General features: G+C 38.0%; 1 protein-coding gene across 1 annotated transcript; it reads left to right on the forward strand.

The window, feature by feature from the left end:
* Positions 1–49,739: 49,739 nt before the first annotated feature.
* Positions 49,740–94,689, forward strand: PGM2L1 (phosphoglucomutase 2 like 1). Its single transcript, XM_069469257.1, has 14 exons — positions 49,740–49,850; positions 68,212–68,379; positions 71,976–72,082; positions 72,804–72,888; positions 75,210–75,293; positions 79,593–79,786; positions 84,834–85,023; positions 85,334–85,431; positions 86,101–86,281; positions 88,005–88,098; positions 88,405–88,534; positions 88,773–88,962; positions 91,923–92,056; positions 94,587–94,689. The coding sequence occupies exons 1-14, from the start codon at positions 49,740–49,742 to the stop codon at positions 94,687–94,689; spliced, it is 1,869 nt and encodes a 622-aa protein (XP_069325358.1).
* The last annotated feature ends 19,726 nt before the right edge of the window (positions 94,690–114,415 follow it).

A 114,415-nucleotide genomic window follows, 5' to 3' on the forward strand; every position in this document is an offset into this window, starting at 1 on the left:
AGCTCAATTTCCATCACAGAATTGGCCCTACCTTTTGTGGCTATCTTTTCCTACCCCCCATCAGTCAGTCATTGGCTGCTGGCTGCTACAGGAGCACTTAACCTCCCACGTGTGCTCACAGTTGGCTGAGGACAAATCTCTGGGGAAGGGGGAAGCACTGAGCTGATGGCAGCCAACACAGCAGCCTCGTGAAGGGGGTTTGTGTGGGGCCCCATCAGCGTCCATTACAGCTGTGCTTGCTGTTGGGGAAACAGGAGTGTCACATCTTGAGAGCTCCTTCTAATTTGAAAGACAAGAGGCATGCACCAAATAAAGAACAAAAACAAGATAACACCAAATAGAATCGAGTAGGAAATAATATAGTTAAGGTCCAAAAATTGTGGAGGACAGCTACCAATGATCAAGGAGAGGGAAGTATTTGTGGATATTTCTTGAAGAAAGCAGGATTTGTTGTAGGATATGAGCAACTGGTAGGATTCTATTAGAAGGTCCAATGTAATATGATCCAAAGCCAGTGTTCCAAGTAGGTGGATGGCTCTGCTCAGTCATTCAGGGACCTAGGATAGTGACTGCCATCTTCAACATGTAGCTTCCAAAGTCACTCTTGTTGAAGCACTTCTGGTTAGTGAGGAGGGAGAAAGAATACAAGTCCAGGGCCAGAGATTTACTCTTAAGCAAGGCAAAAGTTGCATACATCTCTTGTGCTCAGATCCATTGACGGGGGCTTAGTAAACATGGCCACAACTTGCTATAAGGGGAGCTGGCAAATGAGGTGCATATCTGAGGAGTCATGTCCCAGCCAAATGTCTATTACCATGGAAAAAGGAGCAAATAGATTCTGGTGGACAGCTAGTGGTCTTCAACCTACCCTCCTCACTCTCTCCCCAGCACTGGTCAAAATAAAAACATTTACAGGAAAAAACAGGAAGGAAGAAATGCTGCTACTCTAATTAGATCATATTCTCAATGGGGGAGAAGGACAGGGAGTGAAGGTGGGAGCCTTTTGGGTATAACCAAGCCTGTCCTGGGAGTGTGGCTTTTGCTCATTTTCTTTCTGGCCCCGGTGAGTCTGGTTTCTCTTCTGATTACAATGGTAATATCCAAGATATTGGTTTAGGGGTAGGACAAATAGACAAAGCAAGGCTTTCAGCCAACTTTGCATAGGAAAAAGAATCCTCTTTCAGGTGCTACTAAGAAACCAAGAACATGATCTGCCTGGATGAAATCTGAGAACCATCTGTGGCAGTGGTTAAACTGTAATGGAGAATGAACTCCTGGGAATAAGAGAACCAGAAATTAGTGAACAGGAAAGAGAAAGGGAAGAAAAACTGGTATTTGCTGAACAACTGTATCCTGCATTGCACACTGCCCTGGACCACAGGGAACTGTCTCACCAAGGTTACACCCCCTCCTGGGGTTGGATTACAACCAATGATGGACTGATGTAGGTATCCAAAGGTCTGGTCCATGACCTCTATTTGGGACAACTCTGAAGTGCCATCTCAGCTCCAGAACTCCCCGTAGGACAGCTGAGGCTCCCACGGCAACCACATTGTGAGTTTGCTTCTTCCTCTGCCCACTCCTGCTTCCTCACTTCCTCACTTCCTTATTTCCCTAGGGCACTCTCCCAAAAACCCGCCTGCAACTCTCCACCTCAGTCTGTTTCCAAGGGAATCAATCTCTCCCTCAGGAACTATTCCCTAACACTGAGCTTGTTCCAAAGTTGGTGTCAGTAATGATAGAGGCATGGAATGATAGAATATAGATGGAGGCATTCAGTGGTTCTAGCAAACCAAAAAGAAGACAAAGCAGTAATAGGGACCAGAAGTGTCTCTTATAGTCATTGAACTAGTCATAACTAGCCACTAGAGGGCCCAGCACTACAGGTCTACAGCTCTGCTGCTACTTTAGAAAATAGAATTTTGCCCTTGATCTGGTAGACACCCAGCGTTAACTGTCTACACAACAGGGGAAAAACATTGCTTCTTTCTTTTTTACCTATTCCAGAGACAGAAGTGTCCTAGCCTGTTCCAATATCCTAGCACCAACCCCTCTGTGCCATTACATATAAACTTAGTTCCCTAAATCAAGGCTTCCAAAGCCTGTGTTTTCCACCCACTGCTCTCATTGTTCTAAGGGATTCTGAAGACCTAAAATGTGGAATTTCAAACAGTTGTGACATTTCCCACCTACCAATGTAGAGAATCAGCAACATAATGTCTAGTCCTGCCATTTTCCCCTCTCCCCACTTGCCCAGTTTGTAGTAAAGATACAACACGTAGGCTCAGATGTGAGATATAGTGGCCAAGAGAGAAAGGGATCATGAGAGCCTTTGTGGAAGATGAAAAAGTTTGAGAACATTGTGTAATTGAGTGAATTAATTAATGAATTATTTCTACTGTGGACTTAGCAAAAAAGACTTAAATGAAATTTTCCTCTATACACTATTTGGAAAGATAGTCCTTTGTAGGTTGGGAGGCTTCTCTTACCGTAGGGGGAAAACATTTGGAGGTCTCTGCTTCCAAAGTTAGATTGTTTGGGAGAAGGAAAGCTCTGAGGATTAAAGGGGTCCAAAGCTGGACTCTATAAAACCTGGAGGATAAAGGGGTGGCGGGGACCTGCGCTTGGCTCTCTCCCAGTGCCTCCCAGTATCTCGGGCAGTGATGATCACAAGGACACCTGGGGGATAAACACCAAACCATGGCTTTGGGAGCTATGCAGGAGTTCTTGTGGCCAGTTTACAATGGAAGGAATAAACACCTTGAGCAACTGGGCCATATACCTCTGACTGGTCCACAACTGCTTGACAATGAGCATCTTCATCACAACTACAGTAGACTGAAGATGGTATCCAGGTTTTCTAGATTGGGAAAGCCCTGGGGTTTTTGCATACCACAAAAGCACTGAAATTGTATGTTCCACCAACTTAGCAGGTGGGATAAAGTTAAATTTAATTGGATTCAAATTAGACAAATAAAACTTTGGTTTGAATTAGAAAAAAAGAAATACAATATTCTTATGCTTATTATTGAACAAATCAAATGGATTACAATATTTGGAGCTCTGATATCACAATAACAAATCTAGCTTGGCCAGGTTAATAAAAGATAGTAGGTTCTGTAGGTCCTCCTAAAAAAAGAAAAAGTATAGTAGGACCCAGAGTGGTGGCTCAGGCCTGTAATCCTAGCACTCTGGGAGGCTGAGGCAGGAAGAGCCCTTGAGGTCAGGAGTTCGAGACCAGCCCCAGCAAGAATGAGACTCCCGTCTCTACTAAAAATAGAAATAAATTAGCTGGGCAACTAAAAATAGAAAAAAAATTAGCCAGCCATGGTGGTGGTACATGCCCCTAGTCCCAGCTACTCGAGAGGCTGAGGCAGGAGGATTGTTTGAGCCCAGGAGTTTGAGGCTGCTGTGAGCTAGGCTGATGCCACAGCACTCTAGCCTGAGCTACAGAGCAAGACTCTGTTTCCAAAAAAAAAAACAAACAGTAATACTTTACTGGGGGATTACCATGTGTTAGGCAATGCATTATTTCACTTAATCCTCACAACATATCTATGAGGTGAACTGAGACTTAGAGAAGTCAAGTGGGTTGCCCAAGGTTACATGGCTAGTAAATGGCAGAACCAGGTTTGTTGGACTCCCATGTCTGACTTCTTTAGCCATTTATTCCCTGTCACCTAGCCACTCATTCACTGCCATCTAGTCCATCACTCATTAATTCATTTAGCCAGACATGCACTCAGACAGTGAATGGGATTAACACAGTTATTCTGTTATTTAAACAGTGAGACAGATCTAGTATTAGTTTAAACAAAAGAATCATACAGTCATAGAATGTTTGCACTGGCAGCTGGTCTAGTGGGAAGAACAAAAGCTTTAGAGCCAAATGGATTGAAATCCTGGCTCTACTATTCACTTCCAATGTGACCTTGAGCAATTTATTTAACCTCTTTGATTCTCAGTTTTTATATCTGTATATCACAAATAATAATATACACACACTCTCATTAGACTGATATGAAGAGTAGAGATAATGGTACATAGAACCAGCTCCATAATTTATGGGTACCAGTACAAAATGAAAATGTGGGGCTCCTTGTTCAAAAATTATCAAGAATCTGGCTGGGCATGGTGGCTCATGCCTGTAATCCTAGCACTTTGGGAGGATGAGGCAAGAGGATTGCTTGAGAATCAGAGTTCAAGGCCAGCCTGAGTAGCATAGTGAGACCCCATCTCTACAAAAAAATAAAAAAACTAGCCTGGCATGGTAGCATGCATCTGTAGTCCTAGCTTCTTGGGAGGCTGAGGTAGGAGGATCCTTTGAGCCCAGGAGTCCAGGAGTTTGAGGTTGCAATAAGCTATGATGATGCCACTGCATTCTAGCCTGGGCAACAGAGTGAGATTCTATCTCAAATAAACAAAAAAATTTTGAAGAATTTCAAGATGGTAACAATAGAGTATTAAAACCAAGTGTAGGGCCCTTCTAAGCACAGTGCCCTGATGGCACATCCAGTGCCTGGCACAGAATAGGTGTGCAATAAATTGTAGTCCTTTTTCTCTCTAGATCATTGATTCTAACCTTTTCTTTTTGAAGATGAGGAAACTGAAGTTCAAAGAAGAGTAAAAAATGCAAGTTAGTGGCAAAGCCAGAACCACAACCCAGAGTTCCTTTGTTTCCAGCCAATGGTCTTTACCTCAGCATTTCCCAAGTGTGTTCTGTATGATGATAATAGATATTCCATGAATAAAAGTTTCCATCAACAAGCAAGTTTGTAAAACACTAGGTTAAGGTTAAATAGACATCTTTTGCAGAGCTCTTCTGAAACTTTTCTACGTACAACATCAACTCTCTAAGACAGGGATATAACATAGACTATAGCCCAAAAGTATTATATTTGATATTGAACTCTATTTCAGGAGCATATTAAGTATCTCTTAGAACTCTTTCAGAAATGCCACTGTATACAAAGCTTCAGTGTGATGGAAGTTTCCATGGGTTTTGATCTATGGGGTGTGGTTGTTTTTATTCTAAATTAGAAGCAAACATATTTTTTCCATTGGGCCTTTCTGTCAGCATCCCTGTCCCAGCTGACTTGTGAGCCTGAGGATACAAAAATAATGAAAACCAGACTCTGGGAAAAGCATACTTGTTTAGAGTCATCCAGTTGCATCCAAAAGGCAGATCCAATATGCCTCTTTCCCGGGAGTAGAAATACAGGACAAAACATACTCTATGACCCCAAAATGTTTTCCATTTTGGGTAATTTGCTTGCAGTCACCATATTACAAAAGCAATAGCTAAAGTCCCACATGAAGTCACACAAGAAGCTAGGAAATCAGGATTCTTATCTTAGCTCCTCCATTTATTAGCCATTTGACCAAAATGGATTAATTCATCTGCTTATTCTCCTTACTTTTGTTAAGTACCCCTTTGCATCAAATTAAATTAATCTCTCTCTTCTTTGAACTACCATTTATATTTTATCTGTAGCCCTCCTTCCCCCAAGCCCTTGAGAATCTCTATGGAACACAGTTCGAAAACCAGCAGACTGGATGATCTCTATAGGTCCTTTCAGCTCTGATAGTCTGTGATTCAAATTTGTATATAGTTTTGCAACCTCTTGCCTCCATCTAGCTCCTTAAGAAATGCTCCTCTTAATTTCTGAGAGGCCCAGAGAGTGATTTTCACATGCTGTGTTGATGAGCTGCCCGATGACATGGACCCTTCTAGAGTTCTCAGTACGTAGAGTCCATTATATGAAATGTACGGAAGGGAGAAGATTACCTCTCTCCCCACATCATGCTATACTTTGTCACATGAGCTTCCAATAGATATTATTTATGCCCCTTTGACTCATAGAGTTTTCAGTGAAGTAACTCTTCTGTATTTTGCTGATTCCTTTCTAACCCCCATTTCCTCTCTACAAATTACTAAGCATGAGCCAATGGTAGGTTGAGGTAGGGCCACAGCAAGGCCAAGAAACAAATCTGCATGATAAACCTAATGTTAAATTTGGACTCACTTCTCTTTGATTCTGAAGATTCTGTTACTGGATCCACATTCCCTATCTTCTCACTTGCCTTAGGATGAGCTCCCTCCCAGGAGAGACCTAAAGCAGATGCCAAGATTAAGAAATGCAAGAGCTGGGCACAGTGGCTCATGCCTGTAATCCCAGCACTTTGAGAGGCTGAGGTGGAAGGATCATTTGAGGCCAGGAGGAGTCCAAGACCTGCCTGGGCAACATAACAAGACCCAGTCTCTAAAAAAAAATTTTTTTTTTTTAAAGTAGCGCAAGAAATTTATTGGGTGAAACGCCTGTGAAGGATAAAGAGGAGAGGGAGCAAGAATAAGTGGGAGAGCCTCAGATTGTGATGCAGGTCTGATACCAGTGAAAAAAGAGAGTGAAGGAGGAAGGATTGGGCAGGAGGAGCCTGAGGCTTCAATGCAGCTCTGAGAAAGTCTCAGCCAGGCTGAAGGGGAGCCGCAGAGCAGAGACTATTAGAGGAGCCCCATGTTGGGCAGGAATGGTCTGGCTTTAATATGTCTCCAGTGCGCAGTCAGTGGCAGGGAGAAGGCTAGAGAGAGCATGACTGGGATGTAAATACTGCAGGAGATCCTGAAGGTGCTGTGGCTGGATGCTGGCAGATAACCACACTCCCCCGGCAGGATCTCTCTGTGGGAGTTCTGAGCAGCACACTCCCCATGGCTGCCACAACGCAGATGCCCACACCTGTGTGAATTACAAAAGTAGACATAATTTAAGCTCAAAAGAAGCCCAGTATACATATTTATTACAAATTTTTACTGAGTGTATAAAAGGTATTGCACTTGGCACTGCAGCAGCCCCTCATCTACAGCGGACTCGATGAAGTTAAAAAGGGCTACTCTGGGAAGGTTTTGGGTGATCAGGTGAGTTTTTTATTACCACCATTATTGTCAATAATAGGAATGTTTCCATAGCCTCCATTGTATATTAACCCGGTGTCAAGCTTAATACAAAAGAAAACAATCCTTAGGCAGGTTAAGTAAACTTGCAATAAAATATTTCTCACACTTGGGGAGCTCAGAGCAGACTTTTGAAGACTTCCAATGCCAGTCACTGGATGCTCCAAGGAGGAAGGAGCTTTTTAGTAGAATTGGCCCTGGAGGTTACTGGAGAGACCTTGAAACTGATCTGGCAGCCAACTGGGTGGCGCGAGGGCATGCTCCACCCCCAGGATACTGCCAGCCAAGATTCAGGATTTATTGAGAAGCAGGCCCAACACCTGTTGTGGCTCCTGGATGAGATTCAAGAGAAAAGAGGAAAAAGGAAGGAACTAGAAAAGGGATTTGTAGCTAGAAGAGGTAAGACAGCAGGCTTTTCAGAACCATGCCAAAATTCATCCCAATCTAATCACTTGGCAAAAAACAAAACAAAACAAAAAAACATAGTGCCAGTAGTAGAAAGAACACTGGACATGACACTTAAGCTCTGCCTCTAACTCCCTGGCTGACCTTTGTCACTCAATGCCCCTTCAGGCCTGTGCTCCTTGGCTGTAATCTGCAGAGCTAAGCCAGACACTCTTTAAAGTTCTTCCATTTGAACAGTCTAGGATTCTAACAAGCTTCCTTAAAATAATCTTGGAAGAGCCTGGCATGAAACAGAAGGGGAACAAGATGAAAAGAATTTCCTGAGAACCCAGGAACAATATAATGTAATATAATGTAATATAATATAAACATAATATACATATCATAACCTAATAACCTAACCTAACATAATCAGAACAAGCCATTATGATAGGCAATAGAGTCTGGGAATGGGGGCCAGTAACGTCCCTGACATGGAGGTAATTTCCTGATCAAGACATACAAGGCATTGAAATGTGACTCTGTTCTATCTTTATATAGAGTTGCAGATGATCAGGGAAGGAAAATAGTCAGCTGGTTCTCAAAGATCTGAGATTCATATACATTCCATCAACACATGAACCCCCAATGTCACTAAAGCAAAGAGGATGAAACTGTTCCCATCCTTCACCAAACACTCCTCCAGTTTGCTCTTGTAAAAACAAACCATTTCTACTTCCCGTTAAATCTGCATTTGCAGATTATTTTCACATAGATGAGAATGCTGGGAGGGGAAAGCATCTGTGGTTTTTTTTCCTAGTCCTACTATTTTAGGATTGTAAGAACAACAGAGTTGCATGCTCCCTTATTATTTATTTTTCTTACTGAGCTAAGAAGATGCCACAGATAAAAAACCAAACCAAAACAAACAAACAAACAAAAAAAAAAAAAACCGCAGTCAAGGGAATGACATAATTAGCAGCCAATCAGGAAAAGGCTGTGCAATCCTCAGGCCTTCAGATACTTAATCTTCCAGGCCAGGCCCTCTCAGAGAGGATCAGGTTTTCTCTTGGGGTTTCTTCCTTTTTGAATTAAGCACCACTGAGGGCTACAGTCCAGAAACACAAACTCTTAACCTAGTCCCTGGTAGACAAACAGGTCTAGGGAGATTGAATGACCTGCAGGGGGAGAGTGCTCTGCTCCATGGGAGATCAGACAGAAACAAAGGAAAAGGGATGGTGGTGTCAGCTAGGATACAAGAGCAGCCACAGGAGAGCTGTGCCACCTAAATAAATAATGGCATGTTTGGCAGCAGATCCAATTTTTGGACATGCGTGGGGTCTACAGGTAGGTCCCTTTGGATCTCAGCTTAAATGTTATTTCCTCTGGGAAGCAGGGTGCCACGCACAGTTGCATTGGTTCCATGCTACACACACCTAGGGTGTGCCCACCCCAGGATAGATATGAGACTTACATATTTTATGACAATTTTCCGTCAGTTGGTGTTTTGAGGAAAGGGCACCATGATTCACAAAAAGGTGCTATATGGACTTGCAGTGGCCCTGCCGAGAATCCTTTCCTAACAGGTTTAGTGCCCCTCCTATCTGCTGCAGAAGGACCCCATCTACCATGGTATTTCCCACACTGTATTCTAATTGCCTGTTTACTAGTCTATACTCATGCTAGATTATCAGCTTTGTGAGGGCAGAGGCTGTGTCTTATTTGACACTGTATCCTGGGCCCTAGAATGGTGCTCGGCTCTAGCACAGGCTCACAGTGTTTGCTGAGCGAATGAGCAACATATTCTGAGCCACTCCAATGCTCTTGCCTAAGTGGACAGAGAGCTTGGCCTCATGAAAAGAGTACTAGTCACGTCCTGGGTTCACGAGCTTGTTCTACCTCTAACTATGTGACTTTGGGCAAGTCACTTCACCCCAGTATTCTTGATGCAAAATAGAGATAACCCCCACCATGTCCACCTCAAAGGGGCATTGTGAGGAGCAATTTAGTAGTGTTACTAAGAAGCATTACTTGATAAACTTGTATTTATCAAGTATTACTTGATTACTTGATAAACATGAGAAGAGGCTGTTTCAGGGAACCTGGACTACAAGGGGTACAGGACTACCAGGATCGACCTTATTTCTGAACATAGTAACCAGTCATCTCTAGCAGAAAACTAAAGATTTCTGGGTCAACTTGTACGGACAGAAACCCCAAAATGTCAAAGACAAACTTATTGTTTCACACAAGTAAGGGCAAAGTTGTAGCTAGGCCTCCAGAACAACTGGAAGTAGGCACAATAATGCCACAAGGTAAATTGCATTCTTGTTGTCGTCCCCTTTCCCATCCCAGCTCCCATCCCATCCCACCTACCTCTCCTCTCTGGGGGTCAGCCTACCGACTACAGAGTGGCTTCCTCCACACAGTGAGGGATATAGCTATTAATAGCTTCTGGCTCCATCTCACAGTTTTGCCATCTGAGGGGGACTGAGCCCCTCCCCTTACCTCCAGTTTGCAAAATTTCTCTTTGCCCTGGATTGAAGTGATATATTCATCTCTGTGCTGAGGATGAGGGATACTATGATTTCTAGCCCCTACTGAAACTATTTAATACATGATTGAAGAAGGGGGGTACTGTTCCAAGAAGAAAGGATGGGTACCAGGTAGACAAAATGACTGACATCCACTAGTTTTCTAAAGATCATTCCCCCACTGGGACCTGAAGTGCCACCATTTGCAATCAATTAGCTTTGATCTGGGCTCTGTTGCTCCAAGACCATTTTTTCAAATACCTTTTCTGAGTTTCCCATAACAGAAGGAAGAGAGCAGAATGGTGCCTAGTGCAGGAGAGGGACAGGCAACCAAGTAAATTCACAGTCTGCTTTCCTCTGGAAATCTGCAATAAATAACCAGAGAAGTGAGCATGCATCTAGAAAAGTTAGTTCCCTTTGTAGAATTGGTAGCTAGTGACTTCACCTGCCCAACATCAGGTACTAATTCCTCTGTGTTTTGGCCAGGTTGTGGCTTGAGTGCCAGTGTTGCTGAACTGCAATACTATTCTGCTGTCTGACCACTTTCACTTTCTGCACTGTGGCATTCCCTGCTTGCCTCCTTTCAAACAGTCGAACTCACATATCTTACAGATGGAGAAACCAGAGCCTCGGAGAGGGAAAATTTCTTATCCAACATCACATCCTAAAAGGGAGCTCATGGCCAAGCCAAGATCAGATTCTAGGTCATCCAACACTTGTTTTTTCCATTATACCACCCTTTGTTTTTCTGCACGTTTATGACCTGAGAGATGAACTATCCCTTAATCTCACCTTCTTCCCGTTCTTTTGTTTCTCTGGGTCACCTTTTGAGATGCCTTGTCTAGGTCAGTTTCACTATATTACTGTTTAGTCACCTCTGGGTCCCAAGCAACAAGCTGTTGTCTTATCCTCAGCTGTCAGGAATGAAATTCCTATACCAGAGACCCTACCCTACTTATGCAGTATTTTCTTCACTATTCCTCAGCAAGAGCTCACTATTTAAGCAAGCTAGTCTTGACTTGCTTAACTCCTATTCATCTCTCAGATATCCATTTAGATCACTTTATTTCAGGAGGTAAAATATATTTTATTTGGACTCTCCCCACAGACTGGGTCAGGAATACCTCCTATAGCAACCTGTAATACCCCATGCTTCCCCCAGTAAAACGTTTATCACCCTGGACAGTAATGGCCTATTTACTTTATCTCCCTTTTCCACTCCACTGGACCTTCTATGAGAACAGAAGCCATTCCTGTTTCCCTTTACCATAATTTCCCCAGGACCCAGCAAAGAGCCTATCACATGGCAAATGCTGCATAAATATGTGTTGAATGAATGACTAGAACTCTGACTCCATGGTTCCTTATTATTTGAACGGCAGTAATTAGATGACAAAAAGATGTGAAATATTTTGTGGGTGAACACAGTATGTAGATGTTGAAGACTTACTATCCTAACAGAACTCATCATACCAGCTATCACTACACTATAAGTCTTCTCTCTTGACATGGAGATGCAAAAAAATTCAGCAGTCTACCCACAAAAGTTTCCCAGACTTAAGTGTTTGGAAAGACTGTGCTACTGCCATAGGCAAACATCACCACCAGAGTCAAACACTGCCTTTTTGATGTTTCCTTCACCTTAATGGCAGGCTAGGGTCGGTGCCTCTGGTCATTTCCTCAGTCCACTTGGTGTCCACTAAGTGTTCCCTATGAGTCAGTCCCTGTCATACGTTTTTACATGTGTTACCTCATTTACAACAAGCCTGTGAGGGAGGATCTATTTTTATTACCTTTTAATATACGAGAACACCAATGCACAGGGAGGTTATATGACTTGCTCAAAGTCACAAAGCCACTGAGTGATGGAGCTAGAAGTCAAAGCCAGCTCTTGCTCTGAATCTCTATGCTGTAAGACTCTTCTTTCTACTAACTTCTATGACAATTGTCCATCTTACTTAGACTGGCCTCCTCCTGTTATCTCAACAGCTCTTGGACTTTTCCAATTCTGTGTATCTAGAATGTAATTTTTTTAAGAATTTAAAGGAAACTTAGAGATTATCTTATCAAATATTCCTAAATTATAGATGACAAAATGGTACTATGCATCATGGAAAGAACAACAGCTTTGGGAAAAGGAAGACCTCAAGTCAAAGCCTGGCTCTTTCAGTTATCTATTGCTGCATAACAAACCACTCTATAACATAGCAGGTTAGAACAACAGCAATTTCTTATATCTTACGATTATGTGGATTGGCTGGGCAGTTCTTCTATTGATTTCACCTGAGCTCACTCATGCTGTTGCACTTAGCAGGAGGGTTGGCTGGGCTGGAAGGTTCCATCATCGTCTCATTTACTTATCTTGCTTGGTGGGGGTGCCTTCCATGTGGCCTCTCATCCTCTGGAAGGTAGACCAGCTTCCTTAGATAGTGGTCTTAATGAGAGATGTTGAAAAGAATCTGTGGCTTTATTTAATCTACCTCACTTCCTAACTGGTTGACCTTGAGCAATTTACTTTTTCTGTCTTGAGATCAGTTCCTTATCTATACAATTGGGAAAGTAATCCCAATTGTTCCAGGTTCTTGTGAATATTAAATGAGATAATATATGTCAAGTATGTAGTAAACCATTTATCCAATGTTAGTTTTTCTCCCTCTAAATCACATAGTTACTTACCATTTCTCGGGCCTAGAGTGAAAACTTCCTCTGAGTCCCCACAATCTGCTTTAAACCTACACTTCAAGATGCAGTTCTACTTTCATGTCCTCTATAAAAATTTCCCAAATCATCAGCTTTTAATAATTGTCTATATTAGGAAATTCCAAAGTTCTGTGTATAAATTAATTATTCTCAGCCTGTGGGGAAAACCCAACCCCACAGGAAAAAAACCCCAAAGATTAGCTTTACACGTGAAATTACTGTTTTCCGTAAATTATTTATTGTAATTTCTGAGTAGTGTCATAGTTCCACCCCCTTCTCCCCAATTTAAGAAAGCATACTGAAATGCAAATGAATGAAAATGTCTTTATTATCCTTATAATCTGCTTTAAAGGTAAATCATTCATAAAATTTTCTTTTTTATTATTAGCAAAACATTACTTGCCATGCTTTACCTGTCTAAATCACTCATTTGGCACTAAGCATATGGTCCTTTATTCTCTTAATCCTTTTATGGATATGTCCTCCTAACTAGATTAAAAATGTGTATAAATATATGAACATGTGTTGAATTTATCTTGTAGTTCTCTCATAGTGTCCTAAGCATAATAGAAGGGCAAATCATGTTTCCCAGATACTCCCTATTGGGATTTATGGGGAGAATAAGCAGCTCTGGAACAGTGGGAAAGAAAACTGGATTTAGAATCACAGGATCCAAGCTTATGTACTGGCTCGGAGGTTGTGGACCAAGAAGTTACTTGTTTCTTGAATTTCTCTGGTATGATAGGAGAAAGCATTGAATGAGAAGAGTGAGAGCCCTTGTGTACTCAGTATTCATTATCTTATGCCAGTGGGTCATAAAGGTGTTGGGGGGTGTGTCACTTTTTATCAAAATACACAGGCCTGATCCCTCCCTTCCCTTACTCATTGAGGTATCCTAGGATGGGACATGGCAAGAGAGAGGAAATGTATTTGGAATATGTTCTCCAACGTTTACAAATGTTGTGTGATGCGAGAACCACCATGGCCTTAGATTCTGAGAGTATTCAGTGTAGTTTAACAGCTTTGGGCAGTTGCAGGGAGGAAGCATCTTTTTCCATATCTCTACGTTATTTTAATTACTGAAAGCTATTTTTATTAAATTGAATGCAGTTACTGTTTTCTCAAAGTAAAATATTCATCTCCAGGTGGCTGGAAAGGGAAATACCAGAATTCATAGGTGTCCTAAGCTCTCTTCGGTCCACTTGCAAAACCCACCTTGCCAAATTTTCTAACCATATAATCATTTCCTTCAATGCTTTCCTCCTTATCACAGTCAACTCACAAAAGTCCTTACATTGATAGGAGCTCCTATAATGCCTTGAAGATAGCACAATAAATGTTTGCTGCTTGACTAATCTTTAGTTGTACAAAAAGCTGCTTTCCCTATGATAATTCACACTGTTTGTTATGGTTATGTTTATCTAGCACAGTAGGAGATACCAAAAACTGCTTAATAAGTACTTTTGGATTGACTGACCGGAATGACCTGTACATTTTTGTTCTTTGCCAGAGCAGTGGAGAAATGCCTCTAATTCAATCCAGCTCTAGCTCTTAGCAGCTCAGAGGGAAGTCTCTTAAGGGAAGAGGTTAAAACCTAAGGGAGGTTGTTAGCAATTTAGCATTTTTGAGTCAGGTGGGAGTATTTAATTTGCTTACTAGAGAGAACAATATGCTCTCCAGGGTATGCAAGAGCAATGCTACTGTACCTACAGATAACAATACTGTACTGTACACTTAAAGAGGATAGACCTCATGTTAAGTGTTCTTATCACAATACAATAAAATTTTTAAAAATAGAGCCCTCACATTTGTTCAGTTCTTTATAGCTTCCAAAGTGTTTTTGTATCTCATCTCATCTGAGCCTCCCAGCAACCTTGTCAGTTAGGCAGATATTACTGATTTTAATTTTACAGAAGCAGAAGCTAAGGCTTAAATGGCTTATGTGACATGCCCTAAGTCACATAGCTAATAAATGGCAGAGCTTCCCAGTTGTATTAAGGCTTTTTCAAGACAAGAAGGAAACTTAACACACAACAGTTTAAGCAGGAAGTAAACTATTGACTTGTGTAACTGGGAAAGTATAGAAGATATTGAGTTATTTCCCCAATATCCATTCCCTTTTCTCTTAGCAACTGCCCTAATTTTTCATCATACATTCTCCTCCCCACATCCCTACCGAGAAGCCCACGCACTTTTGGCAAAGCTGACCTCACCCAATTCAAGGGACGGGGCTTATAGCTCAGGTTTACACTGATCAGCATAATTTCACCTCCTGGCCACAGTTTTTGGTTCAAGCAGAAGCATCTAACACTATTTGGGTCAATGAGAAGCAAGGACAGATTTGCTGAGGGTTTCAAGGAAAGAATTTCCTGAATCTTCTGCAAGCAACTATCTATCTCCTACCAGATGTGACGAGGAAGGATACAACTGCCTTTTTACAACTATGTAGAAAACCAGCCTGAGAATGAAGCTGACACTGGACAGCAAACAAGGTCTTGGATGACAGTGTCAACCTACTAGATCAACTAATTCTGAAACCCACCTACCTCTGGACTTTGCGGTTTCATAAGCCACGAACTACTCTCATATACTTCATGGCAAGTAACAGAAAACCCAACTCAAAATAGTCTAAACACTAATGGGCTTCCCATTGCTTGCCTGCTTGACATGGAGTATACTAAAGTAACTCATGGAATGGAAGGAAAAGCTGTAGAAATGAGGGTCTTGAGGACTGGAATCCAAATTGCCACAGCACCAGGACTCTCTCTTCACTTGCACTCTTCTCTCTCATTCGCTTCTACAGCAGACGTGCCTTTTCTGCTACATGGCTGGGAAATGATCACCTGCCACCTCAGCATATCAGTGAGGGTCCCAAGAGGAAACTCGGGCCTTTCAGATTGAGGGATATGAGGAGAGCTTAATAGAGACTATTTACAAAGATATGGGTAGAAATACCACAAAGGATATTGTAGTGCACCAGAGTATTACAGAACAGCCTGGTGGGCAGATGTTACCACTTCTAAGCCTGAAGGGATGAGGGGAGATTGCAGCAGTTATGGAAACCAGAGACCGAAAGGGCTGTGTGGAGAGGGCCCCCTGACGTGAGCTTTGTCAAGATAAGTCAGATTGCATTCCACCGTGATCCCCGGCTCCATTTACCTGCCAGTGTTCCGAATGGCCTGTGGGTGTACTCCACACAGGTCAACCTCCTAAAGTATAGACTGTGCTGCAGAAGGCTGGAGGGTAGATTTAAAGGAGCAAATGGAAGGTATTCACTACACTGAGGTTCGCAACCTCTGCAGAATGAGAGCATTTCTTTTTCACAGCATCCGAATGTCAACACCAGAAAAGGATTCTGGCCCTATTTGGGACAGTGGTTTACTTTTTGGACCAACTATATACACATACAAATAATTCCTTAGTCCTAATAAATACTCTATAGAGTTGATCTTAGAAGAGTCTATGGGGGGAGAGGCTTATTGTAAAACATAAATATCACCATGAATGGACAGAATATTTAGATCGTACCTGGTTTTCCACTGATCTTTTTAACTGATGCATTAAATACAGTCGACAGTTGGACAACACAGGTTTGAACCATGTGGCTCCACTTATACATGGATTTTTTTTCAACTAAATGTGGATTGAAAATATAGTATATATGGGATGCAAAATGTACAAATACAGAGGGCCGATTTTTCCTACACAGTGGTTCTTCTGGTCCCATTGTGGGACTTCAGTATGTGTGGATTTTGGTATATGCAGGGGGTCCAGGAACCAATCCCCCACGTACAATGAGGGACAACTATACAAAGCTAGGATTATCATAAAGTATCTCAGATCAATGTACTAATGTTATGATGGGCAACCACATTATTAATTTTATTATTATTATATTATAGCATTATTTTATTATTGTTAAAACAAATTATTACTATTATTATTAAATTACAGCTTAATGGTTAACAGTAGGACCTTTGTAATTAAAGCAATCTGTATTTAAATTCCAACTCTTCCACTTATCAGCCCTATGAAGTTGAGCAAGTCACATATCTTCTCTAGGCTTCACTATAAAATAAAGGTAATAATTAGGATCTCATAGAGTTTGTTGTGAGGGCTAAATAAGATAATGTATATAAAGTGATTGGCACAGTTGCTGGCAATAGAAGGGGCTCTGTAAATGGTATCTAGTATTGAAAGAGAAGAGTGGGTGATAGGCCATCATTGGCCTTTGAGTCAGGAGAACGAGGTTCAAGTCTCAGATCAGACTTTAAAAATTGCTGAGGTTTCACTGGTATCCACCATATTAACCATCTTTCCTCTGAAATAATTTAGAATTGGACATAGAAGTCAGATGGGAATTAAAACAGTATCTACGTCTGGTAAATTGGATTAGAGAACATGAGTTGGACCTCTCCCGAAGACTAGGTTTTAAGCCTGCATGTGCAGATAAAGGACTGATAACAAGAATCTATTTAGAACTCAGGAAAATCAGTAAGAAAAAATCAAACAACCCTATCAAAAAGTGGGCAAAGGACATGAATAGAAATTTTTCAAAAGAAGATATAAAAATGGCTAACAAACATATGAAAAAGTGTTCAACATCTCTAATCACCAGGGAAATGCAAATCAAAACCACAATGAGATATCACTTAACTCCAGTGAGAATGGCCTTTATCAAAAAGTCCCAAAACTATACATGTTGTTGGCGTGGATGTGGAGAGACAGGTACACTCATACACTGCTGGTGGCACTGTAAACTAGTGCAACCCCTGTGGAAAGCAATACCTTAAACAGATTCAAGTAGACCTACCATTCGATCCAGCAATCCCATTATTGGGCATCTACCCAGAAGAACAAAAGTCATTCTATAAAAAAGACACCTGCACCTGAATGTTTATGGCAGCACAATTCACAATTGCAAAGATGTGGAAACAACCCAAATGCCCATCAATTCATGAATGGATTAGCAAAATGTTGTATATGTATACCATGGAATATTACTCAGCTATTAGAAATAATGGCGATATGGCATCTCTTTGGTTCTCCTGGAGAGAGTTGGAACCCATTCTATGAAGTGAAGTATCCCAAGAATGGAAAAATAAGCACCACATGTATTCACCAGCAAACTGGTTTCCCTGAGTGCACATTTGGGAATAACACCAATTGGGTATCGGAGAGAGGTCAGGGCTGGGTGGAAGGGATGGGTGTATACCTACTTGATGAGTGCGATACGCATTGCCTGGGGAATGGACACGCTTGAAGTTCTGACTGGGAGGGATGGGGTGGGGGGAGGGAATGGGTGCATACCTACATGATGAGTGCGATGTGCACTGTCTAGGGAATGGACACAATTGAAGCTCAGACTCAGGGGGATGGGGCGGCATGGGCAATATATATAACCTGAACTTTTGTACCCCCATAATGAGCTGAAAAAAAAAAAAAAAGAATATGTGATTCAAATATGGATGATATTGACAAAGAATCAATCCAAACTACATTGTCATTTAAATAAATATACTATGATAGCTAAGTTATGGTCATCATGTAATATAAAATGCTTAATTAAAATATAATCACAATTAAAAAAAAAAAAGCCTGCATGTGGGGAGCATTATTTCTGCAAAGCAGACTTACCTAACCAGACATGGAAAACCAAAGTTGTCTTCATGCTGTGTTGACCAGAGCAAAGGAGTCAGACAACTAACATGGAAGAGAGAGCAGAGCAAGTATAAAGAATGCAAGAACCTTGGCAACTCATGCCCCCTTATCATAGACAGCATCAGGAATGTACCATCTACAGTAGGGTACATGTGAAAGAGTTGGAGAAACTCTTTGAGGACAACCTATACTCGAGCTGCAAAGAGAGGGAAACACTGGCTCAAGTTGGACAAGCACAAAGTACAGGTGTGGTTCAAGAACTGCTGGGCCAAATACTGTCAACAGCAGTCACGGCAGCAGCAATAGCAACTACTGAGAGAGCAGAAGAGAACAGAGATGTGCAGCCAGGAGGGAGCCAAAAATGTCACTCAGAGCCTTTGCCAAGCATGTTGTCCTGGGCAACCTCAGGTTTCTGAGTAGTTCCTCCACCCAAATCTCAGTAAATTCCCACGGCAGCAGAACTTACTGCCTCTAACAGGGGACATGACCTTTCTGTGATGAACTTTATGTCAGAGTCCATAATTTTCCCTGGCCCCACTGAGCACCCCTCATGCCTAGACTCCTTCAGTGCCTTCTATATATCTACCTCTCTCATGAAGCTGTGGTGTCAAGATGACACTGACTCTCTAGAATTGAATAGTCACATACAAGATTAAATTTGAATTTAGAGAACAGACTGGTCACTAAAATGGCCTGAAGATCTCTTGGAGGAACCATGACAAACCCTGTGACAACTACATACATTTATGAGATTTATCCATGTTTTCATGTAATGCTGTGGTTCATTAGTTTTCACTGCTGTTGAGTATTTCGTTTTAGGAATACACTACAAATTTATTTATCCATTCTTCTGTTGATGTACATTTGGGTTGTTTCCACTTTTGAGCTATTTTAAATAATGATGTTTTCGTATGCATTTCTGTTCGGTATACACCTAGAACATATTGTTGGGCCATAGGATCTCCTATGTCCACCTCTGGAAGATATTGCCAAATGGTTAAATAAATTTACCCTCTTATACTTCCACCAGTAGTGTATGAGAGTTCCTGCTGTTCGGCATTTTGGCCAACATTTAGGATTAGGAGACGTTTTAACCAGACAGTTAGTTAATCTGGTAACTATATGGATATATGTCATGGTTGTTTTAATTTGCATTTCCTTGATGACCACTGAGGTTAAACACTTATCATTTATTTATTGGCCATTAACATTAACCAATGAATACGAAGTACCTGCTTAAGTCTTTTGCAAACTTTTGCTAATTGATTTGAACAAGTTCTTTATACATCCTGAATACTATTCCTTCATCAGATATTTGAGTTTTAAATATCTTCTTTGATTCTGTAGCTTGTGTTTTTACTATTTGTGCTGACTTAATGAAAACAAATTCTTGATTTAACATAATTATTTTTATTCCTTTAGATGTGTCTTTTTCCTGCTTGTTTTAAAAAACATCCTTCCCTACAGAAAGTCATGAAAATATTGTGTTTATTATTTTCTAAAAGATTTCCAGTTTAACTTCTGCACTTAGGTCTTTAATACATTAGGAATTAATTGGTGTGTATGATACGCATAGTGTGAGGTAGGAATTCAATTTCATTATTTATCTCATGGATAGCAGTTGTCTGCCACCATTTATTGAAAGGATATGTTGTTTTCCTACTGATCTGCAATGCCATCTCTGTCATATATCAATGGTTTATTAATATATGGGTCTGATACTGAGCTCCATATTCTGTTCAAGAGATCTATATGTTTATCCTTGTACCATTACAATATCATCACTATTCCAGCTTTATAATGAGTCTTGATATGTGGGAAACCTAAGTCCTCCCACATCATTCTTTCTCAAGAGCATCTTGGATTTTCTTGACTTTTTGCATTTTCATACAAAATATTGGCCGGGCGTGGTGGCTCACACCTGTAATCCTAGCACTCTGGGAGGCCGAGGCGGGTGGATCGCTCGAGGTCAGGAGTTCGAGACCAGCCTGAGCAAGAGCGAGACCCCGTCTCTACTAAAAATAGAAAGAAATTATCTGGCCAACTAAAATATATATAGAAAAAATTAGCCGGGCATGGTGGCGCATGCCTGTAGTCCCAGCTACTTGGGAGGCTGAGGCAGTAGGATTGCTTGAGCTCAGGAGTTTGAGGTTGCTGTGAGCTAGGCTGATGCCACGGCACTCACTCTACCCAGGGCAACAAAGTGACACTCTGTCTCAGAAAAAAACAAACAAACAAACAAACAAAATATTTTAGAATAAAATTACCAATTTTCATCAAACAATTGGTAGGATTAATTGGAATTGCATTGAATCCATAAATCTGTTTAGAGAAATTTATTACATGACAGAATCTTCCATTTCATGAATATCATTTACTTCTTCATTTCTTTAGGTTTTTCATATCTTTTCATAAGTCTTGAACATTTTTTCTTGGGTTTCTTCCTAGAAACATTATATTGGATGCCATTTTAAGAGGCATATTCCTTAATCTGTCTTCCATCTAGGAATTAATATTTTGTATTGGTTTTATATCTAGAAATCTTGTCAAATTCTTATTAATTCAATAGATTCTTTTGGACTTTGAACTTGAAAACCAATAAACATTACTATGTTGTTTTAAAAAGTGGTCAGAGAACAAGGCTGGGCATGGTGGCTCATGCCTGTAATCCTAGCACTCTGGGAGGTCGAGGCAGGAGGATGGCTCAAGGTCAGGAGTTCGAGACCAGTCTGAGCAAGAGCGAGACCCCGTCTCTACTAAAAATAGAAAGAAATTATCTGGCCAACTAAAAATATATATAAAAAAAATTAGCTGGGCATAGTGGCGCGTGCCTGTAGTCCCAGCTACTCAGGAGGCTGAGGCAGTTAGGATCACTTAAGCTCAGGAGTTTGAGGTTGTTGTGACTCCACGACACTCACTCTAGTCCGGGCGACAAAGCAAGACTCTGTCTCAAAAAAAAAAAAAAAAAAAAAAAAAAAGTTGTCAGAGAACAAAGATAATGGATCAAATAATCTCATATATTATAACATGTTAAATTCTAAAATGTTAAACCACCCAATAGTGACCCAAATCAATGGAAGTAATGCTTTCACAATTTCTCCAATAAGTTAAGTCTCTCCTACTGTGGGAAGAAGAAAGGTAGAGAGTTGGTGAAGATTCTATGTTATGGGTTGAGGTAGATGATTGAGAGATGAGAAAAAGTCTCCTATACAAATATGAGACAATCAGCCGGGCGCGGTGGTTCACGCTTGTAATCCTAGCACTCTGGGAGGCCGAGGCGGGTAGATCATTCAAGGTCAGGAGTTCGAGACCAGCCTGAGCAAGAGCGAGACCCCTGTCTCTACTAAAAATAGAAAGAAATTATCTGGCCAACTAACATATATATAGAAAAAATTAGCTGGGTATGGTGGCGCATGCCTGTAGTCCCAGCTACTCAGGAGGCTGAGGCAGGAAGATCACTTGAGCCCAGGAGTTTGAGGTTGCTGTGAGCTAGGCTGATGCCACGGCGCTCACTTTAGCCCGGGCAACAAAGGGAGACTCTGTCTCAAAACAAAAAACAAAAAACACATAAGAGACAATAATATAATTAATAATATTATAAATAATATTCACTATGTCTTTGGGTATCAGTTTCCTATTTTGTTAAACAGGAATAACAATACTTGAGTGATCACAGGAAGATACTGGGATGGTTAAGTGAAGATAATCAAAGCATGATTAAGGTGATATTATAATTACTGATTCAAAAGAATTAGTTTGTGAGAATCCCTTTATAAACAAATTCACATACATGTATATTTCATATATGAATTATCTTTATGTAAATTCTAACTTTAATATCAAATATTGCTTAAAAAGGGAACTTTCTAATCAAAATTATACTGCAGGCCTTAGCCAATGCAACAACATAAGAAAAAGCAAGATAAGATATAGAGATTTAAAATAAAAAAACAGAGACATTACTCCCAAATAGTATAATTGTTTATATAGAAAATCCAACAGATTCTATGGACAACCTATTAAAGACAATAGGAGAGTTTAGCAAGATTGGTGGATATAAGTGCAATATACAAAAATCAATAGCTCTCCTACACACAGAAAATATGGTTTTTAGAGAGAGATCATTCACAAATTGACTTACTGACCATTCATTGAAAGTCCAATTTGCACATTTTGCTAAATTTAACGAAAATTTGTTTAACTATTTACAAAGTTTACAGCAATTCCTATTAGAGGAAACCATATCAGAGACTATTATTTGTCCTCCATTAACCACTTTTTTCTTCTTTCCTCTATGGCAGAGATTGGTAAACTACAGCCCATGGGCCAAATCAGGCCCACCACCTGTTTTTGTAAATAAAGTTTTATTGGAACATAGTTTTCCCTATTGATTTACATATTTTCCATGACTTTCATACTACTATAGCAGAATTGAATAGTTATGACAGAAACAGTACAGCCCTAAAAACTTAAAATATTTCTATACGGCCCTTTACAGAAAAAGTTTGTTGACCTTTGTTCTACGATATTTGAATTCTTGATTTTTTATTTGGGCACATTGCACCCAGAAGAAAGACCATAATTTCCAGCTTCTTTTCAGCTAGCTGTATCAATGTGTCTTAAGTTATAACCAATGGGATTTATACAGAAGTACCTTATAGCAGTTTCCAGGGATCTTCCTTAAGGGACAAGGTGTGTGTGTATGCATGTGCACCTGCATGTGTATGTGCTCTTTGCTCTTTCTGATTTCTTTTTTTTAACTTTTTATTTTGAAAGAATTATAGATTCATAGACAGTTACAAGAAATAATACAGAGAGATCCCATGTACCCTTTTCCCTTTCCCCCAGCAATAGCATCATGCAAAACTATAATATGATATTACAGCCAGGATATTGATATTGATACAATTCTCCATTTTTGTTCAGATTTCCTCAGTTTACTTGTACTCGTGTGTGTGTGTGTGTGTATTTAGGTCTATGCAATTTTTCATGAGTAGGTTTATATATCCAGCACCACAGTCAAGATTACAAAGCAGTTCCACAAGGTTATATTACCACACCTACTTCCCTCCCATCCCCCTTCCCCAATTCCCTATCCTTATCCCCTGGCGATCACTAATCTGTTCTCTATGTCTACAATTCTGTCATTTCAAGAATGTTGAAAATCAAGATGGCCAACGAGACATAGGTAATATATACCTCCTCCATGAAGAGGAACCAGAATACTAAGTAGATAGCCACATTTTAAACAGATAGTCTAGCAGAGAACACTAGGATTCACCAGAGAAGTACTGGGAAGCATCAAATATAAGGAGAGGGTTTAAGGCAGCTTGACTGGCTGGGTACTGGCTGAAAGCCAGGAAAATCTCCTGGATATGAGGAAACAATAAGAGAGAAGTCCCCAGGGCTTCACACTCTGAAACAGGCTTTTATGATCTGGCCTAGGGGAGAACCCTCAATTCACACAGGCCTGGGGCCCAACATAGGGAGTTGCCCAGAGACCATATAGAGACATTGTTCCAGAAGGGGAACCCACACAGAATCCCAGAGGAATCTGAGCCTAGAGCACTTCCAGCTAGGGAAGTGTCATTCTGAAAGCCTAGATACTGAGGATCTACAGACCAGCTGCTTGCTGCTGTGCTGCTCTGAGGAGGGAGAGGGGAGACTAGAGGCTCTGAGGCAAACCTGAGAAGATCCCTACCACCCTGCTGCAGACTGCTGTTAAGACTGAGACATGGGTGGATTGCACTGTTCACAGATTCTTACCTAGAAAGGGCCCCGCCCTCTGTGGTCACAGGCCCAAGATGCCATTTTAAGAGTTTAATGCTGGGCTGTGCCCTGCACTCAGGCTGAGTTCTGGCCCACAAGGCTGCCAGGCTAGGGAGGAAAGGGAAATCAGGCTCCCTAATGCATACCTAGGACAATAACCACTGCCCTGCAATGGGGTGCTGTGAGACTAAGACATGAGTAGACCACACTCCCTACAGCTTCTTGCCCACACTGCTTGCCTGAGTGGGGCCCTGCCATTTCTGGTCACAGGCCCACAGCCGCTGCCATTTTGAAAGTTTAACGCTGGGCTGTGCCCTACCCTGGGGCTGAGTTGGAGGCAATGTAGCTGCAGCTGCCTTTCAGCCTAGAAGGGACTGGGAAGACCAAACTCTCCTAATCACACCTAGGACCATATCTACTGCCCTGCCCTAGGCAGCTGTGGACTGTAGACTAACCTGCTCAACCCACTGCAGCTACCAGCAACACCAACATTGACCCTTTTGGTCCCAGTGGGGTACTCCACCACCACTACTGCTATCACTGACATCATACCAGCTGCCCACGGGCCTGAGAGCCTGTGCACATAACAAGCCCACTTGTCCCACTATTAGCTTCTGAGAAAGCCATCTGGAGGCCTAAGAATTGGCCCTCCAGGACTCACTAACACCAGTGCCAGTGTAAGCTACTCTACGGCCTAAAAACAAGCACAGTCAGTCCACTAGTATCATCACCAGGGCCCAAGGACTGGCTCGGTTGCTGTCCAAGTCCCCAGCAAAATTTCACCACAGCCTCCGCTAATAAGACCCTAAGCCACTGAGGAAATCCCAGATACCACTGACTCTGTGTACTGCTGAAGAAATATATAAACATCATACTCCCGCAAGCACCCAAAACCAAAGTCAAAGCGTACTTCTCAACCAACAACATGTATACATCTTCAGGAAAAATTCTCCCCTATAAAAGCAATTTCAAAAAATTGGAAGAAGTGACTCCTGTACCAGATACACAGATGTCAACAAAGAGAACATGAAACATGAAAACATGGAAACATGAAAAAGCAAGGAAATACGATACCACTGAAGGACCACAATTGTCCAGCAATAGATCCCAATCAAAAAAAACTCAAAATGCCAGACAACAAATTCAAAATATGGATTTTAAAGAATCTTAACGAAATATAAGAGAAATCTGAAAATCAATACAAAGAAATCAGAAAATCAATTCAGGATATGAAAGAGAAACTTACCAAGGAGATAGAAATCTTAAAAAAATAACCATAGAAATTCTGGAACTGAGGCCAGGTGCAGTGGCTCATGCCTGTAATCCTAGCACTCTGGGAGGCCCAGGCGGGTGGATCGTTTGAGCTCAGGAGTTCGAGACCAGCCTGAGCAAGAGTGAGATCCTGCCTCTACTAAAAATAGAAAGAAATTATATGGACAACTAAAAATATATACAGAAAAAATTAGCCGGGCATGTGGCACATGCCTGTAGTCCCAGCTACTTGGAAGGCTGAGGCTGGAGGATTGCTTGAGCCCAGGAGTTTGAGGTTGCAGTGAGCTATAATAATACCACTGCACTCTACCCAGGGCGACAGAGGGAGACTCTGTCTCAAAAAAAAAAAGAAACCAAAAAAACAAAAAAACCCCAGAAAACCAAAAAAACAGTATAGGAGGTTTCCAACCTTAGTTCAGTGGCTCAAGGCCACTATTTATGGAATTCTTTCCTTATCTACAGGCTTGTCACCACATTATTGTAAAATGGCTGTTGCAGCTCCAGTCATTACATTTCTGCTCCAATTGGAAGAAGACAGATGGGGTAAGGGGTAGCACTATTCATCCCTTTTATCAGCAAGTAAATTATTTCCCCTCAAAAGACTTCTTAGACCTCATTGGCTAGAATGAGATTATAAGCCTTCTCTAGCAAAGTTCTGTTAGAAGAAATCAGTATTGTGTACCAACTAACACTACCTGCTAGTCTACTTCTTTGGCAATCAATCATCCAAACACACTCTTCTCCTATGTACACTTTACATAAAAAAAAAAAAAACTAGCTTGAGGCCGCACGCGTTGGCTCACATCTGTAATCCTGGCATTTTGGGAGGCTGAAGTTGGAGGACTGCTTGAGGCCAGGAGTTTGCCACCAGCCTGAGCAAGAGCAAAATCCCATGTCTACAAAAAAATAGAAAAATTACCTGGGCATGCTGGCACATGCCTGTAGTCCCAGCTACTTGGGAGGCTGAGGCAGGAGGATTGCTTGACCCAAAGAGTTTGAGGTTGCTGTGAGCTATGATGACACCATTGCAGCACTCTAGCCCAGGAGCTACAGCAACACCCTGTCAAAAAAAAGGAAAAGAAAAAGAAAAGAGGAAGGAAGAAAAGAAGGAAGGGAGGTAAGGAGGAAGGGAGGGAGGAAGGAAGAAAGAAAGAAAACAAGGAAGGAAACTAGCTTGAAGTGAAAGATCTCTGAGTGAAGTGCATTCCTCTTTCTTTACTAGGTCTGAATATAGATCCTTGTGGTCCAGCAACCTAAAGCTAAAAGTTAAATTATCTGCTCTCAACACACCCAATATACTATGGTAGAGAAGAAACAGGTAAATCACAATAAAAGTTCCCATTTGTTTGGGAAGAAGGGGAAATATATAGTAGTCATTGGTTCAAAGCAGACATTAAATCCTACTGGGCTAAATTATCTGGTTAGACAATCTGGCAGCCCTTGAATGTGTCCCCTGGAAGAATCTTCCATGTTCATTATCATCTAACTGTATCTAAGGTTGGCATAGAACAGAGGTTGGCAAATTTTTTCTGTAAAGGGCCAGACAGTAAATATTTTAGGCTTTGAGAGCCATCACCAGTCTCTATCATAACTACTCAACTCTGCCACTGTAGAGTGAAAACAGCTGTGGACAGTATGTTAGTGAATGAGTATTGCTGTGATCCATTTTAACTTTTCATTATGGATGCTGAAATATGAATTTCACATAATTTTCATGTCATAAATATTTTTTCTTTTGTTTTTATTTTAACCATCTAAAAATGTAAAAACAATTCTTAGCTTATTGGTTGCACAACAACAGGAGTGGGAAAGGTTTGGCCAAGAGACCATAGTTTGCTGACCCCTGGTGTAGTCCAATCATGATCCATTGCCTAGAGCTGAAGACGCTACTACACTGAACAAAACTGGCATTCTGTTAATAAAGAAGAAGGGAGGGCCGGGTGCAGTGGCTCATGCCTATAATCCTAGCACTCTGGGAGGCCGAGGCAGGCAGATTGTTTGAGCTCAGGAGTTTGAGACCAGCCTGAGCAAGAGCGAGACCCCGTCTCTGCTAAAAATAGAAAGAAATTATATGAACAGCTAAAAATATATATATATAGAAAAAATTAGCTGGGCATGGTGGCACATGACTGTGGTCCCAGCTACTTGGGAGGCTGAGGCAGGAGGATCGCTTGAGCCCAGGAGTTTGAGGTTGCTGTGAGCTAGGCTGACACCACGGCACTCTAGCCCAGACAACAGAGTAAGACTCTGTCTCAAAAAAAAAAAAAAAAAAAAAAGAAGGGAGAAAAGAAGACATATTAGGTAGGCAACTAAAGTAAGCTTCCCATTAGATATTAAAACTGTATAAAACTACATAATATATAAAGCAATGCAGTACTGATGCAGAGATAGCTAAATAGGCTAATGAAACAAAACAGAGAGCCTAGAAAGAAGCCAACATGTGCTGGAACTAAGTGTATCATAAAAGCAGCATTTCAAATAAATAAAAATGGATTATTCAATAAATATAGAAAAATAGGGTAGCCTTATGAAAACAATATATAAGACCCCCCATCTCTTAACATACCACCAAAAAAATTGCAGATGGATTATAAATCCAAATCTGGAAAGCAAAAGTTTAGAAAACAGGTTTTTTTAAAGAAAAAAAAAAATTGTATTATCTATTACTGTGTAACAAACAACCCCAACACATAGTAACTAAAACAACCATTTTATTTGCTCTCAATTCTGTGGTCTGCAATTTGGACTGGGTTCAACTAGGTGTGCTTATAGTGGTTTCAGCTGGGGTCATTCATGTGGCTGCAGTCATTGGGAGGATCAGCTGAGCCAGAGTGGTCTAAGATAACCTCACTTACATGTCTGACCGTTGGTGCTGGCCATTCGCCAGGCCACGTCTCAGCACACAAGCCTGAAGGTGGCTGTGATGAAAGATGAAAGTTCCAACACACGAGCACTTTTCAAACCTCTGCTTACATCACATTTGCTCTGCCTTTGCCTTCACCTCCTGCTTGCATGGAGCCCACAGATCTTCCAGAGGGGCAAGCCTAGGGTTCTCTCAGGTCTTTTCATCCGGTCCTGGCCATGCACATTGTACTTCTTCTTTCCAGGCATGGACAGGCATAGCTTTGAATCTTACAAAAGGCACTGCCACCTCCTGGAAAGCTTCTCTTATCTGGGTGAGGAGAGGGGCACAACAAAGGTCAACCCCTGTGCCAGTCCCTCCGAGAGCCCACCAACATGTCAAAAGGCATATGCACAGTATTTTAAGATCAAGGCTCATATTAGCCCTGTGGCACCAGCACGCCACATCAGAAATGCGGGTTACTGTCTCTGTGGCTGCCACCACCACACTGGGGAATGGGAGACGGTAGTCAGGTGAGAAAATAGGCTGCAGTGCTCTCTTACCAAAAGTCAGCTGCCCTTTTCTTCATTCAGCAGTCTTCTGGTTGCTGTACATTTTGGATAAGATTTCAGAATCCCAAAATAGTTGATTCTGTCAGTCTTTCTAGCTTATGGTTGTTTCAGTGGAGGGAACAACTCTTTAAGCACCTTACTCTGCCACTTTCGGTAACATCACCTTACGATGATGCCTCGATATTCCTTCCTTTCCCTCCCCAGGCCTGAATCCTTGGTCTGTAGTTTTGACGCACCACTCCTCACTGTCTGGGAGCACAGCCAGAACCCTGCTCTGTTCAGCCCGAGCCTCCCCAGCACCTTCAGGTTTCCAGCAGCTGCCCGTGGTTAATTCTTACTATGAAATATTATATATAGTTTTAAATGAATGAACTAGAGCTACATTATCAACATAAAGATATCTCATAAATGTAATGCTAAGAAAAGCAAGTTACAAAAAGAGTAAGCATAAAAGCATTTGTGTAATTTAAAAATACACAAAACCATAGATAATACCAACATACTAATAGTATGTCTCTCTAAGTGGAGGGACCACATAAAGTTATTTTTTTCATTTCACTTATATTGTCTGTTTTCTAAATGTATTAGTTTTGTATTGGTGCTGTTACAAATTACCACAAACTTAGTATCTTAAAACAACACAAATTTATTATCTTATGCCTGGAGGTCAGAAGTCCAAAATGGGTCTCATGGGCCAAAATTAAGGTGTCAGGAGGGATGAGTTCTCTCTGAAGGCTCAGGGGAGAATCCATTTCCTTGACTTTTCCAAGTTCTAGAGGCTGCCTGATTTCCTTGGCTCATGGGTCCTTCTTTTATCTTTACAGCCAGCAATGATACGTTCTTGACCCTTCTTCCATCATTACATTTCTTTCTTTAACTCTGACTTCTGCTATTAAGGACCCTTGTGATTACATTGGTGCCACTTGAATACTGTAGGATAATGTCCCCTATCCAAAGATCCTTAACTTGATCACATCTGCAAAGTCCCTTTTGGCACATAAGGTAAATATTTATAGGCTCCAGGGATTAGGATATGGACATTTTTCAAACGCCATTATTCTCACTGTCATATTACAATAAATGTGATGTTCTTGATATAAGAAAAAAACATAATTTTTTTTTTTTTTTTGACTGTAGCTCTTTTATTTGCCAGCAATGAAAACCTAGTGTGATTCGCTTAAGGGATCATGGGAATTCCTTGGAGCCTCAGAAGAGACAAGAGACTGAGGTGAACTCAGGATGGCGGTTCTCTCTCCCCTCTCTCATTTCAGTTTCTCTCTGCTTATTCCTTCCCACACTGTGTCCTGGCTCTCTGCTTTCCAGTACAGGTGGCAGGAAATGGCTGTCACCTCATGAGGAGAAGACACTTATGTGGGTGTATTTCCTTTTTTTCACCCCCCCACCTCCGCATGGGTGTATTTCCATACACAGAGGGACAGAGGAAAGCATTTGTTGTGGATTGCTGAGCCCTGCTCCTACTGGGGTGTCTTCCCTCAAGAGAGGCCCCAACGGGGCAGCAAGTGTTGCGGCATAGATTCTGAGTAAGGAGTTTGTCTCTTCCTCCTTGTTAGGAAAAAGTGTTCAGTTATTACTATTGGGGATCAGAAACCAACATCCTAAAATGTGGCACACTGACATGCTGAACTGAAGAAGAAGCCTCAGAGTCTCTCTGACTTTCCCCTTTCCCCACCCCCACTGTCTCTCCCAAAGCACAGACCTTTACCTGCCTAAAATCCAGACCACTGAGGAAAAAACATAATTTCAAAGGTTTCTTTAAAACTACCTGCATAATGTGCTTGGATTTGTCCCAAAGCAAATGATTTTATAAATCTTCTAATCACCATCTTCCATCTCTAAATTTTATAGGCCCAAAATAAAAAGCAAGTAATAAATAAGGATCTATGCAAAGATTGCAGATAAAAATCAGTACCCCTGTTCTGACATTACACATCTTTTCTACATATAACTTTGTCATGATGGTATAAAAACATTATATCAAATGGCTTTTAACATATGGCAAATTACTCATCTTCACTGACTATAAAAGAAATACAAATCGGCCGGGCGCGGTGGCTCACGCCTGTAATCCTAGCACTCTGGGAGGCCGAGGTGGGCGGATCGTTTGAGCTCAGAAGTTCGAGACCAGCCTGAGCAAGAGCGAGACCCCCGTCTCTACTAAAAATAGAAAGAAATTATATGGACAGCTAAAATACATATAGAAAAATTAGCTGGGCATGGTGGCGCATGCCTGTAGTCCCAGCTACATGGGAGGCTGAGGCAGAAGGATCGCTTGAGCCCAGGAGTTTGAGGTTGCTATGAGCTAGGCTGATGCCACGGCACTCTAGCCCTGGCAACAGAGTGAGACTCTGTCTCAAAAAAAAAAAAACAAAAAAAAACAGAAATACAAATCAAAATTACAGTTTTTCACAATGTTGGAGAGAAAGTAGGGTAACAGGTAGGTATTCTCACAGTTGATAGGAATATAAATAAGTACAACTCCTAGGAAGAGCAATTGGACAACATCTGTCAAAACTTACAATGCATATACTCCTTTTCAGCATTAACTGTATTTCTAAGGATTTTTCCTATAGATACTCTCACATGATCACAAAGGTATAGGTACAAGACTATCCAGGGTCCCATTGTTACAACAGTAAAATATTGGAAACTGTCAAAATGTCCATCAGTAGGGGAGTGGTTAAATAAACTGTATATATTTTGAGGTTGTTAAGAACAGAGGTTGTACCTTAAAGAAAGTGAAAAAATGAGCAAAAAACTGGGAGATTCTGCAAATATCAAGAATGTATAAAGAACTATAAATTAATAAGGAAAAAATACAGTAGAGAAAGATATAAAAGACATAATCATTTTACAGAAAAAGAAACACATAAGACTAAAATAATACACATTATTAGAAATTGGGAAAATGCAAATTAAGATCTCAATGATATGTCATTTTTTTACCTTTTCAAATGGCAAAAATAAAGATGTCTGACAAAACTAAGTATCAAAGAAGATATGGATTAAAGGAAGCTCTGACATATTTCTGGGGGAGTGTAAATCGGAATAACTACTTTGATAAACTATGTGGTATTATTTCATGACGTTGAATATTTGCATACTCTATGATCTAGCAATTTCACTCCTAGGTATATGTTCAAGGAAACCTTAGCATATGTGTATTTGGAAACAAAGAATGTTCAGAATAGCACTAATCATAACTGTAAAAACTAAAAACAAATTTTCTTATTATGTTCACATAGTAGAATTTTACAGGAAGAAAATAAAGTCATAAGTAATAAAATTTTAGTAACATAGCAGGTCCCAGAATATAACACAGATTATTAAAATCTTCTTATAAAAATAAAAATAAGTAAAACTAACAATGTATGTGATAAAGCACATCTTCCCCAAAGGGAATCATAAAAACAAAATGGAGGGTGTTGTCTCTAAGTGGAAGCAGAGGGGATTGGATAGGGATGGAGAACATAGAAAGACCTAAGTTATTTGTTCTTGGCTTAGGTGGTGGGTTCAGGGGCTTTCGTTTTATCAGTACAAATAAATAAATGAAAATAAATGAATAAGAGGGCTCTGCATTGGACCAACGATGATAGTGTGTCATAAACTAAGGATTACATTTAATCCAATACTTTATACTTAGGAAAAACAACATTCTTCACCAAGAAGACTGTTTATAGGAGCTTTATTTGTAATAGCAAAAAATTGAAAAAAAAAACCCAAATGTCCTTCTGTTGGTGAATGTTTAAACAAACTCCATCCAGGGGACTACACTCAGCAATAGAAAGGAAGAAACTAGTGATACAAACAACAACCTGAGGGATACCAAGGGCCTTATGCCTAGTGAAAAAAAGGCAATTTAAAGAGACTATTTACTGTATGACTCCATTTAATAACATTCTCAAAGTGACAGAACTATAGATGTGGAGGACAAATTAATGCTTACCAGGAACATGATAGAGTGGGGGTATGAATATAAAGGGGTAGCACTAGGAATTTCCTTTGTAGAGATGGAACAGTTGTGTATCTTGATTGTGGTGGTGGTTACACAAACCAATATATGGGTTAAAATTGCATAGAACTTCTCTCTTTCTCTCTCGCACACTCATACACATACACACATATACCCAAAACAACATATAATAAAATTACAGTATTCTAAGCATATTGGTTCAGACACATGCACGGAAAAGAAGGACCAGTTATCGATCCAAAGACAGAGAAATTAAGTATCTGATAAGATGATATTTCAAATTAGTGGCCAAAAGGTGAATTATTTAATAAATATTATCTGTCTTAAATAGATCAAAGGTATATATAAGTAAAAAAGTAAACTAATTAAAGCTAGGAGACAACAGGGAATAATTTTTCTTAAATAATCAAGAAACTCAGGAAACATAAAATATTTATATAGATGACTGAATAAAATTTTAAAATAACACATAACAAATAATACAATAAAAGTCAAAATATGAATGACAAGCTAGAAGTAATATTTGCAATACATGTGGCAGACAAAAAAAGTTGATTTCTTTAATTTATAAAGAGCACTTACAAATTAATAAGAAAGAGACAAACAACCAATATGAAAATGAGAAAAGACACAAACAAGAAGTTAATAACAATAACAAACTAAAAAGATGGCTGTAAAACATATACTATAATGTGCAATGTTACTCACAATTTTAAAAATATAAACTAAAATTAAAAATTTTTAAAGTTTGACATAAATTGTATTGGCCAAGGTTTGAGAGGGAAAATTTAGCTAACTGACATTTTAGAAGGCCAGAGACCCCAAACCTTACAGGTAATTATAATTTCATTCATACATTCAACAACTCATAATACTTACCAAGCATCTACTATATGCCAGGCAGTATTGGTGCTGAATAGGCAGCAGTGAACAAAATAGATAAAAACCCTTGCCCTTGTGAAGCTCACATTCATTCAGGTAAGGAATACGGAGAAGTGGTAGGAACAAGCTTTGGATGAAGAGAGGATAAGGTGGGAAAGACAAGGATAAACTATATCTATTTAACATCTCTCTATGTAAATCTCCTCCCTCTCAATTATCTGGCACTATCCTGCCCATATACTTCTAGGGTCATTTCAAAAGAACCCTACCCTCCTCCCTATTTCCCATCCACCCTGCATTATAAAAAAATTTTTAAAATTATAAAACATTATATAATGCAGTTTTATTTTTTATATTTCCCACAATATATACGATTGTGCCTTGGACACATAAGATGTTTGGTAAATGAATGAATGAATTTTTGTCAAAGACAGTACATGGAATATGTAAGCAGTAGAGCTGTTATGAGAGAAAGCAGATGGTTTGCAGGGGAGGGGGCAAGAGAACAGATGACCAGGTTGCTGCTCCAAGATGCAAAATAACCACATACTAACTGTGCAAAAAATGTGAATCATCAATACTGTGTCAACAAATATGAAATCATTTTAAATAGGCCATAATGTAGCTAGAAGAAATACATATCCATTTTTGAGTATTTGAAAATAAAGTGTTAATATGTAAGGACATAAACACAATGAAAATAAAACTAATTAATAGATAAATAAAAGTACTATAGGATCAAAGAATTACTCTTCAGGCTTTTTGCCACCCTAAATTTAGTTAACTAAAACTCTTTTGTAGTAGAACCAATTCAGTTGTTTTTGTTGTTGTTGTTGCTGTTGTTTTTCTATTCCTTTTCTGGAGGCTATCCTAGCTTCAGATCAGTTTTTTTTAAAATAAAATATTTTTTCCCAATGCTATTACTATAAAGCCAGAACACAACATCCTCGTCTTATCATGTCATAAAAGCTACCTCTTTTGTGTATACTTGTAATTCAAGCATTTAGTAAAGAGAGACTGCAGAACATTCAGAAATAAAAAACTGAGAACAAGCAGAAAGGAAACATAAAAAGCCAGCATTATAATGTTCAAATTACATGGTGCTGAGAGCTATGTAATAAATGCACTTTTCAAAGGTTACACATTACCAAACACCATTTTCACCCACAGGATGTCAGAGAAATAACACAAAAGGGTAGACAGAATAAATAAGTGACATAATTCAAAGTCAGTCATTCATTTGGAAACAGTTCCTTAGGGTCAAATGAATCATCATCAATTTTAATCAATAAAATTTTCCAACTCTTATTTTGGGGGACAACTACACTGCTCTACCCCTACTTTAAGTCAGTATTGCAACAAATAAAAAGTAACAAATAAAAATATATTTAAAAAAATTTTTTTTAATTAATAAGAGTAAAAAATAAAACATGAGTGATATGGTTTGGATGTTTGGCCCCTCCAAATCTCATGTTGAAATCTGATCCCCAGTGTTGGAGGTGGGACCTGGTGAGAAGTGTTTGGGTCACAGGGGCAGGCCCCTCATGAATGGCTTGGTGTCCTCCCCATGATAATGAGTGAGTTCTCACTTTCTTAGTTCATGGGAGTGTGGGAGAGCTGGTTGTTTAAAGGAGCCTGGCACTACCTCCTCTCTCCCTTATTCTTTCTCTGGCTGAGTGACACACCTGCTCCCCATTCACCTTCCACCTTGATTGGAAGCTCCCTGAAGTCCTCACCAGAAGCAGATGCTGTCATGATGCTTCTGGTACAGTCTGTAGAACCGTGAGCCAAAGAAACATCTTTTCTCTCTCTCTCTTTCTCTCCCTCCTTCTCTCGCTTTCTTTCTTTCTTTCTTTTGAGACAGGGTCTCTCACTCTGTCACCCAGGCTGGAGTACAATGACCTCATCATAACTCACTGCAGGCTCAAACTTCTGGCCTCAAGTGATCCTCCTGCCTTGGCCTCCCAAAGTGCTAGGATTGCAGGTGTGAGCCACTGCGCCCAGCCATAAACTTCTTTTCTTTATAAATTACCCAGTCTCAGGTATTTTCTTTATAGCAACACAAACAGACTAATACAATGAGGGATTGATTCTGTATTGGTGATAGGTAGAAACCAGAATCAGTTCTGAAACTGTTACCTTTGGCAGCTGGATCCCAAGAGGTGGCTGTGCCCAGGGCAGAATGGGATGAAACAAACTGCTGAGAAGGGCAGCCTGTGTGAGGACCAGTCTTTTTACTAGTGTGTTCCAAATTAGGCCAGTTCCAACTTGGGCAACAACTTCTCTACCTTAGTCTCAGCTTGCTAGTTGTTAGTACCTACCCCCAGGGTTGCCACAGGAGACCAGGTACCCCAACACCCCTTGGCTGTTCCATGAGTTGGGGACTTCGCTAGCTTCTGCACTTCAGACAGGACCTATCACAGCCAGCTGCTAAACTGGTTGTATTCTTCTACTCAAGACACCCTGATAAAAGGGTAGGGGGTGAGATGGGTGTTACTTGCCTGGCTGATGGACTGTGTGGCTCTAGCACTCATACTCTGTGACTAAGGCACAGAATCTGTTGTAGGACAGAGCAGGGGACACTGTGGTTACACAAACTTTTCTGACCCACTAGCCTTTAGGTTCTCCATTCTTACTCATGTACTCTGCATTGTTATCTACGACTTAGCATCATGTTCGTCTTTTCTACAAACAACATGGAAATGCTTAGCATAGATACATCCACATAGCCCCCGGCTCTCATTGTTTCCTGACCTGAATCAACTCAGCCACCTTCATGTTTCCACACCTGTCTCTAGTCTTCCTCTTGCTCTCAGTCCAACAGTCAAAAAAATATTTTCTCCCCCTGAGCTCTCCAATTGTCATGGTAACCAAAGGACAGGTACAAAGAAAAAATCACATGGCAAGGCTAGATACAAACTTTGAGTTATCCCCAGGTGACTCGCTGAGACCATATTTCTTTTCATCTTGAAAGCACATAATAAATAAACTATAACGTTTGTGGTTAGTTTTAACTGTTTAACATGCTTAGTTTAAAAAGGGGGAGAAAAACTGGCTCAACCTGTTTTAAAGAGGCTTGTTGCCAAACTTTAAGGCTACTTGCTTTAATTGACCCAAGTTTTTAAAGAACTCTTGAAAAAATTGCAAAAAAGTGACTCACAAAACAATTTAATGAAATTCCTATCACTTCAAATAATATTCCATTTCTTAATAATAAAGAATGCCTAAAGTAAAAGCAGGTAGTCCACAGAGATACATCCTTACTTACCTTACCATGACTGAGATCACACACAAAAACAGTTTCTCCAAGTGCTCAATGAGTACCTATCATAAGGAGAATGGATTACTCTTGGGACAGACTTTATACCAATTATTTGAAAAGTTACTTCATGAGGCCAAATTATTATTGCCCCTAATGTAAAAGTTCATGTACTCAAAAATAAGAATTGAGCACTTACTGACCTCTTCATTAACTCCAGTCTTTCTTTTGAGGTTCCTGTGGGTGACATAAGATGTTTTGATGTCCTTCCCAGGACGTTTGATGCTATAGTACATTCAAGAGCTTAGGATAGTGTGGCCTCTGTGTCTCTTGTTCCCTCTTTGGTGTGTTACTCTCCACTTCTCTACACTTGCTATTTATTTATTTACTTTTTGTCCCTCCCTGTCTTTAGCAAATATTGTTGGAGCCTCTCCCTATGCCCCTTCTTTCTCCTATGCTGGCAGAGCTCCACTTTTGAGCAGGTTCCATCTTCCTGCCCAAGGTTCTCCAGCTCCAGCACTTTGGGAGGGAATTATGACTGATCTAAGGCACTGATGTGGTGTCATTCACCTTGCTAGGGATTAATTAGGCACGTATCTAATTTGGGCAATTAGATGTGAGTAGAAAGCTGTCCAGGACCTCTGGAAGGTTTTCTCAGGTTAATAGAAAGACACACACAGTCCTTTTCTGCCCTTGGACATCATTGGGCAGATGACTGGGAATGTGGTAGCCTCTTGCAACTATGAGGACAAGGGTGACACACTGAGCATGGCAGAGTTCTGAGCCACTGAATGAATCAATCCTGGAGTGGTCTCAGTGTAGAGCTTCTTGCTATGGGAAGTAGTACATTCCCCTTCGGTTGTAACCAATTGACTTAAGGTTTGCTGTTACTTGCAGTGGAAACATCCTAACAAAATTTCTCACAAGTTTCTTGTGGATAGCTAAGAAATGGATACAAATTAAAGCCCAATACAGCAGTCCGCTCTTGTAGTCCCAGCTCCTCTGGAGGCGGAGGTAGGAGGATTACTTCAGCCCAGTAGTTTCAGTCCAGCCTAGGCAACATAGCAAGACTGCTTCTAAAAAATTAAATAAATAAGTAAAAGAATTAAATACAAATCATCAGTTTTCTATCCAATTTGTAATAAACATCACTGGTAGAAATAATTAACACTAAAATAAAACTCACAATGGTTAAAATTGCACATGATAAAATTTGTTATTTTTAGAGAATCAAATCTTCACAGGATTTATCTACCTATCTCACTTTTTATTATAGAAAATTCATGTTGGATCCAGGGGTCCCCAAAGCTGGCTCATTTCCTCTTTCTCGGGTACATAAGCCAATAAATTCAATTTTTGAAATTTTGAATTGTATGTAAAAATAGATATTTCAAAATACATATAACAAACTTTATAATTTTAACCATTTTTAGGTGTACAGTTCATTGGCATTAAGTACATTCACATTGTTGTACAAAAAGTCAGTTTTCTACTGAAACTAGATTAAGTTTGTTTTTATCATTTGCAATCAAAAGATACAGTGTATTTTTTGTCTTTGTTTTTGTCTTTTTATTATTGCATTGTAGGAATTCTGTCTATATTCTGGATACTAGTTCTTTATCAGATATATATCTTGAAAACATTTTCTCCCAATCTGTAGCTTACCAAATCATTTTAAGGTTGTCTATTGATGAGCATAAATTCTAAATTTTGATGACAATCCATTTATCAATTTTATATTTTTGTGATTAAAACTTTCTGTATCCTAAGAAACCTTTACCTATTCCCAAGTTGCAAATATATTCTACTTTGTTTTCTTCTAGAAGCTTTAGCTTTTTCATTTAGGCCTATTATTTGTCTAAAATTAACTTTTATATTTGGCTTGTGGTATGGGTTGAGGTTGATTTTTTTTTTTTTTTTTTTTTTTTTTTGAGACAGAGTCTCACTCTGTTGCCCAGGCTAGAGTGAGTGCCGTGGCGTCAGCCTAGCTCACAGCAACCTCAAATTCTTGAGCTTAAGGGATCCTCCTGCCTCAGCCTCCCGAGTGGCTGGGACTACAGGCATGCACCACCATGCCCGGCTAATTTTTTCTATATATATATATTTTTTAGCTGTCCATATAATTTCTTTCTATTTTTAGTAGAGATGGGGTCTCGCTCTTGCTCAGGCTGGTCTCGAACTCCTGAGCTCAAACGATCCGCCCACCTCTGATTTTTTTTTCCCAGATGGATATTTGGTTGTTTTAATACCATATGTGAAGAGATTTTCCATTTCTTATTGGCATGCTTTGGTTCTTTTGTTGAAAATCAAATGATTGTGGGTCCATTTTTGGGCTCTTTAATCTGTTCCATTGATTTGTCTGTCAGTCCTAATGCTAGTACTACATACACTTGATTATGTGGTTTTGCAGCTTTCTAGTAAGTCTTGAAGTCAGATAACATAAGTCCTCCAAATTTATTCTTCCCTAAAAGAGCTTAAACTAATTCAGGAACGTATTAAATATTATTGTTCTATTATTAGATAATAGTATCTACTGCATAGATATTATTAGTATTGTATTATTAGGTGTATAGTTGTAGACCTTGGAATTCAAAAAGAGCATGTCTTCTTTTTGCCCGTTATTCACCTAAGCAGTATTTCTTCCACCTCAGCATGATTCAAAAGGCTTGTAGCAGATATTTCTCATGTTGAGCTTTAAGCATACAAATATCCTTTTTGTTTCCTTTGCCTAGAATGCCATATCGCTTTTTCCTAACTCTTATTTATTCTTCTGTTCCACATTTGCATAAACAATAAAGTATTTAGGAATACATTTAAGACTTATAAGACCTCTACACTGAAAACTACATTAACATTGATGAGAGGAATTAAAGTAAATCTTTCAAAAACAGAGAAATATACCATTTTCATGGACTGGAAAACTTAATATTTCTAAGATGTCAATTATCCCTAAATTGATCTAAAGATTTAACATAATGCCAATCATAATCCCAGCAGGCTTTGTTGGTAGAAATTGATAAGCTTATTCTAAAATATAGAAACGCAAAGGACCTAGAAAACCCAAAGAATCTTGAAAATTAAAAATCAAGTTGAAGAACTTAGGCTATCTGACTTGAATACTTACCAAGTTTAGCTATGCTTTCCTCTAGGATACCTTCCATGGCCCTCCTAGACTGGGTTAAGTGCCCCTGCTCTGTAGTCTTATAGTATTATGGGCTATCATCAAAGCACTTATCACAGTGTATTTCAATGATGTGTTATTTGTCTGTATTCCCCGTCTTAGGCTTCATAAGGGCAGGGACCAGGCTTTTCTATCTTGTTTGCCCCTGAATCTGTAACACCTAGAAAGGTGCCTGCACACTATAGACATGCAAGTATTTGCTGCATTAAGTTGAACTTAAATGATTTATCTAAGAGAGTTAATATTTTAAAAGAAAATTCATGGTGCTGTGGCTCACGCCTGTAATCCTAACACTCTGGGAGGCCAAAGTAGGAGAATTGCTTGAGGCCAGGAGTTCAAGACCAGCCTGAGCAAGACCAAGACCGCATCTCCTCAAAAAATAGAAAAATTAGCCAGGTGTGGTGGCATATGCCTACAGTCCCAGCTACTCTGGAGGCTGAAGCAGGAGAATTGCCTTAGCCCAGGTGTTTGAGGTTGCAGTGAGCTATGATGACGCCACCACACACTAGGCCAGGCAACAGAGCAAGGCTCTGTCTCAAAAAATATATAAAAATACAGGAAAATTCATCTTCTGCCTAAGAACTATTTACTTGGGTAGCTAGGACTAGTTTATTGGACTTGGTTTTATTTTATTTTATTTTAATTTATTTTGAGACAGAGTCTCGCTCTGTTGCCCGGGCTAGAGTGCGGTGGCATCAGCCTAGCTCACAGCAACCTCAAACTCCTGGGCTTAAGCAATCCTTCTGCCTCAGCCTCCCGAGTAGCTGGGACTACAGGCATGTGCCACCATGCCCGGCTAGTTTTGTTCTGTATATATTTTTAGCTGTCCAGCTAATTTCTTTCTATTTTTAGTAGAGACGGGGTCTCGCTCTTGCTCAGGCTGGTCTCGAACTCCTGAGCTCAAACGATCAGCTCGCTTCAGCCTCCTAGAGTGCTAGGATTACAGGCGTGAGCCACCACGCCCGGCCTGGACTTGGTTTTAAAAAATATTAATGTCACCATGACTGACCTAAAAATATTAAAATCGTGCAATTTGATTCATAAGAAATTAGTTCAACTCTTAGAAATCAAATGCCCTAAATATTTATAGTATATTTCCCAGTAATTGTACTCTCAAAAATTTAGGTATGAAATAATGCAGAAGGCAAAAATAACTTTATTCACAAAGGTTCATTGTTTTTGTTATTTATCATGGGAAAAAAAGTGGAGACAAGCTAAGAGACCAACAAAATGAGAATCACTAAAAAAATGCCATGGTAGATCAATTTGATATAATATTTTACCACCATAAGATGATTATCAAAATAATAGTGTTTCCTAAGATGGCAGACTAGGTTACTTGTATTAACCTTCTTGCTAAAACTAGCTCAATAATTATTTTTTAACCTTGTTTTAAATCACAGAGGAGAAATGACAAGCCATTAAGAAATTACCAGGCCAAAAGTGAAGGGATATTATCCCAGAGAGGTAACTGTGCAAAATGTGGCTTTTGCCCTGAGAGCATTTGCCAATTCTTAACATTTTGCACCTTAACTTTAAAACTCACATGGCTAAGTGAGACAGCAAACAAAGCCCAAGGTCTGCAGAAGGGTAAGAGTCTAACAGGAGAAACTTCTCACAACATGGGGATTTCAAAGAGCTAGACATTCACAGTGAGGATAAGCTAGAAGGGAAACATCGCCCATGAATCATAGCCTACATCGGGTCACCAGAGCACCAGAGAATTTCAAGCCTTAAAGTAGTGGAACTCCTAGGCACTTGGCCATGGAAGGTCTGTGCCATAGTATCCCCATACCTTGCCCTAAGCATCTCTTCTACTTGGCCATTCCAAAGCTGGAAGGGAAGAAGACCATGGGAAGACAGAGGCAGAGACTGGAGTTATATAGTCAACAAGCTAAGGAATACTTGCAACCACCAGAAGCTGGAAGAGGCAAGTAAGGATTCAGTCCTGGGACCTTCAAGGAAATTTGGCCCTGCTGACACCTAGACTTTGGACATCTGGCCCCCAGAGGTATGAGATAATAAATTTCTGTTGTTTTAAAAACAAACAACCCAAATGTCAGATCCCTGCTCTGAAGAGATGGCTCTCAGCCTTGGCTGCACATTGGAAAAGGTGGGAGAGCTTAAAAGTGAAACAAAAACAAAAACAGAGAAACCCCATGGATGACCATGCTCCAACCCAGATCAGTTAAATCAGGATCTCAGGGGGTCAATCAGAAGCCCAGTAGTCAATTTCTTAAAAAGACATGCATCCGGAGTTGGGAACCATTACTCTGGATCAGGGATGGGCAAACTGTGGTCCATGGGACAAATCTGGCCTGCCACCTGCTTCTGTAAATAAAGTTTCATTGGAATATATACACGCACACACAGAAAACCAAAGGGCCAGTTTAGTAGATTATATACTGCTAGAGTGAGGATTAGTAAACTAGAAGAAAAATAATAATTAGAGTAGAAATTAATGAAATAAAAAATAGAAAAGCAATAGAAAAAACATCAATCAAACTAAAAGTTGGTTCTTTGAAAAGATCAACAAAATTGACAAACCTTTAGCTAGACTGACCAAGGGGGAAAAAAGGAGAAAAGACTCACATTACTAAAATCAAAATGAAAGAGGGGACATTATTACTGACCTTACAGAAATAAAAAGGATTAGAAAGGAATACTGTAAACAATTGTATGCCAACAAATTAGATAACTTAGATGGAATGAATAAATTCCTACAAAGACACAAAGTACTAAAATTGGCTTAAGGAGAAATAGACAAATGAATAGATCTATAATACATGAAGACATTGAATTAATAATCGGAAAACTACCCACAAAGAAAAGCTCAGGCCCAGATGGCTTCACAGCAGAATACTACCAAATATTTAAGCAAGAATGAATGCCAATTCTTCACAAACTCTTCCAAAAATTAGAAAAGTAGGAAAGACAAATATATCACAAGAAAACTACAGAACAATATCTTTTAGGAATAAGGACACATAAATCCTCAACAAAATACTAGCAAACTGAATTCAGTAACATATGATACACTATGACCAAGTGGGATGCAAGTTTAGTTTAACTTCCAAAAATTCATTAATGTAATACTTCATAGCAATATAATAAACAACAAAACTCTCATGATCATCTCAACAGATGTGGAAAAGCATTTGACAAACCCTAACACTCTTTCATGAGAAAAACACTTCACAAACTAAAAACAGGAACAGAAAGGAACGTCATCAATCTGATAAAAAGCATCTACAAAAAAAACCCACAGTTAAACTCATACTTAAGGGTGAAAGACTGGATGATTTTCCCCTAAGATCAAGAAAAAGACAAGGGTATCTGCATTTGCCATTTCTATTCAACATTATACCGGAGGTTCTAGCCAGGGCAAATAGGCAAAAAAAGTCAAAGGCATTTAGATTGGAAAGGAAGAAGTAAAAAACTACATCTAATCACAAATGACAAATATTTGCAAATCCTATATCTGATTTGCATCAGGGGCTTATATCCAGAAATATATAGAACACTTAAAACTCAATAAAGGACAATAACCCAATTAAAAAATGGACAAAGGATCTGAATAGGTATTTCTCCAAGTAAGATACACAAATGGCCAATAAGCACATGAAAAGATGTTCAACATCATTAATCATCAGGAAAATTCAAATCAAAACCACAGTGAGATATCATTTCATACTCACTAAAATGGCTACAATCAGAAAGTAAATAAAAAGTGTTGACAAATCTGTAGAGAAATTGGAACTCATACACTGTTGGTGGGAATATAAAATGGCGCAACCACTTTGGAAAACAATCTGGTAGCTCCTCAAATGATTAAACATAGAGTTGCCATATGGCCCAGCAAATCTACTCTTAGGCATATAGCTAAAAGAAATAAAACATATTCCACACAAAAACTTATACATGAATGTCTATAGCAGCATTATTTATAATATCCAAAAGGCAGAAATGACCCAAATGTCTATCAAGAGACAAATGGATCAACAAATGTGGTTGCCCATATGATGGAATATTATTTAGCTGTAAAAAGGAATGAAGTACTGATATATGGATGAACCTTGAAAACATTATGCTAAGTGAAAGAAGCCACTTACAAAAGACCACATATTATATAATTCCATTAGATAAAATGTTCAGAACAGGGAAATCTATAAAGATACAAATTATAACAGATTGGTGGTTGCTTCTGCCTGAGGGTGGGAAGATAGGGTGCCAGAGGGCTGATAGCTAAAGGGCACAGAGTTTCTTTTTTGAGGTGATGAAATGTTCTAAAATTGACTGAAATGATAATTGTACATCTCTGCAAATGTAATTTAAAAACTATTGAATTTTACACTTTAAATGGGTGACTTTTATGGTCTGTAAATTATATCTCAATAAAGCTGCTTAAAAAAATGTAATGAGGCACTCACTCTCGGGTGCCAATCCTGCACTTCTACAATCGCCTCCTTACATTCTGTACCCTAAATTCTTCACCTTGCTTCACTGCAATCCTGTGTGTGTTCTGCATCCATCCCCCCTTACACAAAGATAACCACCCTTTTATTTGTTGTTCTTGTTGTACTCCCTTGCTTCAGAGGTTTTTTGTAAGAGGGCTAAAAGTAGAAAGTTGCTTGCAAGATACTTCCTTTCCTGACTCCCTTCCTCTCTCATTCTCTCTCCCTCTCTTTTTTAATATAGGTCGCTAGAGTTTATGACAAGTATCTTTCTGAGCAACAAGAAGAGAAAATACTTCTTTTCAGAGCAATCATGGAGCAGAATGATAGATTTCCTCAAGATTTAAAGTCTTAAAATAGGAAGGTGATGAGAGAGAGGGAAGCCTTGAACTCTGCTTGGTGCTAACACTTCAAGGAATAGGCAAGATTTTGGAAGAGATTGCTATTGGTAAACCTAGACAGAAGCTTTGGGGTTCCTAGCCTCAACCAAGATTGCTGGTGATTGCTTATGAATATTACGCAAGGAGAAAGCTGTCAGACTTCTGGTGTCAGTGACCACTATGGCCTTGGACAATGCAGAGGTTAGCAGAAACTTTGATGAACTAGAGCTATAGAGTCTTCCTGTTTCTCCCAGTACCACATAAAGCCTGAATGGGGAGGGAAACCTCTGATATTGATGAAAATTTAATTTCTTGCTTTCTCAACAGAATGACAGCTTGGAGTCTTTCAATTGGATTTTTAAAAATAATAAAGAAATAGATATTTCTTATACACTTGAGGTTTTTCTTTTAAACTTTTTTATTTGGAAATAATTCTGAAGTTCAAAAATAAAAATGGTATAAAGAATACTCATATGTCCTTTACCCATATTAATCTACTGTTAACATTTCCCCTTCATTTTATCATTTGCTATTTATCTAGCTACATAGTTAGCATATGTTTGTATATATATGGATATAATAAATATTTGTATATACATATACATAGCATTTTTCTGAGCCATTTGAGGGTAAGTTATACATATATCATGATCCTAAAATATTAGGTCCATTACATATATATTTTTATATATATAGTATATGTAATATATATAATATATTATAGTCATGTGCTGCATAATGACATTTCAGTCAATGACAAATAGCATATTCAATGGTGGTCCTATAACATTATAATGGGGCTGAAAAATTCCTATCACCTAGTGATGTTGTAGTCATCACAACATGGTAGCTCAACGTATTGTTCATGTGTTTGTGGTGACACTGGTAAACAAACCTACTGCGCAGTCATATAAAAGTATAGCACAATTATTACAGTACATGATACTTGATGATGATAATAAACAACTATGTTACTGGTTTATGTATTTACTATACTAGACTGTACTTTTTTATTGTTATTTTAAACTGTAAGGCCAGGCCTGGTGGCTCATTTCTGTAATCTTAGCATTTTGGGAGGCTGAGGTGGGAGGATTGCTTGTGGCCAGGAGTTCAAGACCAGCCAGAGCAACATAGCAAGACCCCCGTCTCTACAAAAAATTTTAAAAATTAGCCAGGTATGGTGGTACATACCTGTAGTCCTAGCTATTCAGGAGGCTGAGCCAGGAGGATCACTTGAGCCTAGGAGTTATACTCATGCCACTGCACTCTAGCCTGGGTGAGAGCAAGAACTTGTCTCAAAAAAAAAAAAAAGTGTACCTTCAATTTATAAAAAAAATGTTAACTGTAAAACAGCCTCAGACAAGTCCTTCAGGAGGTATTTCAGAAGAAAGCATTGCTATCATAGGAGATGACAGCTCCATGCATGTTACTGCCCCTGGAGATCTTCCAGTGGGACAAGATGTAGAGGTAGAAAACAGTGATACTGATGATCCTGATCCTGTGTGGGCCTGAGCTAAAGTGTGTGTGTCTTAGTTTTTACTAATAACAAAAACGTTTAAAAAGTAAAAAAGAACAGATTTTTAAAATAGAAAAAACCTTATAGACTAAGGCTATAAAAAAAGAAAATATTTCTGTGCAGCCATACAGTATGTTGGTGTTTTAAGCTAAGTGTTATTACAAAAAGAGTCAAAAAATCTTAAAAAATTAAAAAGTTTATAAAGTAAAAATATTGCAGTAAGCTAAGGTTAATTTATTATTGAAAAAAGAAAAAATATTTTATAAATATAATGTAGCCTAAGTGTACAGTGTATATAAAATCTGTAGTAGTGTTCAGTCCTAGGCCTTCACATTCACTCACCCTTCACTTAGTGACTCACCCAGAGTCCTACAAGCTCCATTCATGGTAAGTGCCCTATACAGGTGTACCATTTTTTAATCATTTATGCCATATTTTTAGTGTGCCTTTTCTATGTTTAGATATGTTTTGATACACAAATATTCACCATTGTGTTCCAGTGGCCTACAATATTCAGTACAGTAACATGCTGTACAGGTTTGTAGCCTAGGTCTGGGTCTCCCTTGGTTACCCTTCATGTCTAAGCAATAAGCCTAATAAACTGGGCAAGATTTCTGGTTACAAGCTAATGTCTGTTTTGATCTTGCTGATAAAAGTGAAGGTTAATTAACTCTTTTTTTCCATCTCTTGAAAGTTGTGTTGATTCAGTAGTGTTTTTCAGAACTGAATTAAGAATTGTCTTATAAAGACTGCTTATCAAATTTAAATATAAATCATCACTGGATCTTGTTATTAATAAAATGTAGATTCTGATCTGGTAGAACTGGGGTGCGGTCTGAAATTTTCTATTTCCCCCAGAGAATGCCAACATAGTGGTGCTTCTATCACACCTTGAGTTGCAAGATTATGGCCACATATGTCACAGTCAATAAATATTGTAAATATGCAGGTACCCAGGCCACATCTCAATGTACTGATTCAGAATCTCTGGGGGCATAGTCCAGGAATACACATTTTAAACAAACTCCTTGGGAAATTTGAGAATCACTGATTTATGGGTTTGAAATGCCCTCCATCTTTTTCTCAACTTGTTTATTTTCTGTTCCTTAAAAGCCAGTGCAGGTCCCTCCTTCTGCCTGATGCTTTTATTGACCATCTCAGACTTAAACTAATTGTTTGCAGCAAGCATTTGATATTTATCATGGGCTATCTTTTCTTGCATATATCCTATCTCCCCAGACAGATTTTATTTCTTGAAAGGAACAATTATTAGCATTCCTGTAGCCTCAGGTTCTAGCATAATGCTTATCATAGAGTAATTGTTTAATTAATACTTATCATGGACAATGGTAATGATGGTGGAAGATGAATTTCTCTCCAAGACACATGGTTGTTTCCCAGGACTTGTGTGATTAAAAGAACTTGCTGACTCCACAAAAGAAACACTCAGTTGCTTGGCAAAAACTGCAACTCCCAACTATGGCATGTATTTGAGGAACTGGCACCACAATCCTTTTGTACCTTGGTAGTTTGTATTTTATTATAATAACTGGCATTTTAAAGGAAAGAAAACAGCCTGAGCAAGAGCGAGACCCCATCTCTACTAAAAATAGAAAGAAATTATATGGACAGCTAAAAATATATATAGAAAAAATTAGCCGGGCATGGTGGTGCATGCCTGTAGTCCCAGCTACTCGGGAGGCTGAGACAGGAGGATCCCTTGAGCTCAGGAGTCTGAGGTTGCTGTGAGCTAGGCTGACGCCACGGCACTCACTCTAGCCTGGGCCACAGAGTGAGACTCTGTCTCAAAAAAAAAAAAAAAAAAGGAAAGAAAATAATACTTTGAATTTATTATGTCTTTTATCTGTGAACCTCAAAGCAGTCTAAAGCCATTTATTAAATTAGTATACAGCCATGGTGTAAGTATTATTATACCCTCCTTACAAAAAAGCTGACTAGGGAAAGAGTTGTGAGATACTTGGCCAAAATGACAGCCATTGTAAGAAGGCCAAACCAAGAAACTCAGGAGCAGCTGGGTAGCTGACAGGTAAGCACTTCTCAGCATTGACCAGACCTCAAGTTACGTGACTAGAAAGGTGAGCATTGTATAGAAGAGAAGTGGCTAAGAAGAAACTGAAGATTATTTCAATTTGAGCGAACTAATTTCTTCTTCCTCTGTATTCCCACTGCCATCGCTCTTTTTATCTTGTGCCGCTTATACGTTTTTATGTTAAGGTTAAATGCAGACCCATCTTCCCTTAACAACTTGTCTATTTTCTGGTCATTTTGTTCTCTCTATCTCCTAGTCCACTGTCGCAGCAGAGCTAAAATAACTGCCAACTGAGGACACCTGAAACGGGATTGGAACCCTAGTTCCTTCATTCATGAACTTGGCCTCCTAAAAAGTCGGTGCAGCTCTCAGTTTCCTCTTTGTGTGTAAAATAGGAAAGGATTACGCCCACCTACCTCACTAGATGGTTGAAGGGACAGGACGCGACTCGTAAACTGTAAAGCACTAAATGGATACCAGTTGCTCCTTTACTATGTCATTCTTTGTTTAATTTAATTTAACGCCAGGGCCACAAAGCACAATTAACAAGGCTGTGAGGAACAGCCTCGAGGTAGATCTTTTTCCTTTGAGGAAAGGGAGGGCGCGGGGCTCTTGGGAGTTGTAGTTTTTGCGGCGGTCTCCGCTGATGTCAGGGAAAGGTAAGAACTACAATTCCCGTGAGGCCGCGCGCGGGTTACTCGCACACACCGCCCCCCGCCCCCCGGCGCGTGTCCCTAGATGAAGCTGGAGGTCTGAGCGCGCGCCGGGGACTCTCTGAGCGAGCACGGAGTCAGTTTGCTCGTGGTAGCCGTGAGGGCAGATGGAGGAAAGGAGACGCTAGGGAGTGTGTGGTGATGGCAACAAGGAAAATTAAAAAAATAAACATGCACCATTGCCTCAACACTCAGGCGACTGTAAACTTGCGCTACTGCGGAGGCGTGCGGAGCGCGCTCCCGGGCTCGCGCCTCGTGCCTCGGGGACTTCAATCAGCGGAGGCGGGAAGGGGCGGGGCCGACGGCCAGGGGGCGGGGCCTAAGGCGGCGAGGGCGGCGGCGGCTGGGGCCAAGACCCAGACGTCTGGGACTGTTGTTCTGTTGCAGCGCGACTGCCTCAGTCAGCTCGTTCAAAGACCCGGACCTGGTCCGCTGGCGAGCTGGCGGCCATATCCCCTCTTTCTCCCGATTCCCTAAAGCTGCGGCAGGAGCTGGCGCAAACACCCTGCGGTTGGTCTCTGATGCCCTTCAGTGAGGAGGGGACGTCTGGACCCTGCTGAACGCGCCCCAGACCCCACCAACTCGGTGTTTTCGCTGGACCCCCGGCCTGCACACCCCAGTCTGCCTGCCATGGCTGAAAACGCAGAGGGGGACCTGAACTCCAACCTGCTCCATACCGCCTACCACACCGGGGACCCTCAGCTAGACACGGCCATCGGGCAGTGGCTCCGCTGGGATAAGGTGGGTACCTGGTCAGCCCAGCATCCGCCACCTCCTGCCGCACACCCTCCCACGCACAGTCGGCTCTTTCCTGTCCCCACCCAGGGCCTCGTAGGCTTCAGAGGAGATGGCTCGGGCAGTGGGGCGGGGGCCAGTGGAGCTGGGCGTTGCCACCCACCTATGCCTGGGCTGCCTCTGTTGGACGTCTAAACCGGGCAGAGAGACATCTGCATCGCTTCCTTTGGCAGCGCCCTGAATTGCAACCTCCCTTCCTCCCCCCTTACCCCTTCCCCTTCAAGTGCATGTCATCTCTTTTTCAAGAAAAAAAAAAAACATCATCGTAAGTTATACCCTTCACAGAGCTATTCCCTTTCCCCTTTCTCCCTTGACTTCTTCTCTGCAAACCTGAAAGAGGTTTCTGGCACCCTTCTTGGACGTTTCTAACCGCTATCCGGATGTGTTTCCACCTTCTGTCTATAGGTAGTCTCTGGTCTTTTATCACTCCTGGTATTCTCTAGTATCACCTTTTGCTCTTGAGAAAGGCAAGGGTTTTTCTTACTTCTTAATTTCATTCCCTTGCCGGCAGCTATTTTCTGCAAATATCCTAGTCAAAGAATCGTGTTTTCTAGGTTCCCTGTGACACTCCTGATACAGAATTGTTTTTGCCTTAACCATTCATCCTCTCCCCTTTCCTCCCCACCAAGTTGTTGTGATGATTAAGTCTCTTGCGGGCATACGGGATGAATTTGTGACAGCCAGAATGAAAATGCAGCTATCTTACTTGTAAAAGAGGGCCCTAGTGGCTGCAAACAGAGGAGGATAATCCAAGCTTTTGCTTTGTCAAGTGCATAAAATACATTTGTTGAAATAGAGAAGGCAGCACATTTTAAATGGAATTAATGATACTGAATTAAATAATTTGTATGGTAGTATGTGAAATCATGTTGTACAAATCAATTTCCTAAAGGGTTAGCTTTATGGAAAAGTTTTATTTTTACCTTGTTCAGTTATTCATTTAGCAAAAAATGCTGAGCACTAGGTGATGTTCCAAGCCCTCTAAAGCCCAGGAAAGACTAGTGGTAAGGAAAACAGAAAGGGTTCCTGCCCTCAACAAGTCTTTAGTTTTTGCAGATAAAGATGACCAACAAATAAGCAATTATAAGGAGATGTTTGTGTTATTTGGTCATATGCATCTTGAACATTAAAATTTTTCCTTTACAGTCTAAGCAGTGCTTCTCAAACCTTAAAGTGCTTACAGCTTACCTGGGGATTTTCAAATGCAGATTCTGATTCAGGAGGCCTGTGCTGGGGCCGAGATTGTGCTTCAGAATGATCTTTCAGGTGATAGAAATGCTGCTGGTTTGTGGACTACACTTAAAGTGGCAAGATTCTTTTTGTTCTCTTTAGATGCCAGTTTTAACTATACTTTTCCTAATGAGACTCCTGACTAACTTCTGAAAGATTGGTTGAATGAATTAATATTTATTAATTGTCCATGCTGTGCCTATATATTGTTGGGATATACTGAAATATAAACCATAAAATGCTATAAAAAAGTAATGCCAGAGTAGTTTTGGTGGCAATTAAATGGTTTATAGGCAGTCACTTATTTCAAAAGTAGGAGTAAACTGGATTGGAATGGTCAAGGAAGATTTCATGAGAAGATGGGATACATATAAAAAGAATGAGGAGAAATTTCCTTGAAAATGGAAGAGAAATTCTTAATTTATATTTAAAGTGCCGTCTACATACAAGGCACTGATTGAAAACTTGTGGGATATAGAAAGATGAAATAGATATGGATCATACCTTCAAAGACCATAGAAGAGAAGATAAAACACAAATATATACAGGGAGCAAGCAATAAATACCCTTCACAGAGGAATAGATTTAAGTAATTTTATCATTAAAAAGTAATTTCTTCATTGATCCTCTCTTAATGGGAAGGAGAAACAAAGATATGTTTTAATTGGGAAACAAAGGTGTAGCTACTATAGATTGATAACTGTACGGAAGCCAGGGTATGTCCCACGGCACAGAAATTTAGAGTGCAGAAATGTAAAATAATAGTTCAGACTGGTAGCTTTTGACACAGAGAAACTGAGTTTAACACCTGATTAATACCTATTTAGTTAAAAAAGGAACCTACCACATGCTGCCAATTCTTCATCACTCTCATGAGGCATATATTGTTGAGTCTCTGATGCCCTTATATAAGTTATAAATTGATCTGAGGGCAATTTGCTACTTGCCTTGGTCACCAAGATTACTAATTTTATTCTGGGTGGGTTGTGTAGTTTGAAAAGCATTTATGTGGAAAAAAAGTCATTTGTGCTGAGCTTTCAGAATTAAAAACTAATGAAGAGGAGGACTATGACAAGGAGAGATAGAAACTTCAATGCGTGTACTAAGAACATTTGTTTCTGCTGTAGCTTAAGGTATATAGAAATTTTGTGGAATGTATGTAAAGACCAGGTCATACATAGAAGGGCTTTTGTTTGTCTTTAGTGGCCTTGAATAAATAAAGGTGTTTACAAATGTTAACAGAAAAAAAAAAGAAAAGAAAAGAAAATAGTGCAACAAGAGGGGATTTATTGGGCAGTCTGGGGTACCCCATGTAGTTTCCACGGAGTGGCTTTCTGTTGATAAATTTACCAGTGCAGGATCTGACCTTTCCATTCCTAGGCCTTCAAACTGATTTGTTAGTCTGCCTCTTGTCAGGATGGACTCTCTCTGCTCAAGGTCACAGAAACAGATGTCTGAATTCAGAATGCAATTTTACTAACTTACAGCACAGATGTAATAGCTAAGTGAATGTGTTTCTAGTTAGGGAATTTTCTAGATGCACCATAAGAGAAGTCAAAGGATCAGAAGATTTTTGGTGATTATGAAATCAAATCACAGGGAGTCAGATATATGACATAAACCTTTAACAGCATCAGCCTGTAACAAGTGAATGCACCCATCTCCATGATGGGACTATCCTACCATTAGAACTCAACAAGGTGTTTCTCCTCTAGGCAGTGCACAGATGACTCTACTATCAGTGTTCTTTCCTGCTATGTTTTAGTGCTGACTAAGGCTCCCACCTCCTTCCTAGTTCGTTCTTTCAGTGCTTTCATACATTCTGTCAAATTACAGAGAAGTGGTGCTGGCCTGGAAGCTAGATTCTCTTTAACTTAAGAACTGTGTTCTGTTTCTGATCCACTGTGGCTTTTCTATTTGAAAGCGGTCTTATATCCAAGATATTAAGCACTGGCAAAGTTTGGGTGGGTAAGTAGGGAGTGGTACTGGGACACAGGGCAGAGCTGCTCAGCCAGCTCTAGCAGCAACCACAAAGGTGTTGAACTTCCTATATATTGACAACAATGTGGAGGCAGGAATTGGCCATGGCATTTTAAGAAATAGTTAAGTAGAACAAACTGGTCTCAGAGTGGAGGTCTGTGTTGAGAAAGAGTAGAATGTAAGGTTAAAGATAATTTAGGTTTATAAAAAGCCTGAAAATAGAAATAAAAAATTTCAGTTCAAGCCAGTGATTTTCAAATGTCTAACAGAAGTTTTCCCGAGTAAGATATAGGCCTGATAAAAAAGGTGGTGAACAAATTCCCTTTTAAATTATCATTGTGTGATGGAAAATACACCCATGAAGCACCTTTACAAAGATAGTCTAGTTTAGTTTGAGTGTGTAGAGACCCAAAGAAGTCGTGGACATTATCTAGTTGTAGAGCCTGGACTAGAGCTTGAATCTGCCACCTAGCTCAAATCCAATTTTTATGATACTAGTTTATATCACATTTTTTTGTTCACCTTTTTTTAATACTTAATTTGGCATTTAATCAGTCAAGAGTACATATGGCTTTATTAATTCAGGGAAATGTTAGTACTTATTCCTTGAATTTATTTGTGTAATATTTCAACCTTTGTAAAGTGCTTAGTCTCATTTGATATTCTCAGCAGCAGTGTGTTAGGCAGGTACTATTATCCCCATTTTCATAAGTGAAGAAACTTAGGCTCAGAAAAGGAAAGTGACCTGCCCAAGAGTACATGGCTTTTAAGTGGTAGAGTTGAAACTCATACCTACGTCATCTGACTTTTACTCTTATCAGTGTAGTAGACTCCACAAACCAAATCTTTAAAAATGTAGTCACATCATAAACAAAGTTTCAAGGACCTCATTAAAACCATTTTATTGGCTTTTGTAAAGCTGGAGTAGGGTATAATATTCTGCAGAATAAATTGTCATGGGTTCCTTTTTCTTTAAAGAGCTAAATTTTCTGCTCAACAGTTGCTTTGGTCTCCTTGACAACAATATTCTTCCTCTGTCCAAGAAATTTAGTACATATGAGTGTTTGAATGTTTATTTCTTTTTTTAGAATTAAAATCATTTTTTCTTTTTATATTTCCTACATTTTCTCCTCCGTTTCCATTATTTTATTTTCAATTTGCTTTTATTTATTTTGAAGAAATACATGCTTGTGGTCTTAAAAAGATAGTACAGAAGGGACTATAATGGAAAGCAGTGTTCCTAATTACCTCTTCCTCAGTTTGCTCCTTAGAGGCCATTTTTTAAACAGTTTTTTAGTTACTTTTGTGGTTACTATGACAAGACTAATATGCTGGTACCAATATTTCTTGATTTGTTTTAAAGCATTAGATATTCTCTGTAAAATATATGCCTGTGCTATGAAAAATGATAGCTCACTCATACTATTCTCTATGCCTCCTAAATTTTTTTTGTTTTTTTTAAAGACAGGGTCTCACTCTGTCATCCAGGCTGGGCTACAGTGGCACAATCTTAGCTCACTGCAGTCTGGAACTCCTGGGCTCAAGGCATGCACCACAACCTCAACTCCTCCTAAATTTTGATAGTTATGCTATTAGTTTTCATTATTGTCTTGAAAATTTAAATAATTAGTGCTAGCAAAGTCTACAGGACAATAAGCTCAACTCACAAACACAGAGCTCCCAACTGGCCATTCTACTTAAGGGGAGACTGGCAGAAGAAGTACTTTATACACAAAATTGGAGAAAACCCACACCAGCTTCCCAGAAAAATCTATTGACTATCCAAGGATCAAGCTATATCAACAAAATAAGTTGCATGAAAAATGTTAGAGCAATCTACCCAGAAAAAAACAGATAAATCAGGGAGCATAAGAATTTACAATTTTCTAATTAAATTACACAATGATTTCATCAAATAAGGAAAGATGCCATAAAAAAAGGAACAGGAAACAAGAATGAGCTCTTGGAAATTAAGGAAAAAAACATGATTATACCCCACCCCTGCCAAATGTAATAGAAGATATAAAAGTTAAAGTTGTGGAAACATAGCAAAAGGAGAGATGAGAGAAGTTGACGTGGGGTAACTGCCCCAGGAGTCCAATGTAAAGAAATCCTAGATGACAGCAGTGTACTAGATCCACTTTAGGCATCAATAAATATGTCTTGAAAGAGAATTCAACATCTATGCCATAAATAGTAAAAAGCTGGAAGATGTCAGTGATGTGGTGAATATGGCTTGTTATTTCTGTCAACAGCATCATCAAAAAAAGAAAAGCAATTACCCATGGAAGGATGGAAAGAAGGGAAGGAGGGAGGGAAGGAGGAAGTAAGAAAGGAGGGAGGGAGGGTGGGAATAAAGGAAGGAAGGAAAGACCCAAATAAGCAAGGAAGGAAGAACAAACCTGAATAAGTAAGTTATGGTCCAAAAATGAAGCAAACTAAAATGGGACATGATTTTGAACAATTAATTGATGGAGCTTAAGAAAAAAAAATCCATTTGATCTCAACACCTTCAGATGACACAGGTGTACCTGGAGAGAAAGTAATTTAATCTGTAGAACCCACTACTGGGATCTACAGTGAACAATATTTAGATGGTCTTAACATAGTGCTTACATTATTTTCAACTTTGAGAATCAATTAGAGGACAAAACACAAGATTTAATTTTTTTATTGTAAAAACATGTAACATAAGTTACCATCTTGACCATTTTTAAGTGTACAGTTCATTAGTGTTTCTAAGTTCATTTACATTGTCATGCAACAGATCTCCAGAACTTTTTCATCTTGCTAAACTGAAACTCCATAGCCATTAAACAATACCCCATTTCCTCCTCCTCCCAGCCCCTGACAACCAGCGTTCTACTTTCTGTTTCTATGAATTTGACTACTCTGGGTACCTCATATAAGTGGAATCATACAGTATTTGTCTTTTTGCGACTGGCTTATTTCATTCAGCATAATGTCCTCTTGGTTCAGCCACGCTGTAGACAAGATTTAATTTTGATTATAGAACAAAATATAGATGTTATCAGCATATTTTGGGTTTTGGCTTATTATGCTTTGTTTCATGCTACTTTTTGTCTTTCAGGAATTTGTTGAAATTGCATCCACTCCTCAGTACCCACTGACACCTTGCTGTAGTTCTTTTTACATTGTGGGTTTAGTCCTTTTATTCTTTAACTGTCATATGATTAATAATAAGTTCTCAGGAGGGAGAAGAGAAAAGTGTTTAAGTCCTTTATCCTGAACTAAAACTCTCTATTATTTTTTCAAATTAACAAAAATGTACTTGAAACTGGAAACAGCCAAGATGTTGGTGAATGAATAACAAACTGTGGTATATCCATACAATGGAATATTATTCAGTGATTAAAAGAAATGAACTGGCAAGGCACAAAAAGAAATGAGCTAATGAAGCCATGAAAAAACATGGAAGAACTTTAAATGCAGATTGTTTACTGAAAGAAGCCAATGTGAAAAAGCTACATAATGTATGATTCCAGTTATACCTCAGTCTGGAAAAAGGCAAAACCATAGAGAAGACAGTAAAAAGATCAATGGTTACCAGAGGGTAGAATGAAGGGATGAATAGGCACACGAAGGATTTTGGGGGCAATGAAGCTATTCTGTATGATCCGTAAATGATGGATACATGTCATTATACATTCATCAAAATCCATTGTATTTTATAACACAAGGAGTGAACCCTGATGTAAACTAAAGACTTTAGTTAATAATAATATATCAATATTGGATTATAACAAATTTACCACAATAATACAAAATGTTAATAGGGGAAACTAAAAGGAGGATACATGAGAACTTCCTGTACTATCTGTTCAATTTTCTGTAAACCTACAACCGCTTTAAAAAATTGTCTATTATTGAGGGTGGTGGGAGGGATGTAATAAAATTGTCTATTATTTTTAAATATATATAATTAAAAGGGAAGAAATTCATATTTTTTCATACCTTTTTTGAAAATTGTCATATAGGCAATTTTCGTATAGACAATTTTCAAAATAGGTAGACTGGCTACTTCTGCTTGTTATTTGGTGGCCTTCTTTGTCCTATTTTTTGTTTCATAAAATATTTTTGTTTAATTCCTTTAAGTTTTCCACAAGGCCATTGGAAAGCCTATTCAAATATATCTTTGATCTAGAATTATTTTCCCTCTCTCTTCCTCTCCTCTTATTTAAAAAATGGAGAATCTAATAAAAAGGAAATTATCATTATTTGATTCTTCCAGATTTTACTCATGAGATACATTGAATAGCAAAAGAATGTAAATATCATATATATTTCATTAGCTGAGATTTTAATGGTACCTCCCTAAATAATCTAAATTAGACTTTATTCATCTGTCCTTTTGGAGAAAGAGCATGACTGGTTTATTTCATTGTTTTTACCTAATTCATATCTGATTGGTTTTTTAGAAATATTTCCCCCAAAAATGTTGATTAGTAATTTAGTGCAGATTTTACTGAGTATCTTTTCATGTCAATTGCTCTCTGCATTACTGCCAATTAGTACTGAGGCTGCTGCCCTCTGGTGTGGGGAGTTAGTAGAGAAAATGATTTATGCTGGTGGAGAAGAATAGGCAGACATTGAGCAGGATAGTGTTGCTGATCCTGCATAGGATCTTTTCACCAAATAATTTAATGAACAATGTTTCTTATTAAAGAAAACCATGGACATTGTCATATTTGATGAAAATATGAAGAATATAATATTGTAAATGAAAAATACTATATCTCTCAGATTCAAAGGCATTTTAGCTTTTAGGTAATCAGAACCTACCTTGTTAGAAAATCTTTAATGTAAGCAGTGGTTTTATTTTGTGCTGCTGCTTCAGAATTTTTTCATGTAATTTTATGTCTGAAATATTTCATTATTTATGCTAGTGAAAATTAGAAAAAACCTAAATGCTCACCAATTTAGGAATGGTTAAATAAACTGGAACACTCTACAGTAAAAGAATAACATAAATCTGTATGTATTAAAAGGACCTCCAAGATATGTAGATACAGATAAATAGATAGGTATATAGGTCTATATTTTTTTATTTATTTTTTTTATTATTTTGTTGTCTCTTTGTTTGTTTGTTTGTTTTTATTATTTCAGCATATTGTGGGGGTACAAAAGTTTAGGTTACGTATATTGCCCTTGGCCTCCCACCCCCTCGAGTCAGAGCTTCAAACGTGTCCATCCCCTAGACAGTGCGCATCACACTCATTATGTATGTATACACCCATCCCCTCCCGCACCCACATCTGCCCAACACCCAATCAGGGTTATTCCTGAATGTGCTCTTAGGTAATGATCAGTGAAACCAATTTGATGGTGAGTACATGTGGTGCTTATTTTTCCATTCTTGGGATACTTCACTTAGTAGAATGGGTTCCAACTCTATCCAGGAAAATATAAGAGGTGCTATATCACCATTGTTTCTCATAGCTGAGTAGTGCTCCATGGTATACATATACCACATTTTATTAATCCACTCATGTATTGATGGGCACTTGGGTTGTTTCCACATCTTTGCAATTGTGAATTGTGCTGCTATAAACATTCAGGTGCAGATGTCTTTGTTATAGAATGTCTTTTGTTCTTTTGGGTAGATGCCCAATAATGGGATTGCTGGATCAAATGGTAGGTCTACTTGTATCTGTTTAAGGTATCTCCATATTGCTTTCTACAGAGGTTGCACTAGTTTGCAGTCCCACCAGCAGTGTATGAGTGTTCCTGTCTCTCTGCATCCACGCCAAGATTTATTGTTATGGGACTTTTTGATAAAGGCCATTCTCACTGGAGTTAAGTGATATCTCATTGTGGTTTTGATATGCATTTCCCTGATGATTAGAGATGTTGAGCATTTTTTCATATGTTTGTTGGCCATTCTTCTATCTTCTTTTGAAAAATTTCTATTCATGTCCTTTGCCCACTTTTTGATAGGGTTGTTTGATTTTTTTCTTGCTGATTTTCCTGAGTTCTATATAGATTCTAGTTTTCAATCCTTTATTGGATGTGTAGCATGTGAAAATTTTTTCCCATTCTGTAGGTTGTCTGTTTGCTCTCGTGACTGTTTCTTTGGCTATGCAGAAGCTTTTTAATTTAATCAGGTCCTATTTATTTATTTTTGTTGTTGCTGTGATTGCCTTTGGGGTCTTCTTCATAAATTCTTTGCCTAGGCCAATGTCTATAAGAGTCTTTCCCACATTTTCTTCTAGAAGTCTAATAGTTTCACACCTAAGGTTTAAGTCTGTTATCCACTGTGATTTGATTTTTGTGAGAGGTGAAAGGTGTGGGTCTTGTTTCAGTGGTGTGGGTCTTGTTTCAGTCTGCTACATGTGGCTATCCAGTTTTCCCAGCACCATTTATTGAATAAGGAATCTTTTCCCCAGTGTATGTTTTTGTCTGCTTTGTCAAAGATTAGATGGCTATATGAGGATAGTTTTATATCCGGATTTTCTGTTCTGTTCCACTGGTCTGTGTCCCTGTACTTATGCCAATACCACGCAGTTTTAATAACCACAGCCTTGTACTATAGTTTGAAGTCTGGTAAATTAATACCTCCCATTTTGTTCTTATTGCTTAAAATTGCTTTTGCTAAACGGGGTCTTCTCTGGTTCCATACAAAGAGTATAATTATTTTTTCTATATCTGTGAAAAATGATGTTGGTAATTTAATAGGGATTGCATTGAATCTGTAGATCACTTTGGGTAGTATAGACATTTTTTAACAATGTTGATTCTTCCGATCCACCCTTCCAGCTTTTTAAGTTGTTTTCACTAGAAGGGTTGACCATAAAAATCTAATCCAGCATTACCAGCACCAGAAGTCTCAGTGCCAGTGCTTTAAATTTATATTTGCTGTTATGTGATTTTAATTCTCATGAAATGATCCTATAACAAAGCATATATATATCTTGCAATGGAAATTTCTAGCAAATTTTGTCTTTCACTATTGTGATCTAGTAAATTTTTTTAAAAAAATTTATTGTATGTATTTAAGGAATACAACATGATATTATAGGATATATATAGATAGTAAAAAGATTACTGTAGTGAAGCAAATTAACATATCCATCATTTCACATACTTATTCAATGTGATCTAGTAAATTCTTAATTACCAGTGATAATAAAGAGGAATTAATAAGACAGGCAGAAAAAAATACAGAAATAAAAACACACTTAGGCCGGGCACAGTGGCTCATGCCTGTAATCCTGGCACTCACGGAGGCCAAGGCAGGAGGATCGCTTGAGATCAGGAGTTGGAGGCCAGTCTGAGCAAGAACAAGACCCCATCTCTACTAAAAATAGAAAAAATTAGCTGGGTGTGGTAGTAGATGCCTTTAGTCCCAGCTACTCAGAAGGCTTAGGCAGGAGGATCACTTGAGCTCAGGAGTTTGAGGTTGCTGTGAGCTAGGCTGATGCCATGGCACTCTAGCCCAGGTGACAGAGTGAGACTCTGTCTCAAAAAAAAAAGAAAAAAAGAACAAAGCATGGAATGACAAAAGGACAGGGAGAAAATAAAAAAGAAGATATGAGACATAAGATGATACGGTGAAAAGGTCTAATATGCATTTAAAGTCTCTTAAGAAGAGGAAAGAGACAATGGGCCAGGAGCAATAGTTTAAGAGATAAGGGCTATAAAATTTCTTAAATTGATGAATGACATCATTGAACGGATTAAGAGTTTGGGTTTAATTTCTGTTCTCTAAACTCTTGTCCCTGATTATATAAGTCATCCTTCCATATAAGGAAATAAATAACAATCACATTTTTCCTTTTGGTTTTATTTTTCTATGCATATATGTATCCATTTTATAAATTTGGAATCATATCACACATGGTTCATGTACTTCCCTCCTTAATATATCGTAAGTTTTTGCATATCACTAAAATTCTAGTATCATTTTAATATACTATTCTAATGTATATCATACTTTAGCCAATTTTTGTAATTGTAATTTGCTTACAGTTTTTTTTATTATTAATGGAAACAACAGATTTAGTGAATATCCTCATGACTAAGTCTTTTTTTTTCCTTTTTTAAATTTTTTATTTCAGCATATTACGAGAGTACAAATGTTTAGGTTACATATATTGTCTTTGCCTCGCCCGAGTCAGAGCGTCAAGGGTGTCCATCCCCCAGACAGTGCAAACTGCACCCATTAGTTGTGAATATACCCGTCCCCTCCTACCTCCTCCCCTCCTCATCTGCTCAACACCCAATGAATGTTACTACTACCTTATAACTAAATCTTAACTTGCAACCATGATTATTTCCTTGGGATAAATTTCTAGAAGAATTGCTAGATCAAAGACCATTTAATACTTAAGCTATTTATAGCACTGGCAAATTGTCATCTGAGATATTGTATCGATTTATAGTCCCTCTGTGGCAGGTTGTATTTTTCAAAGATGGCTGCACCTATATACCTATATATCCCATTCTATGTGCCCTTCTTACCATGTGACTTTGGCACTCCACAATTGAAAGGTGGGATATATGTTCCCTCTCCTGGAACCTGGTAGGGAACCTCAAAAAAGGGCAATGGAAGTGAAGCTGCCTGACTTCTAAGGCTGGGCCATAAAAGGTAATATGACTTCCCCCTGGCTTGCTTGCTCATGGGACACTCGTCCTTGGAACCCAGCATTGTGAGGAAGCCCAGGCCACAAGGAGTTGCCTTGATAAGTGCTCCATTTAACAGCCCAAGCTTGGTTCCAGCCTATAGCTAGTGTCACTGCTGGATATATGAGTAAACAAGCCTATAGGTGATTCCAGCACCCAGTCTTCAAGTCTTACAGCTGACGCCCCAAACAACATGGAACAGAGACACAGCTTTCCTGGCTGTGCCCTTTCGGAATTCCTAACCCACAGAAACTGGCAAAGGTAATAAATAATTTTTTTTTTTTTTTTTTGAGACAGGGTCTTACTCTGTCACCCATACTAGAGTGCAGTAGTATCATCATAGCTCACTGCAACCTCAAACTCCTAGGCTCAAGTGATCCTCTGCCTCAGCCTCCCAAGTAGCTGGAACCACAGGTGTGTACCACCACGCCCTGCTAATTTTTTTATAATATATTTTTTTAGAGACAGGGTCTCCCTGTGTTGCTCAGGTTAGTCTCAAACTCCTGGCCTCAAGTGATCCTCCCACCTCAGCCTCCCAAAGTGCTGGGATTACAGGTGTGAGCCACCACATCAGGTCATAAATGATTATTGATTTAAGCCACTAAGTTTGAAGTAGTCTGTTACCCAGCCATATTAAGTATTATACCCTCCCTCTCCAGCACTGAGCTTACTTATATTAAAAACTCTTAATAAATCTTTAGGTGAAAAAGAGTATCTTGTTCTTAATTTCATTTTCTTGGTTACTAGGAAGAGACTATTGGGTAGGAAAGCAATGGTTGGCATGTTGGGTGTAGATATCGTTTCAAACTCAGTAAGTCTAACACTGAATTCATTCTCTACTCCTAACTTATTCCTCACCCTCCTCCCTCCACAATCTGATTCCTACTCATTTTTCACCTTTCAGTTCAGATATTACTAATTCTACTTAGCTTTCCCTGACTCTGCTTTCTACCCTTCAATCCATTCTGAGTTAGAGACTTAACCTGTGTGCTTCTCTTTTAATACTTACTCCTCTTTTAATACTTCTCATATTCTATGTGGTAATTGTCCATTTATTCATCCTTATACCTCACTAGAACTTAAGCTTTGTGAGGACAGAGACAGTGTCCTCTTGTTCCCTATGGTATCACGTGTGTCTGGCATATATTATGTGCTTAATAAGTAGGTACTTCAAAAGTAATTCAACAAACATTTGTTGAGTGACTACTGTGTGCCAGGTTCTTTTCTCAGTGCTGAAGATGCAATAATAATTAAAACAAAGGGAATATATATTACATTTATATATATATGTCATATATATAAATGTTATATATATTTGAGTGATTACATAAAGTGTGTATTTGTGATTTAATTTATCCTCAAAGAAAAACATGAATTATATTTTGCCCTTAGGCCTTTATCTTAAAAAATATATACGCTTAATTAGGAAATTTGTTTCTATTGGGAGTTCTTATATTTGATTATAAAATTTAAACATTCTAATATTTTCTTTTTCTCATATTAACTTTTCCTGAAAGAACATGGCTATTTTGCTGATATTATGAATCACAATCAGTGAACGCATATTAAGGATGTTCTATGTACAACATACAGTTTAGGTATTGTGGAAGATAGCTCCAAGGAAGGCTAGAAAATATATTCTAGCCATGTGCTGAGAAAGAAGAGTAAAACATTTTTCCTATTTTTTACAGGCAAGGATACTAGAGTGAAATTAACTGTTTTAGGACATAAAGCATTTATTGATGCTACTGACTAGAGCCCTTGAACTTTGTATACTTAGTACCTCACATAATCATGTCTGGGTAAAACCTGTAAAGCTTTTTTTTTTTTTAAGACCAGGTCTATGTAGCCTTGAGTTTTGAAATAAAGTTAACATTTTTATTTTAATCATTCACACTAATCTTGGCATATCTAATATACTTATAATAACTTGTTATATTTCAAAGCTTATCTTTTACTTTTGGGGTAGTTAGCATCTTCATTTCCTAGATATGATTTTTGTATTCATTAAGCAATTATTATTCAAGTAAATTTCATTTTATATGACAGATACAGTCATTCAAACCTTTTATCTAAGCCAATGTAATTTATGCTAATTTTTACCAAGTTTTTAAAGGTAGGGAAATTAAATTTAGAATTACACAAAAATCCTTTAAATGGGAAAGAAATAATTAATTGGTTTAACATGAATATATTTTGAACTTAATAAGGAAGCATCTGACTTGGAAAACCTGTCCTGCTCCCGGACTCTACATTTGGATCTTTAAGCTGGCTGACCCTCAGAAGTAAATGTCAGCTATGTTTACCCTTCAGATTTTCAGATTGCAGTTTCCTATTTTAACTTCTGTTTAGAAATAAACTAAAACATTTTTTTCTCTGTAGTTATATAAAACTGATATTTATTGTTTAGACATAAGTCTCTGTGAGTAACATTTTAAAAATGTTTATACTTGTATAAGAATTATTAAAATATTAGGTTTATAAAATAAGCAGGAAAGAATATTTATAGGTAAACTCCTCATTGGCAAATTTGATTACTTTTTAAACACATTTTTATACACATTTATATTTATTACACATAAATAATACAGAAGTCCCTAATTAGAATAGGTTCAGAAAAACTTGAGTGAATCCAAAATGATCCTTTATAAGTGAATGCTAATACTTTCATTTGAGACAGACAGAGTTGGTGTGATTTTGTTCTGGTGTGTAGCTTTCTTCATACCTATGAAAGTTTGTAAGAAGTCAAGTTTGTTAAAAGCACTTCGATTAATATATACTTAACGTGGTTTTTTTAAATCAATTCTTTCATGTTTTCTTTGAATTTGGGCCTTATGGTTCTACAATATGGAAAGAATCTCCATGAGTATTATGTAAGAAGATACTTTCTTTTCTTCATTTCAGCCATGTAAAGTTGCAGCAATCCATAGGATTAGAACCTAAAGGAAAATTTTTGGTATACAGGTAAAATTTAAAAATAATGCATGGCTTTATTCTATATTCTGTAGCTTACTGATTTCATACTAAACAATTAGCTTTATAACTGATGAGGTATAGAAAATGCTAGTAGTCACTAAAATCTCTGGATTTTCTGCAGGATTACTTTTTTGTGATACTATAATTATTAGGATTCTAAGATATACTAGTTAAGAGCAAATTTAATCCAGATTGAATGCATTTACTTTCTAAATAATTTTCATTTTATATAATAGGTCATTAAGTATATTTCTGAAAAATAGGTAAATCAAATAACTCTTCTACTGACTTAAATTATAATGTAATTATATACATTATATATAATGTAATTAGAGATGTTTTTTCTAATAATTACCATCAGTTGAACAATTGTTTTTCTTTTTTGGCTGACCAAGCTTCTCTTACCGTCAAGTAATGACCAAATTGTAAATAAAAGAGGAGATTTAGAAAGCAAATAATAATTTCCATTTAAGGAAGCTCCAATGTAAGTTTCACAGATTCAGATCTTATTAATAGCTTTCTCTGGGTAGAAAAAGGAGAACAATTTGTGAGGTAAAAAGACTTCACATAGACACACAAGTAGTAATTTTTCTCAGCTATCATGAATACGTAACTAGTTTTTACCATAAACAAAAGTAATATATATGTAAAATATCCAAACAGCACCTGGGCTGTACAATAAAAATAAGTCACTTTTCTACCTTAAACCCTATCCTTAATATCCCCTTCAAAAGTAATGACTATTTTTTAGTCTCTTACATTGGCATGGAATATTTCTAGGTGATACATAAGTATATGTATACCTCTTTATATATAAATTAAAAGAGTTTATATACTCTTCTGCTTTCCTTTTCATTTACTATATCTGAGTTCTACATGGAAATTTCATTTTAAAAATAATTTTCTTATAACTCTATTTTCATATATGATAGTTTATAAAAATCGTGATTTAAAGATTTTAGCAACAAAATACAAATATTAATTTCATCATCTGAATAGAAAATATATGATAATTATGACTACACAGATAGCTTTTTAAGTTATATTTTTAAAAGTCTGTAACATCGGCATCTAGTTTAATGTCTAGTTTTTAAATAGTGAAAAAAACTGAATTTAAAGTAGATTTCAAATGCTTGTTATCATAATTGTTGAGCTCTTTTTACCATACAGATTTACTTACATGTCTAACACATCATGATTCTTTATCCAGTTTTATTTTTCTCTAACTTACAAACCTTTTAAGAACCAGGAATTAGGTTAGTACTGGTTGTGATGTTTATAATAGCGAAATGGGAGTTTTAGGCCCTACTCTAGTAGCTGTGCAGTTAAACACTGGGAATATACTCAGTATCCTAATAGCATTTATGTCTGGTAGATCATTTTTATATTTGTATACCTGTGATAAAAAGGAATATTGTTTTGCTTTATAGCTGGAGTTAAATTGTTATTAGAAGCATTATTAACCTATCTTACACAATTATTTTGTTTTTTTATAGTGAGATGGTATTGGCTTTAGAATCAGACTAACCTGGGTTCACATCCTGTCTAAATCTCTAGTACCAGCTCAGTGATACTGAGCTCGCTCTCTAATTTCATCTGTACAATAATACTACCACTAAATATGTTGCAATGAACATTCTTACATGAGTATATCTTTTGGTTCATGTGAAGGTATTGCTGTGGACAGAGAAATCTATGGGCCAAGAGGCATATGCAGTTAAAATTTAATACTTGCTGCAAATTCACTCTAGAAAGACTATCCCAATTTACATTCTTACTAACAGTATATGAAAGTGCCATGTACCTTCTACGCATGAAAAGTCCATTCAATTTTTGCCATTCTCATGCCTATCTTTAAATATTAACCCTTTCCAAGTCTCTTTGACTTCTCTATCAAATCTAGTGGTATCTTAGATATTGGAATAGTATGACAGTGGCCCAGATAATGTTATTGTTTAAATTTTTCTCTTAATAGCTATTCATATTTTAAGTAGGCTATATATTTGTTAGTGTGTATCATTTATAAAACAGAAAAACTCCTTGAGTCTAGATTTTACACATATGTAAAAACATCCATCAGTTTTAAGCAGATTAAAATTTCAGTTAATCTCATTCAGCTTCTCATAAATTTGGCCATGTGCTCTGGTTACTTTAATTTTTACTATAACCAAAAAACCATTTTGCTTAAATTATATATTAAATATGTTTTATGTCTTTATACGGGTAAATATACTGTAACATTTAACAGCTTTCAAGTATGTTGGTTTATTATCCTGAATATTCACTATCATTGTATAGACTATAGATGCAGAAGATGTAAATGGTTCGTATGGACTCAATTCTTATTAATCTTGAAGATAGAAGTTGTGTTTTATCTTGTTTTCTTAATATTTGACTCTTCTAAAAAGAAAATACTGGAAAATTCTGTGTAAATTTTACTCTTATCATAATTGCATTTCTATTTGAAACCTGATACTCTTTTGTGAAGACCATTTTTAGTCATAGCTTTTCTTGAGATTTATGAAAATAAGTTACAGTATATAACAATTAAATACAGAATCCCTAAATATAGATGTTGGCATGCCCTGCCTCACAATCCATGTTTGAATTGAATTTTTATGCTCATTGTTAACTAAATCCACATTTAATTAACATAAAAAGTTGACCTTTTTATGGTCAACTTGTGTAATAAATAAATTGAATGGTTTTCTGTGATTTTAAGGAGAGTAATGCTTATTTGGTCATTTTGAATTGCAGGTGTTGGGTAGGTAATTAATTGGTAGGCATCTTTTGTTGGCATTCATGCAATAGTTTCCCTATTCCTTCTCAAAGTTAATATAGACTATAACTTAATTGGTGTCATTTTTGACTAGGAGGTTTATTTTGGATTCGTAGCTCATAAAATTTTCTAATTGTTAGAACATTCTTTAATGTGCTATAAAAATGCTATAACAGTTAGAGATATGTAAATTGCCCTCAATAGGGCCTGGCTACTTTGGGGACTCAGTAACTGGCAGGTATTGTTTTTATTATACATACTAAGAAGTTGCACTGTGCCAGGAGCAGTGGCTCACGCCTGTAATCCTAACACTTTGGGAGGCCAAGGAGGGAGGATTGCTTGAGTCCAGGAGTTGGAGACCAGCTTGGGCAACATAGAAAGATCCCATCTCTACAAAATATTTAAAAAATCAGCTGGGAATGATGGTGCACACCTGTAGTCCTAACTACCCAGGAGGCTGAGGCAGGAAAGATCATTTGAGCCCAGGAGTTCCAGGATGCAGTGAGCCATGACTGAGCTACTGCGCTGCAGCCTGGGTGACAGAGAGTCTGTCTCTTAAAAAAAATAAAGAGGTAGCATGGTGGAATTTATAGTGAATGTAGAACCGTGTGATATATATGCATATTGGCCCTTCAGAAGGGCTTAATATTAGGACTCTGCTTGTGATCCTAGTTAAATTCTAATACTTCTTTTTTATAGAATCCCAAAACAAAAGAGCAGATTGAAAATCTATTACGAAATGGGATGAACAAGGAGCTGCGCGATCGTCTTTGTTGTCGAATGACTTTTGGGACTGCAGGACTTCGTTCTGCCATGGGGGCAGGGTTTTGCTATATTAATGACCTTACAGTAATACAGTCAACACAGGTAAGGATTATGAAGTATTGTATGTGTACTTTTTCTCAGTGTGTTTTTTTGCTTTATAAATTATATAGTCCTTTTCTAAAAAAAAAAAAAAAAAAAAGCTTTATTTCCAGTGAGGTACGCTTACATAAGTAAAAACTATAGATTTAATTCTTTTTCTTTCTTTTTATTTCTACAAATTTATGATATACATATGCAGTTTTGTTGCATACATAGATTGCATAGTGGTCAAGTCAGGGCTTTTAGGGTACTCATCATCCAAATAACATGCATTGTACTCATTAACCAATTTCTCATCTTCCTCTCCCCTCCCACTTCCTCACCCTTCTGAGTCTTCATTATCTATAATTCCACTCTCTATGTACACGTGAACACATTTTTTAGCACCCACTTATGAGGGAGAACATGCGATGTTTGTCTTTCTGTGCCTGGCTTGTTTCACTTAAGATAATGACTTCCAGTTCCATCCATGTTACTACAAGACATGATTTTAGTCTTTTTTATGGCCAAATAATATTCCATTGTGTACATATACCACATTTTCTTTATCCATTCATTCATTGGTAGACACTTATTGATTCTATATTTTTGCTATTGTAAATAGGGCTGCTATAAACATATGAGTGCAGATATCTTTTGACATATTGGTTTCTTTTTCTTTGTGTAGATACCCAGTAGTGGAATTGCTGGATTGAATGGTAGTTCAATTTTTAATGCTTTGAGAAGTCTCCACACTGTTTTCCATAAAGACTGTACTAATTTGCATTCCCACCAACAGTGTATGAGTTCCCTTTTCTCTGCATCTTTGCCAACATCTGTTACTTTTTTTTTTTTTTTTAGTAATAGCCATTTTGACTGGGGTAGGTGTTTCACTGTGGTTTGATTTGCATTTCTCTGTTGATTAGTGATATTGAGTATTTTTTCTTATACCTATTAGTCATTTGTATATTTTCTTTTGAAAAATGTCTATTCATGTGCTTTTCCCACTTTTTAATGGAATTATTTGTTTTTTTTGTTGTTGAGTGATATGAGTTCCTTGTATATTCTGGATATTAGTCCCGTGTCAAGTGAATAGTTTGCAAATATTTTCTCCTTCAACAGGTTCTCTCTTCACTCTATTGATTTCTTTTGCTGTGCCCAAGCTGTTTAGTTTAAGTCCTATTTGTTCATTTTTGTTTCTGTTTCCTGTGCTTTTGAGGTCTTAGTCATAAATTCTTAGCCTACATCAATGTCCATAAGTTTTACCTAGGTTTTCTTCTAGTATTTTTATAGTTTTGGGTCTTATGTTTTAAGTCTTTAATCCATCCTGAGTTGACTTTTGTATATGGTGAGAGATAGGAGTCCAATTTCATGCTTCTGCATATGACTATACAATTTTCCCAGTACCATTTATTGAAGAGGGTGTCCTTTCTCCAATGTATGTTTTTGTTGGCTTTGTCGAAGATCAATTGTCTGTTAATATGTGGCTTTATTTTTGGGTTCTCCATTCTGTTTCATTGATATATGTGTCCTGTAGACTAAATTCTGACCTTTGGTTTTGCCCAGGATTTATCTTAGAAGTCATTTATGTTATCTTCAAGGTCACAGACTAACTTTCTAATTAAGAGTTATTTTGCTACTGGGGAGGTTGAGGTGGGAGGATCCCTTGAGCCCAGGAGTTCAAGGCTGCAATGAGCTATGATTGTGCCACTGCACTTCACCCTAGGCAATAGAGCAAGACCTGTTCTCTTAAAAAAAATTTTTTTTTGGATGATTACTTATTTTGGCAAATGACCATTCATAAAGGTTAACCAGAGTATTTAGAAAATTAAGTTGAAAATATTTCCCTTTAACATGCTTTTCCATATCTATATGAGAGTTCTTTAAGACAGTTGTATAATGTGATACAATTTGTTTTATTTCTCTCCATTTTTATGCAATTCACTCTAGAAACAAATTGCTTCTCTTTGTAGTGAATCATCAATATTTCAAGAAATTACACTTTTGAGGCCAATAATACATTTAACGTATACTAAAAACAGTTATGAGCTAGGAATTGCTCAGTAGACATAATGCTAACTGATACTTCCAAATGGCAAATCATCTTTAGCCTTGTTCTGAGAGAATTCTCTAAAGCCAAGGGCTAATGCAGAGCCTAGGGGAGATGGGATGCCAAAATGGCTGGATAGACAGGATACCTGCCCCTCCCCCATCTCCTTTCTATTCCTCAACCAGAGATGCTTTATTTAGTTCAATGTTTTCTTATATATTGAGTTTCCTCATAAGCTTTCATTTGATGTAAAGAGGCCTTGACTTTACAAAAAGGGATGGAGGAGGAGTTTGAAAATCAATTTCTATAGAAGTGCAAATATTTGTAGGAGTTGGGTTATGTTGTGTGAAGTAGAAAAGCTAGATGGAATCTGATCTTAAGTCCCAGCCCTTTTCAGACTCTAGATATAGGGAGATAAGGTAAGATGGATTCTCATAACAGAGAATAATATGAGGCTTTATGAGGTTTTAGGATAGTATCATCATTAGAAATAAGTTGTTGAAACTAGCTGATTTGGGCTTTATTAAGTGCATGTGGGTGCAGGCACACATACACACTCACTCTTACAGGGAATATGCTGGGGAAAATAATTATACGTGAAAGACCCATGCACTGGAAGTCACTGGGGCCTTGTTTCATGCTACCATATACTTACTTAGCAGTGTTTGCCATATAATAGGTCTTCAATAAATCAGTATGACTTAGTTTTACTTGAATGAATGACCTTGGGCAAGTCATTACATGAAGCTTTAATCTTCTTCTCTTCCTTCTTTTTTTTAAAGAGATATTGAAAAACAGAAACCAAATTAGAAATGATATCTGCATTTCTTTCTTTCCAGGGTTGCTGTAAGGATTAAATGTCCCATCTTTTTTGTGAAAATAATTTGAAAGGACTGTAATAATATGAAGTGTTACTTTTTAGAGATTGTTTTTTAAAGTTAGCAAATCATTCGTAAGATAGTTAAATGGTTTCAGTTTATCATTGTGATGTTTTCCATATGAAATGCTTCATTTCATTTTTTTGTCATGCTTGACTACAAACTTTCCTAATCTGTGAGATTTTAAAGCCAAAACATTACAATTGGGATCAACCATCTTAAGAACTGTTCCAGTAAAAAAACTATGTTGCTGATTAAAAATGTTTGTGTCATAAATAGGTCGAATCTTTTGGTTGGCTTCAGTCATGATTTAGCAAGGGCTTAAAATGGTCAAAATTCTGTTCTCTAGAGCCTTCAGGTAGGAAACAATTTCTTTTGACTCTTCTAGCAATTTTTTTTTAGCTTACTGACTCTCATGTCGCATCTTTTTTTCCTAAAGTCTTATTGTATTGATTTAGTTACTAAATCGGTATTTCTGTGGTATTAAATGTGTCTGAAAATCCCCTGAATGTTTGTCGTCATACATTTGTGGATTAAACAATACTGTACCCACATTTGTAAACATGGGCATATAGATAGAAGCTAGTTCCCTAGAAGCCAATAAGCTGCACACCAAACAAAAATAAGAAATTTTAAGTCATATAAAATGCAAGCATTCGTCAGGACTAATCTTTTGTGTTTATTTGCTTCAGGGGATGTACAAATACCTTGAGAGATGTTTCTCAGACTTCAAGCAGAGAGGCTTTGTCGTGGGGTATGATACTCGGGGTCAAGTAACTAGCAGCTGCAGCAGCCAGAGGTACAGTGTTTATTGTTTCAAGGATTAAGTTGGAGTGGAATAAAACATTTAAAAAAATTTTTTGTATAGTAGTAGGATTTCTGAAACAGGATACTGTCAAATAGAATTGTGATCACATGCTAATGTATATTTTAGAGCTGAAATAGGAGAAAAAGCATTTCAAAGATAAGCTTTTATATTTTATAGGAAAGAGTAAAATCTTAAGATATTTAGAGCTCATATTTAGAATGACATAATAGCTTATATTGTAATTTTAATGTTTTGGTGAAGGCACTGGGTAGGAGTAATTATGTAGCTTATATTCTCTTATAGCCCTATTTGATTAATTTTAGGGTATTTTCATAAATAGTTAATCATGATGTAGTGATACCTTTTTTCAGGGAGTAATTAGGTGTACTGGGTTCATCAAAGTCTCTTATTTCACTTTCTTCTGTTATTTTTGCCTTCTGCAGATTTTATTTCTTAGTAAAAGAGACATTAAAGAATGAATGAAGGAAAAGAAAGAAATGGAAATGTCAATTCTCTTAATTGTTAAGCTCCTTTTTAAAATATTTAAAATTTTTCAGTTGGAGCATGAGGCTTAAATAATCAGTGATTGTAAGAATTGGCTCTATTAGGCTACTATTATTTAGAATAATTATAATATGAAACATTTATGTGGAAGATTGGTTTTTAGAAAGTATGGTAAACTAAGGACTAAATGAAATTTCTCTTTTTTTAGGCTTGCTAAACTCACTGCTGCAGTCTTGCTGGCCAAAGATGTTCCTGTGTATCTTTTTTCAAGATATGTTCCTACACCTTTTGTAGTAAGTATGTTGTATTAGTGATCATACAGTTTGCTCTTGAAAAGATTTCTTAAGTCAACTAGGATTCAAATCTATTTCATGCATATAGTTCTGGCTTGAGTGATATGAGGGACCAATGGAAGGAAAACAAGTTTTGTTTTGAGCTTATTTTCATTCAAGAAGCATTTGTTGAACTACCTGAGAACTTGATCTATAAAAGTTGACAAGTCGGCCGGGCGCGGTGGCTCACGCCTGTAATCCTAGCACTCTGGGAGGCCGAGGCGGGTGGATCGCTCGAGGTCAGGAGTTCGAGACCAGCCTGAGCAAGAGTTGACCCCGTCTCTACTAAAAATAGAAAGAAATTATATGGACAACTAAAATATATATATACAAAAAATTAGCCGGGCATGGTGGCGCATGTCTGTAGTCCCAGCTACTCGGGAGGCTGAGGCAGTAGGATCGCTTAAGCCCAGGAGTTTGAGGTTGCTGTGAGCTAGACTGACGCCACGGCACTCACCCTAGCCCGGGCAACAGAGTGAGACTCTGTCTCAAAAAAAAAAAAAAAAAAAAAGTTGACAAGTCCACAGTTATGGTGAGATATTTTAATGCTCTCCTTTCAGAAATAGATTATCAGGCAGACAAAAATGATTAAGGATAAATTTGAACATACCATTAACTGGCTTGATCTGGGGTGTGTGTGTGTAAAAACGTTGTGTTCGGTGATGGTAGGACATACATTATTATTAAGCAGAGTCACAAAGAAAGGCTCAAAAAATGCCATAGAACAGCTTATCAAGCCATATACCTAGGCCCTGATGCAATAAAATTAGAAATAAAAAAGCCCATAAACCCCCTATGTTTGGAATTTTAAAAACACATTCATAAATAGTTAATGGATTAAGGAAGATATTAATATTATAATGAAGATTAGAAACTACAGGCAGTCCTTTCTTTGCATGGCTGTGCAGGGCTGTAAAGATAGCTGTGCAAGCTAAAACCATGCAAAGTGATCTCAATAATCAATGGGAAAAATTACAATTGTTGCATGACCTTTAAAATTTTTTTTGCCCAAATATTAAAAATACCCTTACTCTTGGATAAAAATGTATAGTGAAAGGAAAAAAATGGTGAAACTAATATTTATTTTAGTACGTTGTACTTTAAAACATTAGAAACATTGAGAACAAAGGTGTTTTATTTCTTTGTAAATAAACTTATCAGGAAGTTTGATATGATGAGCAGTCCTTGCTTGTTGTCATGTACTTACAATATAAGCAAGCATCTTTTCTATGCCTAGGCAATGTTATAAGGTTGGATTAGCTTCCAGCATTTTACCCTTTGTTACTTTCAGTGTCATGAACTATCTCGGAGAGTTCCTTTAATGTGAGATCATTTTGCTGGGGTCTCTTTCTCTGGAACATTTTCATCCTTTTCATCACAGCCTTGTTCCTCATTTAATCCATATGTTCACCTTCACTAAGCTCACCTGGTTGCATATCTAGAGTCTCATGAATGGTAGCAGTGTCAGTATTCCCAGCTATTTTTTCTATAACTGTATTTACATTGATTTCAAATTTTCCTTCCACTATTATTACTTTTTGTTTCTTTGCTGACCAATGCCCACTTTCAATTATCTACTTTTATAAACTGTCTTGTGGGTTTATCTCTGGGAGACAAGGAGGCAACACAGCTAGCTGCATGCTTTGTTGTTTGTGTGAGGGTTGAATAACAGATGCCCAGTGACCTATCCCTGACAGGCTTTAAAAGAGTGACATGACTGGTCACTGATCATGATAGGTCTGTTATATACCTAGTGATCTGTGGACTGAGGAGCTAACAGCCAAGTGTGTACTTGAAGCATTTGCTTATGATTAGTATACCATGGCAACTGAAATTTGGACGTGTTGTTGGGAGACTGCTGCTATTAAACAAAAATATAGTATCAAAAATTTTTGTACATCAGAATTGTGCAAAGCAAGGACTGCCTATATGTATTGAAACTGAGCAATAATGAAAACAATAAATAGCAAAAGTTATGAGATATAGCTAAAGCCCTACTTAAAGAGAAATTGATAGCCTTAATGAATATATTAGGGAAAAAAAGATTTAAAAATAATGAGCTAAGCTTTTAACTTAATATGTTTGGGCTAAAACAGAATAAATCCAAATAAAGTAAAAAGAAGGCAATAAAGTATGAGGAAAAATCAAGTAAATAGAAAATAAAGTATCAACAAAGGCAATATTATAATGTCTTTTCCTGTTATTTAATCAAAGTTATTCTCCTCTCAAATGTATGAGTAGCTAGGAAGAAAAATGGAATCATGACGTTATTATTTTTTCAGCCGTATGCAGTCCAGGAGCTCAATGCGGTTGCAGGTGTGATGATTACTGCATCTCACAACCGCAAGGAAGACAACGGATACAAGGTAAACCTTGGATTCCTGACCTTTGCTTGTTTTATCATTCTTATTTTATTCAAATAATATGTGCTGAATGTATTTTCTACAATGGGTAGCAGGGCCAGACATTGGGAACAGAAGGTTAAAAACATTGAGGCTGGCCCTCAAAGAGTATGTATCCCTACTTTTCAATGTGTACAATTACAATAGTCTCTTTGTTGGTCCTTTTACTTCTAATTGCCCTTGATTTCTCTATCTTTTCTCAAATCCATCCTCTCTACATTTCAGAAATAAAGTCACATTGTACCAAGAACTTGAAGAGTAATAGGCATTTTCAGGAAAGAGCCAAAGGAATAGTACCTTGACCTCACTCTCCTCTCCCTCTGACCTTCTGCTGGTGCTCCCCATTGGCCACAGGACCCACTTGATGTGTCAAGTGGCAGAAAGTAGAGCTGGAGAAGGGTGAAAAGTGGATTTGGAGGGGAAATAGAAGATACATAGCACAGTATTGAGCCAGTGTTTGGGGCTTCTGGGTGATGAGTCCATGTTCTTGTATGTGTTTTTTCTTCTTGTGTGGGAGGACTCCAGATACACTGGGCTCTATTTTCCTGGGAAAAAGAAGATTTAACACTAATCTAAGATTTTAGCCCTGGCCAGCTAAGTGAGCAGTGTTACATTCAGAGAGACAGGGAGGAAGCATGATTAATTCAGTTTGGGACATTTTAAGTTTGAGGTATTTGTGGGTCAACCAGGTAGCAATATCCTATAGGCAGTTGGATATATTATAGACCTGTAGCTCAGGGGAGAAATCTGGGCTGAAGTTAAAGATTTTGGGGTCACCACACATATAAGAACATATAAGAGTACTTGGAAGTTCTTCACTTGAATGAGTAGCCAAGAGACAGCATAGAGTAGAAAGGAAAGAGGTCAAGGATGGATCCCTAGGGAATACCAATGTTAAGGGAAGGGAGGAAGAGGAGGAGCTGGAGATACGAAATAAGAGAAAGACTATAAGAGCTTGGTGTCAGAAAAACCAAAGAGAAAAAGAGTTTCAAGGAGTTAGAGGTCAATTGTTAAAGAGAGCTGAGAACTCACATCTCTTCTCTGAGCATGAGACTCCATAGCCAACCAAAATCCACAATACACTCTAGGTGTGTAGTGGTATCTCATTGTTGTTTTAATTTGCATATCCCTAATGACATATGATGTGAAGCATCTTTTCAGATACTTGTTTGCCATCTGTATATCTTCTTTGGTGAGATGTCTGTTAATGTCTTTGGCCCAATTTTTAATCAGGTTGTTTTCTTATTGTTGAGTTTTAAGAGATCTTTGTATATTTTGTGTAACAGTCTTTTATCAGATATATCTTTTCCAAATATTTTCTCCCAGTCTGTGGCTTGTGTTTTCATTTTCTTGACACTGTCTTTTGCAGAGCAGAAAATTTTAATTTTAAAGTCCAGCTACCAGTACTTTCTTTCTTTTTTCTTTCTTTCTTTCTTTTTTTCTTTTTTTGAGACACAGTCTCACTCTGTCGCCTGGGCTAGAGTGCAGTGACATCAATCCGCCTAGCTCACAGCAACCTCAAACTCTCGGGTTCAAGGGATCCTCCTGCCTCAGGCTCCTGAGTAGCTGGGACTACAGGCGCACACCAGGCTAATTTTTCTATTTTTAGTAGAGACAGGACCTCGCTTGCTCTTGCTCAGGCTGGTCTCAAACTCCTGACCTGAAGAGATCCTTCCGCCTCGGCCTCCTAGAATGCTAGGATTACAGGCGTGAGCCACCATGCCTGACCTTTATCCGTACTTTCTTTGACGCATTGTGCCTTTGGTGTTGTATCTAAAAAGTTTTTGCTGAACCTAAGATACTCTAGACTTTCTCCAATCTTACCTTTTAGGAACTTTATAGTTTTTCATCTGTTAAAGAATCTGCTCATTATTCTTTTGTACTTTTTCTTATTGATTTGTGGGAATTCTTTATACGTAAACAGTAGCTCTTGGTCATCTGTTCTGCACATATTTTCTTCCAGTCCTCTTGACTTTTATTTATGATGTTTTTCCCTGCATGGTATTATGGTATTTTTTCCATTTGGAAGCAAAATTATTTTGTCATTTTAATTAGTTACATATTTAACTTGTAGGTTAATTTAGAGAGCTTCAATATTTTTATATTATTATTGAGTCTTCCTATTCAAAAATGGGATGTCTTTCTATTCTTTCAAGACTTTTAGATCCTTTAGTAGCATTTTAAAGGTTTATTTTTTTTTAACTAGATCTTTCACATTTCTTTTAAAGTTTATTCCTGGGTATGTTTTGTTGCATGAATTTTTCTGTTACTGTATCAGATAGGGGTGCTTTCTGCTGGAGGTTCAGTAAAACCAACAAAAGTGGCTTAAGCTGACAGGAGTTTATTTTTCTCACATAACAAAAAGTCCAGAAGTAGGTAGCTACAGACATGGTTCTATAGCTCAATGATGTTAGGCCTGGCATCTCTGCAGCGTTTTTGTTTTTTTGCCTTTCCCTTAAGCATGGCCATCACATGATGGTTGCTATACCTCCGGGCATCCTGTCTACAAAAAAGGCAAGAAGAAGGGGGCAGAGAAAAAGGACAGAATTTTTTCCTTATGTTTCATAAATTTTCACTGTGAGCTTTCAGGACTTATGGAGGAAATCTTTTTTGTGGCTTGGAATGTACAAGCATCCCTCCAGGGCAGTTTTGTTTGTTTGTTTGTTTGTTTGTTTGTTTAAAATTCTGCCAGAACCTCAAGGTTTCGGGCACCAGGAGCAATTTCCATGCTAATTTGTCAGTTCTCATTCTACCATAGTTGACGTGCAGACCTTGGTTTTGATTCTTTTTTTTTTTTTTTTTTTTTAATTACCCAAAACCTAAGAAGAAACAGGCATGCTTCCTCATCATCTCTCTATAATAGTGGGGAGAACTTTTTCTATTCTGGATTTCCACTGAGAGTAAAATGCTTCAAGGATTCCATTTTTATTAAGGGGTCTTAGTTCCAGCTCCCTACCTTGCACGTAGGTGTTACAACCCAAGAACCAGATAAATGGACAGTTCCTAAACCCCAGGCAACTGCAGTATCAGGCTTACCTGGTACCTCTGGTTTTAATGCTTGCTTTTTCTCTCTACTGCCTGGAGTTGTCCCTTTCTTCTTGTAAATTAAGCGATGCATTTAAGATAATGTTTTTCTATTTAGTGTAGCATTTTGAGTTGTATTTATAGAGCAAGAAGTTTTAGGTCATCTAGTTTGCCATATTGTTTGGCACATATTCAAATGTATTCTTCTTTCCTTCATTCAGCAAGCAATAGAAGGAATTCATGTCATATACATGGTAGAAGTTAGCATAGATACTCTCTAAGCAGAGTCCCTTCTAACTTTGGGATCCTGTGAGTTATAAGAATTACATTTTCTTGCTTTTTGGGTAACTGTTCCTAATGTCTTATTAATCAAACCACACAAACTGAAAACTTACTGAAATGTGTATGAATAATATGTTGTCTTTCCTGAGACAGATTTATTTGGTGTGATATAAATTCTACTTTAATTTATGATAAAAAATGATGTTTTCCATATCATATAACATAACCACTTTACAATGTTAAGTTTAATAGTATCAAGTTTTATGGGATATTCTATGGTTTCTTAGATTATCTTTAGCATATAGTTACAAATCTAAGAGTATGATTGCATACTATCATATATGCATATTATAATGTTGTCATCCTTGTATTTTACTTGTATTATTATTAAAATATATTTCTAGCGGCCGGGCGCAGTGGCTCACGCTTGTAATCCTAGCACTCTGGGAGGCCAAGGTGGGTGGATCGTTTGAGCTCAGGAGTTTGAGACCAGCCTGAGCAAGAGCCAGACCCCGTCTCTACTAAAAATAGAAAGAAATTAGCTGGACAACTAAAAACATATAGAAAAAGTTAGCCGGGCATGGTGGCACATGCCTGTAGTCCCAGCTACTCGGGAGGCTGAGGCAGAAGGATGATTTGAGCCCAGGAGTTTGAGGTTGCTGTGAGCTAGGCTGATGCCACGGCACTCTAGCCCGGGCAACAGAGTGAGACTCTGTCTCAAAAAATAAAATAAAATATATTTCTAAAAGAGAAAATAATATGTGATCATTTTATTAGAGTCCTTGTAGAATCATTACTATCAATATCTTTTATAATTTATTAAAATAGTCTCATGTTGACATTTTTTACTTGATTAATTTGATGTGTTTCTTCCTAAAGGCAAAGATCTCTACTGTAGCTAAGAAAAGATATGATAAGCATTTTAAGTAATTATAGCTATATTTACCTATTATTTAGGTTTATTGGGAAACTGGTGCCCAGATCACATCTCCTCATGATAAAGAAATCCTGAAATGTATAGAAGAATGTGTGGAACCCTGGAATGGTTCCTGGAATGATAATTTAGTGGATACCAGCCCTCTGAAGAGAGATCCTCTGCAAGACATTTGCAGGAGATACATGGAAGATCTGGAAAAAATCTGTTTTCACAGGTATCTAAGTGGGAATATAGGATAGTATTACCTTAGAATAAAGTTAACAAATGAGGAAAAGTAAAAGGATAAAAAAAGTATTGTTTCATTATATTAAAATTGTAGCTAAATAGTATTATTTACCAGGAGCCAAAAGATTGAAATAACCTAAATATCCATAACTGATGAATAAGTAAAATGTAGTATATCCATATAATGAAATATTAATATTATTCAGCAATAAAGAGAAATTAAGTACTTACATATTACAATGTGTATAAACCTTGAAAACATTATGCTAATTCAAATAAGCCAGTCACAAAGAACCACATATTGCCTGATTTCACTTACATGAAATGTCAAGAGTAGGCAAATATATAGACACAGAAATAGATTAGTGGTTGCCTATGGCTGGGAGGAATGGGAGGGTGTGGGGGTGGCAGCTATGGGATACAAAGGTTTTTGGAGGAGTAATAAGAATGTTCTAAAATTGATTATGGTAATGGCTGAACAACTCTGTAAATATAGTGAAAGCCATTGAATTGTACACTTTAAATGGGGGCATTGTATGGTATGTGAATTATATCTCAATAAAGCTATTAAATTGTACTTAAATATATTTCCTCATATAAGATCAGGAAATTTCCTTAAGATTTTATTTTTCCTTAACTATTTTTATATTTCCATAACTACTTCTATAAGTTTTACATAAATAGCTAACACTATTGCTATACGGAATCCTGGCTTATTATGTTTTTCGTATCCTACAAAATAGACTTCAGCTTTTTCTCTATTTTATTTTCAAAAGTACACCCATCAAGCTATCAACTATTTGCATCTCCTTCTAAAATGACAAGTGGGCAGTAATACTAACTAAATGCTGCTACCTATAGTATCTATAGTCATCTAAAAAGAATTTGATCCTTTGTTTTTTTGGTTTTTTTTTTTTTTTGAGATGGGGTTTCACTCTGTCTCTAGGGCTAGAATGCAGTGATGTCTTCATAGCTCACTGCAACCTCAAACTCCTGGGCTCAAGTGATCCTCCCAAGTCAGCCTTTCAAGTAGCTGGGACTACAGGAGCATGCCACCATGCCAGCTAATTTTTCTATTTTTGTAGAGGTGGGATCTTGCTCTTGCTCAGGCTGGTCTCAAACTCCTGGCCTCAAGCAATCCTCCCGTCTTGACCTCCCAAAGTGCTAGGATTAAAGGTGTGAGCCACCATTCCCAGCCCCTTTTATTATCTTTTCTATCTTTGCTCATTTATATTTTTGTTTTTTAAAGAGTATATGGGCAAAAGCAAATTAACAAATGAACCTAACTGAAAGCATAATCACACAGAGAGGAATTATTTCAAGTGACTTTAAAATATTATAATTTGAATATACATTTCTAGTGGGATATGTCTTAAAGATAAAGAACTACAGGATCACCTCAAATTGTATTTCATAGCTGTACTGTTAGTAGCAATGTTGATGGCTTTATAGATATAGATATATAGATATGCATGCACGTATACATGTACTATAAAACATATGGGTAATTATGTCAATGTCACCAGGAACCCAAGATTGTAGTATAAGAAGGAAATGTAAAATCAAAATAATTTTAAAATTACAATTTTAAATATGAATTTGAAATATTAGTATGAACTCATGATTTATTTACTTCTTGCTAAAATACTAGTTCTATAACTAACAAGACCTATGACTACCCCTAAAACCCAGATATTGTGGTTTCTAAATACCATTTCCCAGTACAAGGCACCAGGGCTCCTTGAAGAAATTGATGATTCTCATCAAGACTGGGACAGAAAATGTACAAAATAAACCTGAGATATCTTTTTTTTTTTTCTTGCTATAAAGCAAGGAAGCCATTAAAGATACTGGGGTCATAGCAAAAGGATATAGGCACTAACTTGAAGGGCCTCCTACTAGCTATCCTATTAGATCATTGGGCATCAAAAAGAATAATCAATATAATGAATTAAAACATTAAACATAAAAAGCCCATGAGTATTAGTAATACTAAAGAAGGACGTCTTTGGTCACTTTTGGGAGTTGTTGGACTGAAAATTGCTCATTCTGAAATTTGATAAATTCCAAATTTTCATTCTGAAAATTGGTAAGTTCTTGAAACTTTCTCTTAATTTGTTCTGCCTTTCCTATATGAATTGAATTTTAGGGTTAATCAAGTAGTTGATGAAGGATAATTATTTTTTAAAGAAAAATCCAACTAATAAATGCAGAAGGAATACTAGAAGTAGAAAATCATTATTTTGTGACCTCTAATAGATAATGTATCTAAGCACTGATCATCAAGGGCTGATGAAATGTTGATTTCATTTCATCAAATAAAATGTTGATGGGAAATCAAGTAGGTGAAACGTTAATGGGAAAGTTTATGATGGGAGGAAAAATGTTGATGGGAAATTTTATGATGGAAGGATTAGTCTGACAAGACACTGTTGAATCTTAATTTAACATGATTAAAAATAAGATAGACATTATGTGCCTCCCTTTGTGAGTCAATAGAAAATACACAGCACTTATTCTTGCCTAAAGAATTGAAACTGAATCTAATGTTGCCTCTAAATTCAAATACCTATGTACCAAAAAAAAGAAAGAGGAACATGTTAATACCAAAAGGATATAATCTGCATACTGAAGATACGGGAAATTCTACAGGGCAAATGATCTAATTTCTTCAATAAATAACATGGAATTTGGGGAAGGCAGGGAGGAACATTTATAAATTAAAAGTAACTTGAGAGATGAAGCAACTAAATTATGTGGACCTTGTTCAGTTTCTAATTCAAGTAAACCAACTGTTAAAAACCAACTATATTTTTGAGATGGGGAAAATTTGAACACAGGGCATTATAAGACATTAAGAAATTATTATTCATTTTGTTAGATGTGATAATCGTATTATGGTTATGTTTGTAAATACCAAAGCATTTTCACATAAAATAATATCTTGAATAAATGAAACTAGATTGACAGAATATTGGTAAGTGTTGAAGCGAGGTGAGTGTTGAAGCGATAGATTTAGGTATTCTCTACTGTTATGTGTATGTTTGAAAGTTGTCATAATAAAATTTTATTTTTATTTTGTAATAAATTTTATTTATTTGGGGGAGTGGTTAGTAAATGATAGGTAAGGATGTAGAAAGTTTTGCTGTGGAAAAGACCAAAGAAATGGGGACTAGATGCTAAGGGAAATGATACAGGAGAGAGAGGGTAACCAAAGTATTAAGTACTAACTAAAGTTCTTGAGTGAGAGGAGATGGGGACCAGAGCAGAAGTAGAAGGGTTGACCTTTGACAGAAAGAACACTTGCTCATTGTTGTCAGATGGAAGAAGGAAAAGATATGTATGGATGCTAGTGGGGTTGTAGATTTGGTGTGGGAAGATTAGGAGGTTCCCATCAGATGGCTTCTCTGTCTCAATGGTGTATGAGGGGAAGAGAGAGGAAAGGAATAAAGAAAGAAGAGAAGGTATTAATTAAATCACCGTCTTGGAGAGTAAAATGTAAGTATTTGGGGTAACGAAGTAGAATTGCCTGACAGTGTTGAGTGTCCATTGAAAGTAAAGCTGTTCAATCCTTTTGAGAGATTTACTCTAGCAATATTGAGCAATTTTGGTACAGGCCTGGAAAAGGTACTTAGCTGGGTTCAACAAGGGATGGGGTTATGGAGAGTCAAGGTAACCAAAGTGACATAGAAGAAGGTGATTGAAATGAGGTACTTTGGAATCTAAGCTGGGCATGAAAGAAAGTAAGGGGGAAGGGTCTGCTGGAGAGTGAGAAAGACCAGTTAGGAAGTTTTTGTCATGGTTCTGATAGATGGTACTTACACAGAGTTTAATTTGTTTAGGGTAATGGCACAGCAGATAGAGGGAAGATATCGAGGTCAGGAAGTTGAACCACAAAGGAAGAATGCATTTGAATTAAAAAATCTTTTGATCTTTAAATTAATACCACAGTTTGTTTTTTAAAATATCTTATGCTACATATCTGATAAAGGGCTGATAACTAGAAGCTATATAGAACTCAGGAAAATCAGCAAGAAAAAAATCAAACAACCCCATTAAAAAGTGGGCAAAGGACATGAACAGAAACTTTTCAAAAGAAGACAGACTAATAGCCAACAAACATATGAAAAAAATGCTCAACATCTCTAATCATCAGGGAAATGCATATCAAAACCACAATGAGGTATCACTTAACTCCAGTGAGAATGGCTTTTATCAAAAAGTCCCAAAACAATAAATGTTGGCGTGGATGCAGAGAGATAGGAACACTCAGACACTGCTGGTGGGACTGCAAACTAGTGCAACCTCTGTGGAAAGCAATATGGAGATACCTCAAAGAGCTAGAAGTAGAACTACCATTTGATCCAGCAATCCCATTACTGGGCATGTACCCAAAAGAACAAAAGACATTCTATAAAAAAGACACCTGCACTCAAATGTTTATAGCAGCACAATTCATAATTGCAAAGGTGTGAAACAACCCAAGTGCCCATCAATACATGAATGGATTAATAAAATGTGGGGTGTGTATACACACACACACACACACACACCATGGAGTTCTACTCAAGGACAAAAAACAATGGTGATCTAGCACCTCTTGTATTATCCTGGATAGAGCTGGATTGGAGCCCATTCTACTAAGTGAAGTATCATAAGAATGGAAAAATAAGCATCACATGTACTCATCATCAAACTGGTATTAACTGATCAACACTTATGTGCACTTTTAGTAGCAACATTCATTGGGTGTCGGGCAGGTGGGAGCAGGGAGAAGGGGGATGGGTATATTCACACCTAGTGGGTGCGGTGCACAGTGTCTGGGGGATGGACATGCTTGAAGCTCTGACTCAGGTGGGGCAAAAGCAATATATGTAACCTAAACATTTGTACCCCTATAATATGCTGAGATAAAAAAAAATATCTTAGACCTCTGTTGAAGGCTTTCATCACTTTTTTCAGAATTTGACTATTTTTACTTATATCCCAGATAACAAGTTTTATGATATTGATCAAATGGTCATTTTCCTTTACAGGGAGTTAAACTCAAAGACCACCTTGAAATTTGTGCACACATCTTTTCATGGGGTCGGACATGACTATGTGCAGTGGGCTTTTCAAGTGTTTGGTTTTAAGCCTCCAATTCCAGTACCAGAACAAAAAGATCCTGATCCAGACTTCTCTACTGTTAAATGCCCAAATCCCGAAGAAGGAGAATCTGTGCTGGTATTATTTTTAAATATTTAAATTACTAGTTTATTAATTACAACAGATAGAACTCACTGGCAATTCAAAGATTACTTGCAAAAGCAGAAACCACTGTAGTTTTTATCTTTTAGATTATATTGGAGCCATAGGTTGTATTTTCTTAAAATTTTTTATGGTGGATTCCCTAATTTTAGGCTTCTTAATTTAAATTTAGCCGATCTATATGCCTCCTAAAATTCATATCACTAACATAGTGTCTACATTTAGAAATATTAACATGGAATTTAGGTTCTTCAGCATAATACAGCTTTTTGGGTTACTATTTCAGGAACTTTCTCTGAGACTGGCAGAGAAAGAAAATGCCCGTATAGTTCTAGCCACAGATCCTGATGCAGACCGACTGGCAGTGGCAGAACTTCAGGAGAAGTAAGTAGAATCTGTTATTTGATTAAAAGCTTGAACTTTGAAAAGCAATTTTCAATTTTAAGTCTCACAGACTCACTGAAAATATGAAAAAATCAAAAAAGAACATAAATCTCCTATAAGCCCACCATCCAGGGATAACCACCCAAGTTGATACTTTGGCATTTCCTTCCTATCTTTTTTCTACTCAAATATTTAAATATATAATTGCTTTTGTAAAATTGTGATCATCCTATGTATAGTTTTGATTGTTTTCTGCTTCAGTTGTACTGTGAGCATTTCTTTCCCTGTCCTTAAATATTATTTAAAAAATTAATTTTAAAAATGGCACAGTATCTTAACAGATTGCTTTGTCAATATTATCTTGGTCCTCTGGGTTGCTGTGTATTTTTGCCATTATAATATGGCAGATGTCTTTACACAGAAAGGCTTAAACATCTCCTACTAATTAAGTAGGAGAATAAAAGTAACAATGTAATAACTTTCCAAAAGACATTGCAACCATTCCTACCCGAGGTCAGTTAGAAAAGAGATAGTAGTAAATGTTTTTTCGAAATCCCATATAATAATTTTTGGTTTTTACTGTGTGATCTAATTTGTAGGTCTTAGAGTCAAGAAGTTTCAATGAGAAGTTAGAAAGGTCCTTACTTTGAATTTTCATTCTCTCTACAGTGATCGTTGGAAAGTTTTCACAGGGAATGAGTTGGCAGCTTTATTTGGGTGGTGGATATTTGATTGCTGGAAGAAAAATAAATCAAGAAATACTGATGTGAAGAACGTTTATATGTTAGCCACCACAGTCTCTTCCAAAATTTTGAAGGCAATTGCACTTAAAGAAGGATTTCATTTTGAAGTAAGAACAGACAATATCTGTGCACTACTTTTCTAAACCTATTTCTGTATGTAAAAGATATCTCCCTACCAAAACTGCTTTCATTGATTTCATTTGTAATTCCCCCATTTTTCCTAATTCTGTTAATACTTGTTTAATCTTTTTTGATAGTGTAGATACCTTGAGCCAGATTCATCCAGTCCTGTATGTGAATTTCTGGGACTAAGATGAGATATTCTTTTAACATTACATTAACACTTATTATTCCACACAATAATATCTGGTTTTCCCACTGGGAAAATCTGGCTTCTGGTGACCTCATCAGTAACACAGACTCTATTCGAAAAAATTAATAGGTGTCATCAATCCCTTGCGTAGGTTCTTCAAGCACAGTCTTAAGAAACTTTAAGTAGTCTTCTAAATTGAAAATGAAGACCCAGTCATTCTACATTCAAAAAACAAGTAGTGACTGTTGATCTGTCCAGATCCTTAACCTTTGTGAACCTCTGGCAGTTAAGTTGACCATTTTTACAGCTTCTGAGACTAAGCTGCTTTTCCTCTGCCACCTTTGCCAAATATCAGTGCAAATGTTACCGCTGGGCATTTTTCTTGAGCCATAGTCAAGCTACAGGTCTTAACACTAATAGGCTGAGTATAAGAAAGTTGTGCTTGTGTTTATGAAGTATGAAGTAGAGCTTTCAATCTTAGACTTTCTAAAACACAAATAGCAAAATAGAAGATATTGAAAGTTTATTTGAGCCTAAGATTCCAAATTACAACAGTGTGAATGTTTTCCTTGTTTATATCTGTGGCAAGAAAAATGTATAGTGAGCACAAGAAAGATAAAAAGAACATGATTCTAAAGGTAAATATTATAAATTTGCTTTTTTTTATTGTCGTGAGGGGGAGATTTTTGGCTTTCTTGTTTTTATTTTTTGGTGAGGAGGTAGGTAGAGGGATGAATTAGAAAATTTAGTAATGGTGAGCTTTAGAATTAGGTATATCACATATTTTTCTTATTGACTCTAAAACATCATGTCTTTAAAGTGAGCAGTAGCTCATTAGATGAAAATCCTCAAATCTAATTACTAAAGTAGTACTTTGTAACTGTCTTGGTGGTTTTATTTAGGCCACAGTTATGGGAAAGTACACTTGGTTCAAACATATGTTGTGATAATGTTAAAAGTGCATCACTAAAAAGCTTCATGGCCTTTGATTACTCAGGGAGACTAAATCCACCAACCTTCATAGGTACTCCTATATTAGTGGTTATATTAGTAATAGCATTTAAAGGACAGTTTCTGAGAAGCAGTATAATTGATTCCCGACTACCTCTCTTATATGCAGCATAATCTTGGGCAAATTTATTTAAGCTTTGAGCCTCTGTCTCAGCAACAGTGTGAGCATTAAAAAAGATGATGTAAAGCACGTATTATAGTACTTAATAAATAGTAAGTGATCATAGTGTGTTTGTGTTACTTTGTGACTATATACGTCACTTGTAAATATTGGATTATATTTGGCATAAATAACCTATTATGCTCAATAAATAGGTCATCAGTAGTGGCAGTGTGTATAATTATGGCACTTTGTCACTATAAGTCTACCACTGTAAATCCTTGTGGATTGAAGATCATAACAGGAGATCACTATATGATTGTTATGTGCATTTAGTGGCAGATTTTTCTCTAAAATGTATTTGTGAGAGAGTCACTTAACTAGAATGGCCTCCTCTGCATTTCAGGAAACATTACCAGGTTTTAAATGGATTGGAAGTAGGATAAAAGACCTCCTAGAAAATGGGAAAGAAGTCCTTTTTGCATTTGAAGAATCTATTGGTATGTAGTAAATATTAAAACCTTTAAAATTTGATTGAGAGAATTTTTTAATGTAATTCTGTAGAGAGGAATTTCTGTCTTCTGCTTTTATATTTTGAATTGTAAAAACTATAGCAAACTGAGAAATTTGTAGATGCATGTCTTATCAGAAATTAAAAGAACCAAGTGTCCCCTAAATACATTCTGTATTGATGGGTTTCATCTATTGCTAGGCTTTTAAATTCACTGGTCCTTCTGAAGAAACATAAAACTACTGACATTATAGGCTTAAGTTTTCCTCTTTTCTAAATGTTTTTTAATCCTCAGGTTTTCTGTGTGGAACTTCAGTTTTGGAAAAAGATGGGGTGAGTGCAGCCGTTGTTGTTGCCGAGATGGCATCTTACCTGGAAACCATGAATGTAACATTGAAACAGCAACTAATTAAGGTTTATGAAAAGTAAGTTCTACTATTATGAATTTCACATGTTAGATTTTTCCTTCCTTTCTTTTTGTCTTACCCTTAGTTTTCTAAATTTGTTTTTGAGGAATAGTCAATGTTTTTTTAAAAAGTATTAAAATTATCTGAATTAAGGATTGCCACTTTCTACAAAATACTATAATAGGCTTATCTTTAATATTTACTTTTCTAAAGAGTTACCTAAAATCTGATTTTAGCACTTTAAATCTTTGTGCAGATATGGTTATCATATTTCAAAAACTTCGTATTTCTTATGTTACGATCCACCTACCATCAAAAGTATATTTGAAAGGCTTCGTAATTTTGATTCTCCGAAAGAATATCCAAAATTTTGTGGGACATTTGCTATACTGCATGTACGGGACATTACCACTGGATATGACAGCAGTCAACCTAATAAGAAATCAGTAAGTATCCATTTTTTTCAAACAATTTAGAAAATATAATAGCTCATGTCACCAAAAAGTCCAGAGGTAGGACAGATCTCACATGGGACTCAATCCAGTTTCTTCATGCATACCAGTTTATTATAAAGGTTACAATTTAGGAACAGCCAGATGGAAGAGACCTATAGGGCAAGGCACTGGGGGTGAGGGGTGTGGAGCTGCACCACCCTCCCAGCGCACCTCTGTGTTTACCAGTCCAGAAGCTCCTGTAAGTACCTGTTTTTAAAAAAAACTTTTTAACAGTTTATAATAATTCATACTATAGTCAAGTGGTAGAACTTCAGGCCTGTAAGTTTCTTGAGACTAGGTAGGACCCATTGTTTTACTCCAGAGCAGTATTAAGTAACTGGTCTCTGTGACTCTGATCCTATCCTCATCACTCCCCAGATAACAATCTGTAATATCTGGGGTGGGGGCGGGGGAGAGAGAGAGAGAGAGAATGTGCAATGATGCTAAATAATGTTAAAGTCTAAAAGCATATAATTTCAAAGCCATACATCTAATTTTAACTTCCCTTTCCAACCTATTCCTTGTACCTCAAGCCAAATAGAACAACTTACAGTCACATATATACATATTTTTTTTAATCTCTATATTTTTAGTCAAGCTGTTTTCTCAGTTCATCTTTTCTTCCTACTGCTACAGATCTATATGTCAGCCACTATTTAAGACTTAAAGCAAATGTCATCTCCTGCACATGGGATCTCCCAGGTCCCTGCATTATGGGGCATCCAGGCCCCATAATCAGATGTCTTCCTCCTGAGGTTTCATTACATAGTATGCCTTCCTCCTGTCATTTGTTACTTTCTATTTTATGTTATCATTGTATTGTGCATGGCCTCTCAAAGCCCCTGCCTATGTAGGAGGTGCTCAACAAATATTTAGAGGCCATAGATTGCTGATCCTATTCATTTTGTTGTTATGATGATGATGATTAGCCTAAATTTCCATTTGTGATGTCCTGATGTTGTCTTAAGATTCTAGAAACGTAATGTATTTTGGAAAATCTTCAGCTTCATGTGTAGACTACTACCCATATTCCATTTTTGTGTATACATCCAGTCAACAAATATTGGTTTCCATTTGTTGATATTCTGTGTATGTGCATGTGTGTGTCTGTTTTTGTCTTTATAAATTACTTAAAGGGAATAATCAAATCTTTCGCTTTTTATTTCTCTAATTGTTGCTGTGCTTACAGTAGCCTTTGGTGGGATGCTTTTTTCCTCTTAGCTCTTATTAAAGTGTATGATATACATTATTCAAGGTGCTTTTTCATCTCTTCTCCTCTGATTCGTAAAATAATTTTATAAGGCAAGTAGCACAGATGCTGTTATCTCCAGGGTTACATAGTAAGTGTCAAAGACTTCCTGAATTCTGTCTTCACATTTCAGATTGATATTCATCTGTATGTTTTATAAAAACCCTTCTGTGCTACAGGCACAGATATATGGCAATGATAAAGGCATTGTTTCTGCACTCAAGAAAAAGTCTGGTGGTGAAATGGACAAATAATCAGCAATTACTTTACAAAATGATAAGTGTTACCAGGGGAATCACAGGGTGTTATGGAAGAGCATAGGAGGGACCCCCTAATTAGATTTTAGAAGACTTCCTTGAGAACTTCTCTGAGTTCTCAAGTATGATTAGGAGTTACCCAGATGCAGGAGGAACAGAGGGTGTTTCAGGCAAAGAGAGCAGTAAGTGCAAGGTCTGGAGGTGAGAAGGCTTGTTCTCCTTCAGAGAAGCACAGTAGTTCTTGAGAACTGGAGTATGGGGTGAGAGGGGGAAGGGCCTGTGCGGTGAGTAGGTTATGAGGGTTAAGCTTCCAGGCAGGCAGATCAGTTAGTACATTGTTTCAGAGTCTAGATGAGAGATGATGGTAGCCTGAATTTAATATAGTAGCAGTAGTGATGGAGAAAACTGAACAAAATTGAACTATACAAAGGATACAATAGACAGGACTTGCTAATTGATGGTCTGTGAGTGAAAAAGAGGAGAGGAAGGTCTCTGTCTTAAGCAATCAGTGTATCATACTACACTGACCAAGAGAGGGGTCTCAAGGACAGGACCAGGGCTCAGGACACCTGAGGGAAAGTCCCACTGTCAACCCCCCCGTAATAGCACAGCTCTCACAGTCCCCTCCAGATGCCCTGACAGAATGACATGTGAACTAGGAAGAATACGAGTGTTAATTCATGTAGTCAATGTCAGTAAAGCTTCATTTTAAAATTTTTACTAAGAATATAAATAATTTTTTCTGCAACCTAGGATACGTGCGCTCCTCTTTGGAGACCATTGATAAACAGCTTGTGAAAATGGTTTGCAAATACAGAAGCAGTTTGGACTTTGGAGCAGATAGACCTGGCTCCCACTTCTTGGTCTGTCACTTAGCTGATTGTTTTGAGCAGGTTGCTTACTCTCTTCGAGCCTCATCTGTAAAATGGCAATGATACTTTGCAGGATTATTGCTGAGGCCCAGAGATCATGTATATAAGGTATACAACCTAATGCCTGGACCATTATAAGCATTCAGTAAATGGTATGCTTATGAATTATTACATAGGTAGTCTTCATTTGTATTTTATAATCTTTTTAAATTTTAAAAAATTTTTCAATTGTGGTTAAAAATACATAAAAGTCACCATCTTAACTATTTACAAATATAGTTTGGTAGTGTTAAGTATATTCATATCATTGTGTGACAGATCTCTAGAACTTTTCATCTTGCTAAACTGAAACTTAGTATCCATTAAACAACTAACTGCCCATCCTCATCCCCCTCAGCCTCTCAGAACCACCGTTCTACTTTTCGTTTCTAATTTGACTACTTTAAATACCTCAAATAAATGGAATGCATTTTACAATTCTTGAAAATGAAAAAGATACCAAGTGTAATTAAGCTGTTGATGTATTTTGCATAGGTGCTGCCTGTGAGTAAAAATAGCCAAATGATTACATTTACTTTTCAAAATGGCTGTGTTGCTACTCTTCGGACAAGTGGGACAGAACCAAAGATAAAGTATTATGCAGAGATGTGTGCGTCACCTGACCAGAGGTGAGAAGTAATTTTTTATATATGTATGTATATTAATTAAAGCTTTATTGAGATACAATTCACATACCATACAGTTCATACAGTACATACTTTTAAAATGTACAATTCACTGGTTTTTCAGATGTTCATAGAGTTGCACAACCATCACCACAATCAAGTTTAGAACATTTTCATCACCCCCAAAAGAAGCCTTATACCTGTGGGGCACATGGAACAGAAAAACCAAGAACTCCATGCACTAAACCTTGTGTTAGCATTCTCTCTCCATCTCATCAGCTGAATATCTTTTTCCTTTTATTTTCTTCTTTTTGGTCACTGACTAAACAAAGTGTATAAATTTAAAACGAAATGGTCTGGAGGGAGGTGATTCAAATTTTTTCATAATCTTAAAATTACTTCCCATTTTTCTCCATCAGAGCCCTAAGCAGTCACCAATCTACTATCTTTCTCTATAGATTTGCTTGTTTTGGACATTTCAGATAAATGGAATCATACAATATGTGGTGCTTTGTGACTGCCATCTTTTACTTAGCATAATGTTTTCTAGGTTCATCCATATTGTAGCATGAATCAGTACTTTATTCCTTTTTTTAAAAGTTTGTATTTTATGGCCCAATAATATTCCATTGTATGGATATGTCACATTTTTTAATCCATTCATCAGTTGATGGACATTCAGGTTATTTACACCTTTAGGTTATTATGAATAATACTGTTATGACCATTTGTATACAAGTTTTTGTGTGGACATATGTTTTCATTCCTCTTGGGTAAATAGCTAGCAGTGGAATTCCTGGGTCATATGGTAATTCCATTTATTTAACCATTTCAGGAACTGCCAGACTGTTTTCCAAAGCAGCTGCATCATTTGGGAATTGAATTTTAAAATTGTAATGAATTTGTATTCTTGGAAGGAATCTCTGATCTTTAACCATTATATGATGAACATAAAGAAATGATCAACAACTTGTGTTTATTGCCAAATAATCATTTTATACATCTAATTTGACATAATCTTCCAAGTTCATTTCCTTTTAAGGGTATGAATTATGGCTAAATTAACTTGATGAACATGTTAAAAGGCTATTTAAACCTATTAAAAGTTTCCTTCCTATAATGTTGTTACTGACCAATATATTTTTGGGAAGGAGGTTTTTTAGAATTGCCTTCAGAGCTCAACCAAGCTACATTATTTTGTATTTCCCCAAATCTTTGTATTTAAGGGTAGATTTTATTTCCTTTGGAGGAAAAAAAAAAAAAGAAGAGATCTCCTGAAGTCATTCAGAGCAGAGTTTAAAGTAAAGTAAATTGGGTAATGCTATATTTGGTTAAAAATGAAGTATGAGGCCGGGCGTCGTGGCTCACACCGGGAATCCTAGCACTTTGGGAGGCCAAGGCAGGAGGATTGCTTGAGCCCAGGAGCTCAAAACCAGCTTGAGCAACATAGCGAGATAACATCTCTATAAAAATTTTTTTAAGAAATTAGCCAGCTGTGGTGGCACACACCTGTAGTCCCAGCCACTGGGGAGACTGAGGCAGGAGGTTCCCCTGAGCCCAGGAGTTTGAGGTTGCAGTGAGCTATGATCACACCAGTGCACTCTAACCTGGGCAACAGAGAGACTCTGTCTCAAAGGAAAGGAAAAAGAAGCATTATTAAAGTAATAAAAACTGATTTGTTGCGTAGCTTGTAATATTAGTGTGAAAGCAGTTAAAAAAGAGGCTTTCCTAGAAATGCTTTGGGCAACAGCAGCTCCTCAGTGATGACTTTGAAGGACTTACTTGTAAGTGCATTTTTTTTTTTTTTTAATTGAGACAGAGTCTCACTCTGTTGCCCTGGGTAAAATGCAGGGGAGTCGTCATAGCTCACAGCAAACTCAAACTCCTGGGCTCAAACAATCCTTCCCACCTCAGCCTCCCGGGTAGCTGGACTATAGGCGTGCACCATGATGCTGAGCTAATTTTATCTAATTTTAGTAGGATAGGGTCTCACTCTTGCTCAGGCTGGTCTCAAACTCCTGAGGTCAAAAAATCCTCCTGCCTCAGCCTCCCAGAGTGCTAGGATTACAAGCATGAGCCACCGCAGCTGGCCTCATATTTGTTTTTTAAACATCTCATTCTTTTAATCACACCTCCATCTGCTACATGAAAGATATATCTTATCACCCCATAACATCTGTACTGAGTATTCTTCAAAGTATTTCAAGAAGACATTTTATCTTAATACCTGGTATTGGTGTTCAAAGCCATTAAATTACCTGACCTAAGAGATTTAGATTTATAATATAACTGCTCCATTTGTCCTGTGCTCAAGAATTCCTATTAGTGCAGTTCAGCTTCAGTTTATCAGTAGTGTTTTCTTTGTGTATGATTATTTTGTCTTTTTTTTTTAACTGAGTAAATTTTTCTTTTGTATACCAATTGTTTAATCATTCCATTAGGTATATGCCCTCTTAAAAAGTGAAAATATCTTAAACAAATTTTAAGGATGTGAAAATAAAGAATTCCAAAATTCTTAATCTTTTTTTCTCAGTGACACTGCCTTACTGGAAGAAGAATTGAAGAAACTCATTGAAGCTCTAATTGAGAATTTTCTTGAGCCCAGTAAGAATGGACTGATCTGGCGTTCTGTTTAGGGGTACACCAGTAGGTCACGACTTTGTACTGGCATATGGAACAGAACAACCAAGAACTCCACTCACTGAACCTTGTGTTAGTGTTCTCTATCTCATCTGGCCAAGTATCTTTTTCCTTTTATTTTCTTTGTTTTTTTGTCCGCTGACTAAACAAACTATAAATTTAAAATGAAGTGGTCTGGAGGGAAATGATTCAGTTTTCTTCATAATCTTGAACAAAAGTCAGTACATTAAAAATATTAGAGTAACATGTTCTTCCTTTAACAGAAACATAACAATACAAAGGGAAGTTTTCTTATTAAAGTGTGATTAAGCCTAGTTCCATATGTTGTAATTGTGTATAGCATGGTAAAAGAAAAAGGCAGATAGATGTTATGTAACTATAGGGTTAGTTAAGGAAATTAATCCATAAAATTGGCAAGAAAATGGTACTATTCCTAGATCATTATAGAAAAGTGTCACTGTTACATCACAGGCATTAATTTATAAATTAGAATATTTGAAATAGGATATTTAGCATTTCTAGTTTAGAACAGGTGTTACGATATGTGGTTTCAGCACCTCCGTTTCAGGTGCCCTTGGTGCAGTGTAAACTTACTGTATGTATTTAAAATTCCAAAGTTTACTGAACGTAAAACAATAGTGGCAACACTCCTATTGGCTTTGTTCTTGTCAAATTTCTCAGTGCCTTCTCAGGGTCTGGGATGAACTAAAAGCGTTCCTGCATTGAATACAATTAAATCAGATAGTTAAGGAAATGTTCAGATAGTTGAGGAAAATCTTCCAAACTATATAGGTGCTTCCTCTATATCAAATGAGCTTGCTGATTTTAAAGTCTTATGAATGTAAATAAAGATTTTAATAAAAGCAGGTTTAATGTAACTGTAGTTAAGGATCTTCATGTTAGAATTGTTTCAGTTATCATAACCTTTAAAGAAAAAAATCTGAACTGAGAAAGGAGCTCTGAATTTATTTGGCAGTCTAACTTTTGAATTACATTTTTGTAAGTAGATTTATTCCTTTATCTTATGAAGTAATGTTAATTTTACAAAGAAATAAGACATCCAGATTTTAAGTATTATGAAACATGAAAACTACAAGTTTTAAAACAAAAGTCCAGTTTATTCTAATATCTTGCTTCTGTAGAATTTCTTATCACATGAGTACTATTAATATTTATCTTTTTTAATGCAGAAAAAATTTTTTTCAGGAAGTCAGTCATGGTTGATTCTGTGGTCTTCTGAAAAGATTTAATAGAGAAATGCTGTTTAATCGTCTTAAAGTGTATCTTGTCCTATATAGTTCTCAGAATACACGTGTGTTATAGTTAGAGGTAACAATAAGAAGGCCTTGGGTATGATCATACTAAATGAATTGCCTACAGGAGATAGCACTGGTATGACAGAATTTATTTCCTAAAAAAGTAATAATAATACAAAGTTTGAACTGATTAGAATGTTCATTAAATCATGATTTGGTTTGTTGTAGCTCTCAGCTGACATTTGGTTGAGCCCATATAATCCAAACACAATTTTCAAATTATTGTATTGCCACTATTGTTAATTTGTTCTTTCCTTTCTTTCTTATAGCTGGATCTTGTATGACTGTAGATAATAGACAGGTAGCTAAATGCAGAGCACCATTTTTCTGAATGAGTTTGTTTCCAAAGGATTTGCACTGGAGAAGAAATGTGTAGAATTTTTTGTATTAAAAATGTGTAAAACATTTTTTGTTTTATTTGCCTTTAAGAACATAGATTGTAATTTAGGAAATGGCGTATATTCTATAAAGTGGTATAAACAATATTGTATATATAAAAAAAGTGTATATTTGGTTCTAGTATCTGTGTTTCAGTGACTGACGAACAAAAAATGAAGCTAAAATGACATGACAGCACATTCATAGTTACTAAAGCCATGTCATGGTTGTCATTCTATTATGAAGAGAATAGTTTCATTTGCATGCTTTAATATAATGCAACATTTAAGTCATCTTAGTCAAAGTGAAATGTTACTGAAGTTTGGATCTTACCTCAAAAATGTAAAAGTCCAAAGTTAAAATTAACAAGATTTTACAAATGTTCCCAAAGTGTATAGATTGAGGGAATTAGCAAGCTCTAGCAAGCTCTCGAGGCTGATAATGATATTTAACATGAAGTTGACATAGTGGGTGCACATTTGCCCTACTGGAAAAATTCAGTCATACCCCAAGCAAGCCAAGAGAGACAAAAGTGCTGGCCTGTGGAGCATTGCGTTATCTTTTTCTTTTTGAACAATATCATGGAAATGAATATATTCTCATTGAGCATGTGTATCAAAACTGGAGTCTTCTAGAGCTCTGGGGGAAAGGGAAGAATTAGTGGGCAAGATCAAAGCATAAATTGGAAGTAAATAGTAGAAATAAACAATATATAGGTCAATAAGGCAGCACAGGAAATGCTTCTCATGAAGGGCAAACCTAAAAGTAGGGAATAAACTGGCTGCAAGTTGTTTACTTGTGTTTACTTGTTATGATGGATAGTGAACCTATTGTTTTCCTTTATTAGTGATCACTAAAAAGAGCCCAAGTTTTAGGAGGTGAGGAAAAGTACCCCTCTTACAGATTCAATCCCTGCTAGGATATTGTGTTAGAATCACATGAGAAATTGGGAGGAGACTGAGCAGAAATAAAAAAGAATAAAATGTAGATTGAAAAATAAGACCTCTGAAAAATGTTCTGGAAATAAAGATGATATAACCCTGGAGAGGAGAAAGCTTCTGAGATAGTTTACTAGGCCTTAAGTTATTAATTAAAGCTTTTATTGAGGGACTCAAAGTAAGAAGTACTATACCAAACTGTTCTCCCTCTCTAATGAGGACAGAACCAGTAGGAATAAGGATCTCAAAAAAGAAAAAATAAATAAAAAGACAGCATGAAAAGCTTAAGTTAAGATTTAAGAACATCTTGGGGAGGAATCATCATGTCTTCTATTTGAAATCAGGAATAAAAATTTTAAATATTACGGGATATACAACTGTCATAAAAAGTATTAAAAGTAACATTTGGGTTCTTTCACTCCATATCTAGAATAATTTAGCTCACAAAATAATTTTTGTATATGTTGAGTAGTAAATGCGTAGGTGCAATGAATACAGACCTGCTTGGATGTTAGTTTTAATTAACCTAGCAAATTAAGTGAGACTTGAACACAGTTTTGTTCATCTTAAAGAATGTAAAGCATTGTAGGTTATTTGAGGTTTTTGTTTTAAATATAAAGTATTGTTATTTGGATGTAGTAACTTCGGCAGACAGAGAGGTTCTAGGAGATTGGATACTTTGGAATATCTCCATATCGGAAACAAACCTTCCATTCCTTAAGCAGTTTGCTTCTGGAATTGATGCAACAAAGATGTTAGCTGGAGTTTAATGGATACATTGTTCTATGAACTGCTGCTATTGGTATTTCTTTCACATGTTTTCCATTGATGTTTGTGATGCTTGAAAAATCCAAATTCTGCTTGGATGAATTTAATTTTATGCCTTTTTCTCTCCACCTCCCTCTTTCCCTAAGTACCTACCCTTCCATATTTTGTTACTGTGAAGAGCTATCGCCCTATTACCTCACTGATAAGAAACTTAACTGTATTCATTCAGAATGCTTTAAACTTACTCATAAACTGCATTTGTTTATGGACTTTTGGTTAGTTTGTTATTAATGTCAGAATATTTAAGGCTTATTGTAAGAGGTAATTTTAAATCTATTTCATAATCTGTTTTGGTCTCTCTGGATACTACTATATGTTAATTTATTGTGGCCTTTTACAATTCACTTGTCTTCTGAGATTGCTTTGGAAACTGAAGAGGAAAGAGTCATACTAACCAAAATGAATGGTCAGTTATCTATTAATAGCATTTTATTACAGGGTTCCTTGTACTTGGGACAGCCAAAGCACAAGATTTCAGGAAATCTTTTTCACATTTGTCCCTTAAGCATCTTACCATAATCCATTAGAAGTCTAAACAGAAAGAAAAGAATTGCTCACTGTCTGCCTGTTTACACAGCATGACTTTAGTTCTAGTTAGAAACAGAGTCAGTGTTGACTATTGGTTCCCTTAAAATATTCACCATACTGTTACATTCTTTAAGCTGTCTTTCCTCTTTGTTAATTTAGGACTATGTACTTTAAAAAGAGAACCTACAAGAATGTGTAAAGTGACTAAGAGATGGTTAAAGTAACATATCTAGGGTTTGCTTCTCAAATTTCTCCACCAGCATAACCGTAAACAGAGGAGCACGAAGGAGGAGGAAGGGGTTCTGAGAGCAAAATCAGAGGCAGCCTACCACTGACATGAAATGCTGTGTTCTGTCTTTAAAATGTAAGTGTGTTTTGCATTCTCCATAATAAAACTGTTTTAAAATACAGATGATCTCTTCAGTCTTCACAGAAACAGTGCTGCCAGAAAGGAGCACTGTGTTTACCACATGGCTGCTCAATTTTCTCCCCCAAGAGCCCCAGCCCCAATTGTTGCATTTCCCTGGGGTATAAATACTGGCTCTAGTGTGAGAAATAGAAACATAGAACATACCTAGACTATTCCCTGCCCTTTAGAATCTGACCTTCTAAAGGATTAATGCCAATTTAAACTGGCCTGAAACAGTTCTATTACCATTGAACCTCCTAATAATAGTGTGAGGTGTTTGTTGGCCAGTTTGTTTCCTTTAATTCGCTGGCATTCCTGATGAAGGAGGAGCCCCCAACGATCAGCTCCCTGAGAGCAGGGATCATAATTTTTCATATCCACAACACCTAGTTCAGTACCTGTTACAGAGTGTTTAATTAGTGATAATAGGAATTAAGGGATTTTATATTAAAGAAGCAAATAATCTAAGGAACAATCAAAAAATTAATTTTCTAATTCAGCTTTTTGAACAACTGTTGCTGAAATTTATAATGCAGTGTTTATGAAGCACGCACACCCTTAAATACTCAGTTTCTTTGGAGAAAGCAAAGCATATTTCTATGTGGAAATTGTATATAATGGCTAGTATTTTACACTCAAAGCAAAGTGTTGGCCAGGAAGACTAAGAAATAGTGTCTAAGTAGACTTAATATCACTAAGTGTCATTTTGAGCCTACTAGCACTACCTTCCAAGTGAATCACAACAAATTCAATACTAGTTGGTATATTTTTGTCCAATTTTGTGATGTATTATATGTCTTACAAAAGCCACTCAAGCAAGAATTTGCATCTACATATGGTGAGGCCTTATGCTAGGCTAGAATAAACTCTTTGTTGTGATAAAGTATATGCAGTTACGAATGAATTATTTTTCTGACTAAAGTGTGTAGAAGTAGTTCAAAATTGTGCCCTTGTTTTAACAGTGTGTCAACCTCTTCTCATTTTTCCCTACAAAAACACCAGGGTGTATTATAAGTACTGCCTGTAAGAATTTGCACTTTATGTATTTGTGTGTGGATTTCTTGTGGTTTTAGCCAAATGAAGTGTTATCAGTAATAAACAGGTCTCTTCATAGGGATGTGTCTCTGTGTAATTTTTGTCTTAGATACTGTGGAGTTCATAAAGTTTGCCATCCAAACTGAAAATGTTGTTCAAATATATGCATGACATACCCTAGAATCTACTTTGAGTCCTAATGAATATTTTGGCTGGGTACTCAGTAAATATTTCTCGACGGATTTATCAGAAGTCCCAGAAGTAAGAGCTAATATTAAAGTTCTTTCTGTCTTATTTTTCTTTTTCTCTCCTTCTGTTGACCTAAGTTGTTTGCTCATGTTAGCACCAGCTACTATAATAAGATGGAAAAGTTACAAGTTTGGAAATCCCTTAAAGTAATAACTACAGATCTGTGCTGCATAGTGGTGATGGAGTGAGTTTCCAAGGGTTCTTATGTCTGTGGTCCTGTCCTCCATTGCCCGCCTCTCCCCTGATAAGGTTCAAAGGGAAGGAATGTTCTACAGGGTTCTTTTATCACCTCTAAATGGAATATTCTGAGACCATGCTGACCCTTCCTTAACCCTTTCCCCTATTTTATTCTTTATAGCACATAAACAAGTAAACAAGTGACTGGTAGTATCTGTCTTTATGAGTCTAACTTTGCATTACTTTACCACTGCCTAGAACAGTGAATGGCACATAGTAAGGTGCCCCATGAATATTTCACAAATGAATGAACCCATCTTATGTTTCTTCTTACAGAATAAAAACACTAAATCCTTGATTCTGCATATGCACAGAGTTACACGTGATGAGAAATACGCAGTAGCGATGCCATCTGCTTTAGGGGCTTCTTGCTGCCACTGGGTCATCTCTACCCACAACACACCTCCTGCTGAAATCGCAAGCTCTACATTTTCTTCCTACTTTTCCTTAGTGGCCCAGTATCTTCCTGGTTTGAAACCTCCAAATCATCTTTGATTTCTCCTGCCACTGGGTATGTGCTATTTGATAAGTCCTTTAAATTAACAGTCTGTGAAGGTAGAGGGCAAGGCCATTGGCTTGAGACCCATCTAAAGAGTCCAAGCAGCTAACTTAACCTAAAATAATAGATTGTTATCACGCAAAGGAGAAGAGTTTGTTCGTATATAAATGGAAAAGTCTTGGAGGGAGGATTATAATAAAAATTTGTTATTCACCATCCTTCCTCCCTAAACTAGCCCTTCCTCATTTCTGTTGGTGATGAGACCATTCTTCTGTTTATCTTTATTTCCCTCTCTCTAATTCCTAATCATTAAGTGGCCCAACCTTGCTCATAATTTGCATAATTAAATCTTTGACCTTTATCCCTCTGCTTCATTCATTCATTTTATAAATATTTATTAATCTGGAAAGGGAATCAAGGGTACTCCAGAAGTCTAAAAAATAGGAAAAAAGACATAACCAAGCCCGGTGTGGTGGCCCATGCCTGTAATCCTAGCACTTTGGGAGGCCAGCGCAGGGAGATTGCTTGAGGCCAGGAGTTTGAGACAAGCCTGAGCAAGAGTGAGACCCTGTCTCTACAAAAAATAGAAAAATTAGCCAGGTGTGGTGATACACACCCATAGTCCCATTTCCTTCTTCAGTCTCTGCCCCCTGCCGCAGTCTAAATATGCATAATTCCGCCGCTGTTCTTTGTATGATCAGTTTTGGGTCCCCTTCACCTTCCTCATCACTCTACTATGGGCAGTTTGTTTTCAAAAAGCTGGGTCCAGAAATTTAATATAATACCCCAGGAGTGGTGGTACCAGCCCAGAGTAGAGAAAGGCGGTTTCTACCTGACACGAGAGTCACAGACCAGACGGGGGCTTAGGCTGCCACACACTGCTTGACTCCTCTTTGCTTTGCCAACAACTCCTCCTTTTACCCTCAACTCAAGCATCACCCATTCCAAAAGCCCTTCCTGCCTGTCACCCCAACCAAGCTGGCAGGGCCCCGCCTCTGCTTCTCCCTTTTGCCACCTCTGTTTTGCAGCACTTCCCAGGCCATACTGAAATGACCTGCTCCTGTGTCAGACTGGACTCCCCAGCCGATCATGGGCTCCCTGAGGGCTGGGATTGGCTGACCCTGCAGTACCTGTGGTGCCCAGAACCAAGCCAAGCATACAATGAACACTCAGCTAAAAAAAAAAAAAAGTGGAATTTGAACTGACTTTTTAAAGGTAAGTAGGCTATGAATAAACAGCGGGGCAAGGAGGGGCACGTGGTACACAAATAAATTCAACTCCAAGCAAAGGGACTGAGAGAAGCCTGGGAAACAGGAGTACCTGAGACCTGCTAGACAGCTTCCAGCCAGGCTTTGGCTAAGCTGCGCTAAATAAGGAGAGCCAGAGTGGGGGCACGTGGCTAACTCACAGGGCTGTTGGCAGGAGGCCTCTTCCTCAGCACATAGGCCTGTCCATAGGGTTGCTTGGGTGTTCTCATGACAGGGCAGCTGGCTTCCTCCAGAGTGAGGGATCCAAAGAAAGAGCAAAGCAAAAGCTACAGTGTCTTTTATGACCTAGCCTGGGAAGTCACACACTTTCATTTCTGCAAAATTCTGTGGTCACACATATCCTGGTGCAGTGTGGAAGGGACTGCATATGGTGTGAATACCAGGAGGTGGCCATCACTGAGGCCATCCTAGAGACTGGCTACCACACAGGGAAAGAGTAAATGATCAATTTTAAACCTGTCATATTTGAGACACCTGAGAGACATCTGAGTGCAAATGTCAAAGTAGGCAGTTGGAAATACGAGTCTGGAGCTCAGAAGAGAGGTCTGAGCTAGAGATAAATTTGGAAGTTATCAACATACCAAAGTATTTAAAGCCATAGAAACAAGTATGATCACCTAATGAGAGTGTGAAGATAGAGAGCCTTAGCTTTTTTGGAACTCCAGCATTCTTTTTACTTTTAAATTTAAAGTTATAATTTAATCAATTTTTACATGAAAACTTTAAAATAAATAAAGAAAATTAGAGGGAAGGATACAACACTCATGTACCCACCAACTAGAACAACAAATATCAGCACCCTTTCTCATTTATCTCATATATTTTCCTTTCCTTTTAACCTCCCCCCTATTCAATTCCATGCCTTGACTCCTATACTGGTTAGATTTCTTTTAATGGGTTAGCTTTTGCTGAATAACAAACTATCCCAAGACTTAGTGGTAAAACAGTAAGTATTTGTATAGCTCACAATTCTGCAAGTCAACTATTTGTGCTGAGCTTAGGTGAGTTATGCATCTGGTCTTGGCTGTGTTTGATTATTTGTGGGCCTGAGGTCAGCTGCTAAATCGGCTGGGTGCTGGATAATCTAGAATAGCTTCTGCTGGGATGGCTCCTCTCTATTCCCTGTGGTCTCTTGTCCTCCAGTAGGCTAGCTCAGGTTTGTTCATGAGTAGCTGGACAGAATTTCAAGAGAAAAAGCTGAGACATGCAGGGCATTTGAGGCTTAGGCATAGAATTCTTATCATCCCTCTGCTGCATTCCACGGGCCAGAAATGTCACAAGGCCAGTTCAGATTTAAGGGGATGAGAAATAGTCTCCACCTCTTATTGAGAGATGCTGCAAAGTCACAATTCAAAGAGTGTGGATTCAGGGAGGATTGAAGGATCGTGGCCATTTTTGTAACCTGTCACAGTTTACTCTCTGACCATAATTATTCACATACCTCCCATGGGAAAAATATGCTTACCACCATTCCAAGACCCTCAAACATCTCTTGCAATTATCAGGCTTGAAGCAAGTTGTCAGGCTTGAAGTCTAAGTCTTACGATCTGCATCAGGTTTGTATGTGAGTTGATGGATATTGTTCTTCCTGATCTTGACAGCTATGAATTAAAAAGACAAGTTATTGAGAGAGTTGGAACCCATTCTATTAAGTGAAGTATCCCAAGAATGGAAAAACAAGCACCACATGTACTCACCAGCAAATTGGTTTCCCTGATCATCACTTAAATGCACATTTGGGAATGACACCAATTGGGTATCATACTGAGGTGGGGGGTGGGGGGAGGGATGGGTGTATACTACATGATGAGTGCGTTGTGCACTGTCTGGGGAATGGTCACGCTTGAATGTGCTGACTCAGGGAGATGGAGTGGGGGGAGGGGATGGGGGTATAACTACATGATGAGTGCAATGCGCACTATCTGGGGAATGGACACGCTTGAAGCTCTGACTCGGGGGGATGGGCGGTACATGGGCAATATATATAACCTGAACTTTTTACCCCCATAGTAAGCTGAAATTAAAAAAAAAGAGAGAAAAAGAAAAAAAAAAAAAGACAAGTTATTTGCTGCCCACACACTTAGTATACAATGAAACAGGCAGGATGACCTCAATAGACCCTGCCATTCAAAAAAAAAAAAAAAAAAGGAAGAACGAGAGGCACATAGCAGTTCTTAACTCCAGCTGGGCAAAGCTTTACAAGTGCCCCCATCCTGGCACGGGATATATTCCTTGCTGAGGCCTAGGATCTACTCCATCAGAGTGGCTCCCTACTCCCTTGATCTCTGTGGCTCCTGACTCCACCCTCTGAAACATCCTTCCTTGGCTACTTCTGAAGATGTGGCCCCCAGTAGCTGAGTAGCAATTTGAACAATTTCAGTCCCTTTTAGTCCAGTCTGGTGGTATTTTCACATGTACAACTCATTTAAAAATTTTATAGACTTTCTATGTGTCTGATTATAGTCTATTCCATACTCCAAATGACACATTCACAATTGTTTTTGTGACATCTCTCTCAATTTTATCACTGCTATTTTGGAATTGGGCTTCTGTGGGATATCACTCTTAAGATATTAAGAAGTCCTTTTGTCCAGGAGTCTACTAGACATCACTTAATTTTTGTAAAGGTCTTTATAAAGTGCCACTATAAAACACAGATTACCATTTTTCCAGCCTCTAGTAACAATTTTCCTACCATTTTTCCAGACTTTACTATATTTGCTTGCCATTTTCCTAATCTCCAACCACCCTCGATCTCAAAGCCAATGCCACAAATCTTAGCGTTTTGTTAAAGGTAGCATCTCACTTTCAGACACCAATTTCCTTATCAGTCAACTTTTGCTGCAAAACAAACTACTCCAAAGCTTAGTGGCTTAAAACAGCAACTATTTATACATCTCACAGTTGTGCGAATTGGCAGTTTTGACTGAGGTCAGTTGGGTGTTTCTTCTGTCTTGGATGAGTTCATTTATCTGTAGGTGGTCAACTTCCCAGTTGACCGGGTTAGTTTAGGATGGCCTCAGCTGGAACTCTGCCCCACTTGGCCTCTCATATTCCAGCAGTCCAGCCCAGGCTTGTTCACATGGGTGCCTGGGCAGGGTTCCGAAAGAGCCAAAGCACGCAAGGCCTCTTGAGACGTAGGCTCAGAATTAGCATACTGCCCCTGCTGTTGCAATTTATTGGCCAAAGAAAGTAATAAGGCTTTCCCAGATTCAAGTGGAAGATACAAAACCATACATCAAAGGATGTGGATACAGAGAGGAATGAGGATCATGGCTATTTTTATACTCTACCATACCTCCTCAGAGGCCACCCTTATCATGAAGTTGGTGGGCATCCTTCCCTTCTAAATTTTCATATTTATGTGACATATGTATACATCAAAATATGTATAGTATTTTTTCCTGTGAGTTTTATGTTTTTAAATGAACCATTTCACATATACTAAAGAATTTGTGCAGTATAAATATAAGGTATAAAGAATAAAACACTTTTGTACCTAACACCCAGGGAAAGAAATGCAATTTTACCAATACATTTTAAACTCCTTGTGTGTCCCTCTTAACCTAACATTCACTTCTTATCTGGACCATGCAGCTGCTTCCTGTCTGGCCTCCAGGCTTGCCCTCCTCCAATCAGCTCTGCCTACTGTAGCCAGCATCATCTTGAAAAACAAAAATCTAATCACATCATTACTCTGCTTAAAACTGTTCAGTTGTTTCCCATTGACCTTAGGATAAATTCCAAATTCATTAATAGAGTAGGTCGTTCACCATCTGGCTCCTGTTTACACGTCATGCCTCATTTTTGCCATTCCTCCCTCAATGATCCATGCTTTCTGTCAAAACAGGTCATTGAGTTTTGGCCAAAGAAAGTGGCTTCCATAGTTCTGTTCATTTCCATCTTCAGAGCATGTTTCACTCTTGTTATTGGCAGTTTGCTTGTCTGTCTCCACTACTTGACTATAAAGGTGCTGATGGTGGGGACCCATCTGACCTCCACTGTGTCCCCCTGGGGGCCAAGCACAGCAACTGGCACCACAGATGCTCAGTGATGGTTGAATGAATGAATGAATGAATGCTAGACTCTGAGGACAAAGAGAAGCTCTACAAAGTCTAAGTAAAGAACAGATATATTCAATTAATAAATTGATCTCTTTGCTAAGCCAACAGCAAATGTGTGATAAAGATGGTAGATTTGAGTTGGCTTCTAAGTTCCACCAGGGGGCACTATGAAAATGCCTCAGATTCTTTTTAAAAAATCACATTATTTCCTTAGAAAGACCCTACCCACTCTGAATGGAAATGTGATTTTCAAAGGTGGTGGTGGTGGTTTTGTTTTGTGTTTTAATAAGCTCCCCATTCAGTCCACTGGAGAGAGCTGTATTGGAACCACCTGTGGTTCTGAAGGGCTGAGTAACTCCTGTTGGTGTCCACTTTGTGACTATCGTGGTTCTTCCACTTGGAATCATCGCAGGAACTTTCCCAAACATGAGTTCATTTATCTTCCACATCAACTGCTGGAGCCAGGAGAGGGATTGTCATTATTTCCATCTTAAAGATGATAATTCTAACAGTCAAAGAAGTTAAGTAATTTTCCTAAGGAATCACAGCTGGTAAATACCTAAGCAGGGACTTGAATCGGTGTCTTCCAAATCCAAATGTTTTTGTTCACTAAAAATATATTGAGTTCCTGGCTCTGTAAGAGATGACAGGGATACAAAGACACACCCTCCAAATTAGTGTCAGAAGCAAAATCTGTCAAAGCTGGAAGGAACTGTGAAAATCAGGTAATGGAGTGTTTTCAACTCAGACATGCGTAAGAATTACCTCAAGACCCTGTTAAAAATGAAGATTCCTGGACTTTGCCTGTCCCCCGCCCCTCCCTTACATTCTAATTCAATGAATCTGAGTGGGGCCCTGGAATCCGAATTTTTCATAAGAACATCCACCTCCTCCCCACACTCCACCCCATGCGTGATTCTGATGCAAATAGACTATGGACGCACTGGGAAACATTGATCTGTTGGTTTAATACCTTCATAATATAAAAGAGAACACTGAGGAGAAGTGAGTACCCAAGAAACTCTCCTTGGATGTAGAAGGGAGGGTGACCCAGGAACTGATAATGAGCAACCTGAAGTAATGATGCAATGGAAAGAGCATGCAACTGAGAGACGGAGACTCTGAGTTCAGTTTCAGGCTTTACCGTCTTGCAGCTGAGCCATTTTGTGACTCATACTTATTTGTAAGGGCCATTCAGACTTAACACTGGGCTGGATAAAGGGAAGCCGTCTTGCTTCCACTATGCTTCGGTTTGTTTTGTCTTAAAAGTTTAGAGTTAACCTGCTGTTTGCTTACACAGCTGCCCGGCACAAAATTAGGACACAACCCTGAGGAAAAAGAGATCAAGAGTCTATGGAACAGGCCAGCCACAGACTGCTGATGACAGGATCCACCAGACAACCTATTATTGTTTGTTGATAACCAGCAAGCAAGCCATGATGACTTGCACAAGCTTGCTTTCTGCTACTAACCCCCTTTACCCCTTCCCTTTATAAGTTGCTCAGTAAACGGAGGAAACGAGATGGTCTTTGAGACAACAGTCTGCCATTTCCTCAGGCTGCCAACACTTGAATAAACCACCTTCCTTCACCAACACTCGTCTCCTGTGTTCGGTTCTCAGGTGGCAGGCAGCTAACCTGCATTCGGCAGCAACTTCATCTCAATGAACTACGGTTTCCTCAACTGTAAAATGCAGAAGCACAATACACACTGCACAGGGTTATAATGAAGGAAAAGGAGATAAATGTTATAAAACATTTGGCAGAGAACTGGTGTATAGAGGACCCTTGATAAAGAGATTGATGGGATGTTTTGAAAGCTCTTTTTACTTCATTGATTTTATTCTTTCCAATGAGTACCTATGATTGCCGGGCACTCTGCTAGGCACTGTCTTGCCTACATGAAGCATATGATCTAGCAGAGCAGATAGCCATTAAGTACACAAATAAGAACTTATAATTGTTATAAATGCCACCAAAGGAAAATATAGGGCGTGTTTTGAGTAATATGGGGAGTCAAACAGAGTCTGCAGACAAATAAAATGTCTCTGAGGAAATGACTCAAAGGATAAGAAGGAGTTAGTCACGAATTGGAAAGAGCTTGGCAAGGGCAAGAACGGAAAAGGCCAAGGCTAGCATGGCTGGAGAGCAGCGAACAGAGGAGAGTGGCACAAGCCGAAGCTAAGGATGATGATGATGATTTCTGGAGAAGCCTTTCTCTTTTCTTGTCTTGATATTTAATGGAAAATCTTGATCTTCTCCTCAACTCTTTTGTTTTCTACCATTTTATTTTCTTTCCATTTGTGCACTAACAAGCCTAATTATAGTAACATTTCCTTAAAGCTAAGATACATTTTTCACTTTTTTGACATTCAGAAATAGGGATGGTCTAATAATACAGGATCAAAAAAAAAACAAAAAACCTACTACTAAATACCACACAGGAACATAAGTTGACCCTTCACAAACTTAGCCGTGCTTGGAAAATATCCACTCTAATGTCATGTAATTATTTGTACTTGTGGCATCATTTAGTTAAAGTTTAGTTTGGTTTTAGTTAAACTTGGAACCTGCTGTTACTTAAGGTGACTTCAAAAATTCCTCTCTAATGCAAAATTAAAACATTACAGGGTAGGAAGTTCTGGTTGTGGGGAAGAGAAAACAGACACATTCTACTCTGTCTTGCCCATTGAATGCAGCTATAAATCCTAGAGAGAATGCATGGAGCAGGCACTTGAGGACTCTGTCCTCCTGCCACTTGGCCCTGGAGGCATGCAGTCATAAGAAGTACACAGCAGAGTGGGATAACTGAAACCTTAGGTTTCTGACCACAAGACCAAAAAGGGGAGCCTCGGGGACTGGAAAATGTCACACAGATCACAGAGAGGTACAAGCTCAGGAGAGCAACTCCATAATTCCTGGGCTTACACCTGGGCTGTGTATGCATGGATCTGATGCTAAATAGCAGACCATAGCTTGAGTACTGAGGTATGAGATGGACCACTGTCCAGATCCATGACTGGCAACTGGGACGGGTCTGGATAGCATTGCAAAGGCTTTGAAAACTGAACTGACATTGGAACCACAGCCACAAAGGCAGGTCGGGACTTGTGGCTGGAATCCAGCCGAGTCAGTTACATGCTAAAACAAAAATGTTAATATTCTCCATATGATTTAAACAAGATCTAGATGCTTATAATACTCAAAATGTCTAGTATTTAGTCCAAAATTACTCAGCATACAAAGAACCAGGAAAATCTCCATTTGCATTAAAAAAGACAAAAAACAGATATCAATGAAGAGAGGACAGAAATGTTGAAATTGCTGAAGACTCTAAGCGAGGTGTTATAAAATGCTCCAAGAAGTAAGGGTGAACACTCTTGAAGTGAATGGAAAGGTAGAAAGTATCAAGAAAAAAACAGAGGATATAAAGAGAAACCAAATGGAACTGTTAGCACTGAGAGTATACTAACTAAAATAAAAAACTCATGGATGGACTCAGGAGAATAGGAAAGAGTCAGTGAACTTGAAAACAGATCTATAGAAATTATTTAATCTATGCCTACACAATGAGTGCATTGCACACCGTTTGGGGAATGGTAACACTTGAAGGTGCTGACTCGGGAAGGGGGGGTGAGGGGGAGGGACATATACCTACATGATGGGTGCAACGCACACTACCTGGGGAACGGACATGCCTGGAGCTCTGACTTGGGGGGAAAGGCGGTACATGGGCAACGTATGTAACCTGCAATTCTGTATCCCCCATAACAATAAGATGAAATAAAAAAAAATAAAATAAAATAAAATAAAAAATTAAAAAAAAAAAAGAAATTATCTAATCTGAATGAGAAAAAAATATTTTAAAAAAAATGAACAAGGCCAGGCGCGGTGGCTCACGCCTGTAATCCTAGCACTCTGGGAGGCCGAGGTGGGCGGATCGTTTGAGCTCAGGAGTTCGAGACCAGCCTGAGCAAGAGCGAGACCCTATCTCTACTAAAAATCGAAAGAAACTATATGGACAGCTAAAAATATATATAGAAAAAATTAGCTGGGCATGGTGGTGCATGCCTGTAGTCCCAGCTACTCGGGAGGCTGAGACAGGAGGATCCCTTGAGCTCAGGAGTTTGAGGTTGCTGTGAGCTAGGCTGATGCCACGGCACTCACTCTAGCCTGGGCAACAGCGTAAGACTCTGTCTCAAAAAAAAATAAATAAAATAAAAAAATAAATAAATAAATAAATAAAAAAAAAAATGAACAGAGACTTAGGGACCTGTGAGGCAATGTTAAATTCATGTCATTGGAATTCCACAAGAGAAAAAAGAAGTATTTAAAGAAATAATGTATGAACATTTCTCAAATTTGACAATGACATAAACCTACAAAATCAAGAAGTTCAGTGAACCTCAAACAGCATAAACTTAAAGAAATCCATACCTACCTACATCCTATTCAAACTGCTGAAAAATAAAGACAAAGAAAAAAAATCTTGAAACCAGCCAGAGAAAAATGACACATCACTTATAGGAGAACAATGATTCAAATGACTGTGGATTTCTCATCAGAAACTATGGAGACCAGCACATTTTTAAAGCTAAAAGAAAAGAACTGTCAACCCAGAACTCTACATCCAGTAAAAATATACTTGAAGATAAAAGTTAAATAAATAAAGACATTCTCAGATGGAAGGAAATTAAGAGAATTCATTGCCAGCAGACTTGCTCTAAAAGATTTGCTAAAGAAATTGAATCAATAATCAAAAAACTTCCCACAAAGAAAAGGTCAGGTTTAAATGGCTTTAATGGTGAATTCCTCCAAATGTTAAAGAAGAATTAACTTCAATCTTTGACAAACTCTTCCCAAATATAGAAAAGGAGGGAACACTTCCCAACTCATTCTATGAGACCAGTATGATTCTCATATGAAAACCAAAGAGAGCACAAGAAAACTACAGACCAACATCTCTTATGAATATAGATGCAAAAATACTCAACAAAATATTAGCAAACCAAATCTAGCCACTTATGAACAAGATTATACATCATGACCAAGCGGGATTTATCCCAGGAATGAAAGTTGGTTCAACATATAAAAATCAATCAACATAACATACCATATTAAGAAACTAAGAGTTAGCTGGATGCTAACCCTAGCACTCTGGGAGGCCGAGGTGGGAGGATGGCTTGAGCTCAGGAGTTTGAGACCAGCCTGAGCAAGAGCGAGACCCCATATCTACTTAAAGAAAATAAATAAATAAGGAAAACTTAGCTGTCTCTACTAAAAATAGAAAAAATTAGCTGGGTATGGTGGGTGTGTGCCTATAGTCCCAGCTACTTGGGAGGCTGAGGCAGGAGGATCACTTGAGCCCAGGAGTTTGAGGTTACTGTGAGCTAGGCTGACACCACGGCACTCTAGCCCTGGTGACAGAGCGAGACTCTGACTAAAAAAAAACTAAAAGTCAAAAACAACATGATCATCTTAGTAGTTGCAGAGAATGCATTCTACAGATTAAAAACACTTAAAGTAGGAAAAGAAGGGAACTTTCTCAACCTGATTACGATATTGACAAAAACCCTTCAGCTTATATCATACATCACAGTGAAAAACTGAAAGCTCCCCCTGACCCCAGATCTGGAATAAGACCAGGATGTCTTCTCTTGTCACTTCTATTCAATATTATTAGGTTAAACAAATAAATAAATAATACAAAATAAAAAGCATCCATATTGGAATGGAAAAAGTAAACTATCTCCATTTTCAGAGGTTATGACATCTATATATAAAATCATAAGGAATCCACAAGACAAACTATTAGACCCAATGAACAAGTTCAACAAGGTTGCAGGATACAAGATCAATATACAAAAATTAATTGTACTTCCATACACTTGCAATGAACAATCTGAAAATAAATTAAGAAAACAATCTCATGCTGAGATGGAGCTTGGGGTGCAAGATGTTTATTAGGGATTAACATCTGTGAAAGGGAAAGGAAGTAGGAAAGGATAGAGGAAGAAGTCAAAGAGGCTTGACAAAGCCTTGATCAAGGTGGCTGGAGCTAGTTTTGCTGTCAGAGTTGTCTCACATTGGGCCTCAATGGCTGGACTTTCATTCTTTCACCTTGCTCAGTTACCAGATTTGGGCTGCCCCAGGAAGGAAATAACTTCAGGCGAGACTGCTCTTTGATGCCAGACAGACCCTGTCGGAGCTGACTACTGGAGACTCTTCTGATCACCTTCCATGCTGCTGTGCAACAAGTCCTTCCTCAAAAGGGGATCTGGGCCATACATCTCCATATCTACCACAAGCAGTGGTGTGCCACAGAGAGCTCACACCAGCTCACAAGAGCAGATTGTCAGCATCTTTACCCCAACCATAGTCAGTGATGACACCCAGGTATGTTGAAATCAGCCATTGTGGGAAAAATGATAAAACAGAAATTGGCAAATGCCACAAATCAGGACTTTTATTTTTTTCCCAGAGAGCTGGTTTACCAGCACACCTCTGAATGTGGTCCACAAGTGATTAACACTGGGTAGGTTATTTATCCTCTCTGCACCTCAGTCTTCTCATTTGTAAAATGGAGCTAGCAATACTACTATGCTATAAGGTCAGTATTAGGTCCAGAGCTGAGAGGGAGACACACGAAGCCTCGGGTGTAACAAAATGCTGTTTATTTGAGCATCTGGGTGCAGATGGGTGGAGGCTGAAAAGAGTGTCCATGCCAGGAAGGGGAGAGTGGTGAGTTTTATAGGAGGTTTGGATGGAAGTTTGGGGAGGGTGATTTTTTTTCTTTTTCTGAACATTAACCGGTTCCTGCGGTGTTGCGGCAACTGTCGGTGCTCAGAGTTAGATTTACAACCTCTGGACTCTCCAGACTCCTGCGGCTATTGTTTCACAGGCCTCATGATCGCTTTCTAAGTTTTCCATTAACCGCATTCCGTCCTATACACATTTTCCCGGTTCCCACCCTGAGCAAACCTAATGGTCAGCGTGAGAATTAAATGAGTTAATACATGTAAAATGCATGGGACATCGCCTGCCACACAGGAAACAGTAAGTATTAACTATTATTTTTACTGTTGCTATTGTTAGTACTATTATTATCACCTTAAAACTTCCACTGGATTTTTGTAGAGGTCAGGCAGCTAAATTTCTTAGTATGACATGGAAAGACCCTTCACAATCTGATAGTCTCACGCACAAGGAGCTTTTCATCATTCCTGGAACTCAAACTATTTTCCACCTCCAAACCTTAGTACACATAGGTAGGTACCTTCTGCCAGGAAAGCCCACCCCGCCCTTGCCTGTCATCTTCCAGACAATTCCTTTTCATCCTTTTGGACCAACACACATTGCCTCCTCTATGAAGCCCTCTCCACCATCTCTGGGGTAGGGAGGCTCCCTTCTCAGTGTTGCCACTGCACGTTGCACAACCCTCAGTTACCCTGAGAGCACTGTACTGTGGTTATTTGTTTACAATACGTGTCTCTCCTTTTGGGTCCAGTTGGAGTACTGTGTAGTCAGCACAGTAACATAGGTGCTAATGTTTGTTGAATGAACGAATGAACATTGCCTGGGAAATGCATAAAATGGCAAAAAAGAGTAAGTAGCCTAGTAGGACATAATAAAAATAGTATTTTTGTTTGCTTAAGTGACCATAGGTATACTGCGTAGAGCAGTGACCTAGGACCCCAGAGTTTTAGGTCCTCTAGGTCCTAGAATTGTCGTGCACTGACGCTAACGTCCCTCGCTCGCCTCACCGCCTGACACAGTCCTACTCGCCCTTCAGACCGCTCAGCTGTCAGGCCCTCTGTGAGGCGCTGTCCTCTCCTCTGCTCTCCAGGGCCTCTTTGCCTGAGCCGCTATTCCCGTACCGCGCAAATGGACTCTTCTGGATTTCCCCTAAGGATTTCCCCTAAGTGTATTCCCACTCCATGTCGTGTGTGTGTGTGTATTTTGGGGATGGTGGTG

The sequence above is a fragment of the Eulemur rufifrons genome, chromosome 6 (genome assembly GCF_041146395.1).
Source record: "Eulemur rufifrons isolate Redbay chromosome 6, OSU_ERuf_1, whole genome shotgun sequence".
In the NCBI taxonomy this organism is placed as follows: domain Eukaryota; kingdom Metazoa; phylum Chordata; class Mammalia; order Primates; family Lemuridae; genus Eulemur; species Eulemur rufifrons.

Excerpts from the sequence above, each read along its gene's own strand:
- PGM2L1 (XM_069469257.1), top strand. The coding sequence starts at position 49,740 with ATGGCTGAAAACGCAGAGGGGGACCTGAACTCCAACCTGCTCCATACC. Across the intron at positions 68,380-71,975 it reads CAGTAATACAGTCAACACAG|GGGATGTACAAATACCTTGA; the intron begins GTAAGGATTATG and ends TATTTGCTTCAG. Across the intron at positions 85,024-85,333 it reads AAGAAGGAGAATCTGTGCTG|GAACTTTCTCTGAGACTGGC; the intron begins GTATTATTTTTA and ends TTACTATTTCAG.